This window comes from Schistocerca gregaria, chromosome 1 (genome assembly GCF_023897955.1).
Source record: "Schistocerca gregaria isolate iqSchGreg1 chromosome 1, iqSchGreg1.2, whole genome shotgun sequence".
In the NCBI taxonomy this organism is placed as follows: Eukaryota; Metazoa; Arthropoda; class Insecta; order Orthoptera; family Acrididae; genus Schistocerca; species Schistocerca gregaria.
Window position 1 is genome coordinate 1,040,841,023 of NC_064920.1, and position 129,925 is coordinate 1,040,970,947.

The following is a 129,925-nucleotide window of genomic DNA, read 5'->3' on the forward strand; positions in this document are numbered from 1 at the left end:
CGACTCCTCATAGAAGATAGGTTAACGAAAGGCAAACCTAAGATTATAGCATTTGTAGACTTTGAGAAATCTTTTAACAATGTTGAATACTCTCTTTCAAATTCTGAAGGTGTCAGGGGTGAAATACAGTGAGCAAAAGGCTATTTACATTTGCTACAGAAACCAGATTCGAGGGACACGAAAGGGAAGCAGTGGTTGAGAAGGGAGTAAGACAGGGTTGCAGCCTATCCCCCATGTTATTCAATCTATATATTGAGCAAGCAGTAAAAGAAACGAAAGATAAATTTGGAGTAGGAACTGAAGTCCTGGGAGAAGAAATAAAAACTTTGAGGTTTGCTGATGGCATTGAAATTTTGGCAGAGACAGCAAAGGACCTGGAAGAGCAGTTGAACGGAATGGACAGTATCTTGTAAGGAGGATATAAGATGAGCGTCAACAAAAGCAAAACGAGAATAATGGAATGTAGTCGAATTAAACCAGGTGATGCTAAAGGAATTAGATTAGGAAATCAGACACTTAAAGTAGTAGATGAGTTTTGCTATTTGGTGAGCAAAATAACTGATGATAGTCGAAGTAGAGAGGATATGAAATGCAGACTGGCAATAACAAGCGAAGCGATTCTGAAGTTGAGAAATTTGTTAACGTCGAGTATAGATTGTCAGGAAGTCCTTTCTGAAAGTATTTGTGGTTAGCGTAACCATGTACGGAAGCGAAACATGGACGATAAACAGTTTAGACAAGAAGAGAATATAATCTTTTGAAATGTAGTGCTACAGACTAATGCTGAAGATTAGATAGGTAGATCACGTAACTAATAAGGAGGTACTAAATAGAATTGGGGAGAAGAGAAATTTGTGGTACAATCTGACCAAGAGAAGGGATCGGTTGGTAGGACACATTCTGAGACATCAACGGATCACCAGATTAGTACTGGAGGGAAGCGTGTCGGTTAAAAATCGCAGAGGGAGACCAAGAGATGAATACAGTAAGCAAATTCAGAGGGATGTAGGTTGCAGTAGTTACTCGGAGATGAAGAGGTTTGCAAAGGATAGAGCATGGAGAGCTGCATTAAGCCAGTCTTCGGGCTGAAGACCACAACAAAAACAACAGAGCTTATTCACTAAACGTAGCATATTAGTGTTGCTGTTTGGTCAGTAAAGTAACGGATGATGGCTGATGTAGCGTTCATATATATCACAGACTGGCAATATAAAGAAAAACACTTTCGAAGAAGAGAAATTTTTTAACATCATTTCGTCTTATAAATTAGTCGTACGCCGCATTTTTCTGTCTGTATGTGAAGGATAATCTCAGAAACTACTGTAGTGATTTTTTTACCGTTTTCATTAATAGACAGACTGACTCGCGGGGATGGTTTGTGTGCAGAATTTATTACCGGTACGCCAGAGAAGTCGTTCGGTCGTAGATACTTCGTGTTACCCATGCGAAGTCGGACGGGGCGCTAATCGAATATAAATCTGAAATTTAAGATTCTATTTAATATAAGTGTTAAGATGTGTTTTCTGAAGGTTTTTGTCTGGAGTGTAACCTTGCACGGAAATGAATGTGGACGACAAATAGTTCAGATAAGAATAGAATAGGAACTTTTGAAGTGGTAGGCATTAGGGATAAATTTCATTAAGCATAAGGTTTGGCACAAATTTTACAGGAACCATACTGCAGTAAGAGTTGAAGGACATGAAAGCGAAGCGGCAGTCCAATGTTGGTGGACCTGTACATGGAGAAAACAGTAAAAGAAACCAAGGAATAATTCTAGAAAAGGAATCACGACTCAGAGAGAAGAAATACAAACTTCAAATTTTTCCGATGACTTTGTAGTTCTGTCATTAACAGTAGAGGACTTGGCATATCAGTTGAAAGGAGACTTACAAAAGCAAACTAAGAGTATCAGAATATAACTGAACTGTAACAGGCAGTGCCGAGCGAATTAGATAAGGAAAGGAGGCACATGTGTAATAGATGAATATTGCTAATGGGGCAGCAAATAAACTGACGACGGACAAATGACAAAAAATAAGTTTCTGAAAAACAGAAATTTAGTACGATCGAACATAAGACCTAAGAAATCCTTTTTGAAGGTTTAGTGCTTCGTCTTGCACGATTGTGAACCGTGGACAGTAATACAGGTACAATAGAAGCTTTCGAAATGTGGTGCTAATAGAGGAATGCTGAGGATTAGTGGACTAATTGAACAACTAAAGAAGAGGAACTGAATAGAATCGGGAGAAAAGTAATTTATGGCACAACTTGATTAAAAGAAGCTTTCTGCAGCTTCAAGGAATTCTCTGTTTGGTGATGGAGGTAAGTATTGGAGTAGAAACTGGACATAAAAGACTAAAGTTTGACTGTAATAGCAAGTTGAGATGGATGTAAGTAGCAGTATTTATTTACACGGAAATAAAAAGTCATGGACGGCTTACAGTTGTATAGAGAGCTGTATTAAACTGTCTTCGGCGTGAAGGCCGCAACAGTAACAGTTCTTTGAGTAAGAGAATTGCCGGTTGTGGGGTTCGTTTTATTTTTTCCAGTTCGTAATGCGGAGATAAATGTTAAGAGTGATGCACGGTGACTTAATTTGTACACTAACCTCATTAAACGCTCCTGCAAAGTAACTACTACCATCCTTACTCTGTTGGACTCTAAAGACCTCGCCATTGACAGGAGATTAAATTTTACAATTTCGTTACTTTCCTTTTCTAGTCACTAAGTCTTCTCGGTGATTTCATACCGGTACTGTTAATGTACCGTCAGGGCGCATAGCTTTATTGTTTGGGAGACCACTACGTATTGTACATAAACCTAACTGAAAAGGATTTATTTTTCCTTCTCGTATGTAATCTCTGCTTATCGATGTGTTAGTTCTGCATTATAAATATAGATGATTAGCATGCATTACTGTGATAAGCCCATGAAGAAGACGGTTTGTGCTTGAGTTCCACAACAGAGGGAATGGGCCTAATGGCCTAATGACCACACATGATGACCAGGTGACTATCGGAAATACAATATGCCCTCACAGCACTAGACAATGCGGAGATGTTTGAGGCTTCGGTGGACAGTCTGAGTGTCACGAAGAGTTCGCAGCCTTCTCCCATTGCTCGCCGAATTCTGGTGATAGTAATTTCCTTATAACTCGGGATTGGAATGCCTTACCAGTGGCCAGAGTGCAGATACGGCAGTGATGGGCATAACCGAGAACCTCGAGGAATCGAGAACTTATACGACACAGCCTAGCTGCAAGGGGCACCGTAGGTTTCAATCAAACAGCCGGTTGTACTCGACAGTTCTTGGTTCTCGAATCTAAAACTAGCGTGCATGCGCCCATAATGTGGGATTTCATGGCATCTGTTGCTCCTCAAAAGAAAGTAATTCAATCTAGGTGAAGTAGAGCTAAATTAGTTTGAGTTAATTTTCCAAATAACAATTGACCATATGCTTAAAATAGATAATTTTTTAGGTTAATGTGTTTTCTTTGCTAAGCAAGTCTTTTTGTGGCGACTTTAAGGAAACTATTCGACAAAGAAGAGACTTTCACTTATTATGTTCTGACGACGCAACTTAAAAATGAGCTGGATGTCTTTTCGCTAATTTTCATCGTTATTATGAATGCTTCAAGATTAAGTATCCCACTATACGGAATAAGAAGTAGTAGTGATAAATATATTCTGAGCACTTCGCGTTTGGTTCACAGTAAACACATCTTTCAATGCAACGTTCTTTTTTGTATAAAAATGAGCAAGTGAAAACCATTTGCTTAATTCCCGTAGTAAGAGATAGATGGACAAAAATATAACGATTACATGTCTGAAAACTGAGAATTTGTGCGATAACACGATTATCAATTTGAAACCTGGAATCTTGTAGGATGAACTATTCGAATACTTGACAGCATTTACCGAGAACACAGAGATCATGTTACAACTGAGAACTTCACAGTTCTCAGCTCTCGGACATCCCAACACTAATGTGGGAGCTCGTCTAAGGTGGTTCTTGATACAATGCAGGTGAGTTTCGATAAGCAGCAAGCACAAATAAGCGAAATACCTACAATGGTACGACGTGAAGTCGTGAATGTAGGGCATGATCTGATCAGAAAGATAAAATATTTAAGAGTGCTGCTTTATTACATGCATCTGAATCTACAACGTACAATGCGCCCATCGGTGTTCTTTGAACACTCACGAAGTTTGTAATTTAATCGCAGATAAATTTGCTGCACTATTAACATTTTTCGTATGTACTATTTCCAATTGTAGCCACTTTGTCTCAAATGAACATCGTTATCTCCTTTTAATTATGCCTCCATCGTTTTTGGAACACTATCTTGGACTCGTTGCTGGTAAGTAATTAGCAGAAGAAACAGTTCTGAGAAATGAGACGCCTTAAATTATGCACCTTGGGCAGATTCCCTCTGAGTCGGCCAGAGTGGTCGAGCGGTTCTAGGCGCTACAGTCTGGAGCCGCGCGACCGGTATGGTCGCAGGTTCGAATCCTGCCTCTGGCATGGATGTGTATGATGTCCTTAGGTTAGTTAGGTTTAAGTAGTTCTAAGTTCTAGGGGACTAATGACCACAGCAGTTGAGTCCCATAGTGCTCAGAGCCATTTGAACCATTTAGTTAAGTCCCATAGTACTCAGAGCATTTGAAGACAGATTCCGGCTGACACGGTATGACCCACTTCAGGCCTGCATGGCACTGCACTGAGTCATATTCGACTGCTGGCAGCAGAAATGATGTCAACAGCTATACGAAGACGTTACTGTAGCCCAGATATTGTTTCGTACAGTGTGCTGATGGTTCAAATGGCTCTGAGCACTATGGGACTTAACATCTATGGTCATCAGTCCCCTAGAACTTAGAATTACTTAAACCCAACTAACCTAAGGACATCACACAACACCCAGCCATCACGAGGCAGAGAAAATCCCTGACCCCGCCGACAGTGTGCTGAGAGCAGCATGTAACACAGTAATATTTTGCCAGAAGTACCTAGCGAGAGACGCAGGACTGAGACATTTGGAATCGTATTCGGGAAAGGGGGGAAGGGGGGGTTACTATCATTCATGTTTAGGTGTTCTGTGGTTTTACCTAAATCACATCAGGAAAATACTGTAATGATTCCTTCGAACATAGAGAGGCCAATTTCTTCCCTCTTTCTTGCTCTAAGGAGCTAATGCTCCGTTAGTGATGATCCCCACAGACAGTTAAATTCTCTGCCCACTAGTTGCACTGCATAAAAATGCTTGCGCTGTTACAGTTGTGTAGGCTTCCGCGACCAGGGTCAGTAGACATAAAAGTTTTCTGGGTATAAAATACTATTGATGGTGAAACCAACATTTCGGCAACGGTTACAGTGGCCGCCTTCTGAGCAGATCCAGAAGAAGGCCACTGTAATATTTGCCGAAATGTTGGTTCATCAGTAATAGCTTTTTACACTACGACGTGTCCGCCCCTTGTAGCTGAGTGGTCAGGGCGTCGGAATGTCATACCTAACGGCCCGAGTTCGATTCCCGGCTGGGTCGGAGATTTTCTCCGCTCAGGGACTGGGTGTTGTGTTGTTCTTATCATCTTCATTTCAGCTCCATCAACACGCAAGTCGCCGAAGTGGCGTCAACTCGAAAGACTTGCACCAGACGAACGGTCTACCCGACGGGAGGCCCCAGCCACACGACATTCCCAATACAATATGACATAGTACCATACCTAAAAAACTTTAATGTCAAACTTACACTGTGTTCGAGGGAGCGGGTGGTGGGAGTACATATCGTCTCAGAATTATTTTCCATGAACCCTCTCCTACTCCTTTGGTGAATGGTTATGTGATAGGCCTAATCATCCTCAGCTATCTGACGTCCACTCTGGAGAAACTCCTCCTCTAAACTTTTACGTGCATCGCGCTCTTCAGTCTTATACATGTATTATTATTACAACTGATTCTGTGAATCACTGAAATAAGTGGCAGAGGGTACTTTTTATTCCACCACAAATTAAGGTTAGTCTATTCCCATTCGCTTATGAAACTTGGTAAAAATCACTGTTTGCATGCGTGCGTGTGACCTGATATCTTTTAATTCTACCTTCACAGTTTCTGCATGTACACTATCTGATCAAAAGTATCCAGGCGCCTCTCTGTAATGTGGAACTGAATACTGAATGTCGCGAGAGGCGGACCCGCCGCTGTAAACAGATACTACTATTGCAGAGCCTGTGTTATAATGCAATGCATGTCTGAAGGACGTTGCAAACTATATTAGAACAACACAAGCACTGCAACGAACTATTTCATGCCTAACAACTGGTCAAGTTCCGCAGAATCAAATTGAGGAGCAAATCTCCATGGTCACGGAACGTGTCAGTACATGAACGTAGAACATTTAAGTAACAACATATAAAAATAATATGTGTATGAACCTAAGAAACTTTTGGTAAACGGAATCAACGATACAACAACAATCAGCTTAATGTTTCAAGTAACTCATCGAAAGAATAGAAGGTGTGACCCATGAGGAAACTCTTCAGTTTCGATTTGAAAGCACGTGGATTACTGCTAAGATTTTTGAACTATAGTGGTAGCTTGTTGAAAATGGATGCGGCAGCATACTGCACTCCTTTCTGCACAAGAGTGAAGGAAGTCCGATCCAAATGCACCTTTGATTTCTGCCGAGTATTAACTGAGTGAAAGCTCCTTATTCTTGGGAATAAGCTAATATTGTTAACAAGAAATGAGAGTAAGGAATATATATGTTGAGAGGCCAGTGACAAAATACCGAGAATCGTGAACAGGGATCGACAAGAGTTTCCTGAACCTACACCACTTATTGCCCCAACCGTCCGTTTCTGAGCCAAAAATATCCTTTTAGAATGGAAAGAGTTATCCAAAAATATAATACTATACGACATAAGCGAATGAAAATAAGCAAAGTAGAATAATTTTCGTGTCGAACGATCACTCAATTTAGATACTGTTCAGTTTTACTAATCATTTGCCCATTCTGTGAAATTAAAACGTCAGGTTTTGTTGAATTGTGTGCTAGAAACTGTAAAGACCCAGTCTCTTAGGATTTCGCAACATTCCTTTTACACTCTTTTTGCCAGTGAAACAAGCCTGGGGCCATTCATTCCATTCCACTTGATGTCCCATGTTATTAAAATGTGATATTGGACCCATGTATGTTAGTATTATACAATTATGAATGCATGCGTATTTTGTAGACACTCTCTTTTGTAGAAAAAATTGCAGTTTTCCTGTACACAACTAGTGAGACGTAGCCTCTCATTTGCTTTGCCTCTAACTTGGTCTATTTGGTGGTTCAATCTCATATCTCTACAAACTGTCATTCGCAAGTGCTTATTTGACATGCCGAGTATTGTAATTCATTAACGTTGTAGTCAAAATACCCCACTTTATAACATTTCGGAAAGTGCACAATTTTGAATTATGACCAGACATCTTACCGAGATTTATTGGGATGTTTCTGTAATTAGTAACGGACAGATTGTCCACGTAGTTAACTTTACCATTTGTGAAAAGCTCCAGATGACAACTGATACTATCTGCTATATACTCGCAAACGTGATAAGATATACCTTAGCAGCATTTTTTCTTTCGAAGACGCCGATGTCGTACTTAATCAAAAGTTTTTCAGATGTCGGAAAATACGTCATCATCCCGATTTCCTCCATCCATGCTACGGAACCTGTCAGTGAAGAGTGTGAATTAAGTTCCGCACAATCGATGTGTTTTCCAGCTAGGTTATAAAGTTTGAACTCTGAATACTTTCTAAAATTCTGTTACAAATTAATGTGAATGACATAGGAAGATCGATTTGAGAAGCAGTTCTACTCTCTTCATTGTGGATCTGAGAGAACTGTGCTCTTTTCTTTCCCTCATGCGATAGTTAATTGCATCAAGCAGAAAGACGGGACATGAGAATACTCCTTGTTTGCGCAATTGTATTGCTGACTCGTTTTCCATGTTGCTTTTCCATGTTGCTTTTGCTTGTTTCCTTATATATACCCAGGGTACACTAGATTGCCATTCAGTCATTTTCGTATTGCTTGGAATGGAACAAAAAACTTACAAGCTTCATCGACCATCCATTCCCCTCGTTACGTCTAGCGCCCACATCCTACGTCCCGCAAGCTAGTCTATTCCATAATCCGTTCCTTTGTTTTCCGTTCTCCCTTAGCAATCCATACTTTATGACCTCCAGCTTGATAACGTGTTGGTCACCCTTCGAAATGCAATACTCAGGCGATTCTGCGCGTCATAGATTCGAGAAGTTCTTGGAAGTTTTTCAGAGGTCTGTGACATCATATTTCTGCACACAGATCATGTAATTCCCGTAAATTACTAGTCGTTGGTTTTTGGACGCGAAATTGGGCCCAGTACCGTCACAGATGTGGTCTACCATGTTCAGATCAGGCGAATATAGTGAACAAGACATCAACAGGAGTTCGCTACCATCCTCCTCAAACCACTGTAGAAAGGTCCTGATCTTGTGACACGAACAGTTATCCTGTTGCCATAGTTGACAAGGAAGACATCAAGTATGAAGGGAAGTAAGTACTCTGCAATAATGTTATCGCAAACCACAGCTGCCATGGTACCTTCGATAACTCCCAAGTGTCCCATGGAAGGTCAGGTGAATATTTCCCATAGCAATACTGCAAGCTACGTCCGCGGCACAGTGTATGTATGGAACAGGCGTTCGTTCGCCTGGATGGAGGCGTATCTGGGCACTACCATCGACCTCGTGCAAATCGATGCCCCAGAGCTCCATGCTCCAATCTCGACAATCCCGTGCCCACTTTAATCGTAACTGACGATGTCGTTGGATCAGCTTGGGAACATGCAGGAGTCGTCTACCGCAGCGATCCATGTTCAACAATCTACACTGAACGGTGCTCTCCAAAACCCTTGCACCTGCACCGGCGTTGTACTCTGTCGTCGTATCTGCCACAGATCGCCGCCTATCTGTGTTACAGAGAGGGCACCTCTCTGATCCCACGTCTTTTGATGCGTGGAACATATTGTCGCTTATTCGTGACTTCAACGCCCTTCCACGACTTTCCGTATACGATCAGGATAGCTGTTCGCGATATAGTCGAAAGCTTCGCTGTTTTCGGCACACTCATTACCATATGCCGGGCAGTAACAATCTAAGCTTCGTCAGTGAATTTCTCCATTTGTAGCCCGTATCGTCGTTAGAACTATTCTTTCTTAAATTAGGTCTTATACTCTTCTCTGAAATACGAGGTCGGGTTGCGCGAGAGCTTCTCCAGGCTCTTTTAAGCCACAGAAGTTACATTTATTTTTATGCTTTATTTCAATTTCAATTTGCATAAATACGTTATGAAATTTATATTTTATCAATTTGCGCTTTGTTAGAATAAAGCGACCTACACACTTATTACAAAAATGTTTACTGCTTTTGTACAGTTGTATGTTTCTGTATTTTTTTATAATATCCCAAACTAACTACAATGAAATGACTTACGTACTAACCACAAATGTTTACTGCTTTTTTGCAGTGGTTTATTTTAACAACTGTTACGATCTCCTACACGAAAATGTATCCTTATACAGGGTGTTCATTTTAACTGAAGACATTAAAATATCTCGAAAACTTCACATAGGCCCAAAAAAAAGTTATGATTCCAATTTGTATTTCTCGGAGGGGGATATCTAACGATACCAAACTCGACCCAATACCGCAGCCTGTGCATGAGTGGCGGGAGAAACTTTAAAATTTTCATGGGAATCATCATTGTTTATCGAAAATTACGATTCTACGGCAAAATCTACATACGTTTTGTCGCAATCATTTTCTTCATTTCACCAGAGATGGTTCTGTAATCGGAGGAATAGAAATGGGTACACAATCGCAATTTACGACATGCTACGCTTGAATATCCAACGGCACATGGTACCCCAGCTCCATGCTGCGAGGGCAGGGCAGGCCAGAACATCATAACTTTCAATTGGAAATCCGATTCGCAACTTTGTATTCCTCCACCGCTGCCGTGTAGTGAACTACAACGTATCATACATAACAGGCAGTTCATTGCGGTGGGACCTCACCTATCGTGCAGATGCAGAACAGACAGCGGATCTAAACATTACAATACTTGAGCAGTGTTTATTGCCTGCACACTGTCTATCATTTCGAGAACAAACGAACAGTTGGACGTTGAATATTGCAACCACATGAGAAGCTAATGAAATAGCCGTACTAGCAGCAGTGGACCACAACCCACTTATAAGCGCCCGTCAATTATACTGCGATTCCGGTATGTCCGTAGATAGCATAGTCACAATATTACATCGTCATAAGTATCATCCATACCACGTATCACTGCATCAAGAACTTCAGGGCCCGATTTTCATAACCGGGTAGTGTCTTGTGAATGGGCACATCAACAAATGCAAACTGCTCCCACGCTCTTTGGCGTGGTATTGTTTCCTGATGAGTTTTCGTACACAAACTATGGTAGCACTAATCAGCATAAAATTCATTACTGGTGTGTTGGCAATCCTCACTGGTTACTGCAAGTTGGCCGTCAAAGTCCTTCGTCGGTTAACGTGTGGTGTGGCATTGTGATGAACGAGGTCATTGGTCAGTATTTTATCGACGGAACGTTGGATGGACGCAAATATCGAATGCTTTTAGAACAGGAACTACCGGTATTATTGCAGAATGTTGCCCTGGAGATTCGATAACATATGTTGTTTCAGCATGTCGGTTGCCCAGCGCATCACGCAACTGAAGCACGGAGTTATTAGACCGTGTTTACACCGGTCGGTGAATCGGCAGAGGTGGCCCAATTAGTTGGCCTGCTAGGTTGCCGGATTTGACGTCGCAAAATTTCTTCCTGTGGCGATATTTAAAAGATAAAACGTACCAGCTAGTGCCAATAGGTCGTGAAGGCATGGTCGACCCTGACAGAAACGCTTGAGCTGACTTCCCGTAGATATGCTTCTGTTCTGTGTCCGGTCATTTGAAAAGCGGACCACTAATTGTACTAAAGTTGGCGGTACCACGTTTGAACACTTACTCTAATAGGGAAAGTAGAGTACTGTTCGCCTCGAGCCACGGCCATGGTGGCGCGTCGATTAGTCCCCAAATCGATATGTCGGAGTAATACAACGGTGCGAATGGGGTTTCGAATTAGAAGCTATGAAATACTGCCCTGTCCTATCCTCGCAGCATGGAGCTCTGGTCCCACGTGTCATTGGATATTCAATGGCCATCGAGTAGCATGTCGTAAATTACGATTCTGTACCCATTTCTACACCTCAGATTACAGCGACATCTGTGGTGAAACGAAGACTGCTTCGGACAAAATGTATGTAGATTTTGCCCTAGAATCGCAACGTGCAATAAAAAATTAGGGTTCCTATTGAAAATTTCAGAGTTGCCCCCGGCACCAACGCATGGGGTGGGGTGGCAGGTTGAGGGTCGTTGGGTGACCCCTTCCTAGACAAACAAATTGGAATTTTGATTCGATGTGTGGTTTTCGAGATATTTCAATGTCTCCAGTTAAAGTGAACACCCTATAACCAAACTTGTTTTATTTTTGCATGTGCGTATTTTGTTTTGTATAACTCGTACTGTTTTCCTTACTTGCTATGTATTCTTATATCCAGCAGTTTGATTGTATTCTGTGTTTTGCAGTTGTTTGATGTTTGTTGTGATATTGGTTTCTGTAACTCATTTTAATCTAATTCTGTTTAATAAGCTTCGGGAGTAGTACTCAGTTTTGAGAAAGAGCACTATACCAATTGCACCCAAGCAGTGAACACACGCACACGGTCGCTCCTAGGACCTCACGAAGAAGGAATGTAATTTTGTTTAAATTAGCTATACGATGGCGAAACATCATCGACCTCAGTTAATACTAGAAAATTTTATTTTTAGTCACACCAGTAAACACTTTTACAGCTACTTCCGGTTTTGATGTTTGTGTTGTCTTCAGATGGCCCGCTTTAAGTGAATTACTGGAGTCCCTGTCTTCGGTAGTCTTCGGCAGCTGAATCGTGAGCGACAAGAGAACAATTGTCTAGATGATCACAGCAAAGGATAACAGCAATAAAATTGTTTGCGAATTTGACTGAAAATAAAACTGTCTTAGATTAGGTGACTGCTCGGAGCGTTATACTATTGGTGCTAAAATGTTTGAGAGAGAGGAGAACGCTAACCTTACACTGAAAAGAAACTGAAACAACTCAGCTCGGACTCCTAGCAATAATGAAAATTGCTGGTGATCATGTGCAAATTTTAGTGATGTACGTACAGTGGGTAATAAAAATTAGTCACCACCAGAAGCCATGACGCTAATGTCGTGTAACATCACCTCTTGTGTTGATAGCGTTCTGAATTCGACGAGAAGAGAGGCCACAATTTTCTAAATATATACCGTTTCCAACTGAACATTCTCATTAACGATTGCATCCTGTAAAACTGCCAAACTGCAGAGATACTGATTGGACATTTCACTCGTTGTTCCATATAGTCCCAGACATTTTTATAGGATTAAGACCAGTCGGTTGCAATTGGATGTCTGAGAATTTATCAAAAGAAGAATATATGAGTGCAACTCTGTAAACGAGGCTGTTGTCATTTTGGATGAAACTGTCCACAGTATATACATCTCTAAAATGTACCAGCACGGACAGCACTTGTCCACAGAGAATGTTGAAATAAACATCCGGGTTTATGTTCAAGGAACCCTAATTGGTACGAAAACCATCACGAATGCAGTACAGAACCACTTCTGGCTTGAAATACACGCTCCACACATTGCGGGGAAATACCTCGGAGTACTCGAGGTGTTGCACCGTTTGAAAAGAGGCGAAACTGAGACTCGTTGGACCACACTACATGCCTCCAGTCAGGTACTGTCCACTATCCGTGTTGTTTGCCCTACTGAACATGAGTAACTTTATTTGTGACTGGGAGCATTGGTGTTCTTTCGGTGTATCCGACTCCAAATATCCACTGCATGCAGTTTCCTTCGTAGCGTTTGCTCCGAAACTGATTGAGATTGACGTGCATTCACTGGCAGCAGCAATTCATGTCGGTATTTAAAGCATTTGTCATCGACACGAAGTGACAATTTTCTCCTTTCCCTTTCAATTAGCATTTTTGTTCGACCACTATTCTTACGGTGTATTACATCCTGATAGTGATACTCTATTCCTTGTCAACTCTTTGGACAGCACGTCTCGGCAAACTAACAAATAGTGCAACTTCCTTCATCGCGTGATCAATAGCACATCTAGACACAACAAGTAGCTCCTTTCTGCCATTCTGTCACTCTCGGCATCGGCCCTTCTTCTACACCTACATCTATAGCTACATTAATACTGCACAAGGTACGTGACGGTGTATGCCGGAGGGAACCTCTGGTATCTCTAACTGGTTCCCCGCTACCTCCTCTTTTCCACTCGCGAATGGCGTATGGGAAGAACGACTCTCCGTAAGCCTCTGTATTAGATCCAGTTTCTCGAATTTTCTCATCGTGGTCGTTTCGAAAGACGTATGTGGGAGGAAGTAATATCTTGTCCGATTCTTCAAGCAGTTACAATAGTAAACCTTTCCGTGATGCACGACGCCTCTCTTATAGCGTTAGCCACTGGAGTTTTTTGAACATCTCTGCAATGCTGTCGGGCTGACTAAACGATCCCGTGACGAAACGAGCCCCTCTTCTCTGTCTCTTATCCGCTCTACCTGGTCAGAGTTCCAGATTGATGAACAATACTCACGAATAGGTCGAAAGAGCGCCTTGTAAGCCACTTCTTTTGTAGATGAGTTACGTTTCCTTAAGATTCTTTCTATGAATTTCTGGCATCTGCTTTTCCTACTATGTGTTTCTTCTGGGCGTTCAACTTAAGACCGCCCTGGATAGATACTGTTTCCAGCAATTTGTGATCAATAGTGTAGTTGTACAGTAGCGGACTTCTTTCGCTATGTATACTCACTCTGAAATGTCCCCTTAGAAAAATTATACATGACTGTGCTTAAACTGACAAACAGCATTTTTAGCGCAACGCGATCTGACTTTTAAAAATCCCTACAATAGAATGGCCCTGACTAACATTAACCTATACGTTTCACAAATCGCTTACCTCACAAAAATCTTGGTTAGTCGAACTACTGCAATACAGCGAGCGCCACTACTGCCAGCTAAATAAAAGATTCAAACTACGGAAGGCACTAACTACTGATAGGGATTAGTTAGCAAATGAAAGATTTTAATAGAGAACAAACAATGTATTTACCTTAATATCATCAAAAGTCATTATATATGTAGCAGTTCATGACATCCGCCGGCCTCGGTGGCCGTGCGGTTCTGGCGCTGCAGCCCGGAACCGCGGGGCTGCTACGGCCGCAGGTTCGAATCCTGCCTCGGGCATGGGTGTGTGTGATGTCCTTAGGTTAGTTAGGTTTAAGTAGTTCTAAGTTCTAGGGGACTTATGACCTAAGATGTTGAGTCCCATAGTGCTCAGAGCCATTTGAACCATTTGACCCATCATGACATCCCGTCTTACAAATTTCAAAACTCCGCCATCTCTCCCCCCACGTCCACCACTGCTGGCGGCTCACCTCCAACTGCACAACGCTACGCTCTGTTAACATCCAGCTGCCCAACACTACAATGGCAGACAACAATGCAAGCCAGCCACAGACTGCACACAGCACAGTCAGTGATTTTCATACAGAGCGCTACGTGGCGTTACCAATATAAAAACCTAAACAGCCTACTTACAACTCTGATACATTTATTTACGGTCCAGGTGAACTGCCAGAGCATGCACCATTCATCAATCCTCTTTAGGTCATTTCGCAAATCATTAATGTTATCTGTCGTTCGCACTGTTTGATAGACAAGCACATTACCCGCTAACAGCCGTAATAGGATGGGCCAGGTTATAAATGGTTTTTTGAACCTAATTTTTACTGGCTTAAAAAGTTCGTTAGAGGGTATATTTATAAGATTCATTCATATAAACTGTGCCGTAAATGTTAAAATATATTAAAACCGCGATTTGCTGCATGGGTGTCTCGCGCATCCGAAGCTCGGTTACAACCGACTTGATACTATAATAATTCTGTTAGTTTCGGATGGTATCTCAGACTGCTTTAGCATCAACTAAAATACTATTATCAACATTATTCCTCTTCGTAACAGGAATCGTTTATACTAAAGTCCGAAAAGCATGTGCTTGTCTCGTTTCTGCTTAACTTGTTATTTCGCCTGTTTTTAATACGAAGTAAGAGCTGAATGTTTGAAAATGGCAAACAAACGTGTTTATACAGACAGAAAAAATTCGAAAAGTAATACCAGCCGTACAAAAAAACGCTTAGATTGATAACCGGATGCCAGTTAATCGATACAATTTCGATAAAATGAGAGTGTTTCGACATCGACGAAAAAAAGGACAACTGGCGATTGAGGTTGTTCAATTTCAAAACTAGAAAACACAAGTTGAAACTTTAAACGCTTGTATTTTCAAAACAACATTTTTCAATAAATGAGCTATGACTCATGGAATACACATGCAATTACGTTATATTTTTCTTTAACTTGTGAGTAGGCGTCTTCTCTACCGTAGTGCTTAGGTTTTTTGAGATACATTTTAATTTCGGTATTTGGTCTACGTTTTCATAAAGACTTTTTTATCGAAAAAATTGACTTTTGTTTCAGAGTGCCTCCATTTACTTAAAAATTTATTTTTAGATATCCCCACATACTTCGTTAGACAATATCATTAGTTTCAAAGATTTTGAAATTTTGTTCTTGGTTGACAAACATGGTGTTCAGAGCTCCCTTCAGCCGCCCTCGTATTCCGCGAATGCCTTTCGTTGATGTCGAGTAGTGTCCTCTGGGTGCAAGTATTTTACTTAAAAAATACATAACACTATCTTAAGGGCGCACAATGTAGAACTAAAGAAAGTTTTGTTATTTGTTTGTTATTTTATTGAAAAAAATCATGAATATCAGTTTCAGAATCGAGCGGCACTCTGCTCTACCTCCTTAAAAAGCTTTCGACGCTTCCTGCCAGAACATACACAGTGAGGTGACAAAAGTCGTAGGATACCTCCGATGTCCGCCTGCTTGGCTGGGTGGTAATATGCTCTCCTCCCATGCAAGCGGGTCCAGGTTCGATTTTCTGCGCTAGGGGGCTGGGTGTCGTGTTGTCCTCTTCATCACTTCATCCTCATCACCTGCGCGCAGGTCGCCCAATGTGGCGTCGACTGAAATAAGACTTGCACTTGGCGGCCGAATTTCCCGGTCGTCTGCTGCAATAGGCCGAAAACACTACATTTTGACGCACTGCCCTATCGGATAAGTTTTTCGAACGTCCCACATTGATTTCTGTGGTTATTTGACGCAGTGTTGCTTCTCTGTCAACACCGACAACACTATGCAGAAGCCACACCTCTTCATCGTTAAGTGAAGGCCGCCGGACATTGCGCTGTCCGTGGTGAGAGATGACATCTGAAATTTGGTATTCTCAGAACTCTCTTGACAATGTGAATCTCGGAATATTGCATTCCCTAACGGCATGTTCCATGGGTCTAGCTCCAACTACCACTCAGATTCCATATACTGTTAATTCCCTTAGTGAATAACCACGTCGGAAACCTTTTCGCTCAATTACATGAGTACACCCACCCCCATGAACCATGGACCTTGCCATTGGTGGGGAGGCTTGCGTGCCTCAGCGAAACAGGTAGCCGTACCGTATGTGCAACCACAACGGAGGGGTATCTGTTGAGAGGCGAGACGAACGTGTGGTTCCTGAAGAGGGGCAGCAGCCTTTTCAGTAGTTGCAGGGGTAACAGGATGATTGACTGATCTGGCCTTGCAACACTAACCAAAACGGCCTTGCTGTGCTGGTACTGCGAACGGCTGAAAGCAAGGGGAAACTACAGACGTAATTTTTCCCGAGGCATGCAGCTTTACTGTATGGTTAAATAATGATGGCGTCCTCTTGGGTAAAATATTCCGGAGGTAAAATAGTCCCCATTCGGATCTCCGGGCGGCGACTACTCAAGAGGACTTCGTTATCAGGAGTGTCTTGAAAGGAGGATATAAGATGAACATCAACAAAAGCAAAACGAGGATAATGGAATGTAGTCGAATGAAGTCGGGTGATGTTGAAGGAATTAGATTAGGAATGAGACACTTAAAGTAATAAAGGAGTTTTGCTATTTGGGGAGCAAAATAACTGATGATAGTCGAAGTAGAGAGGATATAAAATGTAGACTGGCAATGGCAAGGCAAGCGTTTCTTAAGAAGAGGAATTTGTTAACATCGAGCATAGATTTAAGTGTCAGGAAGTCCTTTCTGAAAGTATTTGTAGCCGTGTATGGAAGTGAAACATGGACGATAAATAGTTTGGACAAGAAGCTTTCGAAATGTGGTGTTACAGAAGAATGCTGAAGATTAGATGGGTAGATCACATAACTAATGAGGAGGTATTGAATAGAACTGGGGAGAAGAGGAGTTTGGTGCTCATCTTGACAAGAAGAAGGGACCGGTTGGTAGGACATGTTCTGAGGCCTCAAGGGATCACAAATTTAGCATTGGAGGGCAGCGTGGAGGGTAAAAATTGTAGAGGGAGACCAAGAGATGAATACACGAAGCAGATTCAGAAGGATGTAGGTTGCAGTAAGTACTGGGAGATGAAGAAGCTTGCACAGGATAGAGTAGCATGGAGAGCTGCATCAAACCAGTCTCAGGACTGAGGACAACAAAAACAACAACATGAGTACAAATGACAACTCCGCCAATGGACTGCCCCTTTATACCTTGTGCACACGATACTACCGCCATCTAAAGATGTGCGTTGGAGAGTCTCTCTATTAGCCCCTTCATAATGTTTCAATTCAGTTTAACGTCATTTCATATGTCGTTACCATCGTATACTTTTGGTGTACATTGCAAGAGAAATAATCGGAATCTGAGCATGCTCCAACACCCACAACTGCATACATTACCTGAATTCACATTTATTCTACGTCTATTTAATATTCATGTATTGATTTATTACGCATCTCTGCTTCGTATACCTTACCCACTATTAATTACAATGTATTTGTTTTGTACTGCTATACTTCTTGCACATTCCTACCGTCTTAGATTGACAGAGCAATGCATATGTATATCGAGTTTTCATAATGTCTGGTAGCGGATAAACGTCTTGTACTGTAGCGCTGTATCCAACTTTGCTGTAAGTTTAGAGAGTGGCAGAGAGGTTTCGTTCCGTTCTAGTCGAAGCGCTATTGTGCGTAAGTTGGCAAGTTGCCGTAAGGCTGTTCTCTGACAACTTCCGCTATCTGTGTGTAGGGACCCCCATTACGTCTGGTGCTGGACACTAAGTCCTGGGATTTTGAAGAGAAAGGTTGCTCGTGGCAGCTTCTTTGCAATAGTGAGTATGGTAACTAATTTGTGTAAGTTTCAGACTAGTCCAAATTTTAATCCATTTCTTTGCTAGCTTCAGACCTTTATAATCATGCAGAATATTTCTTCGGAATGGGAAGAGCTGGGGCTTTTGTAATTGTTCAGTTATACTAGCAGTTACGTTGTTCGAACATAACGTAGACATGTGGTAGTGTGGTGTGCGAACTCTGCTTAGTCCAAACTAGAATTCCTCTTTCCTAGTGTCAAATGTGCGTGTGCGTGTGGTTGTGTTTCTTTATTATTTCTTCTTCTGTTTCGTTAGTTTCGTCGGTTTTCCGTAATTACATCCGTTAGTGAGTGCGCCTTTGTTTGCTCAACCCCATGTGTTCGCCGCTGTTTTCGAAAATCTTCAGTTCTCGAAATCTGTTTCATCTTGCAAATTATTTCGCGGTAGAATATATGGGTCGTTCCTCCTACGAATGAACAGACTTTTCGGAATTTTTATATTTTTTCGTGGTGTGACTTTCTGTGGCTAGGGTCACGTGTTTGAATAACGAACGAGCCTTCAGGTCGTTGGTTTTCTGTTCTTAGTATACACTTGTAGGGCATAAATTACAATGCCTTCACGTATGTGCGGTATTTTACCGGCATTCCCGATCTGATATGCATTTCGGATCGTAGTTCTCGTTTAATTCCACGGTCTGAGTTTTCTGTATTTTGCATTAAGACGGTGGAGCAAACCTTTTGCCGACTATATGTGTTTCCGGTGCATGTTGTAGTTCTTCTAGTTCCTTTTCTATCTACTGTGTGATGTTAGTATGAATTTGAAGTGAGTGTGTGATTTTTTTACCATTAAGTGATTCCTATATTATGAGACACGATTTACAAGCCCATCGGGCAAGGTATCTGATAATCTGCTGCACTCGCGTGGTTAGTCAAAGCGAGCACCAGCAACCGTTATGTTTTTATATAAGTGTGTAGTGCGTTTCTAATTTGATTACGTAAAATAAATGTTAAATCTTGTTTAAATTACATTTCACTGCTAATGTTTTATGTCACATATCCGAAGTATATTTCATAGAATACATTCTACAGCGTTTGTCCCTTGTGAAAATCACGCAGACCTATTTATTTAATTGTTTGTTAATTAAAATTTCAGCCGGCCGGTGGGGCCGAGCGGCTCTAGGCGCTTCAGTCTGCAACCGCGCGACCGCTACGGTCGCAGGTTCGGATCCTGCCTTGGGCATGGATGTGTGTGATGTCCTTAGGTTAGTTACGTTTAAGTAGTTCTAAGTTTAGGGGTCTGATGATCTCAGATGTTAAGTTCCATAGTGCTCAGAGTTATTTGAACCATTTTTGAAGTAAAATTTCAGTTTTATGAAGTACATTCCCTATGAACAAATCGATTGCCTGACTGAGAACAAACGCGTACTCTCGTTTGATGAGAGAGTCTTAGCCTCTGTTTGATAAATTAAAATCATTTACTGTTAGCGAAATTTTAGTAGATACATTTCATGATTTCCACAGGTACCCTTCACAGCTATACAGATACCTACCCCATGACTTTCGCCACCTCAGTGTACATATATTGTAAAGAGTCCTGTCGTACTTCCTTGGGGTACTCCGCAAATAACCCTCACATCCGTCGATTTTATTACAATGAGAGCGGCGTTTTGAGTTCTGTCTGCAAGGAAGTCTTGAATCCAGTCACAAATGTGGTCCGATACTCGGTAAGCTCTCTCTTTGTCTTGAATCCAGTCACAAATGTGGTTCGACACTCGGCAAGCTACTTTTTTTCTGTGTTGAATCCATACAACCACCTGCCGCATACACACCACTTGACTACCACGAATTACGTCAGTGGTGAAGGGCCTCGTACTATCAGTCCTATATCATCCACAGCGCTCCAAAGCGACCAGTGTGACCTTTTTAAGGTCGTCACTAATGTTATGACCGGTGATCTTATATTCAAAACGTACATTAAGTCAGAAGACATCATTGAAGAAATACTTTCCCGTTGTTGTATGTTTACTTCCGGGATAATCATTGCAACCGGCCGCTTCCTCCCCGACCGCCTTCGCACGGAGGGACACTGCCTCCACGCGCAGAGTGTTTGCTTATCGTATTCTGCCGAGCAGCGGCCGCGTTGTGCAACGGCGCCTGCCTATGTGGGCACCGCTTTCTCTCGACTGACGTGTGCTTGCCGCTCCCGCCAAACTCCCATCACAGTGTGCGTCTCCACCGTCACCAGCAGCAATTCTGCCGTAATTTGCTCATTACGTTTCGGCACTTCATCCTACTTTTTCACGTCACGAGTCAGTCAGTCAAGCCCAGCGATGGACATAGTCAACAGCTTAGGGAACCACACCGTGGCTCAGGTGGAAAAAAATCGATTTCGGTTTTCATCATATTTCGATAAAATATGGTTTTATTTAAGTACTCTGAAAAGGATTTTATGAAAAAAAAATTTTTCGAGCATTTAAAGAGCATTTTCCTACCACGTGTGTTTATGTGCCACGCCCACTTTTCTGTCACACACCTTTCTGCATATATTTTAGATCTTTATATCCCCTACACTGCACGTTATGGATTTTTTTTACTGCTGAATGTGTTGGCTATCCTTGGAATGCAACGGTCAGTATTCTTTTGTTTATGTTGATTGTAAACAAAACGCTTTCAAACACGTGGTTAGTTTTGTTCAAGTATGATTGCGAGTAGTTGTTATAGAAAACTTGCAGGTATACTATGGGCAGGCAATTAGAAGAAATAAAGAAAATCTGGAGGCAATGAGGCCATATTCTTCCACAAGTCCTCTACTGTTGATAAGGCATGTCATGGATTGTGTCCATCAGAAGAAAATTCGTGGTGGAAATACAATAGGGCTCAGGCAACTGGAGAATCTTATTCTGACCAGCATTCTCTTCCTGCTGTTGTTATTACAACAATTAAACCTATTTTCAGAGACTTGGCTCATTCTGACCTTCTAAGGAAATGTCTGCATGGGCAGACACAGAACCCAAATGAATGTTTCAGCAGCATAATTTGGAACCGCCTTCCTAAAACTGTATTTGTAGGCATGCATACAATGACACTAGGAGTTCATGATGCTGTGATAATGTTGGAAAGTGTTGGGTACAGAAAAAGCTGGGAATTAATCCTGGTGAAAATATGATCACTGGGCTGCAACATTGCGATAAAATGAGGACAGCCGATGCAGACAGGTCTGCATCTAATATAGCCAAGAAAGCAAGATAAACACCCAGGAAGGTAAAAAGAAGCTGGAAGACCTGCTAGAGGCCAAAGAAGGGCCATCATATGCAGCAGAACAGCTTTAATTATCTGTAAGTAAAAAAATTCAAAAGTTTTTCTTTACAAAAACATTTTCAGTACATATGCCCCATTATAGAAGAAACTATCATAGATAATGAATGAAATTTTCAGAGACTCTGCATCACATAAAAAGCCTCCTCTGGTACTACATTCATTAATATTCCCCCATTCGGAAGTTCACAAAAAACTATTTTCTGCAGAAAAACTTAACATTTTTGGTAATAAATTTAAAAAAGTATTGCTTAAAAACTATAAAATGGATAAAGCATATTTCACTACAGTTGACTCTATTAGCATCATGTAACATGCAGTAAAAATATTAAGGTCCTGCGTCAAATAGTTTTTTTCAGAAATGGGTCAAATACTTGCCTAAATTGACATGGGTTAGAGAGGCAGGTTGTGGACCCCTTAAAATATTGGTGCTCAGCAGTTTAAATAAAGAAAATCACAACACCAAAATATAATTAATGTAGAGTAATAAAATTTCGGGAATACATTTGTCTAGGTAACATATTTAAGTGATTAACATGGCAAATCACAGGTTAATGTAAGCATGAGTTAGTACATTGAAAATGTTAAATTCTGGTACATTAACAATCGGTGTAACTTCCAGAATGTTAACTGCAGACATGAAAATGTGTTGTACAGGTGCCACATGTCAGTTTGTGGAATGCAATTCCATGCCCGTTGGACAGGGACTGTTAATGCTGTTTATGGATGACGCTGAAGTTGTCATCCAGTGATGTCCCATATGTGTCAGATTGGAGGAAGATCTGGTGATCGAGCAGGACAAGGTAACAAGTCGATACTCTGCACAATATGTTGGGCTAGAACAGCGGTATGTGGGCGACCGTTATCTTGTGGAAACACTCCGTAAAATGCTAGTGATGAATGGCTGCACAACAGGTCGAACCAACAGATTGACGTACAAATTTGCAATGAGAGTGCGTTGGATAGCCACAAGAGTGCTCCTGCTGTCGTACGAAATCGCACCCAAGACCATTTCTCCAGATGTAGGTCCAGTGTGTGTAGGACCCACACAGGGTGGTTGCTGTCCCGTAACTTCAACACATGGCTATCACTGGAAGCAGCTGGACTTAGCTTTCATCAGAAAACACAACAGACCTCACCCCTTCCCTCCGATGAAGTCGCAAATGGCGGTGGGTTGGGGCCAGCGGAATGCACGATGCAGGGCATTGGCTCGGAGTTGTCCTTGAAGTAATCGATTTGTAACAGTACGTTGTATCACTGTGCTGCCAACTGCTCCTGAAAATGCTGTTTCAGATGCAGTACGATACGCCAGAGCTACACAGCGAACAGGATGGTATTTCCTCTCGGTAGTGTCACGTGGCCGTCTGGAGCTCGGTCTTCTTGTGACCGTACATCTACATCTACATCTACATCCATACTCCGCAAGCCACCTGACGGTGTGTGGCGGAGGGTACCCTGAGTACCTCTATCGGTTCTCCCTTCTATTCCAGTCTCGTATTGTACCTGGAAAGAAGGATTGTCGGTATGCTTCTGTGTGGGCTCTAATCTCTCTGATTTTTTCCTCATGGTCTCTTCGCGAGATATACCTAGAAGGGAGCAATATACTGCTTGATTCTTCGGTGAAGGTATGTTCTCGGAACTTTAACAAAAGCCCGTACCAAGCTACTGAGCGTCTCTCCTGCAGAGTCTTCCACTGGAGTTTATCTATCATCTCCGTAACGCTTTCGCGATTGCTAAATGATCCTGTAACGAAGCGCGCTGCTCTCCGTTGGATCTTCTCTATCTCTTCTATCAACCCTATCTGGTGCGGATCCCACACTGCCGAACAGTATTCAAGCAGTGGGCGAACAAGCGTATTGTAACCTACTTCCTTTGTTGTCGGATTGCATTTCCTTAGGATTCTTCCAATGCATCTCAGACTGGCATCTGCTTTACCGACGATCAACTTTATATGATCATTCCATTTTAAATCACTCCTAATACGTACTCCCAGATAATTTATGGAATTAACTGCTTCCAGTTGCTGACCTGCTATTTTGTAGCTAAATGATAAGGGACCGTACATTCTCGTGACCACCGCTGCAAGCAGTCACGTACAATGAGTGCATTCCTGCTAAGTCTTTCTGCAGTATGGCAGAAGGAACATCCAGCTTCTCTTACCCCAATTACACGACCTCGTTCAAACTCAGTGAGGTGTTGATAATGGCGTCTTTGTCGCCTTAAAGGTATTCTTGGCCAATATCGACTTACCACTTCAAACTCAAAGGTAACTAACGCTCACGACCGTTAGAGCACGTGTTTAAAGAAAAACCTGATTTGCGTCCTCATAGTGGCGCTAGCTGCGCCACTCTTACGCGATTGGTGCGAAATTTGAATAGACATCATCTTTCAGATGCAGAAACACGTCTACCAACTTTCGTAAGCCGGCCTGGGTGGCCGAGCGGTTCTAGGCGCTACAGTCTGGAACTCGCGACATCTACGGTCGCAGGTTCGAATCCTGCCTCAGGCATGGATGTGTGTGATGTCCTTAGGTTAGTTAGGTTTAAGTAGTTCTAAGATGTAGTGGACTGATGACCTCTGAAGTCAAGTCCCATAGTGCTCAGAGCCATTTTTTTGAACCACCTTTCGTGTATGTTCCACAGCTTGGCGTTGCTATTTTTTCCGTCAGTGCATGTTGAACGATGGCAATTTTGTAATAATACAAAAATCAACGACAGTTTCGCATCACCGTTTTATTTCGAAATTCATGGCACAGAAAACAAAAATTGAATCTGAGGAATGCGTATGTAATCACTCGCATTGTGTATAGATAACCAAATAATAATAAAAAACAGACATTTTATAACGACAAAATCGTCTCTTCCAGATTTTTCCCCCACAACACACTTGAGCACCGCCAGTAGGTGATGGTATGTCCCCTTGCTCAAATGTAGGCTTGAATCCGTCGTGGCATACCATCGATGAGAATATCAAGCCAGCCCTGATCCAGTTCGTCTCATTCTTCAATGCGTGAGCCGTGTAAACTACATTGTCGTTGCCGACGTCCAGAAAAATCACGTTTCAGTCGATCTCCCATATGTTCGGGAGGGTTCATATCCGGGTCCGAGCGGTTCTAGCCGCTTCGGTCCAGAACCGCGCTGCTGCTACGGTCGCAGGTTCGAATCCTGCCTCGGGCATGGATTTGTGTGGTGTCTTTAAGTTAGTTAGGTTTAAGTAGTGCTAAGTCTAGGGCACTGATGACCTCCGATGTTAAGTCTCATAGTGCTTAGAGCCATTTGAATCATTATTGAATTTTCAAGGAAAGATGGTACAAAAAAAACTGCCATCGCCTCATGTTTTAGAAGTTTTTCATGAATGAGATTTTCACTCTGCAGCGGAGTGTGCGCTGATATGAAACTTCCTGGCAGATTAAAACTGTGTGCCCGACCGAGCCTTTCGCGGGCAAGTGCTCTACCATCTGAGCTACCGAAGCACGACTCACGCCCGGTACTCACAGCTTCTTCCAGTATCTTCTGCCAGTATCTCGTCTCCTACCTTCCAAACGTTACAGAAGCTCTTCTGCGAACCTTGCAGAACTAGCACTCCTGAAAGAAAGGATATAGCGAAGACATGGCTTAGTCACAGCCTGGGGGATGTTTCCAGAATGAGATTTTCACTTTGCAGCGGAGTGTGCGCTGATATGAAACTTCCTGGCAGATTAAAACTGTGTGCCCGACCGAGACTCGAACTCGGGACCTTAAATGGATTAAAGTTAAGCATTCTACTAGCTACGTCCGTTTTTCTCAATTCTAATTCCCTTGTCATGTTCCAGACCTCACGCCAGCCTGCGGGAGCTGAGACGCGTGAATTTTGGCCTCCTTTAGTAATACGGTGTTGGCTCTCCTGTCAACCACAACAGCTACAAACTGTTACCTTTCTGACAGCAAATTGCGAACCCAGTCGCACTATAGTAACTTTACTCCATAGGGATGTAGTCTTTTTAGAGCGGTGTCTAGACATACAGAATCAATTTGAGACCCCCTGTCGATAGCACTCATTACTTGTTGTGGACAAGTAGCTAATTGTGAATCACAAGAAAGACATCTTCTGAATCCGTGTTGACTATGTATCAATAGATCGTGTCCTTCGAGGTAATTCATAATATTCGAATATAATGCGTGTTCCAAAATTCTACTGCAGAATGGCTTCAGTGATGTGGGTCCGTAATTCGTGATCCTCAAGGAATCGCTCCCATTAGTAGTACTGTATATCAATAGCGCAGAATACTACTAATCATATATAACTATAAAGAAGTGTGAAACATGATCATCAACACAGCAGAAAGAATGGTTACAGCAGCAAGATAGTAAACAAGCTACACAACCTCATTGAAACAATATACAAACAGAAGACAGCAAAAACAAGAATATTCCATATGTGCTACCACATAACAGTAACACAACACGTACACTCACACCAGAAATTTTATGCTCCTACACAAACACAAAATGGCAGACATACCAAAAAGAGCCCACAAAGCTACAAAATTAGCAACATGTTCTAAAAACATAGAAGACAAATTGCACAGTACAATAAAGCTAAAAACTGTGAAGGATGCGATAAGTACAATTCAGTATGTCGGGAATATGTGAGTTAAAATATAGCAGCTGACACTGGAGCAATATTATGATAACTGCACGAAATTTTGATCTCAGGTGCAAAGAGCGTACAGAACATCTAATAAAAGAAGCTCACCATCACACGGAGATAAAAACAAACATGGCAGTTTTATGCCATAACAACAGAAGAAAGAGAATGCTGATTCTCCACCGAGGGTATTTCAAACAGAGGGGAGTAAAGTAAAAACGAAATATAATCAGAGACTTAAAAGAAGAAAGAGAAGCAATGTGACATACTTGGCGACTGTGAAGCATATGCATAAAATAAAGCCAAATGATTCCTTACATATGCATGTGCAGCTCACATCTTTGAAACATGAGAACTAACATACGTGTTAGTTTGAACACGCTCAACAAGCCTCGATTAACAATGTTCCTTGACATCAGCTGTATTTTTCTAGTGAGCATTATGCTTTATGTATGATGACTTATCATCTCCCCAGTTAAAATGGCGATTAGTGGAATCAGCTATTCCTGAAAAACTTGAAACTTCCTGGCAGATTATAACTGTGTGCCCGACCGAGACTCGAACTCGGGACCTTTGCCTTTCGCGGGCAGGTGCTCTACCATCTGAGCTACCGAAGCACGACTCACGCCCAATTCCGAGTTTGAGTTCGAGTCTCGGTCGGGCACACAGTTTTAATCTGCCCCTGTCGCCGCCGCCGCCGCCTGTTCTCCCGCCGGCGACGCCCGCAGTGGACGCGTCGCTGCAGCCGCCGGGCGCCTCCCTGGGTCACGCGCTGCCGATCGCTTCCCGTAACCAGTTGTCCTCCGCCATGGAACTCTTGCCCGCTCCGGACCATATGTCGTCTTCGCCCGTCGGGTGCCCCGTCCCGATGGAGGTCGACCCTTCGGCCCCTCCTGTCTCTCTACGGGCGCATACACCGCATGTTGGCGTGCACCCTGGAGCAGGTTTTCAGGCGTTTCCTACCTCCCCGCGGACCGAATGGCAGGGTGCGGGTGGCACAGCCTCGCCTGTTGTTAGGCTCCCCACCTCGTCGCATACGTCAATATGGGGTCCTCCCCACGGCGTTCGGAAGCCTTATGCCACAACCGTACGGCGATATGCGGGGGAGAATGTGATGTCACTGCTAGACACCACACTTGCTAGGTGGTAGCCTTTAAATCGGCCGCGGTCCCGTAGTATAGGTCGGACCCGCGTGCCGCCACTATCAGTGATTGCAGACCGAGCGCCGCCACACGGCAGGTCTAGAGAGACTTCCTAGCACTCGTCCCAGTTGTACAGCCGGCTTTGCTAGCGATGGTTCACTGACTTCTACGCTCTCATTTGCCGAGACGATAGTTAGCATAGCCTTCAGCTACGTCATTTGCTACGACCTAGCAAGGCGCCATTATCAGTTATTATTGATATTGTGCATCATGTTCCGTCCAGAGCGAAAGTCAGGCACACAGTTTTAATCTGCCTGGAGGTTTCAAACATGTTTGGGTTAAAAAACAAAATTGTGTTTTGCTAAAGGTGGACCCTATCCAAAAACAAACATATTGATAAGGCAAACACGGAAAAAAAGACCTTCAACCCCAATATGAATGGTTAAGTGTTAAGGTGACTGTACTTTTGCTCTGTGATTACTTTTATGATATGTATCAGTTCTTCTCTAGTGGGTTACCTGCCAGTTGTTGTTTTATGATGCTGATTTTGTCGCCAAGTCTGATTAAAATATTCATGTCTTGGAAAAGAGAGAAAATCAGTTTTTCGGGTGATGGGATGTCCGTATCTTTTCTTTTTGCGATTAACGGTAAGGAGCTTTAGTACGCTAGTAGTACTGTTCAGCTAAGTGTTACTGTACAAATTTTGCAAACTGGTATATGTGAGCATTCTTGAAACTCATAACTATCATTGTAGGGCTATTACCGTTATGTATGATGGGCAGGCTTTTGAATTTTTCTTACTGTATTTTGTTTCTGAATTTCTATAAATTTCTGACATTTTTATCGCATATTTCAGGTCACTTGAAATCTAGAAATGTATCAGACTTTAGTTCCTCAAGTGATTTTTTAAGAAAACGAATTTGTTTTATTCATGTTTTCTTGTATATCCACAAATACTTCAGTGTTACTTGTGTCTGGATTAGTAGCTATTCTGCTCCCTACTTTCTTCCTGTGTATTTTTCTTTATTGACTTAATTTTTAGTGCTCCTTTGATATCTTCCTGTTTCCTAACATGTAATTTTTTATTTCTGATGACGCCATTTACTTGTTTTACTAGCAATTCCCTGATTAGTCATGTAAATGTATCACTGTTTTTCTTTATTGTGCTGCAATATATTATGGTTCTATTATGCTACCTCTAACATCTGCATTTGTTAATATGTTCTTTTTGATATTATATTTTAGATCTTTCCCTAACAATAATGTTGCTATTTCAGTCAGTTATATGTCAGCAAGTTACCTCAGTGAAACGTCTGTTGGAAATCATAATCGTGTGCGTGTCCATGTGTGTGCGCGTGTGTGTGTGTGAGGGGGGCGGGGGGGGGGGGGAGAGGGAGAGAGAAGGGGAGGTTCTTGTGCAGTTGTTTTGTCATCAGCACATTTAATTTCTTTTATGTATTTTGCTCTTCTATTAAAGTTGTATCAGATATCTGTTCTGCGTTATCTGTCATGTGTCGTAGGACTGCAGGATTGTTCTCGTAAATTGCTATCTGTAGGTACAAATTGTATAATCTTTTGTTTAGTTCAGGTTTCTTTGAATACTATTAACATAATTTCATCATTTAATCAGTATCTCTATGCTTCTAACTTACTAAACGCCCTAAAATAAATGGCTTGGCAACTGAGTAAAATTTAAGAAGTCTTCCCCAGGTAACGCAAGACGTGCGCAACAAGTGAGTTAGTATGCAACAGCCAAGTGGAATGTTAACAAGGAAGGTTCGATGACGTTGAATGCGATACGGTCGCAAAACGGAGATTATTGTAAGAGCTAAGGGCCCAAAGCGCTAATGCAGCAGAATTACGTCATAGATGGTACTGCCATTGTGTTGGCCACAAATAGTGAAGTAAGTAGACATAAGTCGGGTGTAAGAACAGTTATTCTCAGCACTGTCACTACTTCCGAAAGGCAAATTTGGGCACCTTTCAGCTACAGCCAGAGCGTCCAGAAAACTGACTAGTCTTGAAGAGTAGACCAAGGGACTCATCGTCATCTTACAATGGCAACACTCACACGACGATTTGTGTGTTAATATTACTCATGCTCCCCAGGAAGTATACTAGTCTGCAGCTGTCCAGTCCAGTAGAGGGACTTATGTTGGTCTGTCTTCTGCTCGTCAAGACCACCTTCAGACAAGTCCTATCTGGAGGACATTGCCACTGCAGTAGCAATGCGGCCGTTTGATTCAAGGCCAAGGGGAGCTTTGAACGACATCAGCCAACAGGCTCTGGTGGCTTAACCAGCAGATCGAGCGAGCGGTCAAGAATCGTAACCGCGAGGGCGCTCCATGGCCATTGTCTGACTGTTGTATACTTCCTTGCTGTGAACCTAAGTCCTGTCAGAGGATGCAGAATGACTCATCTCGACTTCACACATTCCATGCAGAGCCAATGGGTGCTTGCCATAGCGTCTATTATGTCAACGAGAGACCATTCGTTACCCATTCCCCTGAGTTGTTAGCGCCTGAGGCAACACAGACAGCGTTGGCCGAGCTGTGGCCAGTGATCTGTGACGTGATTGGACGTTGAGTCCATCCTTCCACCTCTATGGCGACCCAAAGGGTCCGGAGCACTTAAGTGTCAGCACATTATGGTGTGGCGAGCGCCACTGCCATACCTTCTAGCAGCGATGAATGGAGGCAGCGTGTATTTTGGAACAATAGTAGTGTTTTATTAGAGCTTCTGGGCATTGAACAGTCCATCTTACACTGATCCATTGCTCGCAAACGCTCAAGTAGTAATGATCCGGCCAGATCCTGATATTGATGACCTACCTCTATCACCTAGCACAGCGACTGATACACCAGATCGCAGCACTCAGCTTTTTTGCTACTTTAGAATCATTACTTAACTTTACACAACTGCAATTTGGAGTCAGATGATACTTCTTGGAATTTCAAACTGTTTCTTGTCCTGTGGAGTTAGATTTTGGTCCTACATATGGTGGCCGCTAACGTTCTGCAGTCCTTCGCCTAACAGATCCATGTGATTGCCACTGGGCATAGCTTAATTCATAACGCCAAATCACTTGTTTCCAGTCATCCAATGTCCAGTGCAGTCGTTTTTTACACTAGCTCAAGAGTCTCTTAGTGATAACTACAGATGTGTGTGTCTTATGGGGAGTTACTCGACCATTATAGACCACTCTCTTTTACTCCCTACGCAGAGTCACTGTGCCAGTGGACTGTTGGTAACACTATAGAACTTACGATTGATACCTCTGGCTGATTTCACTCTATTTTTTACGATCACCATCTGCAATGTCCAATGATCCCTCTTTGTCAGTACATGATTTATGCCTGGTCTTGGTTTAGTTGCAGTTGTCCCTTAGCGTTTTCATTTCAGTCACATCACCATCAGCCAACTTGGGCAGCTTTAGAGGGGTCGAAAGGCTTCCGGTAGATTTGTTAGTCAGGTGACATGCAATGACTATATTTCACGTTCGAAAACACTGATATCTCCAGACCGACCCATTCTGCTATTACTGCTTCTCTACTTACAACTCAATACTCTCTGACTCCTTTCGTAGTGCCGGGTTCACCTCTTGTGACATCTGCTGGTTAACTCCACATTGCCTCGTGATGACTGGGTGTTGTGTGATGTCTTTAGGTTAGTTAGGTTTAAGTAGTTCTAAGTTCTAGGGGACTGATGACCATAGCTGTTAAGTCCCATAGTGCTCAGAGCCATTTGAACCATTTTGAAGTCCACATTACAAAGGGGTACTGGATGCTTTTGTCAAATAGTGCATCTCACATTTTACTGAAGAATGAAATATTTATACCAGTCACGATAAGAAACTCTGTTTACGTTGGAATTGGATTGTTAACCAGTGCCAAAGCTCGTTAAATAACTGCTAACTATTAACTGTAAAGATGAAGCGTTAAATTCTTTCCTAAGAAAGCTGACTGCAGATTTTATGACGACAGAACTGAGAAGCGCCTCTGGCCTTTTCCCGTGCTGTCGACAATGGCTCAGTGGCCTTCTGGTCGTCGACAGAGGCCAGACGTGGTGTTTAGAGACGCTTGTCTGGAGACCGAGTCAACAGTCTGCGTTGGCTCGTTCGCCCGCTTTATACGCGCTCTTCTGTTTGTCGTTTCAAGGATTTACGCGGACTGCCGGTGCGGCTATTGGCAGCGGCCACTCGCGCGGGGCAGGACAGCCCAATGTAGGCGTCACGCACTTGTTTTCCCACCCAGGCCAGCCGCTCGTCCAGATCTGTCTGAACGCGCCACGGAAAAGCAATTGGCGCAAGTAGTCGGAAGGAAAACCAAATTACTTTTGCAATTCAAAGAGTAGGGAACTTTTCTTGTACCTAGCATTTGGCAAAATCCATACGTGAACTAGCATCGTGGTTCTTCAAACTATGAATTAAACTTACCTTCTTCCACCCTCTCCTTTTTTGATCATGACTCACACAGTCTCTACAGGAGTTAAAATGGCTCTGAGCACTATGGGACTTAACGTCTGAGGTCACCAGTCCCCTAGAACTTAGAACCACTTAAACCTAACTAACCTAAGGACATCACACACAGCCATGCCCGAGGCAGGATTCGAACCTGCGACGTAGTGGTCGCGCGGTTCCAGACTGTAGCGCCTAGAACCGCTCGGACACCCCGGCCAGCGCTACAGGAGTCATTAAACATATACTTTTGTTTCAGAGTAAGTGGTGGCTCAATAATTAATTGTTGTATATGATGTTAATAAACTAGTGCTCACCGGACAAAAGATTAGTCACCCCAGAAGAATCATTACAAGCATCATTTTATACCGTGTAATTTCGCCCCTGGAACTGATGATCGCCTGTATTCGGTTAGGAGGTCAGTCCACAGAGTCGTGCAGGTACGTAGTATGGAGGTTAAGCCATTCGCTAAGTATCTGCGCGTCAGTTGCACCACATTGCGGGGATTCAGCGTTTTACTCGCTGTTCCAACATACCCTACAGAATTTTTGTTTGGTTCAAATCACGCGATTTAGCAAGCTCTTCGAGATGTAATACGGTGGGCGCAGGTTCACAAAACCAGTGACATATTCTTCCAGCCAAATGAATTTAGTTGTTGTCGTCTTTGTGTGCCTGTGCGAGCAATGTCATCTTGCCAGGTGACCGACAGCAAATGTTCTTTGCACGCACCGCCCTTCTTAATGTTATCTCACTAACAGTTTGGGATGGATCTTCAATCACTGCCTGGAACAGTTCTTGTCGGGTTTGGAAGCGATTTTGATTCACAAACCATGATACGTGTCCCTAGTCTCTTTCAGTCAGGATCTTATTTTAGGCCTCAGTTCTGTCGTCGTGTTTCGTTGCCACGTATATGACACCACTGCTTGTAGACACGTTCAACAGTCCGCCACGAAACACCGACAAATTCAGCAAGTTGGCACACTGTACGGCCATAGGCACGGCCAAACACGATTGACCCCTTTTTGCCACTCTGTCAAGTCCTTCCATTTACCCATGTTTACGACCATGTCCGCTTGAAAGGTAAATGTCTCACTGATCACAATTTTCTTATGTTCACTTAGAGGCAGTGGGAGTGCAGTTTAACACGTGACTCGATCGCTGCGCCATTTGCGCCAGTGCGTGTGCACCGGGGTGACAAAGTTCCTGTCCTGTGAGCTTAGATACCTACTACCTGCTATGCATTTAACTGAAATACTATAATTTGTGTGGGATTTCTATACATTATCTTGCTGTCAAGCAGGTAACGTTCAGATGCACGCGAGCACTATCTACAACCAGTTTTTTTTTTTTTTTTTTTAGATTTTGTACAGGCTAGTAACTAGGGAAAAACATCTAAAACTGAAGGCACAACACTGCTGCAAGCATTTAGAACCCAAAAGCATAAATCATTTTAAGTTTCTAAGAGAAGAGTGGACCGGCCGCGGTGGCCGTGCGGTTCTAGGCGCTACAGTCTGGAACGCGCGACCACTACGGTTGCAGGTTCGAATCCTGCCTCGGGCATGGATGTGTGTGACGTCCTTAGGTTAGTTAGGTTTAGATAGTTCTAAGTCTAGGGGACTGATGACCTCAGACGTCAAGTCCCATAGTGCTCAGAGCCATTTGAACCATTTGAGAAGGGTGGCAAACGACGAGATAGCTGTGATATTTCGCAATAGGTGTCTCTAGGTACACTTTTTACTATTTAATATCATTTCGTATTTTGCCTTTTTTCAAAATGATATTTAAATACTATATCTGTGTAGCGGGTATGGCTGGATGTTAGTTCGAATTGCAAAGCGAGGAGGATGTAACGTTTATATTTCATAGCCAAAAAATTGTTTTGAAGATTTTAGTAAAGTTGTGCAATAATGCTTCAGGGGGATGAAAATGGGTGCCTTAGTTGCTGTGGCATCATGAAAGAACGCAGCGAGGGGCGACCGGTACCGGCGACAAGCAAGAAGCGTGGAGAGGCAGCGAGGTAGTTTGGAAAAGCATATTTTTGAAGTCACTGAGGAGTACAGGGTGTTTATAAATTAGTTGTACAAAAGTAACCTTTAATTGTGAAAAATGTAAAGAACTTACAGAAATGTTTGATACAGCACTGAATGCAATATATCTTCAAGCTTTATTTACAAATGTTCAGTGTGGCCATCCTTTGTAACACGACAAATCTCCCATCTGTGATGAATTTCATGCCAAATCCTATGAAGTAAGTCTTCTTGTATGGTGGCAACTGCTCGCGTTATCTGTTGTGGTTTCGTAATACATACATTCCACACAGGCAAATTCAATTCTAAACTGACACATCTCGTTGATTTACCCAGAGTACGAATGTAAGACTGCCGAACTTGTTCAGTTGCTGCATCAGAGATTGCAGGCAGATCCTGACTTAGTGTCCTATGTGATACCAGCCAGTTTCGGTAAAACGTGTGTACGAATTAATAACAGTGTGTCTTTGACGTGTTGGCTTGAGATTTTAGTGCTGAATTGTCTCTGAACTGTAGTAGCAGATTTGGATTCATGAAACCATAAACAACCGTGCGCCCTTTGTACTATTATACGACCACATGATGACTGTTATTATAACCCACCCGTTCGTGCCTTCTATCGGGAAAGTCGGGAACTAATAGTGTTAGGCAGGAATAAAACTTGAAGATGTATTGCATTTAGTGCTGTATCAACCATTCCGGTATGTTATTTATCCTTTTCACGATTAAAGGTTACTTTTGTATAACTAATTTATAAACACCTGTACGTATGATGTTAAATTTGATACTGATAAAGAAGTAAAAGGTAATGATTAATGTAAAATTGTGAATACTAAGTGTAAATTATTCTACGAGCCAAGCGAAAATTAAATGTATTAAAGAAACAGGAAGCTGAAAGAACTAACCAATGGGACTGTGCCGTGTTGGGGGAAGCATTGGAGGAAGCGACGCTTTGGTCGTCACTAATGAGGAAACCGCTGGAGAGACGCAGTGGACTCTCAGTGACAGCTAGACATTGCTAGGCGAGCGACCTGGGGCGGTGGCGTACACTTCATAGGGCTTCCAACATTCATCTCAGGCTCCGAGACCGGGTACAGCACACTACCATCATCGGCGAAATGTCAGCTGTCATTTAGCTGGCTTACTTGAGTATTTTTGCGGGCAGCCGCGTCTGCAGAGTCATGCCACGTGCCACGGAACTGTTATGTTGTATTGTGGGTAGTTCCGCAAGTGAGAGGCATTGATAGTATGGAAGTTGAAGTGTCGGTAGCAGAGCTATTACAGTAAAGTGATAAAATATGCAAATGATTCAGAGGAAAGTGCGTCAAAAAGTAATTTAAAAATGAGCAGTGCCGCTGATAACGTATTTATGTAATCCTTTCGTTGCGTGTCGTACCGTACAACATCAATCATCCGCACCGTGTTCGGCCTCTCAGAATGAACTAATGAGAATCAGCAAAAATTAGTTACCATAAATGAGTGCAAGCAAGTGCCAGTGTCTTCTAGCGAGCATGAGAGCGTGCGTTCGGTCATCGCGTTTCAGCATCATCAACAATCAGCCACTCCGCGACGGTTACAACTGAGAACTGCGAACCATAAATTTAACTTTGTGAACAGTGTTAAAATTTATTACTAGTTTCAAGGAGGAATGGTACCAAATATCTATGTATGCGTGACGAGAGTAAGAACTTTCATGCGGTCATTCGGCTTCTGCATCACAACAATCGTCCGCGTCGTGTCAGTTACGCGTACGCTCGTCTGAGTGATATCGTGGACTGTTAATCATCCATTAATTGGGATAACACTTATGAATTAGAATGTAACAAGTGCAACCTGCGACTTTCTTATCATCTCAGAATATACACTCCTGGAAATTGAAATAAGAACACCGTGAATTCATTGTCCCAGGAAGGGGAAATTTATTGACACATTCCTGGGGTCAGATACATCACATGATCACACTGGCAGAACCACAGGCACATAGACACAGGTAACAGAGCATGCACAATGTCGGCATTAGTACAGTGTATATCCACCTTTCGCAGCAATTCAGGCTGCTATTCTCCCATGGAGACGATCGTAGAGATGCTGGATGTAGTCCTGTGGAACGGCTTGCCATGCCATTTCCACCTGGCGCCTCAGTTGGACCAGCGTTCGTGCTGGACGTGCAGACAGCGTGAGACGACGCTTCATCCAGTCCCAAACATGCTCAATGGGGGACAGATCCGGAGATCTTGCTGGCCAGGGTAGTTGACTTACACCTTCTAGAACACATTGGGTGGCACGGGATACATGCGGACGTGCATTGTCCTGTTGGAACAGCAAGTTCCCTTGCCGGTCTAGGAATGGTAGAACGATGGGTTCGATGACGGTTTGGATGTACCGTGCACTATTCAGTGTCCCCTCGACAATCACCAGAGGTGTACGGCCAGTGTAGGAGATCGCTCCCCACACCATGATGCCGGGTGTTGGCCCCGTGTGCCTCGGTCGTAAGCAGTCCTGATTGTGGCGCTCAGCTGCACGGCGCCAAACACGCATACGACCATCATTGGCACCAAGGCAGAAGCGACTCTCATCGCTGAAGACGACACGTCTCCATTCGTCCCCCCATTCACGCCTGTCGCGACAGCACTGGCGGCGGGCTGCACGATGTTGGGGCGTGAGCGGAAGACGGCCTAACGGTGTGCGGGACCGTAGCCCAGCTTCATGGAGACGGTTGCGAATGGTCCTCGCCGATACCCCAGGAGCAACAGTGTCCCTAATTTGCTGGGAAGTGGCAGTGCGGTCCCCTACGGCACTGCGTAGGATCCTACGGTCTTGGCGTGCATCCGTGCCTCGCTGCAGTCCGGTCCCAGGTCGACGGGCACGTGCACCTTCCGCCGACCACTGGCGACAACATCGATGTACTGTGGAGACCTCACGCCCCACGTGTTGAGCAATTCGGCGGTACGTCCACCCGGCCTCCCGCATGCCCACTATACGCCCTCGCTCAAAGTCCGTCAACTGCACATACGGTTCACGTCCACGCTGTCGCGGCATGCTACCAGTGTTAAAGACTGCGATGGAGCTCCGTATGCCACGGCAAACTGGCTGACACTGAAGGCGGCGGTGCACAAATGCTGCGCAGCTAGCGCCATTCGTCTGCCAACACCGCGGTTCCTGGTGTGTCCGCTGTGCCGTGCGTGTGATCATTGCTTGTACAGCCCTCTCGCAGTGTCCGGAGCAAGTATGGTGGGTCTGACACACCGGTGTCAATGTGTTCTTTTTTCCATTTTCAGGAGTGTAGTTGTTCATACCAGACGTAGAACAGTGTTTGTTTTGACGTTGAGTGGCTCCCCTAACTCGCTTACGTATTTCGATAGATAATTTCAGGCAAGTCAGCTGTGGAGCAGAATAGTACGACCGCCGCGGGATTATCAGGTACGTGGTGTGGACAGGGCGCACGGTATAGAAAAGCAGAAGCGACAACCAGTTTAAGGGTCCCCCACCCCCATTTGTACCCCCAGGCGTGATACGAGGTGCTTTCAAGTTCTAAGGCCTCCGATTTTTTTTCTCCGGACTGGAAACATGCGCATTGTTTTAAAATGAGGCCGCGTTCATTGTCAATACGTCCCAGAGATGGCAACACCGTACGCCAGATGGAATTTTACCGCCAGCGGCGAGAATGAGAACTGTTTTAAATACTTAAAATGGCGTCGTTTCCTTACTTGAACAGCGTGCAATCATTCGTTTTCTGAATTTGCATGGTGTGAAACCAATTGAAATTCATCGACAGTTGAATGAGACATGTGGTGATGGAGTTACGGATGTGTCGAAAGTGCGTTCGTGGGTGTGACAGTTTAATGAAGGCAGTACATCGTGTGACAACAAACCGAAACAACTTCGGGCTCGTACAAGTCGGTCTGACGACATGATCGAGAAAGTGGAGAGAATTGTTTTGGGGGATCGCCGAATGACTGTTGAACAGATCGCCTCCAGAGTTGGCATTTCTGTGGGTTCTGTGCACACAATCCTGCATGACGACCTGAAAATGCGAAAAGTGTCATCCAGGTGGGTGCCACGAATGCTGACGGACGACCACATGGCTGCCCGTGTGGCATGTTGCCAAGCAATATTGACGCGCAACGACATCATGAATGGGACTGTCTTTTCGTCAGTTGTGACAATGGATGAGACGTGAATGCCATTTTTCAATCCAGAAACAAAGCACCAGTCAGCTCAATGGAAGCACACAGATTCACCGCCACCAAAAATATTTCGGGTAACCGCCAGTACTGAAAAAATGATGGCGTCCATATTCTGGGACAGCGTGGGCCTAATCCTTATCCATTGCGTTCCAAAGGGCACTACGGTAAAAGGTGCAGCCTACGAAAATGTTTTGAAGAACAAATTCCTTCATGCACTGCAACAAAAACGTCTGGGTAGGGCTGTGCATGTGCTGTTTCACCAAGACAACGCACCCGCACATCGAGCTAACGCTACGCAACAGTTTCTTCGAGATAAGAACTTTTTGAAGTGATTCCTCATTCTACCTACTCACCTGACCTGGCTTCTAGTGACTTTTGGCTTTTTCCAACAATGAAAGACACTCTCCGTGGCCGCACATTCACCAGCCGTGCTGCTATTGCCTCAGCGATTTTCCAGTGGTCAAAACAGACTCCTAAAGAAGCCTTCGCCGCTGCTCTGGAATCCTGGCGTCAGCGTTGTGAAAAATGTGTACGTCTGCAGGGTGATTACATCGAGAAGTAACGCCAGTTTCATCGATTTCGGGTGAGTAGTTAATTAGAAAAAAAAATCGGAGGCCTTAGAACTTGACTGCACCTCGTCCAATGTTTGTAGCCTTCCGCCAAAAACACGAGAGATATCGACTCGTGGTATACAGGCAGTACATGGAAGGGTCCCGTTATAAAGCTTGCAGCAGTTTATTGCAAAAGTACATCAGAGCTTGTTGGGATGTAGTCAAGTGGTAGCCGTTAACGGAGTAACGCCTTGCTTCAGAACTAATTCGTTAATTAATGAGGAGTATAACTGGTTTCTTCAGCTTTTGACTTTTACTTTACCAAAGCCTTAATTATTCCTAACTCAGAACTTGAATATTTTCTCACAGAAATTTGCTTAGGGCACAAGATAGAAGCAGGTGGAGCACAGGTAGAGCTGCATTGAGGGCTGCATCCTCAAGCCGACGAGAAGTATGTCGATATTAACATTACCTGTAATCTGAACGAACCTGTTACTGATGTAGCTCATTGCTGCAGCAGTTCTTAATCTCAATGGAATTTTTCTCAGCATTAATAGCTGTGTAAAAGCTGGTAGAGGCTGCAAGTAGTTCCGATGATTAGTGTGTAAGTTGGGCTTATCTTGTTCCGTGGAGTCAATATTGGTGTTCCGGACTTCCTGCTCTGGCAGATGTGCTCATCGTTATTGTTGAGAGTGAGAAGTGGCTATTTCATACGTAGGAAGCTTTATGTCGAAGACTACCGGTAGTAGGGGCGAACTGTTCTGACGCCATAAGAAAGGGTGGACGTTGTGGCTGGCGGACTGTGAGCGCGATGAGAGGGAGCTGTCCCTTGTTTTTTGTGGAGTTTACAGCCCTGAGAGTACGGGTGAGACGTGCGCTCAGCCAGCGCTTTTGGAGATGGTTCACGAATATACCACGGTAGGAAAATGAAAAGAGGTTCATATGTGCTGAAAAATTTGCCGTAAAGAATCGAATCAGTCAGGGAACCTGACAGAAAAAAAAAACAGGTTTGTGAACGGAAGAGGGGGGGGGGGGGGGAGAAGTGAGATGCCATTATTGTGTCTCTCACTGGATATACCCTTGGTGACTAAGTAACATGGCCCCAAATTAATTAAATGGCAAAGTAATGCTGTGGAAACCTGGGACAATGATGGTGACAGGATCTGTCAAGTGATGTAACTAGTTCATTCGTTGGTAATCAGTATTAAGATTTGATTTACTTGCGCACTTTGTAGTTTAGTTCTTAAGTTTACTGCTTGTTTGTGTGTTTGCTAGGTACAGTCCCAGATTTTTAGTGTGGATACTACTGTGATTGTTTTGTTTAGATGTGAAGCTGTTGCCAGTGGGCATCACGGGGTGGTGGGGGGGGGGGGAGGCAGATGTGGGGATCGAAGTAACGTCCAGCACATACCATGTATCCCTCAATCGGTCCACTACTGTTGCCACCTCAGTTACTGCCTGTATTGAGGTTGGCACCTCACCATGGTCGAGTGGGAATTCATTTCAAAGTGTGTCAGGCAGTGAACGGTTGAGTTCAATCGAAAAGCCTCTGGTTCATCTGATAAAGGTGGGGTTTCAGGAGGCCACTGTCACAGAGTGGGATTACTGGTAGTCTATAGTTTCAATGTTAGTTGCCTAATGGGGCCCTTCTGGGTTCAGCTGCCCAGGAGGACAAGCAGTCCAGCGTACAGTCTGTGTGCCATACTGGGGAAGGGGGAGGGGGTAGAGTCGTCCCTGAATGTGGAACTGGTCCTTCTAGGTGCCATAAAGAGCAGAGAGTGCAGCAAACTGCGGATGTCAGCTCATGTCTGTACTAATGATGTGTGTTACTTTGGACTGGAAGATGTCTTTTCTAGTTTCAGGCTGCTATCTGTATCGGTAAGGACTTCCTTTCTTGCTTTTGAAGTAAAGGCAGAGCTCAAAATCTGTAGCATTATTGACAAGACCAGTGGAGGAGTTGAATCAGCGGTTCAGACTGCTGTGCGGCCTTGCAGGCTGCAGATTCCTTGACTTGCACCACAGGGTTATAGAGTATCAGGATCTGATTAACAGGTCAGGGGTCCTTACACACAGGAGATGGCTACACAGCTAGTGGGGCTGTGTAGAGTGGACTGGGCGTCGTTTTAGGTTAGAGGGTCTTGGGAAAGAACAAAAAGGCGTTTGTTTCAAAAGGTGCAGGTCAAACATGGGACAAGGGTAGGTCTAGAAACAGTATGCATTACAGTTGTAAACTGCTGTAGTCATGTTGGGAAAGAACCAGAGCTTCAGACGCTAGCAGGAACACTGAAGCCCAGATCATTATAGGTACTGAAAGTTGGCTAAAGGCAGAGATAAGTTCAGCCAAAATGTTTACAAAGGATACAACGGTGTTCCAAAGGGATAGATTAAATACAGTTGGTGACAGCGTGCTTATTGCTCTTTGAAGTATTTTATCTTGTAGTGAAACTGTGGTAGGCAGTTCGTGTCAGCTAGTATAGGTAAAGGCTATACTTGACGAGTTGAATAAAATAATAATTGGTTCCTTTTACCGACCCCCTGTTTCAGATAACACTGTTGCTGAAATATTCAATAAAATTTTAGTGTCATCTGAAACAGGTATCCCACTCTTACAGTTATACTTGGTGGTGACCTTCATCTACCCTCTTGATTTTGGAAAAATTAATTTTTTAAAGCCAGCGGTTGGGAAAAAATAGTTGGTCTCTTAGCAAGAATTTGACATCAACAAATAGGGAGCATCATAACGGATTCCATATTTCTAGATTTCCAAAAGGCTGTTGATACCATTTTTCAGAAGTGGCTTCTAACCATATACATGCCTATGGAGTACCGTCTCAGTTTTGTAGCTGGATGTGTGATTCCCTTTCCAAAAGGTTACAGTTTGTAGTAACTGATGAGAAGTCATTGAGTAAAATAGAAGTGATATCTGGTGCTCCGCAAGGAAGAATTATTGGCCCTCTGCTGTTCCTAATATATATGACTTATGATGATGCTGTCATTTAGTGTCTAGTAATGTCATCAGAAGATTGCAACCAATAACTTAGAGCAGATAGAGCTGGGTGACACAAACAAACACATGGCAATTGGAGCATGGTGGAGGGCCAGCGCTAGAGATGGTCTCCACGGGTGGGAGGCTGTGGACACGCAGTAATTGGCGTGGGCAAAATGCAAATGCATAAAAAGACGACTGTGGTAACTGTTAAACGTGGAACCTGGTGCTATCAGTGAACTTTGCCTAAGAAATTAACCTCAACACATCCACAGTCCACATTTTGTAAAGTAAGAGTGAATTTTGTTTTAAAAAAGATGGCCACTCACATACCTTCAAAAAGTGTATATGTTACGTTGCACTAGATTGTTCCACAGCGTTTTAAATGTACAGACCGTGCAATATATAACTGTCAAACACTCTGTCTCAATTGGATGTCTTTGTAATTCTACACATCGCCGGTGATGTACTGGTGATGTACGTGATGTACTTGCATTTCTTCTTTTCTACCTTTATAGGTCTTGGATACCACATGGAATCATAATATCCCGGTACAGCGCCATCACTGATGATTTCCTGTCCCAAACAGTTTGTAGCGCAATAAGCTACTGAGAGCGGACAGAAATGTGGTTCAAATGGTTCAAATGGCTCTGAGCACTATGGGACTTATCATCTGTGGTCATCAGTCCCCTAGAACTTAGAACTACTTAAACCTAACTAACCTAAGGACATCACACACATCCATTCCCGAGGCAGGATTCGAACCTACGACCGTAACAGTCGCGCGGTTCCGGACTGAGCACCTAGAACCGCTAGACCACCGCGGCCGGCACAGAAATGAGGAAACAAAAACAGAAAACATTACCATGGCTAATACAGTCTACAAAAACATGTGGTATTCAAAACAGCATCCAGTCGTCTCTGAATGGATAAATTAAGGTCCTGTATGCTTTTCATGGGGTCCTTATACCATTCTTCCTGTGTAATGGTGACAAGTTCAGACAACGACGATCGAGTTGGATAGCGGTCACCCACCCCTCTCTCCAAGGGAGACCACAAAGGCTCAATAATATTGAGATCTGGTAACTGTGATAGCCTTGGTAGGGGCGACGATTCTTCCCAGTGCTCACAAAAGCAGTCCTGAACAATGCGAGCTCTGCGAAAAAGCATCCTGTCGCCACGAAACACAGCATCACCACTGGGGAACAAATATTGTACCGTGGGATGAACCTGATCAGCCAAAATGGTCACATAATTCTTGAGAGTAATGCGACCCTGAAGAGTAGCCATGGCGCCCATGCAATACCAAAATATGGTTGCCGGAGACATCATCGTACCCTCGCCATGTTTCGCTCTTTGGACGTAACTAGGCCAGAAATTGGATTCAGTGTGAAACAAAGCTAATCCGCCCAAACGACCATCTTTCATAGCCCCATAGACCAGGTTTTATAGCTTCAGGACCACGTTTTCTTGTTACCGACATTTGCATTACTAATGAGTGGTTTTGGAATTGCAGCTTGCCTTGCAATTCCGTGCTGATGGATCTCCCTTCGTGTTGTTTTGATGCTGATAGGGTTCGCGAGTGCGACGTTCGCAATCACAACTACAGAAAACAGTGTTCTGGCCACGACTGACTCTTGCAATGTATTGAGAACATTTCACAGGTGCTGTTCGTAGTCAAACACATCAGCGCAACCCGCAGGCTTGGCCAGCAAATGGTTCAAATGGCTCTGAGCACTATGGGACTCAACTGCTGTGGTCATCAGCCCCCTAGAACTTAGACCTACTTAAACCTAACTAACCTAAGGACATCACACACATCCATGCCCGAGGCAGGACTAGAACCTGTAACCGTAGCAATCTCACGGTTCCGGACTGCGCGCCTAGAACCGCGAGACCACCGCGGCCGGCGCGTGGCCAGCATTTGCATTTATGTTCAGCCTTGCATTCCTTGCGGTGTTTCCGTATTCTCGTCTAATCCCTGCATTTCAACTTTTCAGACAACAGGTAAGGAGAAGAACATTCTTGTCTACGTAAGATTAATTTACTGTTATGTTACTCCCAGTGTACCATGGTGTTATCCACGGTTAAACAGTAATTTATAAAAAAAATGTTAATGACGAAACTCACTATCCACGGGTACGCGCCATCACAAAAGTTACCTCTTGGAAGTCTAGCGGCTGGGCAAACCGAGCAACATCGAAAAAAAAAAAACTATCAAATTTTGAGATGATGGGAAAAGTTTACAGAACTCGTGTCGCTCGCAACTCACTCGCTTACTTCACGGGAAACATTTTTACGCGACCGAGTAGGTAATTACAAAATGTGCCAGGAAAGGAAGTAAATACTTCCACGGTTGTTTGTAAGATGCTTAGGACACGAAAGTCATAATTTTCTTGGTGTGTATGGAGACGAAGAAATCTACTGCATTACTTTTTAGCCTTGGCTTTGCCCATATACTCACATGCCACACACACACATAAATCCTGTATCTCTAGTGAATTTCAACCTACAGTTTCATTTTCACGTAGCTCAATGTTCATGATGTATCTCCTCAGCTATGTGTCCAACATCCAGTTGTATATGGGGGTAGTCGGCGAGAAAAAGTTTAGTACAGGTTTATACATCTACATCTATATATACTGCGCTAGCCACCAAGCGGTGTGTGGCGGAGGGCACTATTCGCTGTTCCACTTGCGGATCGCGCGAGGGAAGAACTACTGTCTGAATGCCTCAGTACAAGCTCTAATTTCCCTTATCTTTCATTGGTGATCATTGCGCGATTTGAAAGTTGGTGGTTATAATATATACTCTACATCCTCTGCGAAGATCGGATTTCGGAATATAGTGAGCAGCCCCATCCGTGTAGTGCGTCGTCTATCTGCAAGCGTGTCCCTCTTCAAACTTTCTATGAGATTTGTAACGCTCTCGCGATAGTTAATGTACCCGTCGCGAATCTTGCCGCTCTTCTTTGGACCTTCTCTATCTCTTGAATCAGACCCAACTGGTAAGGGTCCCATACACACAACAATACTCTAAAACTGGACGAACTAAAGTATTGTAAGCAATTTGCTTTGTTGAAGGACTGAACCGCTCCAGGATTCTACCAATAAACCGTAATCTAGAGTTCGCCATACCCGTTACTTGGGTAATCTGATCGTTCCAAATGGGACTTAACAAAATCAAATGACTCTGAGCACTATGGGACTTAACATCTGAGGTCATTAGTCCCCTAGACCTTAGAACTACTTAAACCTAACTAACCTAAGGACATCACACACATCCATGCCCGAGGCAGGATTCGAACCTGCGACCGTAACAGCAGCGCGGTTCCGTGTAGAAGCGCCTAGAACCGCTCGGCTGCAAAGGCCGGCATCTGATCGTCCCATTTGAGATCATTTCGAACAGTCACATCCAGATACTTGACGGGTGTTACCGCTTCCAAGGACTGGGCATTTATTTTCTACTCGTACATTAATGGGGATTTTCGCCTTGTTATACGCAGTAGGCTACACTTACTAATATTGAGAGATAACTGCCAGCCATTACACCGCGCATTTATTTTCTGCAAATCTTCACTGATTTGTTCGCAGCTTCCGTGTGATACTACTTTCCTGTAGACCACAGCATCATCGGCAAAGTCTAATGCTGCTGTCAATGCCCTCAACCAGATCGATTATGTAAATCGAAAAAAGCAACGAACCTATTACGCTGCCCTGGGGCACACCTGATGTTACGCTTGTTTCTGTTGAAGTCACCCCATTCAGGGCGACATACTGCTCTCTATCTGTTAGAAAACTTTCTATCCAACAGCATATGTCATCGGATAGACCGTAAGCGCGCACTTTTTGGAGCAAGCGACAGTGCGGAACTGAGTCGAGCGCCTTTGGAAAGTAGAGAAATACGGCATCAACCTGGGAGCCCGGTATGTAGAGCCTGTTGTATATCATGCACAAAGAGGGCCAGCTGTGTGTCGCATGACCGCTGTTTCCTAAAACCGTGCTGGTTTCTGCAGAAGGGCTTCTCAGAGTCTATAAAGGTCATTATGTCTGAAAACAAAATATGTTCCATGATTCTACAACAAATCAGTGTCATTGAAATTGGCCGGTAATTATGTGCAACCGATTTTCTACGCTTTTTATAGATTGCTATGACCTGGACCTTCTTCCAGTCCCGTGGAACTTTCCGCTGTTCCAGTGATCTCTGATAGATGATAGATAATAATGGTGCTATATCTGTACCATGGTCAACATAAAATCTTATGAGGTTACCGTCTGGCCCAGATGCCTTCCTGACATCAAATGATCTTACCTGTTTTACAGTTACAGATACACTAAACACTACGTCATCCATCGTTGCGTTTGTTCGATGACTGAAAGGAGGAATGGTCCTCCAGTCCTCTAGCGTAAACGAGTTTTAGAAAGCTAGGTTTAGAATTTCGGCCTTCTGTTTGTCATCATCCGTTGTTACGTGTAAAGTTTGCTGCAAGTCAATAAGTGCTCTCATTCCCTAACACCGGATAAATGAAGTAAGGGGTTTTGGCGCGTCGTGGGTTGTACTTATTTTTTATCCCCCCACCCCTTTGATAGGAAGGTGAAACTTCTTTATTTAAATGATTGTATCTGTACTTAAACTGCAGAATGAATGGGAAGTTGAAACTTCTACGTTATTTAATTCTGAAACAGCTGAGTAAATCTGAACGTACTGAGCCTACTTTCTCTTTACTTTTACTCATTTTATTATCAACACTGACCCACAATATTCTAGTGCAACGCAATCTGACTGTTCAAAAAATCTTAACAATAACCTATACACTTCATTAAGCACTTACCTCACAAAAATCTTCATTACGCGAACTACTGCAATATAGCGAGCGTCAACACTGCCACCTAAATAAAAGATTCTAACTACTAAAGCCTCTAACTACACTCCTGGAAATGGAAAAAACAACACATTGACACCGGTGTGACAGACCCACCATACTTGCTCCGGACACTGCGAGAGGGCTGTACAAGCAATGATCACACGCACGGCACAGCGGACACACCAGGAACCGCGGTGTTGGCAGACGAATGGCGCTAGCTGCGCAGCATTTGTGCACCGCCGCCGTCAGTGTCAGCCAGTTTGCCGTGGCATACGGAGCTCCATCGCAGTCTTTAACACTGGTAGCATGCCGCGACAGCGTGTACGTGAACCGTATGTGCAGTTGACGGACTTTGAGCGAGGGCGTATAGTGGGCATGCGGGAGGCCGGGTGGACGTACCGCCGAATTGCTCAACACGTGGGGCGTGAGGTCTCCACAGTACATCGATGTTGTCGCCAGTGGTCGGCGGAAGGTGCACGTGCCCGTCGACCTGGGACCGGACCGCAGCGACGCACGGATGCACGCCAAGACCGTAGGATCCTACGCAGTGCCGTAGGGGACCGCATCACCACTTCCCAGCAAATTAGGGACACTGTTGCTCCTGGGGTATCGGCGAGGACCATTCGCAACCGTCTCCATGAAGGTGGGCTACGGTCCCGCACACCGTTAGGCCGTCTACCGCTCACGCCCCAACATCGTGCAGCCCGCCTCCAGTGGCGTCGCGACAGGCATGAATGGAGGGACGAATGGAGACGTGTCGTCTTCAGCGATGAGAGTCGCTTCTGCCTTGGTGCCAATGATGGTCGTATGCGTGTTTGGAGCCGTGCAGGTGAGCGTCACAATCAGGACTGCATACGACCGAGGCACACAGGGCCAACACCGGGCATCATGGTGTGGGGAGCGATCTCCTAAACTGGCCGTACACCTCTGGTGATCGTCGAGGGGACACTGAATAGTGCACGGTACATTCAAACCGCCATCGAACCCATCGTTCTAACATTCCTAGACCGGCAAGGGAACTTGCTGTTCCAACAGGACAATGCACGTCCGTGTGTATCCCGTGCCGCCCAACGTGCTCTAGAAGGTGTAAGTCAACTACCCTGGCCAGCAAGATCTCCGGATCTGTCCCCCATTGAGCATGTTTGGGACTGGATGAAGCGTCGTCTCACGCTGTCTGCACGTCCAGCACGAACGCTGGTCCAACTGAGGCGCCAGGTGGAAATGGCATGGCAAGCCGTTCCACAGGACTACATCCAGCATCTCTACGATCGTCTCCATGGGAGAATAGCAGCCTGAATTGCAGCGAAAGGTGGATATACACCGTACTAGTGCCGACATTGTGCATGCTCTGTTGCCTGTGTCTATGTGCCTGTGGTTCTGTCAGTGTGATCATGTGATGTATCTGACCCCAGGAATGTGTCAATAAAGTTTCCCCTTCCTGGGACAATGAATTCACGGTGTTCTTATTTCAATTTCCAGGAGTGTACTAATATGCATGTGGTTATATTTTTTGCCTCATTAATGTGACATTCAGTTCAAACACGAATATAAATCGTCATTTACACCCAGTACAAAGATATATAATGTGGTGTCACCGCCAGACACCACACTTGCTAGGTGGTAGCCTTTAAATCGGCCGTGGACGCCACTCTCAGTGATTGCAGACCGAGCGCCGCCACACGGCAGGTCTAGAGAGACTCCCTAGCACTCGTCCCACTTGTACAGCCGACTTTGCTAGCGATGGTTCACTGACTTCTACGCTCTCATTTGCCGAGACGATAGTTAGCATAGCCTTAAGCTACGTTATTTGCTACGACCTAGCAAGGCGCCAGTATCCTTGAATCCTGTACCATAAAGAGCGACGTTCTCCATTACTGGATTAAAGTTAAGTATTCCACCACCTACGTCCGTTTTTCTCAATTCTAATTCCCTCGTCATGTTCCAGAACTCACGCCAGCCTGCGTGAGCTGAGACGCGTGCATTTCGGCCTCCTTTAGTAATACGGTGTTGGCTCTCCTGTCAACCACAACATTGGCGACGAGAGTAAAAGTGTTCTTACCTAAATTGCCCTGATTTACTTGTGTGATGGCTTCGCCACAATCTCCACATGTACTGTCCGAATTTTATCACTTACAGAATCAGCATACGCAGGCCGTACTGGATGCCCTTGGACAGCTCGTCCAGGGTCAACGTGCGATGGAAAACGATGCGGCAGCAGCCGCTTCACGGCTAACGCAGCCACAACACGCTGTTGCACCCACTTTTTGACCTTTTGATGCTGCACTGAAAAGCTGGACGGAGTGGTCACGCCAATTTGGATTCCATCTCGCCGCCTACAGAATTCAAGGTAACGAGCGGTAGCCGTGTCTCCTTTCTTCAGTAGGTGTGGCCACGTACCGTGTGATAGTCAAATTCTTTCCCCGACGCGACGTAGCAACTCTGTCCTACGAAGAAATTTAGTCTGCATTAGATGCATATTTCAAAGAATCAGTCAATGTAGTTGCCAAACGGTATACTTCCTTTCGTACAAAACGTACGGCAGGTCAGACTAATCGGGAGTGGGTTGCAACCTTGCAAGGCGTTACTAGCGATTGTGCTTTTGAGTGTCAATGTGGACTCCCTTATTCAGATACTATGGTACGTGATGCAATTGCAGAGAACGTTTCTGATGTTCGTATAAGGGAACAGATTTTGAAACTAGTAAATCCCTCCTTTCAACAAGTGATGGACATACTGGATCGGCAGGACACACTTGACTTTGCTCAGAAATCATTTGAAACTTCGCCAGCAGTGTGTCAGGTTCGCCAGGCGAGCGGCACGGAGCAGTAAACAGCCCTCGCGCCCGGCCGCGCCGCTGCCGCCAGACTCTCAGCCACGTGTGCCGGGCCGGCATGCACATGCAGTGATCAAATCATGCCCGCGGTGTGCTACTAAACATTCGCGTGAGAATTGCCCGTCACGCCGAGCTATTTGCTTTTATTGTAATAAAAAAGGACATGTTCAGAGTGTTTGCCAGAAAAAGCTCAGATCGGAAGCTCAAAACCGTTCCAGGCCCTTTGCTTCGCGCCGGAATCGGAATCGAACCAAGAATACTCAGGCTCGCGATTCTTCGCCCATGGAAATTCATGTCGTTCATTCCACTCCGTCCAGTGCCACTCTCTCTAACAGTGACTGTGTTCGTCCCAAAAATAGTGTGCGTCGACATCGCCGGAACTCCCGTCAAGTCGCAAGTGATTATGTACCAGTGTCAGTTCACGCTGCACGAGACAGTCGTTCTTGTCTTCAGCAGGACAATAAACTTTTTGTAGACTTGGACATTAACGGCAAAGTGATACCATTCCAGCTCGATACCGGAGCTGCAGTTTCACTGATCAATCAAGACACTTACAAACTGCTGGGCACACCTCCGTTGCGTGCCGCAAATGTTACGCTAAATAGCTACTCCGGTCAAGATATCTCTGTGTTAGGACAGTGCAGCCTTCTGGCAAGGTACAAAGGACAAACAAAAATTGTGTCATTTTACGTCCTTCGTTCTTCTTCTGCAGTGAACTTGTTTGGTTTCGATTTATTTCGGTTGTATAACTTGTCTATAGTCAATCAGGTCCTATCAGTGAACCAGACGGTGCCTTCAGACAGTGTTTCTCGTCTATGTGAAGAATTTGCAGACATTTTTGCACCGGGCCTCGGTTGCGCTAAGAACTACAAAGCACATTTGGAACTGAAAGTAAACGCGCAACCGAAATTTTTCAGAGCGCGCAATGTTCCCCACGCATAGCGTGATGAGGTCGCAAAAACATTACACGATTTGGAATCACAAGGTGTAATTGAACGTGTGCAGGCTTCTCTCTGGGCATCACCCTTAGTAATTTTGCCAAAACCTTCCGGAAAGTTGAGACTTTGTGTGGACTTCAAGGCAACAGTGAATCCACAACTAGTGATTGCAACTTTTCCTTTACCCCGCCCGGAAGATCTTTTCGACAAACTGTGCCCGGGTAAATATTTTTCGAAGTTGGACCTAGCAGATGCGTACTTGCAAATACCGGTGGACGAAGAATCCCAGCGCGTTTTGGTGGTTAACATGCATCTTGGGTTGTATCGATTCAAACGACTGCCATTTGGGTGTGCATCCGCCCCTGCATTGTTTCGGCAATATCTACAAACTGTTTGTGCGTCGGTCCCTAGTGCAGCAAATTATCTGGACGATATTGTGATCTCTGGAAAGACGGAAGAAGAACATTTAGCCAATCTCAGAACATTATTTCAGGTCTTGCGACAAAATGGTCTTCGCTTACGGAACGACAAATGTGTGTTTTTTGCTCGGGACTTGACATACTTGGGCCCTGTACTCAATGCCCAAGGCATACATCCCAGTCCCACGCACCTTCGTGCCATACAAGACTTACCGTCGCCGCAGCATTTGAAGCTGCTACAGAGAGTGCTGGGAAAAATCAGCTATTATCGTAAATATATTCCACACGCCTCTTCCATTTCAGCTCCGCTTCATCGCTTACGCCGTAAAGGTGTTCCGTTCGCCTGGACGACGGAATGCGAACGCGCCTTTCGCCAGTTGAAATCGGCGTTGCTTTCCAATACTTGCCTTACGCCATTCGATCCCCAGAAGCCCCTCTTGTTGATGGTGGATGCATCGGATTTCGGGATCGGTGCTGTGCTTGCGCACAAAGATGGATCGCACGATCGCCCTATTGCCTTTGCGTCCAAATTGCTCTCGTCTGCTCAAAGAAATTATTCACAGATCGAGAAAGAAGCATTGGCTCTCGTATTTGGTGTTACAAAGTTTCATGGTTTCTTGTATGGTCGTCACTTTACCATAATGACAGACCACAAACCTTTGACATCGCTTTTTCATCCGACCAAGCCTGTACCTCCACGTACAGCAAAGAAATTCATTCGCTGGTCTATTTTCCTCTCGCAGTACCGCTACGATATCTTGTATCGGTACACTGCTAAGGACGGAAACGCCGATGCGTTGTCCCGCTTGCCTGTTGCTGAGGATAGGGCATTCGATTCCTCCGAACTTGCTTGCATGTTCATTGATGCGGAAACCGATGACGTGGTCGAATCGTTTCCGATTGATTTTCGTCGTGTAGCTACAGCCACAGCTGCCGACCCTGTCCTTGCTCCCGTTCTGCGTTTTGTTGCTACGCAATGGCCCTTGTCAAAGTCACGGATCGGGGACCCGTTGCTTCGCCGATTTTTTGCTCACAAGGAGAGATTTTTTGCACGACGTAGTGTTTTGCTGTTGCGTTTTGATAATGATTAGTCCAGGGTCGTGGTACCACGTTCGTTTCAGTCCTCTGTCTTCCAGCTTCTCCACCAAGGACATTGGGGTATAGTGAGAACGAAACAACTTGCTCGTCAGCACTGTACTTGGTTCGGAATCGATGCCGGGATTACGTATATGCGCTCTTCTTGCATGGTGTGAGCCAAACAACAGTCAGCACCACCGCGGAAATTCTTTCCATGGCCAACAGCCACTTCCCCTTGGCAACGCTTACACATCGATTTTGCTGGTCCATTCTGGAATGCTCGATGGTTGGTTGTGGTAGATTCATTCAGTAATTTTCCTTTTGTTGTCCGGATGTCTTCCACAACGTCATCTGCCACCATCCAAGCGTTATCCGCTATCTTTTGCATTGAAGGTCTTCCACAGGCTATTGTTTCCGACAATGGCCCACAATTCATGTCCGCAGAACTACAGTCATTCTGCAAGGCCAATGGTATTCAACATCTGACGTCTGCGCCGTTTTCGCCACATTCAAACGGTTCCGCTGAACGATTGGTCAGGACTTTCAAGTCACAGATGTTGAAGTTGAAAGAGTCGCATTCTCGGGAGGACGCGTTATTGCTCTTATTGTAATCGTATCGCTCTCAGCCCCGAGATGGTCGCTCGCCGGCTGAGTCGCTCCACGATCATCATCATCGAACCTCGATGTCTTTGCTACATCCGCCGCATCAGGTTCCTGTGCAGCGGCAGACACCTGCTTTTGCTCCAGGCGACGTTGTCTACTATCGCCACTATCGAGGTTAACGGCGTTGGCTCGAAGGGCGCATTCTTCGCTGCCTCGGACGCGCTATGTATCTGGTTTTGGGGCCTCTGGTGAGGTGCGTCGGCATCTCAATCAGCTGCGCCTCTGTCGTCGCACGGGATCTGCCGCTCGCCGTCTGTTTTCAGCGACGGTGCCGTCCGGTCAGCGCCCCGGGGACCCATCTACTGGCTCGCCTCAGCCCCAGGTGTTACCGACGCTGCCTTCCATTTTGCCCCATGGCGACGCGCCGCCGCCACCGCCGCCGCCGCCTGTTCTCCCGCCGGCGGCGCCCGCAGTGGACGCGTCGCTGCAACCGCCGGGCGCCTCCCTGGGTCACGCGCAGCCGATCGCTTCCCGTGATCAGTTGTCCTCCGACATGGAACTCTTGCTCGCTCCGGACCATATGTCGTCTTCGCCCGTCGGGTGCCCCGGCCCGATGGAGGTCGACACTTCGGCCCCTCCTGTCTCTCTACGGGAGCATACACCGCATGTTGGCGTGCACCCAGGAGCAGGTTTTCAGGCGTTTCCTAGCTCCCCGCGGTCCGAATGGCAGGGTGCGGGTGGCACAGCCTCGCCTGTTGTTAGGCTCCCACCTGGTCGCATACGTCAACATGCGGTCCTCCCCATGGCCGGCGGAACCCTTATGCCACAACCGTACGCCGATTTGCGGGGGAGAAATGTGGTGTCACCGCCAGACACCACACTTGCTAGGTGGTAGCCTTTAAATCAGCCGCGGTCAGGTAGTATACGTCGGACCCGCGTGTCGCCACTATCAGTGATTGCAGACCGAGCGCCGTCACACGGCAGGTCTAGAGAGACTTCGTAGCACTCGTCACAGTTGTACAGCCGACTTTGCTAGCGATGATTCACTGACTTCTACGCTCTCATTTGCCGAGACGATAGTTAGCATAGCCTGCAGCTACGTTATTTGCTACGACCTAGCAAGGCGCCAGTATCCGTTCTATTGATATTGTGAATCATGTACCATAAAGAGCGACGTTCTCCATTAATGGATTAAAGTTAAGTATTCCACCAGCTACGTCCGTTTTTCTCAATTCTAATTCCCTTGTCATGTTCCAGACCTCACGCCAGCCTGCGTGAGCTGAGACGCGTGCATTTCGCCCTCCTTTATAAAAACACGGTTGGCTCTCCTGCCAACCACAACATATAATCATGAATGATTTTCAGTCTCCTAGTCGGATACTTCCAGACCGTTAGCCTACGCTAACACTTCAGATCTCTACCCTCCATCAATGCTAACTTCTCACATTTAACATCCATCACTGCTGGCTGTTCACCTCCAACTGCCCAACAGTGCTTCCATCACTGCTGGCGACTAACTTCCAACAACCGAACAGTACTGACGATTAACTTCCAACAACGGGTCCGACCAGCCACAGAGTCACTTACAAAGAAAGCGCAGTCAAAGATCTAATGTAAAGCGCTACACAGCGGTGCCGACACAGAAGCAGGCTACTTACATAAATGGTTGAAATGGCTCTGAGCACTATGGGACTTAACATCTGAGGTCATCAGTCAACTAGAAGTTAGAACTACTTAAACCTAACTAACCTAAGGACATAACACACATCCATGCCCGAGGCAGGATTCGAACCTGTGACCGTAGCGATCGCACAGTTCCAGACTGAAGCACCTAGAACCGCTTTGCCACAACGACCGGCACTTACATAAGAAGCTCAAATGGTTCAAATGGCTCTGAGCACTATGGGACTCAACTGCTGTGGTTATCAGTCCCCTAGAACTTAGAACTACTTAAACCTAACTAACCTAAGGACATCACACACATCCATGCCCGAGGCAGGATTCGAACCTGCGACCGTAGCAATCGCACGGTTCCGGACTGCGCGCCTAGAACCGCGAGACCACCGCGGCCGGCACATAAGAAGCAGCCCACTTACAAACTGCAGAGTGAAAATCTCATTCTGAGCTCCCAAATTATCCCAGCTACCCAGAGGAGCCCAAGTCCAACGTGCTTCATATACTGCTCACCCTATCTCCTACTGTCGTCACTGGGTCAGTGGTGGGATCAAGGTTTTGATAGACGGTTTATAGTAGCTGCGTAATGCACTTTGTTGCAGATGTGGAAAGCTATATGCAACACATTCGTCATCATTACTGCGCCAGAATGGTGGAGGGGGGTACGAGATGCGGGCGATGGCGGTAACGACGCCGGGCTCACCACACTGCGGCGCCAGTAGTGTGCTGTATCATGAGCTGCGGCAGGGCGCGCGTTCTGCTGGCGGTAGCGCTGCTGTCCGTGCGTCTCTGCCGGGCCCGGTCGGAGGACGCAGACTCCAGCACAGGTAAGCCTGCACAACAGCCACCGTGCGCTGATTCAGCCCTTAGTAATGAACGCTGGCTAGCCTCACCGTATTTTTTACTTAGAGGTGCTACCCAAAAGATCCCGGAATTTCTGCGCCTCGGGCTTACAAAACAGAGTACAATCAAACTCTGCTAGGATCAGCGGACATGTTGCAGGGGTCAGTATGCCCAGCGGCTTCGATGTAACAAGGAACCGCTTGAGTGCGAGGTCGCGAAAGGCCAATGATGTTTACAGCATTCGACGCCTCACATGTTTTCTTCCATACAACCACAATATTGGATGCTAATGGTAGCAGGGGGCGAGACTGGAAGTATCCAATGGCCCGCACAGCATGAGGCTAGGAGCGTAGTCCAACTTGCTCAGCTGCAGAGTAACGCATAACAGTGCTAATGGCGTTGATACAAAGCAGAGCAACGGCAACGATAAATAAGTAAACATTTCATTATACCCACAACAACAGTTTCCGACGTTGACATTGTAAGGTGTCAGGCAAATCCCACACCTTCCATGAAAACCCTGACATGATAGCAAATCCGGCAGTATGTCAAATAGCTCCGAATAAATCCTGACATTACATTAACCAAAGCAATACGATCAACGAGTGAGCAAATGGAGTACCACAGAACGCCTAAATGCATGTCATACCTTCCCACCGTGAAACAGACGCAGTTCCGAGGGAAGAAACGAGAACAGAAACCGAGAGTAGAGTCGTGTAGGCTATGGGGCCCTACGATAAGGGACGGACAGCCATGTCGCCATCCGACCGCCAGGACCACCCCCCAGCCCATGTTAAAAGATAGAGAGCCCCAGAACATCAGTATAGATCTTACGATAACACTAAAAGGACCACACCAGCTGAAAGTTTTAGCATGAGACTATACGCATCTCTGTTACATTGCAAATGTTAGAAACATTGCCCCACCACGAAAAATATAACTTTTCTCAATGGATGGACAGAATTTTTGTAGGCGGAGCTTAAGGTTAACATTGAGACCCTGATTGGTCAGTTGAAAACACAGCCAGATAACTTTTTTTAAGACCAACTTCGGTAAATTGTAGTAAGGAGAAGTTAGGAGTTGCTTTCGAGATGGCGAGGTGTGTGGAGCTGCGCCGCCCACCGCCCCCTGACGCTGCCTAAACACCGACAAGGTGATAAACCCTTCGCGGTGCCGCCATAAGGCTTCACTCAGAACAGCAGAAGTCTCATCTATTACATCCCCTTTTTACGTAATACTAGTGTCGATCGTCAATTAAACTTCGTGGTATTCACATTTGTTACTAGAAGTTAAAATCTGAAACGCGATGATTTTTCTGTTACATAATTATTGAGAAGCCACATCAGCCACTGTAATTTATGACAAGTTAAATAAGTAATTAAAGATAATTGAAGGTCCCTGTAGACAATTTTGATAGTTTTCTCTTTTATGAAACTTAACTTAAATCTAGATTATAGATGTGATATGTCATAAGTCATCCTTCGATCCATTGTAGAACTTGGAAACCCATTCAGGGAATATTCGTTCACATTTTTGTTGAACGCATTTGGTTTTTATAAGCCTGTACTAAAATATTTCCTTTTATCAATAGTACCATTTATAAACAATGTTTTGTAAGTAGAATAAAAATTCCAATGGTAAACTTAACTACTTTTTCGACGTTATTTTACCAGCTAACTAAAAATAGAGAGCCTTGAACCCCTTCCAATAAATTTAGTTAGTATTAAAATTCTTTTACAGGGAGTGCAGTGGAGCTCATGCTGAAATCATTAAGTGTTTGATTATATCATCGCTAGTCTCATTGAACTCTTCTGAACTCTACATGTCATGTGTGGTCTGGCGTCTCCTTACCAGCAACAGGTCCCAGGTTGAAACTAGCCAATTCCCTAAAAAACACGCTCAGACCGTCGTTGCGCGAAAATGGTAGGGAGACACGACTTAGAACAAACAGACACCACGCAGAATGTTAGAACATTTCGTCAGAAACGTAAGAAAGAAGTGGCAGATAAAATATTAGCATTTCTACAAAATGTCAGTGGAATGTGTGACGTAAACGCTCGACTGTGAGACTACACATACTACGCGAAAGAACTTGCCCCCCTTCTAACAGCCGTGTACCGCAAGTCTCTAGAGGAACGGAAGGTTGCAAATGATTGGAAAAGAGCACAGGTAGTTCCAGTTTTCAAGAAGGGTCGTCGAGCAGATGCGCAAAGCTATAGGCCTATATCTCTGACATCGATCTGTTGTAGAATTTTAGAACATGTTTTTTGCTCGCGTATCATGTCATTTCTGAAAACCCAAAATCTACCCTGTAGGAATCAACATGGATTCCGGAAACAGCGATCGTGTGAGACCCAACTCGCTTTATTTGTTCGTGAGACCCAGAAAATATTGGATACAGGCTCCCAGGTAGATGCCATTTTTCTTGACTTCCGGAGCACGTTCGATACAGTTCCGCACTGTCGCCTGATAAACAAGAGCCTACGGAATATCAGACCAGCTATGTGGCTGGCTTGAACAGTTTTTAGCGAACAGAACACGGTATATTGTTCTCAATGGAGAGACGTCTACAGACGTTAAAGTAACCTCTGGCATGTCACAGGGGAGTGTTATGGGATCATTGCTTTTCACGATATATATATAAATGACCTAGTAGATAGTGTCGGAAGCTCCATGCGGCTTTTCGCGGATGATGCTGTAGTATACAGAGAAGTTGCAGCATTAGAAAACTGTAGCGAAATGCAGGAACATCTGCAGCGGATGAGCACTTGGTGCAGGGAGTGGCAACTGACCCTTAACATAGACAAATGTAATGTATTGGGAATACATAGAAAGAAGGATCCTTTAGCCGGCCGGTGTAGCCAAGCGGTTCTAGGCGCTACAGTTTGGAACCGTGCGACCACTACGGTCTCAGGCTCGAATCCTGCCTCGGACATGAATGTGTGTGATGTCCTTAGGTTAGTTAGGTTTAAGTAGTTCTAAGTTCTAGGGACTGATGACCTCAGATGTTAAGTCCCATAGTGCTCATAGTCATTTGAACCAAGGATCCTTTATTGTATGATTATATTATAGTGGAACAAACATTGGTAGCAGTTACTTCTGTTAAATATCTGTGAGTATGCGTACGGAACGATTTGAAGTGGAATGATCATATAAAATTAGTTGTTGGTAAGGCGGGTGCCAGGTTGAGATTGATTGGGAGAATCCTCAGAAAATTTAGTCCATCAACAGAGGAGGTGGCTTACAAAACACTCGTTCGACCTATACTTGAGTATTGCTCATCAGTGCGGGATCTGTACCAGGTCTGGTTGACGGAGGAGATAGAGAAGATCCAAAGAAGAGCGGCGCGTTTCGTCACAGGGTTATTTGGTAAGCGTGGTAGCGTTACGGAAATGTTTAGCAAACTCAAATGGCAGACTCAGCAAGAGGGGCGCTATGCATCGCGGTGTAGCTTGCTATCTAGGTTTCGAGAGGGTGCGTTTCTGGATGTGGTATCGAATATATTGCTTCCCCCTACTTATACCTCCCGAAGAGGTCACGAAAGTAAAATTAGAGAGATTCGAGCGCGCACGCAGGCTTTCCGGCAGTCGTTCTTTCCGCGAACCATACGCGACTGGAACAGGAAAGGGAGGTAATGACCGTGGCACGTAAAGTGCCCTCCGCCACACACCGTTGGGTGACTTGCGGAGTCTAAATGTAGATGTAGATGTATACAATGTACATGACGGATACGGTGATGACGATACGTGCTTAACGAGTGAAATTGATATTAAAACAGTAGTCGTACCGTAGTTCATTGTCCTTGTCGGACAGGGAGCCACAAACCTCGTCTCCAGTGAAACTTAGCAAAGGACAGTCGTTGTTCAAGGAACTGGTACTAAGCATAATTACGTACAAGGAAGGTCATCCGCAGCATAGTAAAGGAACAGTTATCAACAGATTTCGTCTAAGTCCGCAGCAATACGACCGTACAGGGCGTAACAAAAACAAAAAATACTCAAGGCAGGAAAAGGCGCACTTGTTATAATTACAGATGTTTGCGCATATCAAGGATGCTCGATGCAATTTACGGGATGTCCATGATAGTGACCTAGTATGTCATCCACATCAAATAGCGCGCAGTGATTTCAAATCAACTAATAACTAAACCTTAACGCATTCGTATACAATTACGCCGACTGTTAATCTGGATTGGAAATTGACTGGAAAGTTATTTATTGTGATGCGAGCAATTGGAGGTGCTCTGTCCCTACGATTTTTTCTCGTGTGCGTGATCTTGCAAGGGCAGTAGGAAGTATTTACGCCACAGCAAGCAAGAATTGGAGAATGGATGTAAGAGAACTACAACTTTTGTATGAGCACCGCTTTTGGCCTACAGCTGGTTACAGAAACTTACTTTCAAATGTTAAAATGTGTGTGAATTCCTAAGGGACCAAACTGCTGAGGTCACCGACCCCTAGACTTACATGCTACTTAAATCAACTCTATGGTAGTGAAACATGGACTGTGGGAAAACCGGAACAGAAGAGAATCGAAGCATTTGAGATGTGGTGCTATAGACGAATGTTGAAAATTAGGTGGACTGATAAGGTAAGGAATGAGCACGTTCTACGCAGAATCGGAGAGGAAAGGAATATGTGGAAAACACTGATAAGGAGAAGGGACAGGATGATAGGACATCTGCTAAGACATGAGGGAATGACTTCCATGGTACTAGAGGGAGCTGTAGAGGGCAAAACTGTAGAGGAAGACAGAGATTGGAATACGTCAAGCAAATAATTGAGGACATAGGTTGCAAGTGCTACTCTGAGATGAAGAGGTTAGCACAGGAAAGGAATTCGTGGCGGGCCGCATCAAACCAGCCAGTAGACTGATGACCCAAAAAAAAAAAACTTATGCTAAGAACAACACACACACCATGCCCGAGGGAGGACTCGAACCTCCGGCGGGAGGGGCCGCGCAATCCGTAACATGGCGCCTCAAACAGTGCGGCCACTATGCGCTGCTTAGCTTGCTTTTGCTTGAATCCGAGTATGCGTATAAAAAATCATACTCTTTAGAGCAAACTATCCCTTCTGAAAAGTGTGCAACATTGCAGTTCATACCACCTTGAACCATAGGACAAATTCGGCCTCTGCAAAAGCATGTTAGTTTGACTAGCTATTGGCGCCGGCCGTAGTGGCCTTGCGGTTCTTAGCGCTGCAGTCTGGAACCGCGAGACCACTACGGTCGCAGGTTCGAATCATACCTCGGGCATGGATGTGTGTGATGTCCTTAGGTTAGTTAGGTTTAACTAGTTCTAAGTTCTAGGGGACTAAAGATCTCAGAAGTTGAGTCCCATAGTGCTCAGAGCCATTTGAACCATTTTTAGCTGTTGGCAAAAATCACTCATATCATAGTTGTAGTTCTCTTACGCCCATTTTCTCACTCTTGCTTGGTGTGACGTAAATATTCCCTACCGCCCTTGCAAAATGACGCACACGAGGAAGAAACGTAGGGGCAGAGCACGTCCAACTTTTCGCACCACAATAAATAAACTTCCAGCCAATTTCTCATTCAGATCAACAGTCGGCATAATTTATCAATGCGTTGAGGCATTGCAGTTAGCTATCTTGATACAACTCTCTTGGTACCTCTAATTTCCAGGGTTCGTTTCATATGAATTTCCTATTCAAATCCCGACTGGTCGGAGCTGAAAACAAATTCCTGAACTATGAGATAAGTTTGTTTATCTCATCTACAAATTTTCGGGACGATTCCGTAGTTCTCTGCGCGTCGTGAAGTTGACGTTTTGTTTGAAATTTCGTTATCTTACGTCTTCCAGTTATGCAACCATCCACTGCTTCCCCTGAAATCAGTGTAATCTATGTCCCGAACAGTTTGACGTACGTAACGTAGTAGGTCACTAACATGCATATCCTGTAAATTGTGCCGAGCATCGTTGAAACGTGCACAGCCTTCGTAACAAGTGCGTCTTGTCCTCGCGTGAATATCCATAGCTAGTTACGCGAATAAACTGGAAGAGTTTTAGAGTTTGTCACAGAAACTAACGTCAGATTCCAGCAATATGAAGACGCATGTATTATCAACACAGATCAGTCCGGTTTTAACTACGAAATTAAATCGACCCGCACATTATCGTTAGTTGGAGAAGGCGACACGGAATGTACTGTAGACCAGCTGTATGAAACTTCACATAGTTATACCATACAATATGCTCTGAACAAAGCAGATTTCTTTTACCTACATTGTATTTATGTTTGCAGGAAAAAAATGGTGTATTTGGGCCGCAAGTTCAGCAACAGGTGAATAGGGTACTTGCGCAAACGCCGAAAGTCATTGTGAATTGCAGTGCGTCAGGAAAAATGGAGAAAAGACTAGTGAAAGACTTTAATGAACGTGTGGTTGCTTCTTACGCGGACAGAGATTTTGCCTTGCTCCTTGACAGCTATACAGTTAGATAAAACCGGACTGATCTGTGTTGACAATATATGTATCCTCATACTGTTGGAATCTGACGTTAGTTTCTGTAACAAACGTCTTGAAACACTCTAAAAGTTCTTCCAGTTTATTCCCGTAGATCTTGCTTACGATCATATTGCTGCAGACTTCTTTGAAATCGGTTCATAACTCTTTTGTTGCTATACTGCGGGTGATCTTCCTGTACGTAATTATGTTTAGCACTGACTCCTTTCACAATGATTGTCCTTTACTACGCTTCACCGGACGAGGGATTTGTGGTTCCCTGTCCTATAAGGACAATGAACCTCATGGTTCGACATCTGTTTCAGTATCATTTTCACTTATTAAGCACGCATCGTCATCATCGTAATCCTTGCGTACATTGTCCGCAAGCCGAGCGCATACGACACCACACATTCCATCGACTCATCTTGCGGAAGCGCTTATACGAGGTTTGGAACTTAAATAGTGGCAACTATTTATTCACAACCGATACAAAAGAGTTACATGTTTGCACCTGTTACTGTCCTTCAAAGCAGTCACCAGCGTAGCGTAGAACCCGTTGCCAGCGATGTGAAAGGAGTGCACGCGTCTCGTGGTCGCTCGGTAGCGTTCTCGCTTCCCGCTCCCGGGTTCGATTCCCGGTGGGGTCAGGGATTTTCTCTGTCTCGTGACGGCTGGTTGTTGTGTGTGTTGTCCTTAGGTTAGTTAGGTTTAAGTAGTTCTAAGTTTTAGGGGACTAATGACCATAGATGTTAAGTCCCATAGTGCTCAGAGCCATTTGAACCATTTTTGTGGAAGGAGCAGTACACCGTCAGCAGAGCCTGTTCTGTTGAGGGTGCGAATGGAGCTGTCTGCTGCCTGTCGAATCTCTGAAACACTTCTGAAGCCAGTTGCCACGAAGTAGTTCCTTCATCTTCGGAATCAAATCAAAGTCACAAGGACTTACGTCCGGGGAGTATGGTGAATGGTACAGTACTACCCAGTCCGATCGACCTAACAGAGCAGCCACAGCTTGCGCCCGCGCATTGTTGTGCAAAATGATGGGCGAGTTGCGCAGAAAGTGTCACCGCTTCTTTCGCAAAGCTGGTTGCAAGTGATGCTCCAAAATCTTGCATGCACTGCTTCTTCAGAAATGCTAGGACGACCTGCCCGATACATGTCTACCACAGTTTGCTGACTTCGTTGAAGACTTTCACCCAACGTACGGCAATGCCGATTCCCCGCACGCCTCTTGAAGACCGTGATAACAATGTCGTACTGTACAGTCTCTGACACATACAATCTTGATCCGACTCCGTTGTTCCTCTTCCAAAAACATAGTGACACCGTTACGTTAGATCGCTCGCTCACAAGTGACCCGCGCCCCATCCCTTTCCCCAGCCTCCTCCCTTCAGCTCTTTTGAATACATCTGGGACTCCATCGAGAGTGATGTGAACTCCTTCAGCTGAATTACGAAGTCGGTTGAGCGTTCACGGATCAGAATGGCTCCCAAAAACCTCCAGTGTCCCGTCGAGTCCGTGTCATGACATACCGCAGAGAAAAATAGCACTAGATGGTTCAACGTAGATGTCTCTAATTTAACTGATCGTTAGTGTACTTGCGGCACTGCAGAGGAGGCTTATACAATATAAAGCAGTGGACGTCAACTTTTTCTCTCAAAAGCGAATATTCACAGTGTGGGGTGGCACCTATGGCCGCATATGTACCGATTAGTATGTTAGGGGCCCCCAATAGACTAATAATGGTAAGGGCGCGATAAGCTACTGATTGTTAAAAGTCAGCGCCATTCGGAGCCCTTCGTGTCGACTTATCTCTGTTCGAAATTGCTGCCAACCTTAGAGATCTAACAGTCCTGGCACTATAGTTCCGTGATAAAGAGTGTTAGTTTCCTTAAGTATGCGAACAACTTTGATTAATAACAGTATCTGTATTTGAATTTAAATGCACTATTGAAAATGACACACCATCGGGAAAGTTTCATAAATGATTTACATGCCATTTTTTTTCTATTCATTACGTAGTATTACAATAGTCTCAATTAATTTAATGCTCCTTGCGACAAATAAGTAACGCATCTGAAGATGGCCGTCTGTGTAACGCGCATTCACGAGTCCTTGTTACTTATGTGTCAGAAATTTATACCTTAACAGCTGGTTGGTACGAGTCGCGCACGTCCGTGAGTTGTCGCTGGTGGAAGGCAAACAATAAAATAGTCTCCCTCTCACATCCTGCAACGACGCAGTGGACGCGCTACTTATCCCTCCGCGTCTGTGGCCGAACTCACTAACTTCAATTAAAATCAAGCAGATCTGAAAATACTGCTGACTCTGTAATTAATTTGTTTGATACTTGTGAGCAAGAAAATTGTTTTCTTAACAAGTTGTTAATGTCAATAGTAGTCAACAGTTGCATTCGGCTACTATTTGCTGAATGAATATTACTGCGAAAATCAAATACTGCTGAAAACAACGGTCCGCACAAGTACTTGATACCGGCTGCATGCGGTCCGTGGACAGCAGTTTGACGACCACTACTCTAGACCTATGTTGTGAAGCTCAGTTTCCCTCTAAGCTGTCATATGGATTCTCTGAGCGGGTGGTATAAGACACACATCAAAAAAAAGTTTTGCATCACCCCGGCTCCCAGAACTCCTGAAGATAAACGTTCACTGTGGATACTGTATCACAGACATAGTCCCTTTCACTGTTCAGAGAGGTCACTAAACCCGCCCAAAGAGGTAAACAACCATGCACGAGCAGCGCCTATTCGGCGGAGGGGTCCGACAGCCTATCAGTTCCACCAGGAAGGAGGTACACGGCTCGTGTTGTCTGTAGTTCAAAATGATTCAAATGGCTCTGGGCACTATGGGACTTAACTGCTGAGGTCATCAGTCCCCTAGAACTTAGAACTACTTAAACCTAACTAACCTGAGGACATCACACACAAATGCCCGAGGCAGGATTCGAACCTGGAACCGCAGCGGTCGCGCGGTTCCCGACTGTAGCGCCTAGAAACGCTCGGCCACTGCGGCCGGCCGTCTGTAGTTCAGCCATGCCTAGACTGTCAATACCGCGGTTCGATCGCGTCCGCATTTACTTTGTGCCAGGAAGGGTTCTCAAGAAAGGAAGTGTCCAGGTGTCTCGGACTGAACAAAGGCGATGTTGTTCGGACATGGACGAGATACAGAGAGACAGGAACTCTCGATGACATGCCTCACTCAGTCTGCCCACCCAGAGCTACTACTGCAGTGGATGACCGCTACCTACAAATTATGGCTCGGAGGAACCCTGACAGCAACGCCACCATGTGGAATAATGCTTTTCATGCAGCCACAGGACGTCTTGTTACGACTCAAACTGTGAGCAATAAGCTGCATGATGCACAACTTCACTCCAGACGTCTATGGCGAGGTCCATCTTTGAACCACACCATGCAGCGCGGTACATATGGGCCCAACAACACGCAGAATGGACCGCTCAGGACTGGCATCACGTTCTCTTCACCGTTGTGTGTCGCATATGCCTTCAACCACACAATCGTCGAAGGCGTGTTTGGATGCAATCCGGTCAGGCTGAACGCCTTAGACACACTGTCCAGCGAGTGCAACAAGGTGGAGCTTCCCTGCTGTTTTGGGGTGGCATTATGTACGCCGCTGGTGGTCATGGAAGGCGCCGTAACGGCTGTATGATACGTGAATGCCATCCTCCCACCGATAGTGCAACCATATCGGCAGCATATTGGTGAGGCATTCGTCTTCAAGGACGACAATTCGCCCCCCCCCCCCCCCCATCGTGCACATCTTGTGAATAACTTTCTTCAGGATAACGACATCGCTCGACTAGAGTGGCCAGCATGTTATCCACACATGAACCCTATCGAACATGCCTGGGATAGATTGATAAGGCCTGTTTATCGACGACATCACCCACCAACCACTCTGAGGTATCTACACCGAATCGCCGTTGAGGAATGGGACAATCTGGACCAACAGTGCCTTGATGAACTTGTGGATAGTATGCCACAACGAGTACAGGCATGTAGCAATGCAAGAGGACGTGCTACTGGTTATTAGAGGTAGCTGGACCACCACTCTGAAGGTCTCGCTGTATGGTGGTACAACATGCAATGTGTGGTTTTCATGAGCATTAAAAAGGGTGGAAATGATGTTTATGTTGATCTCTATCCCTAATTTTCTGTACAGGTTCCGGAACTCTTGGAACCGAGGTGATCCAAAACTTTTTTTGGTGTATGTATTTATCTCTCTATCTGATGGAGTAATTATTCTTGAATACAACGTGGTGGCTTAGAACAATAATTACATCTCAGATACACGGCACCCCATGCCTAGCGCTCGTCGTTGAAACTCAAACACACCCATTACCTAACGCTTATAAGGGTATAGTTTTAACTCAAGCGAAACTTCTCTGATAATGCACTCTGTCAGCCGCTTGTAATGTTTGTGTCCACGACGTCGTTGTAGCTGCATGCATTCTAGTTCGGGTAATTTAAAAACAATGCTTGACGATCAGAATGCACGATGATATTTGGGTCTTTGGTTAATTGACGGCCCTTCCGACAACATTAATTTATGGCTGCTTGAAACAGCTGCCATTACTGCGTGCGGCTGTATAGCCATGGTGTACTGTTCTACGGTAGTACATGGTGCCCAAAAGAAACTAGTTCCTCTGAGAAACATAATTGAAAAATAGTTATTTCTTGCTTTTACCACTGATCTCACAAATAGCTCCTCTTTTCCCCCCTCTCCTCTTCACCCCCTCCCTCCCCCCCCCCCCCGCCCTCATTCCCTTTCCAACTAGACATATACGAGATAAAGCGTTTATTATTTTCTTCATGTGCCTTCCACTATCTTCCATCGTGTTGCTACATTTCTTAGTGGCAGGTTCATCAATATGCGATTACGAGTACTACAGTAATCTTCGTGCACATAAATGGGAATCCCTAGAGGGCAGACAGCTTTCGTTTCCCGGAATCTTTCGAGAAAATTTAGGAAACCGGCATTTGCGGTTGACTACAGAACGATTCTACTGCCACTGTCTTACATTCCACATAAGAACCGCGGAGACAAGATAAGATAAGTTAGTGCTCTTAGCAAAGAATACAGTCAGTCATTTTGTCTATAAATTTTGATTGGCTTCGAGACGTACTCTTACAGCCATCACAGTATTGGAATAGTAATGACGATACGAACGTGAGGACAACGCACCACCCACTCCCCGAAAAAAAAATGGCTCTGAGCACCATGGGACTTGAAATCTGAGGTGATCAGTCCCCTAGAACTTAGATCTACTTAAACCTAACTAACCGAAGGGCATCACACACATCCATCTCCGAGGCAGGATTCGAACCTGCGACCGTAGCGGGCGCGCGGTTCCAGATTGAAGCACCTAGAACCGCTCGGCCAAAGCGGCCGGCCCACTCCCCGAGCGGAGAAAATGTCCGACCCTGCCGGGAATCGAACTCGGTCCCCATCGGTTAGCAATCCGATCGAGGCGCGCGACAGTCGTTTTTTCCCTCCATCCATTTGCGAGTGAATGATTGTTATTGGTAGGGGGTATCCTCCGCCCTGAACCGTATAGGGACGTGCGGATTATGCATGTAAATGCAGATGTAGGTACTGTAAATAGTCTGGCAATCTTTTCTAATGAACAAGTAAATTATCTCCTTGACTAAGATTGAATTACCACCTTGAATGCATCACAAAACCTTTGCAAAATCAAGAATGACGCCACAGCATTAATGTTAATGATCTGAAACTTTAATCATTTACTTGTACAACACTGAATTTCCTGCTCCTTCCATGAGTCCTCCATCATGGTATCTTAAGATGCAAAAACCAATAACAATAATTAATCATATCTAATTCACTTATGTTTACAGTTAAGATACGTCGATTTTTCCTACTACTCAGCAACAAGTTACACGCTTCAGTTTCCAGCAGTTCATTTATGCAGCGGAAGAAATAATCAATGTATAGCACCTGTTTTTTTTAATGAGTGCAGATCAAATACCTAACAAGTCATCCTGATTTCAATTTATTTTTGTTTTTTCCGTTATTCACATCCTCGAGTCCAGTCACGGTTCCTTTAACAAGTCATGGTCACTTTCTGAATCAGTACTCCTAGGACTATTTAAAGTGTCCATTTTTAAACTCAATCTGCTTTGATAAACTTTCTTTTAATATTAATTGAAAACTTTTTCAGTTCCTCTAAATTCCTATTTCTCGTCGTAGTGCCCAAGCCTGCTCGCTAAAAGCCTTGACAATGGGCGAAGAAAGTAGTGAATATGAATAATTTTGAAGTTTAAGGGGGATGTAAATAAAATTGTCAAAACTGGTGAACCTTTTCTTTTACCACCATATAGTTCAGCAGCAAGTTAGGAAAATTATGACGTCAAAGCTATCTTGTTTCAGCCAATGCTCCCTTTTCTACAAAACTCTGTCCTTGTTTGACATATTTTATTATTCCCTGCCATCAAAGAATACATCTATATAGTATAGGAGGATGTGACCCCATTTACGATGCGATTATTTACGATTTATTGAAAAAATGCACAGATAGCGGAACATAAAATCGAAACGAAAGCTTTAATAACCTCGCCTAGAAGAGACACCCAAAGACAACCTTTTGCTCATTTACTCTTGTTAAAATTTCCTCATATGGTGCTTGTCTGGTGTTCAGTTACGGTAACACTGCAAGGATCAGACCCTCGTGAGACCAGGATTTGATGCAGGTAACTTCACTGCAAATCTATTGAAGAAGACTGATGATGTACGTATTGCTTGCCTTGAAATGTCAGTGAAGGGTGTTGTCTAAAGGGCATACCAGAAGGATCAGACTCGAAGAAAAGAGCTACATGAAGACCATAAAGACCAAACGAATAGTTGTGGCCAACCTTAAGATACTTATTTCTGGCATAAATGCTAATAAAATCTTTTTTCTGCATTTTCCGTAATTTTTTATTTTTCAGTGTATAAGGAACATTTCCTGCTGAACCACTGCAAATAAGAAGATAACATTTGGTACAGACTTTGTAAATACTGTAACACACTGCGGTAACAAATTTTTCAAGGTACAGTCCTGTCAACTTTATTTATATTAATGTGAAATAAAAGTTGCTAGGTAACATATAAATAAAATTAAAAAATTGTTGCAAAAATTCTAAGAATGATATTAAAAAACTAGCACACGGATCTGTTTAGCTAATTACTAAGAATAAACTACCACATTTTGAACGTGGTAAGTTAAGTAACATTTGAGAAAATGTTCCTCATAATACGTGTTCCAAAACTGACCAGCAACGTCCTGACCAAATTATTTGACCAAAAAAAAAAAAAATGAAAAAATCCTGATTAAAGTCAATAATATATAGACAACATGTGCAAAATTTGGTTCAGTTTTTTTCTTAAACAATAAAAATTACATTAGCTTATATGTACCCGTGTATTTTCTCCTACGTCTCCCCTTAAGGAGAAACCACATTATGCGTTGCCTTACAACTCACGACTTGTATAAAAATGAACGACTGTAGACTCGTTCCACGGAAACTGACAGTTCTTATGACTTTTGAGTAAAAAAAAGAAAAAACGACTGTATTCAGTCGGCTTTGCTTCCAAAACAATCCATACACCTTCAAGTTTTTGCCTGACTGTACAATGTGTACGAACAATAGGTCTGAAAAACACTTGCTCCTTAAAAACAAGTCAGTGAGACCTGCTTCATCACCTCCTATCAATCAGATTCGGCACTTTGCACAGAGAGTAAATATTGCTTCTGGCAGATAAGATTGCAGCTACTGTACGTGCGACAATGTTTGCTCAGCGGAGGCTCAACATTTCGACCCGCGGTCTTGACGTAACGTCGGCCGGCAGATAGTGAGTGCGTTACCTCACCGCACTTGACGCCCGCACAGTTACGACCTACATACGGGCTCTTCGCTCTTCACATTTACTCTTCACTTCCAGGTGTTCTCTATGTGTTTGCGCTGACTCGGTGCGCTGAGCAGAATAGAATTTCTCTGCGCTACTATTTGAAAATTGTAACATTAGAAAAAAAACTCCATCAAGGAATACAATGGAATGCACTGGTAGTGTAACATCCACATCTACACCTATACTCCGCCAGTACACAACTGGCCATTCAAATTGCTACACCAAGAATAAATGCAGATGACAAACCGGTATTCATTGGACAAGTATATTATACTAGAAGTGTCATGTGATTATATTTTCACGCAATTTGGGTGCACAGATCCACAGAAATCAGTGCCCAGAACAACCACCTCTGGCCGTAATAACGGCCTTGATACGCCTGGGCATTGAGTCAAACAGAGCTTGGATTACGTGTACAGGTACAGCTGCCCATGCAGCTTCAACACGATACCACAGTTCATCAAGAGTAGTGACTGGCTTATTGTGACGAGCCAGTTGCTCGGCCACCGTTGATCAGACGTTTTCAGTTTGTGAGAGATCTGGAGAATGTGCTGGCCAGGGCAGCAGTCGAACATTTTCTGCATCAGAAATGCCCGTACAGGACCTGCAACACGAGGTAGTGCATTACCCTGCTGAATTGCAGTGTTTCGCAGGGATCGAATAAAGGGTAGAACCACGGGTCGTAACATATCTCAAAGGTAACGCCCACTGTTCAAAATGTTGTCAATGCGAACAAGAGGTGACCGAGACATGTAACCAATGGCACCCCATCCATAACGCCGGGTGATACGCCAGTATCACGATGACGAATACATGCTTCCATTTTGCGTTCACCGCGATGTCGCCAAACACGGATGCGACCATCATGATGCTGTAAACAGAACCTTGTTTCATCCGAAAAACTGGCGTTTCGCCATTCGTGCACCCAGGTTCGTCGTTGAGTAAACCATCGCAGGCGCTCCTGTTTGTGATGCAGCGTCAAGGGTAACCGCAGCCACGGTCTGCGAGCTGATAGTCCATGCTGTTGCAAACGTCGTCGAACTGTTCGTGCAGCTGGTTGTTGCCTTGCAAACGTCCCCATCTGTTGACTCAGGGATCGAGACGTAGCTGCACGATCCGTTACAGCCATGCGGATAAGATGCTTGTCATCTCGACTGCTAGTGATACGAGGCCGTTGGGATCCAGCACGGCGTTCCGAATTACCCTCCTGAACCCACCGATTCCATATTTTGTTAACAGTCATTGGATCTAGAGCAACGCGAGCAGCAATGACGCAATACGATAAACCGCAATCGCGACGGACTACAATCCGACCTTTATCAAAGTCGGAAACATGATGGTACGCATTTCTCCTCCTTACACGAGGCATCACAACAACGTTTCACCAGGCAATGCCGGTCAACTGCTGTTTGTGTATGAGAAATCGTTTGGAAACTTTCCTCATGTCAGCACGTTGTAGGTGTCGCCACCGGCGCGAACCTTGTGTGAATGCTCTGAAAAGCTACTCATTTGCATATCACAGCTTCTTCTTCCTGTCGGTTAAATTTCGCGTCTGTAGCACGTCATCTTCGTGGTGTAGCCAGTAGTGTATCTTTATGGTGTGCAACAGATGGTTCTTCTCGCACCACTATCCGGGAAAAGGTGAATATCGAGGTGAACAAGGCTTCGCAACCCAACTCCCGTATCGTGTTTTTTGTCAGTCTAAGAAAATACGGGAGGACGTAATGGTCGAGTAATATCAATTCCACAGTCTTTCTGGCCGTTGTTCTCGGACTCCGTCTCCAAGACGTCTCAGTTGTTGACATCAGTGATGCTATGCCTCGGAGAAGCAATTCATAGTACACCACGCCATCGCTGTTCTACAACATGCATAAATTTGTCTTTTATGGATGCGAGCAGATCTTTGTACGGGAAGTTGTTGCTGTATTTGACCTCAACCATTCCTTTCCTTTCCTCATATCGGCATAAAGACACCATTTCTCGTTCAAAAATGGCTCTAAGCACTATGAGACTTAACATCTGAGGTCATCTGTCCCTTAGACTTAGAACTACTTAAACCTAACTAACCTAAGGACATCACACGCATCCATGCCCGAGGCAGGATTCGAACCTGCGACCGTAGCGGTAGCGCGGTTCCGGACTGAAGCGCCTAGAACCGCTCGGCCACAGCGGTCGGCACAATTTCTCGTCAGCAATAACGAAATAGGATAGCAATGATCGGTGTTGTTCGCGAGCCAATTGATGACGAGTAAGCAGAGGTCCACATATGACCGCCTGCTGATTTTTGTGATTTTGGCGTAAATCATGCCGTACCCATACACCCGAGCTTTAAACCTTCCCCACTGCATGCAAATGTCGCACAAGGGTGGAATGTTCACAGTTCATCACATCTGACAGCCGCGTAGGATTAGCCGAGCGGTCTGAGGCACTGCAGTTATGGACTGTGCGGCTGGTTCCGGCGGAGGTTCGAGTCCTCCCTCGGGTATGGATGTGCGTGTTTGTCCTTAGGATAATTTAGGTTAAGTAGTGTGTAAGCTCAGGGACTGATGACCTTAGCAGTTAAGACCCATAATATTTCACACACATTTGAACATTTTTTCACAGTTGATCACATTTGACAGTTCTCGAGTGTTCTGACGTGGGTCATTCTGAATTAATGCGTTTAAACGATCCTTGCCAAATACCGAAGGTATTCCTAACGGAGAGTCACTCATGTCAAAACGATCCGTCTTAAAAGGAGAAATTCATTTTCTTGCCGTGCTCTTTACAATGGCATTACCCCACATACGGCGCAAATGTTTCTGGCTACCTCCGCTGCTGTCACCCCTCCACTGGAAGCAAACAGAAGAATATAGCAGAAACGTCCCGATTTTCCCACTTGACATCCCATTTTCTAGCGTCCACAGCTCCACTCAGTATCTCCAAACAACAAAATGAAAATATGGAAACTCATGCAGCAACCGTGAACTACAAGCAAAAAATGACAATCGATAAATAAATCCGTAGGAACTGGACTACCTACATACAAAACAAAAAAGCTGCGAACTTATTCACTAACCTAACGTATGTGAAGACATTCTTAAATTTGTAGAGCAATCGAACAATACTAAAGGCTGTTTCTTATGACGACGTCATGCACCGCTATAATGGCCTCTACATGCTGTCACCCACTTCCAACAAACTTGAAGTGCGTCCCTTGCTTACACCTTCTATGGGAGTTCGAAGATCAGCAGATCTTGTTACTGGAAGGTTGTCGTGACACAGTGGCCTTGCTGGACTTAAACAGACAATCTTCCAGGTGAAATAGATGACCAGAGTAAATGACCGTATCCGGTCACGCAGTTACAAACTCTTTAAAAGTTCCTGATACTTGTGGACCAGTGTGAATGCTTAGGGTACCGCGGCTGTTGTCATCATCACTAAAGCTTTTCCAGGTACGACGACAGGGAAATACGCCTGGTAAGATTACTCGCAGCATTCTCCTGTTGAATCTAGGGTTCAAATTTGGGCTGTACATCTTCCTCAGCGTATTGTAGCTGTCGGGAGTATCAGCAGCTTCAGCAAGTCGTGATAGAGCCCCGACACGCTCAGTCTGGTAGATGGTGCTGACCAACCGGCATGCACTCCAAGTAACACGGAAACCTTTGAGGAAATGTCCGGATCCATGACCTCTCAGTCAGCAAGCACAAGAAGGAAAGAAGATTACGGTCTAAGGCCCCGTCGGTAGCGCTGTCATCTGAAGGCAAAAGCTCGTATTACAAACGAAATCGGCAGTGCCCTTTTCAAAGGAACCGCCCAGGAATTTTCCTGGAGCGATTTAGGGAAATCAGGAGCGCCTAAGTCTGCATAGCCAGACGCATATTTGAACCAGTGTGGTAACAACCATCGCGCCACCTCGCTCTGTGAAGGCTAGTCACAGCTGTCCAGGGGGCACACATCACGCTCAACTGCATCCCAGATACGGCACTGGGACTTTATGTACTTGTAATAAAGCTCATGTCTTTATCACAAGTATTTACGAGGGATGTTCAATAAGTAATCCAACACATTTTTTTCTCGACCCGTTACTATTAAAAAATTAACTTCTTGTCAGGTATCGTGGAATATTGCCGCTTCAGCTCCTATAGTTGAAGGAAGTTCTGGTAGGTGGTAGCGGTATGCCTAGACTTCGAAATGCTGAGTTCCAAGCAGAGAGCTGACATTCAGTTTCTTTAGGTGGAAAACTATAGCATCCCAGAATGTCTACGGGGAGTCGTTGGGCGAGGCGTCAGTCATCATCGCAACTAGGTCGCGCAAGCTTGACCGATCTCCCGCGTGACTCCTGCATTGCTGGAACGTGCGGACACACTCATTCGAGATGGTCGGTGGATCACAATCAAACACCTCGTTGCTCAGCTGAATGTCTCTGTTAGCAGTTCTGACACACTCGTCCATCAGTTAGCGTACTCAACGGTGCGTGCCTCACTGCGTAACAGAAGACTTCCATCTGTTTGGCCCAGTGACAGCTGCACTCCGCGGGAAGCGGTACGTGGATGATAGGGAGGTTATTAATGAAGGAAGACGTTGGCCTTCGAGGTCGACCAGAAGCGTGGTACCATGCGGGTATACAGGCCCTCACAGTAAGGTGGCGTAAGTCCGTCGCATAGAACGGAGATTATGTTGAAAAATATGTTTTCGTAGCCAAAAGAGAGGCTAATAACATGGAATATGGTGCACTTAAATCCTGAATGAAACCAACCTGCTTTCAGAAAAAAATGTGTTGCGTTACTTATTGAACGCCCCTCGTATTTTATTTCTTTGTTCCTTACCCATTTCGGCATTGCGCCAACGTCAGAGTAACAAAAGCCAGTTAAACAAGACACAATGTCCAGCTTAACTGTATTAAGCACAATTAAAAACTCAGTCTGAGAATCTTATTATAGGTTATGTTAGGTTCCACACAAGCATTCTCATTTCTGCAGTGTTCCTCCAGAAATTTTGGCATATTTGGGACCAATGAAGTTTAGCTGTGTCTTACTGAACATACTGGAAGCCGTGGAGATGTTGTAGGTAAATAAACGGATGCGTATGACCGCACAGTAGCTTCCTGCAAGGTTTGGTAGTGAGACGTTGGTAGGAGTATTAACAGCTAACCAAATTACTCAGGAATGTACAAGGCGGATAGGAACTTCCTGAATGCCCAGTGCACCCGCCACAGCCGCTATTTCTCTATAATTTTGTTCAGTTACGTGGCGTACAACGTTCTGAATGTTCTATAAGCTTCATTTTTATCGACGTTTGTAGATTAGTAGTGTTCACCGGCGGCAGTGCTTAGTCGTGTACTTGTAGAAGTACCCGATGTTTCTAAATGAATAACGGAGTTTTAATGCTTTGTAGCATTTATCACATTCACCTTACAATTATAAATCATACATCAACTGAAAGAGCAACTCAAACAGTTTCTACACCTATACGTATGCACTGTTCCCTGTGCCTTCCGTTAGAAACGCTATCAGCAAAGAAGGCTAGTAAAAGACAGCAAGCTCTCAAGGACTGACTCTATTGTTACAATGCAATGTGCGTTCCGTTTTAAAATCCACCTCATTCCTTCAAGTGATAATAACATCCGCAGATGGTATCACCCTGAAGACACCGGTTGTCTTCGCAAATTGAAGAGTTCTGAACGACGAAGTGGACTGGAGAACGTGTTGAACCAGTCAAAGAGTCTTTCACGCGTAGCGCCAAGAAACCAGTCTGGGAGGCTAGTCATAAGTTAGAAGTTCCAGTAACGTATGTATTGAGACTTTTAAGGAGGCGCTTACAACTACAAGCTTATCGTTTACAGTTGTTACAAGCTCTAAAACCTACAGACTACGATTTATGTGCCAAGTTTGGAAAAAAATTGGAAATTTGTGGTAAGTTCTTTTGGGACCAAACTGCTGAGGTCATCGGTCCCTAAGCTTACGGATTACTAAATCTAAATCAGAATAACTTACGCTAAGGACAACACAAGCACCCATGCCCGAGGGACGACTCGAACCTCCGACAGGGCAGCCGCGCCGACCGTGACAAGACGCTCAAGACCACATGGCTACCCCGCGCGGCTGCCAAGTTTGCAAACGAAACGTTGTAGCATGAAAATGAGTACTTTCTGGATAGTGTCGTCTTCAGAAATAAATCGACATTTCACCTAAGTGGAAATGTGGACACACATTATGTGCACTTCTGGGGGTCAGAAAATTCCCACAAGGTAGTACAATTGCAAGACACTCTCCTAAATTGAATGTTTTTATGTCATATCCTGGCGGAAAGCTTATGGGCAACTCTAACTGGTGTTTCTTAGCTTGATGCGCTAGAGCCGTAGCTCTTTTCCCAACTGAAAGAAGCAGAAACATAGAACTTTATTTGGCAGGAAGACGGTGCGCCGCCTGACTGGCATAACTCGTTGAGCGATTAGTCAAACGACCAATGGATGATGGAACTTGTGACACATGACCTCCGCGTTCACCCGAACCGACGCCATGCGATTTTTACCTTTGAGGGCTCGTGAAGCATAGTGCGTATGTGGCTCCGCTACCAGCTGATCTGCGTGACTTAAGAATCAGGAGCGAAGCAGTTGTTAAAACAATTACTCCAGACACACTGTTCAAGGATTGGGAAGAACTCGCCTAAAGATTCGGCGTGAGCCATGTAAGACGAATGGAGATCACAATTAACGTTTGTAAGAAAAACTGTTTGAGTTTCTCTTTCATTTAATGTATTATTTATAATTTAAAGTTGAATGTAATAGGCGCTACAAAGGCTTAAACCCTGATATTCATTTTGAAACAACCAGTATTTTTGCTCTATGGTCTAGTTAGCAGCAAGCGAAAGCGCTGTAATAGCATCTGAATAAAATAATCGTGTTTGGTCGCACGAAGAAATTGAAATAGATAAAAAAAGAGAGATTTGCAACTACAGTACTGTATATTGTAGTCGTTGCACCTTGTACCATGAATGGACTTAAAATTTCCTTAACATTACGAGGAGAAGTGATCAGAGGTTTAGGAAATGTCGCCTACAGACGTGATGTGTACATATTAAATTTTAATCACTTGGTGAGTCACTCCAGGTTTATCTTCTGAACGTTTTCGAACCGTTTTGTAGTGTCCCGGTACTCTTCAATTGACACGTTTTCTCATAAAAGGTATTTCTTTGATATCGTCAAACGACTTATAGACAGTAAGTGACTCTACTTATCTCAATAGCTTCTTACATCAAGAGATTTCTACTATCTGCAAATCTACTGGGTTAATGATCTTCTTCAGAATGATTATGATCGGACGGTCATTCATTTATGGAAATCATAGACACTAATCAGCCAAAACATTGGTGCTGCCTGCTTCGTACGTGCTGGTCCACCATTGAAACGCAGCACAGGAGCTAAGTGACTGTTCTACTTTTCGTGTGTTGCATGAGCAAATGTACTGCTCCGAAGAAAGTGTTGCAGTATTAGCGAAATCATTTACGAAGAGCTAATCATGCGGCTGAATAATTGAGGGTAGACAAGTTATGCGAATTATATAACATAAACAAAAAGGGAAAATTTTTAATAAACATACGCAACACTGCAAATTTATCTTTTTAAAGACACATGGTTTGTTCAGCAGGGTCCAAAAAAAAATGGTTCAAATGGCTCTGAGCACTATGCGACTTAACTTCTGAGGTCATCAGTAGCCTAGAACATAGAACTAATTAAACCGAACTGACCTAAGGACATCACACACATCCATGCCCGAGGCGGGATTCGAACCTGCGACCGTAGCGGTCGCTCGGTTCCAGACTGTAGCGCCTAGAACCGCACGAGCAGGTCCAAACTCCTACTGAATTTTGGTCGTACAAGTAGCTTTTACATAAATTTATTCATCATTTACTTGTACCTTTGTCCCACTGCAACGCGGGATCGGCCTTGTTACTATGGATTTGGCGTTGTTAGTGTCACAGGGTGGCCGGATGCCCTTCCTGTCGCCACCCCGTACCCCCGGGACGGCATTAACGTACCCCAGCTGTCTGCTCCTATTGTAAGCTGTGGAGTAGTGCGAACGCGTTCCGATGTCTGCGAGTCGTGTAACTGAGGCGGGATGTGAGGACCAGCCCAGTATTCACCTAGAGGCATGTGGAAATTTTGGAAACCTGTGGTAAGTTCCCATGGAACCAAACCGCTGAGTTCATCGGTCCCTAGGTTTACTCACTACTTAATCTTACACTAAGGACAACACACATACGCGCACGAGGGAGGACTCGAACCTCCGACGGAGGGAGCCGCGCGAACCGTGGCAAGGCGGCTTAGACCGCATGGTCGGATTTGGAAAACCGCCTAAAAACCACATCCAGGCTGGCCGGTACACCGGCTCTCGTCCGCCGGGCGAATTCGATCCGGAACAAGCGCGCCTACAAGACTCCAGGAAGCACAGATTTAGCGCTCTCGGCTAACCTGTCGGGTTCAGAATTTTTATTTAAATTAAGTTAGTTAATAATGGAAATCTATCACAACCCTTAAATTATCTAGTATGACTCGAAAGATGACAGGATCCCCACTCAGATCATGGCACGACATATATTCAGTACCCAAGTTTCTTCACTTGAATTCTGAGATGCCTGTAACTTAGACCTTATACGTAATCAGTAGTATCTCTACATGAATTCAGTCACTCCAATCTGCCGTACTCTCCGGTGAAAAAAAAAAAAAAAAAAAAAAAAAAAAACGGTCCCTTCTCCTCGATCGATGTCCCGAACTCTCATCTCCTTCTCTTCCTCCATCCTGCTCCCAGCTCCCAAAAGCACCACTTCCACCACCAGCGTCAAAACACTTCAGCCAATGAGAGCTTCAGCAGCTCCCCACCAAATTCCACACTTCGTACAACACTTTGACACATACGCAAATGGGCCACCATTCCTAAGCTAATGATTCTATAACTAGAATAAATATTCTGATTGACAAGCTATCTCATGACATGTCTGATGACACCAATTCTTATCATTTTAATTACATCATAATTGACATTTACATTACAATAAATAATAAGTCTCTTCACTAATATCTACGTACAGTTTCATTTTATTAGTGTAAGTGTGGAGAATTGTCTGGTTCGATACCCTTAGATACATTATGTGATCGAAAGTAACCGGACATCCCCCAAAACGTATGTTTTTCATATTAGGTGCATTGTGCTGCCAGGTACTCCATATCAGCGACTTCAGTAGTCATTAGACATCGTGGAAGTCCAGAATGGGGTGCTGCGAGGAACTCACGGACTTCGAACGTGGTTAGGTGATTGGGTGTCACTTGTGTCAAACGTCTACCGGCAGGAATGGCCGAGCGGTTCTAGGCGCTACAGTCTGGAACCGCGCGCCCGCTACGGTCACACGTCCAAATTCTGCCTCGGGCATGGATGTGTGTGATGTCCTTAGGTTAGTTAGGTTTAAGTAGTTCTAAGTGCTAGGGGACTGATGACCTCAGAAGATCAGTCCCATAGTGCTCAGAGCCTTTTTGTGTGATACGTCTGTACGCGAGATTTCCACACTCCCTAAACATCCCTAGGTCCACTGTTTCCGATGTGATAGTGCAGTGGAAAATTGAAGGGACACTTACAGGACAAAAGCGTACAGGCCGACCTCGTCTGTTGACTGAGACTGCCGATAGTTGAAGAGGGTGGTACCGTGTAAAAAGCTATCGCACAGTAATTCAAAAATGCATCAGGAAGCACTGTAAGTACTATGACAGACGGGTGGTGAGGAAACTTGTATTTCATGGTCGAGCGGCTGCTCATAAGCCACACATCACGCCGGTAAATGCCAAACGACGACTAGTTTGATGTAAGGAGCGTAAACATTGGACCACTGAACATTGGAAAAACCTTGTGTGGAGTGATGAGTCACGGTACGCAATGTGACGATCCGATAGCAGGATGTGGGTATGGCGAATGCCCGGTGAACGTAAACTGCCAGCGTGTGTAGAACCAACAGTAAAATTCGGAGGCGGTGGTGTTATGGTGTACTCGTATTTCTCATGGAGGGGGCTGGCACCCCTTGTTGTTTAGCATGGCACTATCACTGCACAGTCTTACATTGATGTCTTAAGAATCTTCTTGCTTCCCAGTGTTGAAGAGCAATTCGGGAATGGCAACTGCATCTTTCGACACGATCGAGCACCTGCTCATAATACACGGCCTGTGGCGGAGTGGTTACACGACAATAACATCCCTGTAATGGACTGGCCTGCAAAGAGTCCTGTCTGAATCTTATAGAACACCTGTGGGATGTTTTGGAAAGCCGATTTCGTTCCAGGCCTCACCGACCGACAGCTGTACCTCGTCTCAGTGCAGCACTTCGTGAAGAATGGGCTGCCATTCCCTAACAAACATTCCAGCATCCGATTGGAAGTATGCCTGCGGGAGTGGAAGCTGTCGTCTAGGCTAATGGTGAACCAACATCATATTGAATTCCAGTATTACCGATGGAGGGCGCCACGAACTTTTAAGTCATTTTCAGCCGTGTGTTCGGATACTTTTGATGACATAATGTATATAAGCTCAATATTATTGAATATTTAGCAAGCACAGTGTATTACTCGTTGTTTGTCTCGATAATGACTACTGTGCGACCATACGGTTTACTGTGTCATTTATCACTCAGTAAGTGTAAGCATTTGTGTTGAAGTGAGTGGTTTAGTTGTAAATATATTTATGACTGCAGTTGGCAATTTTTTGTGCGCTGCATTCCACTCTGTTGATTGTTCGGAGGCTCTTGCATTTACAGTGCTAGTCGTCCTCATTTCATGGTATTAAAGTGTGTATATGTGTACCGTTAGCCAGCCGTATACTTTAGAATCCAACTACCTGCGGTCCATAGCGGCTGTCCTGCAGCCATCTGTTCTCGCCCTGCCGGTAAAACCCAGTCGCTCGCTCGCTCTAATCTTTTCATTGTCCGTAGGCCCTGTGCATATCTGCTTAGCGGAAACCATTCTCAAGCTTCTAGCTTGTTGTTCACATTTATTGAGACTCAAAAACTACTTAGCCGTAACTCTGTGTTGTGTTTCACTGCATATTTGGGATTTTCCCAACACTCGTTAACTATTCTAAGCGCGTCCGCGACCACTGAACGATCATTAACTACTTGTTATGTTCAGTCCCATCAAGAGTTTGTCCCAATACTCCATAAGTTACATTTGTGACATGGATTCGGCGCTTCCTTGATAAGTTTCCTGAGGTATGTGGCACACGATATTTTCGCCCAAGTCACGCTATTCTCATTAATTGTGCTCGAGTAGCTGGTATCCCATAGCAGACAATTATCTTCCTGGAAAATGTCGGGGAAGACATCAAGTGTAAAGGTATGCAGGTGATCTGCAGGAATGTTCACTTAGTCCACAGCTATCAAACTGCCTTCAGTTACTACCACAGGTCCCAAGAAAGCCCAGGTGAATGTCCCCCGTAATAAAGCACTGACCCTACCGGCATGCAACCATGGCCCGTTTCAGGGTTCAAAAATAGTTTAAATGGCTCTGAGCACTATGGGACTTAACTGAGGTCATCAGTCACATAGAACTTAGAACTGCTTAAACCTATCTAAACTAAGGACATCATGCACATCCATGCCCGAGGCAGGATTCGAACCTGCGACCGTAGCGGTCGCGCGGTCCCAGACTAGCGCCTAGAAACGCTTAGCCACTCCAGCCGGTCCCAGTTCATGTTTCGAGGCGGCGTTCACCTGGACGACGGGGTATCTGGACACAACCATGGAACGGGTGTAACAAGAAACGCTATTCATCCTCTCAGGCGATAGTGTCCAGTGACCCACAATCCGGTCTCCATGATATTGTGCCCACTGCAGTTATAACTGTTGATGTCGCAGGGTTAACAAGTGAACAGACAGGGTTCGTCTGCAGCAGATTACCATGTCCTACAAAATGCGCTGGACGATAGTGCTGCGAAACACTTGTGACTGCTCCGTCATTGTCCTGCGTCGTCAGATCTGCCAAATATCGCCCGCCTCCTATTGTGCTTTACAGACTGCACGATCGTCCAACCACCACGTTTTGTCAAAAGGAATGGACGTATAATACTTTGTGACCTACTCACAGTTTCACTGTCCTTCAACGGCTTTTCATAGATGCTTATGACAGCAGCACGTCAGCAGCCGCCAAGCGTCGTCTCCGAGATATCCGAGATACACGTTGTCGGACCATAACAATCTGCCCTTTGTCAAAGTCGCTTATTTTATGAGAGTGGGTCTCTTCATGTGCGGCCAACACCAGAGATAGAATGATTAACCATTTATCTCTGTTCCTATTAGGCAACGGCCTTGCCGCAGTGGATACACCGGTTCTCGTCAGATCACCAAAATTAAGCTCTGCCAGGCGTGGCCGGCACTTGGATGGGTGACTATCCGAGCCGCTACGCGATGTTGCCGTTTTTCTGGGTGCACTCTGCCTCGCGATGCCAATTGATGAGCTACTAGACCTAATAATAGCGGTTACGGTCAAAGAAAACCATCATAACGACTGGGAGAGTGGTGTGCTGACCACACGCCCCTGCTGTCCGCATCCTTAGCAGAGGATGACACGGCGGTCGGATGATCCCGATGGGCCACTTGTGGCCTGAAGATGGAGTGCTCTCTGTTTCTATTATATACGAGGGGCGTTCAATAAGTAATACAACACACTTTTTTCCAAAAGCATTGGTTTTTATTCAGGATTCCTATACACCATATTACTCCTCGATCTTTTGGATACAAAATCCTATTTAGAACTTAATCTCCGTTCAACGTGACGGCCTTACGCCACCTTACTGCTAGACCCTGTATACCCTCGCGGTATCACTCTATTGGTTGAAGTTTTAGTCAACGTATTGCTGCACCAATAAACTCTTCATCATCCGCGTACTGCTTCCCATAGAGTGCATCCGTCACTGGGTCAAACATAGGGAAGTCGGAAGGTGCGAGATCCGGGCTGTATAGTGAATGAGAAAGGACAGTCCAATAACGTTTTGTGAGCTCCTCTCGCGTGAGCAGACTTCTGTGAGACGTTGCCTTGTCATGGAGAAGAAGATATTCGTTTGCATGTTTGTGACGACGAACACTTTGATGTTGTTCCTTCAGTTTTCTAACGGTAACACAATACACTTTAGAGTTGATCGTTGCACTATGACGGAGGACATGAAACAGAATAAACACTTCAGACTCCCAGAAGACAGTCACCACGACTTTACCGGCTAAGGACGCGGCTTTCAACTTTTTCTTCGAAGGAGAGGTGGTGTGGTGCAACTCCGTGGATTGCCGTTTTGTTTCCGGTTAGAAGTTATGAACCCATGTTTAATCGTCCGTGACGAAGTTAAAAAAAAAATGTCACGATCAGCCTCCTAATGCGCAATCAGTTCCGCATAGGCGGCCTTTCGTTGATTTTTGTGATCTTCTGCTGTGCTGCGGGGAACCCAGCGGACACACACTTTTGAGAACCCCAACTGGTGGATGTGTGTGTCAGCACTACCGACAGAAACCTTTTGTATGCCCATCCTTAAGCAGAAGGTCTGTGGGACGATGGTCATTTACTATCGTGACAAGTAAATAAAAACACCTACAGCCGTCCTTATGATTTTATTTTATTTTGTCGCTACCAGTTTCAACGCTTCAGTGCGTCATCTTCAGGCTGTTTTTGATGCGATGCCAACTCTCAGTTGGCAGTCGGTGGTTGGAGTGCTGACACGTAAGTTTTCAGTTATCCAGTAACGCTGGCAACATATTTGGTACGCATGGGGATCATATCAACCTGTATGGCATCAAAAACAGTCAAAATAAAATAAAATCATCAGGACGTCGGTAGGTGTTTTTATTTACTTGTCACGACCGACAGAGACGTCCAGCGGTGCAGCGAAGTGTTTGATTGTGGTTCGTAGATCACATCGAATGCGAGTGTTAGCACGTTCCAACAGTGCAGCAGTCCCAGCTGTGTGCGGCCGGCCGGCACGCGAGAGATCTTCTTGCGATGGTGACTCACCGTGCTCTTATTCACTGCCAGATCTCCTTAGACATTCTGCAAACGCCTATTAATATCTGCGATGCTCTAGTTTTCCCCAAAAGAAACTCAATGACAGCTCTCTGCCTGGAAAACACCTCAATTACAGACGCCATTTTGAAGGTTGCGTATAGCGGCGCCACCTATCGGAACTTCATGAAACTATAGGGGCTGAAGCGGGAATATTCCACGACGTCCCACAAGAAATGGCCATTTTTTCAACCGAAATTGATTGAAAAATAATGCTTTGCATTACTGAACGCCCCCCGTACTTTACTTGCTGCGTTAAGTGCCTGCAACGACGCCATGCGGCTTTCAGCCTCGCGGTAGCCAGTGGTCATAATGCTTTGTTTCATCAGTGTATCGTATGGTATATGAACATATGGCAACTGCTGACCATTTACAGGTCAGTTCACACAACAAAGAGGCATGCAGTGAAGAACATTTAACACTAAAACACTAAAACGCAGTTAACACATAGTAATGCTGTGGTTCTGACAAAACGTATCTAATTTCATACATGTTACTTATTTAAAATGTATCATAAATCATTTAACGCCAAAAGATTTCATATTTCGAATGAATAAACGCACTTGTTTCCTGTAGTAGTATGGGACCTGATGATAAATGTGTCGTCGACATAACGACACAAATAACTTGTCTTACTACGACACTAAAACTCAGTTGATTGTCGAATCTGCCACGAGACACGATATCAAGAATAATGAGGAAGACATAAGGGCTCCTGAACCAGTCATCATTGCAAGAGGTCGTTATTAACAACCTTCTCCCTCAGGTGCCCAGACCGCCCATGCTTAATGGGCTACCAAAGATCCATAAATCGAATTCACCTCTTCGTCTCGATGCGAACTCCATTGGGTCACCAACTTACAGAATGGCAAAACTCCTAGCCAGCCTGCTTATGCCACATGAGGGTTTCTCTGCTCGTCACATCCTAAACACCGACGATTTTATCAACCGAATTTAAAAAAAAAAAAACATCAACATCTTGGGGAATTTGACATAATGGTCAGTGTTGATGTGGGTCTCCCTATTTAGGCATATTCCATTCAAGAACTGCATAGTTCTCCTCTCCCTCTTATTTGACAGTACAGTTGCATTGTTCACACGTTGACATCATCTTACTTCCTATATAGTGGCCGGTATTTATACCAGTTGGACGGGGAAGTGCTAGGTAGCTAGTTAGCTCCATCCATAGACAACCTTTTAGGGGGAAATCTGAAGACTTCGCCTCGGACATGGTTCCAGCTAAGGTCCAGTTAAGAGGCACAACACTGAAGGAACCATCAAATAATCAGAAATAAATCTGTATCCATAAACAATAAAAATATTTCATACTGAAGAAACTAAAATAAAGATGCCAATCAATGTTACATGTTCTTTAGACAACGGTTAATGCATAAGTAACAAAAATGAGTATTCCAGCATACTACAGCAGTTCATATGAGATTAAAAGTGCAGAGTGGTATGTGGTGTGAGCATTACGAATACAGTGGGAAGCATAATAATAACTGTTGCAAATCACTCATTTTGTTGGTAGGGCAAAATGCATGTTTTGATCCTACACTCGCTCGGCAAATAAATGCTTTTTATTTTCAATGTTTCCTAAGTGTGTCACCTAGTTCACTTTGAAGATAAAAGAAGAATATCACAACAATCATCATCAGAGATACTAAGCAAAAGCAGCGCGAATTATTATGGGGCTACAATTTATGTCAAGCTCCGCTAATCTTGTTGCTGCCTCTTTCCCTGCTCGACCAGTAAGCGATATGTCATGTACGTTGCTAGTAATTAGAAATACATTATGAAGATAAGATTATATTAATTACTGGTCCAGGAGCATATTATTAGCTATTTCTCTTAAGTTTTACTGGTGATTGGGACCTGAAGAACAACTTATAAACGAATCTCATCTTCAGTACCATGATTCAGAATGAACTACGCGTAGGAACTATCTCCCATTGTTCCTCACACGTTAGACAAAACAGAGTACCGCTCATATGTAGTATACATCTTAAACCGAACGGTGCCTATAGGTCTGACGCTTGAAATTCGTTTCACTGCATCCAATATAGCAGAAAAATCTGAAGTTAGCGACACTGTATTTACTGAGATTCTGCCGTGGGTTTTTTCACCTCCTGACTCGCAAAGTCAACTCTATTGGGACATTCTTAGGCTTCGCTCGTTTGGAGCAAATGGTGAACGCCATCTTCCGTACTCATAAGTCACATGTTGCTTTTGGAGAGAAATATTTGGACATTCGGTTTTCTCATCAACATTGGAACAATGGAATTAGAGGAATTTCAATGGATGGAACAAGTAGTAAATATTAAGTTCAAACCACAACATATCTTTGTATGTTTGGATCTAGAAGCATGGCTTCCAATATTTCGAACGGAGGTGACATCATTTGTTTCTTGCCGTATCTTCTTTCAGTATTCGAACTCTGCTATATTGCACTTACCAGCAGTGTACTCTGGTCCTCTCAAGTCCGGTTTTTCATCGGTATTACTACCATTTCGTTGATGCCGAACACTTACAGAAGTCTGCCAGGCAATGTGAACGATGTTCTCTGAGACTTCTGGATAGACACTCTAATGGGGGAAGAAGTCATAGAGTGTATAGCAATAACGGTAGTGGGGCAGTATCGTTTCTGGAACCAAATTCAGAGTCACTGATAACATAAGACTTCTTTAGTACTATGTCACACCTGAGGCATACCTCTGGTGATTCCTGGACAGCACACACACCTCAGTAGATTGTATGTGCTGTATTCAAGGCCCACCTCCCTTTTCCTTCCCCTCCCCTCCCCCCATCTCTCTGCACCAAGAATAATCAAGCCACCCCTCCTCCATTTCCTCGATTCATTACTACAGTAAATGGATGGACCTCATCATTCCTGTTCCATATGTTGTAGAGAGAGGGATGCCAGCAGCATAGTTATCCCATTTAAAAATGGCAGCAAATATTACCATAATACATGCTGTAAGACGCTTTGGCATTAAAGTAGCTGTACAAAGTACTATAATTTTAATGTGTTATGGGATATTCTGCAAAATAGTGGTAAATATTAGTCCAATAGGTGAAATGCGTCTGACACTGTGTTATCCTTCTTAAAAGTGGTAGTTAATATTACCATAATTAGTGATCCAAAATCGCCACCTTCAAGTTTTGTATGTTAATTGAGAAACTTAGTGGCAAATTATTGAGCATTTTCTGTAAGCACTCCACCTCCCATTGTAAGTTGCTAAAATTTTAGCTGATGTTTCCATAAATACACTTCTGAATTATCACAGTGTAACAAATTAATTATTGCTAAGTGGAAGCATGTTCCTGGCATTACTAACGTGTGAATTTCACGTTCGTTGAAAACAATGACTTAAGCATGTCACCTTCCACTGCTGTTGACAATTTTAGCCAATTTCTCCACAAATACCAGCTCCAAGTATGAGACAAGGACACATCCTGGTATTCTTATTAATGAGTTATGTCATAGTTTGTCAAAAAACGGCATAAGCAATACACATCCCTAACCTATTTAAACTTTTGGTCGTTTTTTTCTAATGACAGGCACATAAAAAAAACTAGTCTTACCAACTTCCAGAGCGAAACATTTAAGCAAACTACACCGATATCCCATGTTAAAGAACTAGCACAATGTGATATTTTACCAAATACACTCCTATCTACATTAAACAAATAACACATCGCAACAAATAAGTACCAATTCAAATGCGAACATTTTAGGCTAGGCTTTACCGTGACTGTTATTGACATTAAATGAAACAACAAGTTTACTGTTACCACTCACTGTTTATTTATCTCCACGACGCGTTTAAAGGTTTAAAACTCCATCATCAGGTAGATTTACATTTGTTAATATGTCTTTTTTGTGTGTGCTGTGTTACGATATTTTGGAGGAACTTCGGCACTGTCTAGTGGAGAAACAAAACACTATTTCAGAACATGCTTTTGGGTTTCCTTTGACAAAAAATTAAACATGCATGTAACGGTAAACATAAAAATAAGTAAAATAAAGTACCTCCAGTGGTCACAGGTTCCTTTCACTGTCGTAGCACATCACTTGTATACTGCAATATTTTGTAAACAAATATGGTGTCGGAAACTATTGGATGCGTGGATCGTATATCAGAAAACATTATCACAAAGTGCAAAGAATACATTATTACAGAATAAATTTTGTAAGGGATTTGGAGGTATTGTTTGAGGTGTTGAATACATTCGATGGAATAAATACTTCATGTGGTATATAAATTAGATTTTGGTAGCTTAAACTTCGTACTCATTTATACAGTAATGTGAAGTGTCACAAACTTTAAATACAATAATCATATTGGCAACAGTGCTAAAATTATACACAAATAACAATTTTGGTTGGGATTCATAGATAGATATGAAAGGCTGGAGGTAGAGGGGGAGGAAGAGAAAGAGAAAATGAAAGGGAGAGAGAGGGTGGAAAGAGTGATTGTACGAGAGGAACTTTACAAGGCAAGGGGTGTTAAGGTTATATCTGTTACATGTAATAAATGCCTAAAGGTTGCGGTAATACATTGGTTAATGCTTAAAAATATGCAGATGGATGTGCAATTTGTGCCAGTAGTTGATGTACATATATTTTCAAGCTGACAAGAGGGTACAAGCTGTTGGTGTGATGATATATCTGTAAATGAGATCCATCTCTTGTACAGTCGGGGGCTGTCGTGGTAACATAACTAAAGATTTACGGTAAATATTAGTTTGTGTGTGTGTGTATGTACGTGTATGTGTGTGTGTGTGTGTGTGTGTGTGTGTGTGTGTGTGTGTGTGTGTGTGTGTGTGATTTGCAACTTTTAATGGCATATGCAATTGCTGAAAACAGAGATGATACTATTGTGAATATTGTCGGTCTTCTGCCTTTTGGTTGGATGTGTAGCATACTGATACTTGTGTTGTTAACATGATGTTTTGTTACATGCAGATCGGTGGCTATTGCTGACGTGTGATATTTTTTGTTTTTTAGTGCTGCCATTTGTTCTTTTAATCTAATATGATCTGCCTTTCTGGCGTATGTAGAAGCAGGCACAGTCCAAACAATCAATTTTGTACATGCCGGTGTGATGAAGTGGGTTTCGTCTGTTGTGGGGTAACTTCTGTCTGATCTTCTTGTCTGTAGTAAAGGATATGCTTATGCCTTTTCGTTTGAAGACATTAGCAATCTGGTAAGAAATGTTACCTAGAAAAGAAAGATGTTATTTTCTTTTTGTTTTTTGTGTTGTGATTGCTTCGCCATTATTGAGTGTTTCAGGGTGTCTACTATGGAGCTGTTATAACCATTTGCAATAGCTGTTTGTTTTATTACTTCAATTTCTTGATCACATTTGTCTTCAGATAATGGTAATTGGATAGCTCTATTGATCATGTACTGGAATGCTGCCATTTTGGGGGCTGTGGGGTGACAAGACGACCTGTGGATTGTAGTATGTGTTGTGGTAGGCTTCCGATAAATTTCAGACTGATGTCTGTTATTCTTTATTCTAATGGTAAGGTCAAATAATTTTATACTGTCATCTTTTTGGTGTTCAACTGTGAATTTTATGTTTTTCTGGGAGTTTAATGACAATTAAACCCTGAAAAGTGGTCCACAGATCATGAAATATGGAAACTATCGCCAAAGACACTTCCTCAATTACACTGCTATGCCACTGTCGAGGAAAGCTTGAATTTATCAGCTGTAATTTTTGTTACAGTAGGCCATGGGTGAAATTTGAGTCCAGTGAAATGGGTAGTTAATCGAAAAGTTGACATTTCAAATACGTTTCCGCCTACTATGATTATAGTTCATGGAGAAATCAGCAGCAAATCATAAGTTCACATTCGCAGACCTATGTTTACTGGAATATTTTTGCTTATTTGATTGTGTGCTTTCACCTATCTCGAGTTTTTTGCTATTAATTGTGACACTTCCTTTAGTTAGGTTAGCTCAGCTGCCCCTATCGACCGGTTTTATGCAACCTGTAACGCATTGAAATACCACATGCGAGATTTTCATATTCTCTTCCCCGCTAAGTGCAAACTATTAGTCCTACAGAAAAAATGAACGGCAGCTTTTTGTACGAAATTTAATGTAGTTAAATTTTGTACTGGGGTATATTTGTGTTAGGGTCGTCGTTTTCGGATTATTCAAGAAAACATACAAAGGTGACCAAGGAACTTGTTTCTTCTTGAAAAATTTGAAAACTGTGGCCTCATTAAATTTTCTTCGAAGGCGTTATGTTCAATTCTTTTGTAGGATTAATAGTTTGTTTGTAACAAGCGAGAGAATACGAAAAATTTCGCGTGTCGCTTTTGAAGGTGTTATCAGGTGCATGAAACCGATTGGTAGTGGCAGCTGAATCACCCAGCATACAATAGTTTGTCTGTGTGGAATAATAACCGCTACTAGTCACAATGGAAGGTAACTTTATTTAACCCACGATCGGTTTCGGCCTTGTGCCCCTCTTCAGGTGGCTAAGTGACAAGTGTTGCAAAATATTGTAGCAGATACACAAAGCTGATGTATACATATTGTTTTCACATTACAAGTATCACATTTCTTTTTACAAAAATATTTTGTTATTTACAGGTTAACTGTATATTAGTCACTATGCTACTTATTGGTATTTCTATATTATGTCTTTGATAAAGCAATGACACTTTAGATGTTGGTAACTTCAGACACATATGCACTCACAATGTGTTTACATTTGAAAAATAGAGGCCGCGGTCAAAGAGCTTAAGCCCAATAAGTTTAGAGATGTTACACATTCAGATACAAAAAAGATATTAGATATTATGGAAATGAAATTGTTTCATGACTGTGGAACCACACTGTCATTTATAATATCTGGAATGGATTCTGGTAAATTATATACGTTCTGAGGTTAAATAGACATTGTATTTTTTTCGCCACATCACATTCTCAGTTAACAAGCAGAGCTAGCAAATGTGTCATTTCTAAACACCTTTAGACAAATATTTAAAAAATCAAAAATTGTAGCTCATGGTCCCTTCACAAGTAGTAATTTTTGAAAGAAGTGCAGTATCTGTTTAGCCTTATATAATTTACCAGCAACCTTCCTAGGTATTATAAATGAGAGTGTGGTTCCACAATCATGTAACAGTTGCATTTTCACACTGTTGTGTATCTTTAGGTGTAGCATCTCTGTACTTCTTTGATGAAGGCTCTTTGACCATAACGTCTATTTTTCAAATGTAAACACGTTGTGAGTGCATGTGTGTCCGAAGTTACCAACATCCAAACTGACACTACTTTATAATAATTAGCATGGGGACTAATGTACAATTGAAGTGTAGAAAACGAAATACTTTTTTTTTAATGAAAATCTGATAAACGTTATGCGAAAACGATTTGGATGCAGCAGCTTTATTAAGTACTATAATATTTTAAAACACATGTCGCTTAGACACTTTCAAATGCCTATTTAGTCATCATCACATTTTCTGTTTTTGATTTAAACAGTTATCTCCAATACTGAGTATGGGAACATATACCTGAATGTAAACCACCTGAAGATGGGCAGAAGCCCGAAACCGGTCGAGTGTTACATAAAATCACCTTCTATTGTGACTGGTAGCGGTTATTATGCTACCCCCTGCAAAGGAATAATCACAGAGTTCAACTGCATCCACTGTGGACAAAATGTAGTTGTGGTCTTCAGTCCTGAGACTGGTTTGATGCAGCTCTCCGTGCTACTCAATCCTGTGCAAATTTCTTCATCTCCCAGTACCTACTGCAACCTACATCCTTCTGAATCTGCTTAGTGTATTCATCTCCTGGTCTCCCTCTGCCATTTTTACCCTCCACGCTGCCCTCCATTATTAAACTGGTGACCCCTCCTCTCCTCTTCTCCCCAATTCTATTCAATACCTCCTCATTAGTTATATGACCTACCCATCTAATCTTCAGCATTCTTCTGTAGCACCACATTTCGGAAGCTTCTATTCTCTTCTTGTCCAAACTATTTATCGTCCATGTTTCACTTCTATACTTTCAGAAACGACATCCTGACACCTACATCTATTCTGGATGTTAACAAACTTTTCTTCAGAAAAGCTTTCCTTGCCGTTGTCAGTCTACATTTTATATCCTCTCTACTTCGACTATCATGAGTTATTTTGCTCCACAAATAGCAAAACTCCTTTACTACTTGAAGAGTCTCATGTTCTAATTTAATTCCCTCAGCATCACCCGACTTAATTCGACTACATTCCATTATCTTCGTTTTGCTTTAGTTGATGTTCATCTTATATCCTCCTTTCAAGACACTGTCCATTCCGTTGAACTGCTCTTCCAAGTCCTTTGCTGTCTCTGATAGCATTATAATGTCATCCGTGAACCTCAAAGGTTTTATTTCTTCTCCATGGATTTTAATACCTACTCCGAATTTTTCTTTTGTTGCCTTTAATGCTTGCTCAATATACAGATTGAATAACATCGGGGAGAGGGTACAACCCTGTCTCACTCCCTTTCCAACCACTGCTTCCCTTTCGTGCCCCTCGACTCTTAAAACTGCCATCTGGTTTGTGTACAAATTGCAAATACCCTTTCGCTCCCTGTATTTTACCCCTGCCACCTTCAGAATTTGAAAGAGAATATTCCAGTCGAAAGCTTTCTCTAAGTCTACAAATGCTAGAAACGTAGGTTTTCACATCTGTCCACACCTGCTTCTTTGGGATTGGCATTACTATATTCTTCTTGAAGCCTGATAAATACATGGATAAAATACATTTCACAACTTAACTGTGTTCCATATGACATGTTGACCAGAAGACGATGCGGCGCCGCCGTCGTACGCCGACGGCCCCGAGCCGTTCCTGCAGCTGCCCGGCGCGACGGCGACAGGTGCTGCGCTGTACGGCGGCTGCGGGGGTGGCAAGTGCGGCGGGGGCGGTGGCGGTGGCGGGGGCGGTGGGGAGCGCGGTGGCCGCTTCCTGGGCCTGCTGGCCGGCCTCAAGCTGGGCGGCAGCGACGCGGCGGGCAGCCTCGCCGCCTCCAACAGCTTCTCCTGGTTCGGCAAGCCCATCAACTACGCGCTGTCGCTCTCCTACGGCAACCCGCAGCCCACGGGGCCCACAGGGCCGACGGCGCCCACCAACCCTACCAACCCCACAGGAACCGGCACCGGGACTGGAACCGGAACCGGAACCGGAACCGGAACCGGCACAGGCACAGGCACGTATCGCACGCGCATTTCCTCGTCTACATCTACGTCTATACGATGCAGACCACAATGTAGTGTGGGGCATAGGGTAACTCTCGTTAAACAACGTATAAGATTTTTATGCATTTCATCAGATGCAATTATGTAATAAAATGTAACTGTTGTGTGACTAGGTAGAACGTTCTCCGGATGCAAGTCTTTCGATTTGACGCCACTTCGGCGATTTCCGCGTCGATGGGCATCAAATGATGATTAGGACACCACAACAACCAGTCCCTGAGCGGAGATAATCTCCGACCCAGTCGGGAATCGAACACAGACGATCTGTCGCTCTGACGTCTCAGCTGCTGTAGGCGGACATTAGGTGATATGAAAATACAAACATGATATCTGTCAGACTTTGGTAAGAAATGTAAGAAGCAGAAGCAATGTATTACGTAAGATTTAATTACATTGACCGATAAAAAAAATAGTTCAAATGGCTCTGAGTATTTTGGTACTTAACTTCTGAGGTCATCAGTCCCCTAAAATTTAGAACTACTTAAACCTAACTAACCTTAGGACATCACACACATACATGCCCGAGGCAGGATTCGAACCTGCTACCGTAGCGGACGGCGGTTCCAGACTGTAGCGCCTCGAACCGCTCGGCCACCTCGGCCGCCTTGACCGATACAGAAATGAAGCACCTGGAAGATATGGCTGGATGTCAATGTAACCTCTACATGGTGGGTACGTAAATGATTAGAGTTACAATGATCTGTCACAGGTAGAATGGCCATCAAACTGTGCTCCGGAGTGAATGTGATGTGTTGCGGACATGCAAGCGTTCCAGTTGACAGGTAGTGTTGAGAACTTACTACGCCCAGGCTTCCACGATCGTCAGATGCACAGGACAATCGATATTTACAACTTTTGAGTCAAAAGCTGAATGCTACATAACTGAATTCGGAGTTCAAAGAGGCTGCAGAAAGACATGTATCGCATCAATGTATTAAGATGCCATTGGATGATGCGAATCGACGTTGCCTTCGGGCATGGTGAGCACTCACTGCGTTGTGCACTGAAACACCACTGGCTTCGTTAAGGATGGGCAAGAAATCGTGCAGGATGAACGCCACAGGATTGATGTTGGGTATTGTTTACGGACAAAACTCGGGTCAGTTTCTACCCTGATCATCGCTGACAACTAGTTTCGAGACAACCTGGTAACATCGAACGCCTCCAACACTGTGTCCAGGTGTGCAACGGGGTGGTGGCGGAAACATAGCACGAGGGGTGGTGATACATAGGTCCACCGTACATCTCCCGCAGTTGATGAGATACAAGGACAATATTCTGCAATCAGTAGTGGGACCGTATCGCCAACATTTTGCTGACAATTTCATCTTGATGGATGACAGTTGGCATGCTCAGCTTGCTGATCTCGTTAATACTTTTCTTCAGGATACTAGGATCACCAGAGTGGAGTGTCATGCTTTCCTGCCTGCCAGGACATGTGTGATCTCATTAGTGGTATGCCACGCCACATTTCAGCGGACGTTACACCGAGATAAGATTCAAAGAAGAGCTGAATTCCTTCACACGGACTCGTTTAGTAAGCCTGGCAATGTCCCAGAAATGCTCAAGAAATGCTCAACGGTATGCAAATGGAGTCCCTGCAAAAAATGCGTTGTGCATTACGCACAGTCTCGAAAGCCCACGATTAGTCGAGACAGGAAACAGGTCGCTTCCTTGCGTCTTGCGTAATGATCGCCAGGGAATAATTAGATAAGCTGTACAACAGATGTAAATGTAGATGTAGACAAGACAAATGAATAACGATTTTCTGTCACACCAGCAGTAAGCATAAGCGTCCCTAAAACGCATTTGCTGAACATTTTGAGTAAATTGAAGCATAATTTATCTAATCAGACGGCCTACTGCTGCCTGGTCCAATACAGTTACCGTAATCAATGCAATTTTAGATGACAATGTGATTCGGTCAAAAGGTGTACATCTCCTAGCCCTTCTCAAGTGATCGTCTTCATCATGTCTACTGCTGCACTAAGACTCAGGCCGGCCCGTGACGACGTATCAAATCGTGAAATTTGTGCCTGTACAAAAATCTATGACATTTGCGTGCTTTGTTCCTGGAAACTAGCTCCTAACCAAGTTACGACCTACATACACCCAGATACTCCCCATCCACCTGAAACGCTCCGTAAGAGCTCCACTCTGCCTCCACACCGACAGTCGATATCAGAAAGACAACCAAAGCAGGCGATACTGTGATTTGGTGCTGTTCAAAACACAAATTAATACACGGCTGAGGTATGATTAAGAGCAAAGACTGGACGGTGCTTAGTTCAAACGAGCTTCAATGTGGAGCTCTGCATGTCGATCGCTTCGAAGTAAGTAAGACTCTGAACGAGGTGAACAAGAGGGCACGAGAGAAAGAGCCTTCCATTTTTAAAATATATTCCTTAGAGTTAGTTGACCTGCAAAATCGCAATTATGATTTACTTAAATACCTGAACAGAAAGTAACGAAGAGCACTTCAATCACCCACTAGACCAAATCACACGGAAATCAGAAAATTTCCATGATTGTGTCAGACAGAAAATAAATTATGATCACTCTTGCCAATTTTGGCATTATAGTTCTTGTTCGAGCATTTACAGCCACCTTAATCAGAGGTCGTTATAAAGTAAAACACCACAGAAGAACACTCTGTTCTTCTACCTGCCGGCCAAGTTGCCGAATTCGGACAAGGGGATTAGTGAACTTTCTCTCAACGCTTTTTGGGCGCAAATTTCATTGGGCGCATTTAAAATGACACCCCTTTATGCCTGCTTGCGAGGCTGTATTAGGAAGGGTAAGGAAATTCCTATTTGCCAGGGAAGCCATGATCCATAACCATTCCGACTGTCGGCTAACCTTCGGAAAATCCCAAGTACCCCAACCGGCAAGAAACTAAGTCTATGAACAGTTTGCTAACACGTGTTACATTTTCTATTTAAGTACGTTGCTGTCTACAGTGCTTTACTAAACATACCACTTCCCACCATCTCATTCAGATTGGATACTTAACCCATTCAAATGCATACAACAAAATATCTACCTTCCGATAACGAAAATACAAACGCCGCTACTTCATCCCACGTGAAATGTGTGTGGGGAACTAACATTAAAACCATACGAAGTCTGATCACGAGCATCAAGCTCAGACGCAGAGGGAATAAAGCGCACTCGTCAGTATTGGCTGAACGTACAAAGTCAACGTGCTTTTTGCTACGGAGAACTTAACTCGCCTTAGTGTTTTCGCAGCACACATCAGACACGTGCAAGATTTTAACATTCTGCTCGGAAAATTGAAAATGCGTTTCGCTATGCAAGGCACGGTTATGTTTGTAAGAGGCGGCGATAATTGGAAACAGGCTGTCTGTAGGTATCCGCCTTAATCCAAATTCATTTTTCTGATGAGCTACCTCTAGAGCATATAAACTTCTAGAAAGGAATGAATACTTTAATACAGTAAGTTTGAAAGTTGGCCAGAAAATCTAATAATATGGGATTAAAATGAAGTACAGTGAACTCATCTAGTCATAGAACTAGATGCTGAGGGTTTTATTCTTATTTAGTGTAGTTGACGGGAGTGGTTCCAGATGTACACTATATGATCAAAAGTATCCGGACACCTGGCTGAAAATGACTTACAAGTTCTTGGCGTCCTCCATCGGTAGTGCTGGAATTCAGTATGGTGATGGCCCGCCCTGAGCCTTGAGACAGATTCCACTCTCGCAGGCATACGTTCAGACAGGTGTTCAGAAGGTTTCTTGGGGAATTGCAGCCCATTCTTCAGGGAGTGCTGCACTGAGGAGAGGTATCGACGTCGGACGGTGAGGCCTGGCACAAAGTCGGCGCTCCTAAACATCGCAAAGATGTGCTATAGGATTCAAGTCAGGGCTCCGTGCAGGCCAGTCCATTACAGGGTTGGTATTGTCGTGTAACCACTCCGCCACAGGCCCTGCATTATGAACAGGTGCTCTTCAACAGTGAGAAGCAAGAAGGTGGTTAAAATATCAATGTAGATGTGTGTGATACTGCTAAGCAAAACACCAAAGGGTGCAAGCCCCCCCCCCCATGAAAAACACGACCACACCATAACACCACCGCTTCCGAATTTTACTGTTGGCACTGTACACGATGGCAGACGGCGTTCACCTGGCATTCGCCATACCCACACCCTGCCATCGGATCGCCATATTGTGTACCGTGATTCATCACTCCACACAACGTTTTTGCACCGTTCAATCGTCCATTGTTTACGCTCCTTACACCAAGCGAGGCGTCGTTTGTCATTTACCAGGTTGATGTGTGGCTTACGAGCAGCCGGTAGACCATAAAAACCAATTTTTCTCACCTCCCGCCTAACTGTCATAGTACTTGAAGTGGATGCTGATGCCGTTTGGAATTCCTGTGTGATGGCCTCGGTAGATGTCTGCCTATCAGTCAACAGATGAGGTCGGCCTGTACGCTTTTGTGCTGTAAGTGTCCCTTCATGTCTCCACTTCATTATCACATAGGACCTATGGATGTTTAGGAGTGTGGAAATCTCGCGTACAGGCGTATGACACAACTGACACCCAGTCACCTGACCACGTTCGAAGTCCGTGAGTTCCGCGGAGCGCCTCATTCTGCTCTCTCACGATGTCTAATGACTACTGAAGTCGCTGATATGGAGTATGTGGCAGTAGATGGCAGCACAATGCACCTAACATGAAAAACGTATGTTTTGGGGGTGTTCGGACACTTTTGTTCACATAGTGTATGAAACTAAGAGAACACGATGACATTTTACTTACGTGCTAGTGCCCATTATTCGTCAATCGCGAAAATGATGATATTTCCTTGACAATTAAGGCCTCACAATATGACAACCAATTTCTTATAGCTTTTGTTAGGCATTTTGATATCAGAAATTTTATTTACTGTTTGAATCACACAATATTGATTTCGCAGTCACTTAACACTCGCCGATTTTGGCGCGGGAGCATTTAGATGATGTATAATAATAGTCGTCACATGGAGGTACGCATACAAAGATGACGACTGTATGCGTACCTCCAGGTCACGAAACTTCTAAGGTATGTTACATTAAGTGCATATAAAACCCCCCCATGAACCATGGACCTTGCCGTTGGTGGGGAGGCTTGCGTGCCTCAGCGATACAGATGGCCGTACCGTAGGTGCAACCACAACGGAGGGGTATCTGTTGAGAGGCCAGACAAACGTGTGGTTCCTGAAGAGGGGCAGCAGCCTTTTCAGTAGTGGCAGGGGCAACAGTCTGGATGATTGACTGATCTGGCCTTGCAACATTAACCAAAACGGCCTTGCTGTGCTGGTACTGCGAACGGCTGAAAGCAAGGGGAAACTACAGCCGTAATTGTTCCCGAGGACATGCAGCTTTACTGTATGATTAAATGATGATGGCATCCTCTTGGGTAAAATATTCCGGAGGTAAAATAGTCCCCCATTCGGATCTCCGGGCGGGGACTACTCAGGAGGATGTCGTTATCAGCAGAAAGAAAACTGGCGTTCTTCGGATCGGAGGGTGGAAAGTCAGATCCCTTAATCGGGCAGGTAGGTTAGAAAATTTAAAAAGGGAAATGGATAGGTTAAAGTTAGATATAGTGGGAATTAGTGAAGTTCGGTGGCAGGAGGAACAAGACTTCTGGTCAGGTGACTACAGGGTTATAAACACAAAATCAAATAGGGGTAATGCAGGAGTAGGTTTAATAATGAATAGGAAAATAGGAATGCGGGTAAGCTACTACAAACAGCATAGTGAACGCATTATTGTGGCCAAGATAGATACGAAGCCCACACCTACTACAGTAGTACAAGTTTATATGCCAACTAGCTCTGCAGATGATGAAGAAATTGAAGAAATGTACGATGAAATAAAAGAAATTATTCAGATAGTGAAGGGAGACGAAAATTTAATAGTAATGGGTGACTGGAATTCAAGTGTAGGAAAAGGGAGAGAAGGAAACATAGTAGGTGAATATGGATTGGGGCTAAGAAATGAAAGAGGAAGCCGCCTAGTAGAATTTTGCACAGAGCACAACTTAATCATAGCTAACACTTGGTTTAAGAATCATGAAAGAAGGTTGTATACGTGGAAGAACCCTGGAGATACTAAAAGGTATCAGATAGATTATATAATGGTAAAACAGAGATTTAGGAACCAGGTTTTAAGTTGTAAGACATTTCCAGGGGCAGATGTGGACTCAGACCACAATCTATTGGTTATGACCTGTAGATTAAAACTGAAGAAACAGCAAAAATGTGGGAAATTAAGGAGATGGGACCTGGATAAACTGAAAGAACCAGAGGTTGTACAGAGTTTCAGAGAGAGCATAAGGGAACAATTGATAGGAATAGGGGAAAGAAATACAGTAGAAGAAGAATGGGTAGCTCTGAGGGATGTAGTAGTGAAGGCAGCAGAGGATAAAGTAGGTACAAAGACGAGGGCTGCTAGAAATCCTTGGGTAACAGAAGAAATATTGAATTTAATTGATGAAAGGAGAAAATATAAAAATGCAGTAAATGAAGCAGGCAAAAAGGAATACAAACGTCTCAAAAATGAGATCGACAGGAAGTGCAAAATGGCTAAACAGGGATGGCTAGAGGACAAATGTAAGGATGTAGAAGCTTATCTCACTAGGGGTAAGATAGATACTGCCTACAGAAAAATTAAAGAGACCTTTGGAGAGAAGAGAACCACGTATATGAATATCAAGAGCTCAGATGGCAGCCCAGTTCTAAGCAAAGAAGGGAAGGCAGAAAGGTGGAAGGAGTATATAGAAGGTTTATACAAGGGCGATGTACTTGAGGACAATATTATGGAAATAGAAGAGGACGTAGATGAAGACGAAATGGGAGATACGATACTGCGTGAAGAGTTTGACAGAGCACTGAAAGACCTGAGTCGAAACAAGGCCCCCGGAGTAGACAACATTCCATTAGAACTACTGACGGCCTTGGGAGAGCCAGTCATGACAAAACTCTACCAGCTGGTGAGCAAGATGTATGAGACAGGCGAAATTCCCTCAGACTTCAAGAAGAATATAATAATTCCAATCCCAAAGAAAGCAGGTGCTGACAGATGTGAAAATTACCGAACTATCAGTTTAATAAGCCACGGCTGCAAAATACTAACGCAAATTCTTTACAGACGAATGGAAAAACTGGTAGATGCGGACCTCGGGGAGGATCAGTTTGGATTCCGTCGAAATGTTGGAACACGTGAGGCAATACTGACCTTACGACTTATCTTAGAAGAAAGAGTAAGAAAAGGCAAACCTACGTTTCTAGCATTTGTAGACTTAGAGAAAGCTTTTGACAATGTTGACTGGAATACTCTTTTTCAAATTCTAAAGGTGGCAGGGGTAAAATACAGGGAGCGAAAGGCTATTTATAATTTGTACAGAAACCAGATGGCAGTAATAAGAGTCGAGGGGCATGAAAGGGAAGCAGTGGTTGGGAAAGGAGTGAGACAGGGTTGTAGCCTCCCCCCGATGTTATTTAATCTGTATATTGAGCAAGCAGTAAAGGAAACAAAAGAAAAATTTGGAGTAGGTATTAAAATTCATGGAGACGAAGTAAAAACTTTGAGGTTCGCCGATGACATTGTAATTCTGTCAGAGACGGCAAAGGACTTGGAAGAGCAGTTGAACGGAATGGACAGTGTCTTGAAAGGAGGATATAAGATGAACATTAACAAAAGCAAAACGAGGATAATGGAATGTAGTCAAATTAAATCGGGTGATGCTGAGGGAATTAGATTAGGAAATGAGGCACTTAAAGTAGTAAAGGAGTTTTGCTATTTAGGAAGTAGAATAACTGATGATGGTCGAAGTAGAGAGGATATAAAATGTAGACTGGCAATGGCAAGGAAAGCGTTTCTGAAGAAGAGAAATTTGTTAACATCGAATATAGATTTATGTATCAGGAAGTCGTTTCTGAAAGTATTTGTTTGGAGTGTAGCCACGTATGGAAGTGAAACATGGACGATAAGTAGTTTAGACAAGAAGAGAATAGAAGCTTTCGAAATGTGGTGCTACAGAAGAATACTGAAGATAAGGTGGATAGATCACGTAACTAATGAGGAGGTATTGAATAGGATTGGGGAGAAGAGAAGTTTGTGGCACTACTTGACTAGAAGAAGGGATCGGTTGGTAGGACATGTTTTGAGGCATCAAGGGATCACAAATTTAGCATTGGAGGGCAGCGTGGAGGGTAAAAATCGTAGAGGGAGACCGAGAGATGAGTACACTAAGCAGATTCAGAAGGATGTAGGTTGCAGTAGGTACTGGGAGATGAAGCAGCTTGCACAGGATAGAGTAGCATGGAGAGCTGCATCAAACCAGTCTCAGGACTGAAGACAACAACAACAATGTACACAAAAAGTGCATTATACAGTTTTGGATGTTGCAAGATGATACGCAACCTGCACTGAAACGTAATGGCGCTGATTTTTCATAGTACGTAACCGAAACATCTTCCAGTTAATAATAATAAATTGTTTACGTTACTTAAAACCGTCGTGAGGCACAATTACAATTAAAAAGACGTCGTCTTACAACCTGTTTTGATTGTAGGGCATCGCCACCCCAAGGAAGTTTCGTCAAGTGGGGAAACAAAACAAGAAATGTAATGTAAAACGTGAACAAGGCGTCTGAAGGTGAACCTATCGGTTCGAAACCGGTAACGGAGCTGTTTAAATACATAAATAGCAATTTGAAAAGTGGCTGGCTGCTGTAAAGTTCTATGTAAGAGTCTACCTAAATAAAGAAATGTCATAAATATTGGTTCTGCTGAGATAATTTATAGTGAATACAAGTAATAGTTGGTTCATAAATAAAATTGTGCATTTTCGCTCACGTTAAATGACAACGAATTTTCGTTAACTATTACTTAAACAATTATTTATGCTTCTTGACAGAAGTGTCTCTTGGTTTCAGAATGAGATTTTCACTCTGCAGCGGAGTGTGCGCTGATATGAAACTTCCTAGCAGATTAAAACTGTATGCCGAACCGATGCTCGAACTCGGGACCTTTGCTTTTCGCGGGCAAGTGCCCTACCGTATATATATTTTTAATCTCATTTTGTTCGCTTTTGTTCGTTGCATCTGCTCGGGGCGGAAGTCGTAACACATCCGTTTAAGTTCGTTGTTGATCGATTAACTCAGTTTTTTTTTTTAATTACAGAGTGCAGCTAACCCTCTGACCGAACACGCTGCGCTGCCGTGCCGGCGGACTTCACAGAAGCTCTCTTGGTTCTCTGTCAATTGTGGTGTCCGCTAACACAAGCGAATGACATTTTTAAATTAGCACAGGTTTTTAATAGCATTCGCAATCAACACTTGAATGTAGTTATTGGCAAAAGAGTTAACTGTGCATTACATAATTACACATGTGTGACAACATGTGAAGTGTTCACAAAATCTTCATTTGCTGTGTAACTGTCGAGAATACGATGTTCTGATGAACGTTTGGGCAGTAAAAAATTATAAAAGTTGTCCTAAATCAGTCAATAATATAAACAGAGATAGTAGCTTTCAGGATAGTGCAATGCTATCCTCTAAGATATCGTTTGTTGAAATTGCTCGAAGCGATTAAGAGATGTCAATTCAGAGGTTCATTGCGTAAATGTTTATTCACTGAGAAATATTAAGCTCTGTAATTTTATAGATATTGAAATATTCTTGTGTCACTGGATGTGCCTCATTTATCTGACATCGCCGATGTATTCAGATTTTTATCAGTGTGTAACTGTACTGCATTTACGAAGTTCAGAGAGTTGCACCTTAGCCATCTTAAGATTGTCTGACACTCCGCCATGCCATGGAGCATTGTCTCCTGCACAAAGCCTAGGCGAACGGCAGCCCTCAAAATTCCCCGCATTGGGATTTTCCCTGCTTCTGGCGACACTGCTAGCCTTTGTACCTGGACTCGTTCGTACCGGTCACGTAGCCGGAAGCCGGTACTTCCGTGGCGAGCCCTCAGACGTGCGTCCGCTAGCGTTCCACCGTACAAAAAGTTCATCCTACCTCGTACCAATACTGGGCAGTTGATTAGTGCACCTAAGTACGCGTAACGTTACGAATGGTACAGAAATAGTCTGAAGGAGGTTCGATGAACCCTCTGCCAGGCACTTAAGTGTGAATTGCAGAGTAGTCATGTAGAAGTAGATATAACTCAGATGTTTGAAACACCGATTATCGTGGTGAAAATTACTTACCTGTAAGCCACAACCCATTTAGGGAGAGCAGGGGAAAGCCGGCCCATTTACTCCAGGCTGAAGAAGTTTTCCTTCTCCCAGAACCCGACACTGTCGTAGACAACTGCCGAAGGAAGGACACAAAGGCACGACCAGGCAATGAGATGTTACAAAACTTGCACTTTTCTGTCTCAGAAGTTTGCGCTTGCGCCGCTGCTTGTCAGTCGGTGCTCTTGTATGGTATTCAACAGATTTTTAAAACTTTGGACCTCTACTTCTCGAAAACGCTTGACAAACACATCTTTACATCTGAAGACCATACGGAAAGAAGGGGTTAAGTCCATTTTATAGATTTTTCAGGAGGGCAGTTTAAATGTTTAAAACATTATAGTTTCGTTGGTTATTGAAGTATGCTTTTGTAATTTATACGGTACATTCAACGATCTTTTCTTTAGGATTCCTTAAATGCGGAAAAAAATTATTAAAAACTGGACCCTGTACGTCTCTTTATCTGAATACCTACTTTTTAATTTCTTTGCGTAATGCACTAATTAGATTGTACAAGTCAGAATGTAATGTGATACTGGGATGATACTGCACTGTAAAACTTCCCTGCAACTCCCTTGACAAAGATCTATTCATCTTTGAGTCTAGTCATTATTGTACAGGTTGTTCATGACTAATCAGGTTTTAGGAACAATATTGTTTATCAATATTTTCTTTTTTTTTCACTGAACTCATGTAAATTATAATGATTAATAAACCTATGTCTCAACATTTGTATCTTTAAATCGGCTGGTATACAACTACCAACAATTATTCAATAAATGGTTACAACACATATATTAAAAAAACATAGTTACTAGGACGTGATTTCACTTAGCAGCATAAACCACAGTTTTTTATAGCCCACAGTCTTCATTTCTCACTTTTTACTTATTACAAACAAATAACACAAAACATGTTTGTAAATTCGCTGCCAGAGAGGAATATTTGTATAGTACTCTTGAGTCCTTGTATCACAGAAAACCTTCAGTTATTGCAGATCACAATACTTTTCTTTGGTGGTAGGTAGCAGTCCTGAAAATTGGACATTAGGCCTTATTAGCGTGGTATCTCAACAGGTTTGTTATAATAAAGCAGGACCTGCTATTTCAAACATTGATGTGATCTAGTTTCACTTCAGGTTTGTTATAATAAGGCAGGACCTATTATTTCACACACTGATGTGATCTAGTTTCACTTAATCGCTGTAACTAGTCTTCACTAGCATACCTTCGTAACAGGGTGAAGGGGACAAAAACTCTCCTCTGCAAGTTCTGGTTCCTCTTCCATTCGTCTAGCAGGATCAGAAACAACTGATGTGATCCAAGATCCGTTATAAGTGTCACGATGTATGATAAGCCTTGAATGGTGACGTTCTATCTTCATCTCCTTATTAACTCGCGAAGGGAATAGACATTTTGGTCGGTATGTTGGTTGCAAGAAATCAGTCCAGTCACGTATCATTGAGCCATCAACTTCAACAACCTGAAAAGAAGTGGATTCCGTACGCGCATCTTTAATTATGTCTGTCCAGTCCTTTGGGAGCTCAGCTTTTGTTTTACGCCTGATGAGGCCCAGGTCTTTGTCACTTTCCAGGTATGAATGTCCTCTTACTGGGAATGTCACACAAATTGATTCAAATCACTTTGCATCATGGACAAGATAGCGGATGAAACTGAAAAGGGTATAGTTTATGTTTTGTCCACCACATGAGCCACAGAAGATTTCCAAATTTTTAACCTCAGGATCCCAAACGAAGTAACAAAATGATGCACAAAAGAACATTTGAACGTTTCTTCCCCTATAGTTTCAGGATAAACATAAAACACAACATTATTCTCTGAGAGTCGATATATGTTTAAAAAAATATATAGAGAAAGCTGTCGCTTCTAATAGACAATGTTGGTGCTGATGTTCGGACATGGAAGATTTCACTGTAAATCCATACATATCGATTCTGTGTTTGCAAACTTCCTGTTTCTCTGTCGAAATTGTCTTTTACGCTCATAGAATGCGTCAGCTTTACACGGTGCAGTTCATATTCAATTTTCTCTCTCTTAACATTACTTTGAACGTTTTCGATTGGTGAGAGATCTGGAGAATGTGCTTGGCAGGGCAGCGGTCGAACATTTTCTATATCCAGAAAGGCCCGTGCAGGACCTGCAACATGCGGTCGTACACTATCCTGCTGAAATGTAGAGCTTCGCAGGGATCGAATGAAGGGTAGAGCCACGGGTCGTAACACATCTGAAATGTAACGTGCACTGTTCAAAGTGCCGTCAATGCGAATAAGAGGTGACCGAGACGTGTAACCAATGGCACCCCATACCATAACGCAGGGTGATACGCCAGTATGGCGATGACGAATACACGCTTCCAATGTGCGTTGACGGAGATGTCGCCAAACACTGATGCGACCATCATGATGCTGTAAATAGAACCTGGATTCATCCGAGAAAATGACGTTTTGCCTTTCGTGCACCCAGGTTAGTCGTTGAGTATACCATCGCAGGCGCTCCTGTCTGTGATGCAGCGTCAAGGGTAACCGCAGTCACGGTCTCCTAGCTGATAGTCCAAGCTGCTGCAAACGTCGTCGAACTGTTCGTGCAGATAGTTGTTGTCTTGCAAACGTCCCCAACTGTTGACTCAGGGATCGAGACGTGGCTGCACGATCCGTTACAGCCGTGCGGGTAAGATGCCTGTCATCTCGACTGCTAACGATACAAGGCCTTTAGTATCCAGCACGGCGTTCCGTATTACCCTCCTGAACTCACCGATTGCATATTCTGCTAACAGTCATTGGATCTCGACCAACGCGAGCAGCAATGTCGCGATACGATAAACCGTAATCGCGATAGGCTACAATCAGACCTTTATCAAAGTCGGAAAAGTGATGGTACGCATTTCTCCTCCTTACACGAGGCATCACAACAACGTTTCACCAGGCAGCGGATGTCAACTGCTGTTTGTGTATGAGAAATTGGTTGGAAACTTTCGTTACGTCAGCACGTTGTAGGTGTCGCCACCGGCGCCAATCTTGTGTGAATGCTCTGAAAAGCTAATCATTTGCATATCACAGCATCATCCTCCTGTCGGTTAAATTTCGCGTCTGTAGCACGTCATGTTTGTGGTGTAGCAATTTTAATGGCCAGTAGTGTACTTACGGAAACAAACAATCTGCCGCGAACTGGAAGTGGCCACATGCAGCTGTGGTCATTAGCGCACACAATGCCCTGTCGCGTTGTGTCAGTTTGGGAGTATTAGGTCCTGTTACCTGCTTACTTACCTGGTTTCCGAAGTATTCGGGGCTGCGCCCCTGTGTATTGGACTTGACCCGTTTTCTCCATGTGAACCATACTTTAATCTGGCTACCACTCCGTGACTATACCCATCACATTGATTTAAGTTCACCCAACTGAAAGTACATCTGATGGACTTCATGATGGTAACACTAACTCATGTTCATGAGATTTTGACTAACAGTTCTTTCCGTGTAGTCTTCATCTACTACAGCCGTGCGCAAGATTGGCAAAATTTAAATAATTATGAAAAATCCGCCTCGATTGCACAAACTACCCGGTGTTTACCTAGGTTTCAGCGTGGGTAACCACGCCTTCTTCAGAACAAATATAAAACAGCTTGCCTAAGTAGGCATAGTCAAACGCTAAAATCAACCCCTACAGCGGCAAGACGCCATAAATTTTTTTTTACAAATACGCGGTACATATGTACCAAGTCAATAATATCACTTATCTCAACTGTGTGAGCTGCCTCGCCCCAGCCAACGTGCGATGGTCACAGGATCTCCACGGAACTGAGGCATCGCAGGCTGCTCACGTGCGCGGCTATCGAAATCACTGCGCATGTGTTCGGCCAGGAAACGCTCTTCTTATGCATGGGAGCGGGATAACAAAGTTATCAGTTAGGTCCCGATCCTTGTTAACTTTGTAATCCCGCTCCCATGCGTAAGAAGAGCGTTTCCCAGCCGCGCGCATGCGCAATGATTTCGATAGCCGCACATGTGAGCAGCCTGCGGTGCCTCAGTTCGGTAGAGAGCCTCTGACCATCGTACGTTGGCTGGGGCGAGGCAGCACACACACAGTTGAGATAAGTAATATTATTGACTTGGTACATGTTGTTGTTGTTGCCGTCTTCAGTCCGGAGACTGGTTTGATGCAGCTCTCCATACTACTCTATCCTGTGCAAGCCTCTTCATCTCCCAGTACCTGCTGCAGCCTACATCCTTCTGAATCTGCTTAGTGTATTTATCTCTTGGTCTCCGTCTACGATTTTTACTCTCCACACTGCCCTCCAGTGCTAAATTGGTGGTCCCTTGATGCCTCAGAACACGTCCTACCAACCGATCCCTTCTTCTAGTCAAGTTGTGCAAGAAACACCTCTTCTCCCCAATTCTATTCAGTACCTCCTCACTAGTTATGTAATCTACCCATCTAATCTTCAGCACTCTTCTGTAGCACCACATTCACGTTTGCCTACACCAACTGGCAGACGAATGTGGTAGCACCACCAATAGAATTCCACTTGTGCAGCTGGCTATTTGACACCTGTCAATCACCTCGAATGAGTGTGTCCACACGTTTCAACGCCGCAGGGATCACAGCTGTGTGCGGCCGACCAGCACGCGGTAGACAAAACTGTGAAGGACACGACAGATTCATCAGAGAAATAGTATACACGTAGTACACATGTACAAAACAGGATAGGATTAGACGAGGATAGGGCGGTAAGTAGGCCAAGGCCATATCTATGGAACCACCCTAACAGTCATCTTAGCAACTTGGGAAAACCATGAAAAACCCTAGTTAGCATGGTCGAAACGCGTACGAACCTCGCTCCTCCCGAATTTGGGTCTACCCATCTAATCTTCAGCATTCTTCTGTAGCACCACATTTCGAAAGCTTCTATTCTCTTCTTGTCTAAACTACTTATCGTCCATGTTTCACTTCCATACATGGCTAGAATCCATACAAATACTTTCAGAAACGACTTACTGACACTTAAATCTATACTCGATGTTAACAAACTTCTCTTCTTCAGAAACGCTTTCCTTGCCATTGCCATTCTACATTTTATATCCTCTCTTCTTCGACCATCATCAGTTATTTTGCTCCCCAAATAGCAAAACTCCTTTCCTACTTTAAGTGTCTCATTTCCTAATCTAATTCCCTCAGCATCACCCGATTTAATTCGACTGCATTTCATTATCCTCGTTTTACTTTTGTTGATGTTCATCTTATATCCTCCTTTCAAGACACTGTCCATTCCGTTAAACTGCTCTTCCAAGTCCTTTGCTGTCTCTGACAGAATTACAATGTCATCGGCGAACCTCAAAGTTTTTATTTCTTCTCTATGGATTTTAATACCCACTCTGAACTTTTCTTTCGTTTCCTTTACTGCTTGCTCAATATGCAGATTGAATAGCATCGGGGAGAGACTACAATCGTGTCTCACTCCATTCCCAATCACTGCTTCCCTTTCATGTCCCTCGACTCTTATAGCTGCCATCTGGTTTCTGTACAAATTGTAAATAGCCTTTCGCTCCCTGTATTTTACTCCTGCCACCTTAAGAATTTGAAAGAGGACGTTCCAGTCAACACTGTCAAAAGCTTTCTCTGTGTCTACAAATGCTAGAAACGTAGGTTTGCCTTTCCTTAATCTAGGTTCTAAGATAAGTCGTGGGGTCAGTATTGCCTCACGTGTTCCAACATTTTTACGGAATCCAAACTGATCTTCCCCGAGGTCGGCTTCTACAGTTTTTCCATTCGTCTGTAAAGAATTCGCGTTAGTATTTTGCAGCTGAGACTTATTAAAATGATAGTTCGGCAATTTCCACATCTGTCAACCCCTGCTTTTTTGGTACATGTGTACTGTGTATTTGCAAAAAAAAATTATGGTGTCTTGCCGCTGTAGGTGCTGATTTTAGCCTTTGACAATGCCTATTTCGGCAAGCTGTTTTATATTTTTTCTGAAGAAGGCGTTGTTACCCACGCTGAAACCTAGGTAAACACAAGGTAATTTGTGCAACCGAGGCGGATTTTACATAATTATTTCGATACTTACGATTGCTGACGAGCTGCAATGCTGAAAGTTCTTAAATTGGCAAAATTGTTTACCTGTTGTGTATATTTCCCTTGTGAGATGCTGCTACTGTGCTGTGTTATGTAAATTACAGGAACTGGAACGGGTACCGGAACAGGTACCGGTACGGGTACGGGCACGGGGACAGGCTTCTCGCAGCCGGCGAGCGATGCGCCCCTAGGGAGCGGCGGCAACACCACCAGCCCCATCACCAACAAGCGCAAGGGCGGCGGCAGTGGCGGCGGCGCCAAGAAGAAACGCAAGCCCAAGCGCAAGAGGAAGGGCGGCAGCCGCAGCGGCAGCGGCACCAGTCGCAAGAAGCCGTCCAGGAAGAGCAGGCGCCAGCCGCGGAGGACGGCGCTGCCGTCGGACCAGCTGCGCGAACAGCGCCGCCTCTTCCTCGACCAGCATAACGCCAGGGTCGCCGCCATGAACGCCCGCCTGCACGGCTGACGCCTGGCGGCCAAAACGGAAACTAATTTTTTTCCAGTTGTAGCGTTGGTTGCCGGCTCTCGCAGGCCCACTCGACGGCCTTCCGCCGTGCACCAGCAGATCGGACTCAAAAGACGTTTCTACTACAACTATCTAGCGGAGTATGTTCGATGAAAACTTGTTTTCCTCATCTTTCTGTTTGATTCGAGTGCATTTTCAATGTTTTCCCCATCAGTCAAGTGTTTTCTGTGGCTCTAGTTCTATAATTTTATATTTGCTTGTGTAACTCCTAATTATAAATAAATAAGCCGAGAGGACAAGAAACTTGTCAGTTCCGTCCTAATGCGGTGTAACATCTCCACAACCCACAGTGACGGCTGAGATTTATACACCGGATGGATATAATTAAAGTGCACTTTTCTTTTCTTTTGCTTGTGCCTTTGTTACACCCCACCCGTCACTTACCTCGTTTTGGTGTGTGTTCACCCCAGCTAATTGACTAACAGATCAATAGAGAGTGCAAAACTGCCGCAATATCGGATAACGCAAAGAAAGTAATAAGGCATTGTGACTCCTGATTGAACTGCGGTGGTAGTGTTGACATTAATTGAGTCTGAATTGATCACTTTTGATTAAAAAGGGGTGCACATTGATGTAATATTCAACTATTGAACACCAGATGCAAATGTTGAACATAAAATTAATTAAGAAAGTGACTTGGGATTTCAACTACTTGATTGAAAACAATGCAATCGATTAGCTCGACTTTCCACCATCACATTACATGACTCTTCTATCAGGCAGTGGTAATAAATTGCGTTTCACGGAATAAAGTGGTGTAACTCAAAAGTAATTCCTATCGACTGACCTGTGCGTAATGCGAAGTGTGAGAAGAATTTCCCAATACAAGGCCCATGAAACCCTCGTGGAAACTTTGCCGAGGTGATCCAACAAATTAATCAGTGGCCTAATTCACGCCAGAGCAGGTGCAATATCACCGAATTCAGCGTGGCGGGGCGTCGTCGTTGTGACGACATCGGCTGGCCTTGTAGTGCTGCAATGCTGCGCTCATCTATTCACTCCCAGCTATCTTGTTCAGTACGTAGCTGAACCAAAACTTTCTATCTCCGAGCTCAATCGTTCCATTTGCTAAGTCCAAAACTGCAGAGATGCTCACTCTTTCTCAGGCAAGCTGAGTAAATAACATCACGTCCCCACTCAAGGCAAGCTGGGAACAGAAGACCACTACGGAGACTTCTCCCAGTCCACTCCTCACCTTGGTTTCCCCCCCCCCCCCCCAGCAAAATCAGTTACGCCAATTGCAGCGTAAGTTGCGTTAATTGTGCATCGCTTCCCAGCGCCGAACAATACGTGTTCTGGGAAGTGAACAAATTCCTACAAAATCTCCCTTACTGTCAATTTCTGCTATTTAGATCCTCCCAGGTCACCAATCGAGGTTAGCGTCTGCGTCGCTTCCCAGTTTTTCCAGAATTTTGACTCCCAGGAGAGTACTTCAAATTCCTTGGTCCTACGTACCCATCAGAGGCTGCTCTTTGCCTGATTTACTTCAGACTCTGCGGACCGTGAATTCAGCGTGAAGTTGCTATAGTCACGAACACGCATATTTTAGTCTCTGTTGACCGCTCCCCCATAGTTTTGCATGGCTTTCTCACATGTTTCACTGAAAACAGGACGACGGACATTTATCAACAGGTGTACAAGTTCTCCGTCTGCTACCCGGTACACCAGCATGGGGTCAACCACCTACTCACTGTCACTCATCTTAAGGCAGCTGGAGGCCGCGCCAGGTTACCACTTTCTCAGAGCTTGAGCCGCCCTAAGTTGCCTATTGTTGCTTCCCTTTGCCGCTCCCCAGCTGGCCACAGTCAACTCTGAATACTTCCCTGGGATAAACTAGCCTCCAGTAAATCCACACGATTCCACAAAGTTTTCATGTTATGTGAATTACTTTAAAACCATCACCTGACATTAATTATTCCAATACATCCATACTATACCCTCTATAAGATGCATTGTGCCTTGACAGTCATTTTTGTTCGGCCCTACTGTTCGCTCAACGTGATTTAGGTGATCTTTAATGACTTCATGTAAGGGGCATAGTTCTTGCCATCTTACACCTTTTTTCCCGCGGATACGCAGGGACGGTATGGTTAATCAGATGTGGCAGTGTTAGTGGAAGGCGTGGTCGGATGCCCTCCCTGCCACCACCCCGTATCCCCTGGGACGGAATTAGTGTACCCCAACTGCCTGGACTAGTGTAATCCATAGAATAGTGCGAAAGAGTTCAGATGTCTGTGAGCCTTGTAACTGAGGCGGTATGTGGAGACCAGCCCGGTATTCACCTAGGGGGATGTGGAAAACTGCCTAAAAACCACATCCAGGCTGGCCAGCACACCGGCCGTCGTCGTTAATCCGCCGGGCAGATTTGATCCTGGGCCAGCGCGCCTACCCAAGTCCAGGAAGCAGCACGTGCTCTCGGCTAACTAGGTGGGTCATATAATTAAAGTGTACCTACTCACAGAAACCCAGTGTGGGCTGTAATTATAACATAACAGATAAACTTAGTAGGTATTCTAATGTGTTAATGAGTAACTGATATACGCTGAAAAAGTTAGGGTCCATTTTGGCCACCAGGCGTAATTTCAAACAAGAGTGAAACGTATAATGTCGATTTTATTATTAACTGCCGTGTACACAATTTGTTCAGAGACGTTGACGAGATGCTTTACAGCGCCAGATTTGCACCCGGTAGCCAAAACTGAAACTAATTTTTTTCCAGCGTAAATCGGTTCCATATTGGCGCGTTGACACATCTGTCAAATTACGGTGTCACACGAGAATTAAAGGCCACAATGGAACTCCGTGGATAGCTGCATTTCAGTAATAACCATCCGGTGCAAGGCTTTGAATGCAGGAGGCATCATTGCCCAATCAAAAAAAAAAAAAAAAAGGTTCAAATGGCTCTGAGCACTATGGGACGTAACATCTGAGGTCATCAGTCCCCTAGAACTTAGAACTACTTAAACCTAACTGACGTAAGGACATCACACACGCCCATGCCCGAGGCAGGATTCGAACCTGCGACCGTAGCAGCAGCGCGGTTCCAGACTGAAGCGCCTAGAACCGCTCGGCCACAGCGGCCGGCCATTGCCCTATCGCTTCTGTCACAACACTTGTCCTCTGGATCTCACACAATGAGCTGGTGCCGATCCTGATTCGTGGCGCCTTGTTACAGACGATTTCAGTGAATTTGATTGTTAAAACTCTAGGAACAACTTGGCCACTCCGAACTTTAGAGTGGCGCCGAATATTGCCCACTAACAAAAGTCAAAGTTTTACCTGGTGAAATCGAAATTAATAAAAAAAAGGCAAAACCTGAATGTATAGCTTGATGTAGACGTTCTGGTTCAGAAGACCTATCGTCTCAGCCAAAGAGAAGGAGCGAGCTGGTGTAGACCGCACGTTTTCTGGGGGATCGGGGCTAAATATCTGTCCAGTCAGCCACATCTATGTTTTAGGTGGTTTCCCTAAATCGTGTAAGATAAATGCTGGTATGGTTCAGGTGAAAAATTTACGGCCAATTCCCTTCTTTATCCTCGTCCAGTACGAGCTTGTGCTCCATCTCTAACCCCCCATCCTTTTCAATGAAAGAAATTAGTTCCCTGTAGCACAATTCAAACGTTCCCGCAATATACTGATCTGCACCAGTCATTTCATGTTCCTTGAGGACTCCCTAAACACAAATTGAGAATAACTCTGATGGAACAAGAAATGTTAAAGGATGTGACAAGATCACCAAGGAAAGCACTCCACCATGGTTGACTTTCGGCTTTCCATATCCCCTAGGACTTTGAAGGTCTATACGATAAAATTGTCTTCCGTGATTTCGTTCAAAAATGCACCGGGTAGGATCATCGTTGACGTTTTGTTAGAAGTCTTGGCTCGTAGCGAATCCGGTTGTCCCGATCAGATCCGATGTTCTTTTGGATGCCATTCCGATATTAATTATTTTGAAATCGAGAATAAACCCTTCACTCTTTTCCCAAGATAATGATTTCTCAGTGGATAACTATGACGTATCACCGTGAGGTTCTCTGAACTACACTCCCCAAGCATTTGTCCACACTTCGTTCCATGTAGACTGCAGTCACCTGAACTAACTCCCAATCAACTAGCTTTTAAACATCATGTGACAATTTTTCGTTCAGTTACATTTGCACGATAATCGACAATAAAGTCACTTTCGATGGGTTAAAAATGTAAGCAAAAGCTGGACAATGTGCAGTAAAATTCATTTATTGCTTCCCTATTGTCTACATAAATGACTTATCTGACGAGCACCTAAGTTTGAGCCCAGTTTTTGCGTACATTCCATGTATAAACGAGTTACCTCTCATGATATATGGAAACTGCTGCTTTGATTTCAGCATCGTGGTGTAATCTCCATGCACCAAGGATAAAACTAAGATTCAGATAAACGTGAAAATTACAGACAACCATACCAGAGAAGCATGTAGTACAGTTTTTAGTTGCCTACTTGATTTTACTTCTAGAGCTTTCCCTTGCCCTCACCATTCCTATGAACCGAGAACTCATTCACTGTCTGGTGCCCGAAACCCTCATATGTTGCAAGATAAATGCTTGCTACTGTCAAACGCCTTTTTTTGTTGTTGGTGAAATGCGTACGATCATCAGCAGCACAGTAATGGCGAAAGACATTTCTTTACTGCTTCTTCAGCTGTAATTGTTGGTTTTAGTGTTACGCGCTATCGATTTGTAAACTAGACACCTTCACCTTCAAAAGCATTAATAACGCGCAAGAACCTATTGAGCTCCTCAAACTTGTGCTATCTCAAACAAACCCTGCGTATGTACCGACCTGCATGTACCAAAGCTACTTGAAGAAAGATTTAACGACAAAACTGAAACTTCTCCAAGAGGCAGCTCGGTTTGAGGTACCCTGTGACGGACTGCGCAGCCCCTCCCGCCGGAGGTTGGAGTCCTCCCTCAGGCATGATCGTGTGTGTTGTTCTTAGCATAGGTTAGTTTAAGTAGCTTACGTAGTGTGTAAGTCTAGGGACCGATGAGCTAAGCAGTTTGGTCTCTTAGGAATTCACACAAATCTGAACATTTGAACTGAAAGTTTAAAACTGTATGGCGGGCCGGCCGTAATGGTCGAACGGTTCTAGGCATTACAGTCTGGAGCCGCGCGAACACTGCGGTTGCAGGTTCGAATCCAGCCTCGGGCATGGATGTGTGTGATGTTCTTAGGTTAGTTAGGTTTAAGTAGTTCTACGTTCTAGGGGACTGATGACCTCAGAAGTTGAGTCCCATGGTGCTCAGAACCTGTATGGCGGACAGGATTCGTATCTGGAAGCAACGTTGCCTTTCGCGGGCAGTAGTCTTACCGGCTGAGCTTTCCAGGCCTGATTTGCGACCCCTCCTTCACCCTCCCTCCTCCCTCCTCCCTCTCTCCATCCCACCTCATCCACTCACAACTTCAATCTTGCCTGTAGTCCTCTCCAGTTCACAGAAAATCTCATGCGTACCTTGCTGGATTAACAGCCCTGAAACAAAGGATTTTGCAGAGAAATGCTTTATTATTATTATTGTTATTTCACGAAAGACTCATTCACTAGGCAGTGTAATACGCACTTCTTTGACTGTTACTGGCAGACTACGGCTATTATTCAGCAGCAGGAGAAAATATAAAACTGCTGGAGCACCCTTGGATATATATTTGTGAGAGACTGGTGCATGCAGGTCAGGTGTATATACCTAGAGCTACAATGAGGCAGCCGAAGTTTGCGGATCTTGATTGACGCATTCGTCCTTCCAAGGCGCCTGAAGATGAAACTGTCTAGCTTCGAAATCGATAGCGTGAACAATTAGTGCCATTAACCACAGCTGGCCGGCCGCGGTGGTCTCGCGGTTAAGGCGCTCAGTCCGGAACCGCGCGACTGCTACGGTCGCAGGTTCGAATCCTGCCTCGGGCATGGATGTGTGTGATGTCCTTAGGTTAGTTAGGTTTAAGTAGTTCTAAGTTCTAGGGGACTGATGACCACAGATGTTAAGTCCCATAGTGCTCAGAGCCATTTGAACCATTTTTAACCACAGCTGAAGGAAAAAAAGAAAATATCTTTCGTCAAGTCCCACATTTCGGACATTTCTCAGTGCTCGCACCCGTTTCCATCATGTTCACCTGCCCCACGCGAACGCAACTCCCAACCAAATGCGTATCGGCTAAGTTCCAGCACAAAACAACAACCTTCGTGTGGTACACGTCGATAATGGCTAAGGTGTCACAGTATAGACAGAACTGATCAATATTTTATGTAACTTCTATTACAACGATTATACACTGTCGTGAAACTTCCTTGCAGATTAGAAATGTGTGCCCGACCGAGACTCGAACTCGGGACCTTTGCCTTTCGCGGGCAAGTGCTCTACCATCTGAGCTACCGAAGCACGACTCACGCCCGGTACTCACAGCTTTACTTCTGCCAGTATCTTGTCTCCTACCTTCCAAACTTTACAGCTCTTCTGCGAACCTTGCAGAACTAGCACTTCTGAAAACATTCTGGAAACATCCCCTAGGCTGTGGCTAAGCCATGTCTCCGCAGTATCCTTTCTTTCAGGAGTGTTAGTTCTGCAAGGTTCGCAGAAGAGATTCTGTAAAGTTTGGAAGGTAGGAGACGAGATACTGACAGAAGTAAAGCTGTGAGGACCGGCTGTGAGTCGTGCTTCGGTAGCTCAGATGGTCGCTGACACGGTAGCTCAGCGTGTTCGGTCAGAGGGTTAGCTGCCCTCTGTAATAAAAAAACTGAGTTAATGGATCATCAACGAACTTAAACGGATGTCTTACGACGTCCGCCCCGAGCATATGCAACGAACGAAACCGAACAAATTGAGATTTTTCGCCGGCACGGTAGCTCAGCGGTCAGAGAGCCGGTTGGCCTCCGTAATAAAAACGATCAATAACGAACAAAATACAAAAAAAGATGGTAGAGCACTTTCCCCCGAAAGGCAAAGGTCCCAAGTTCGAGTCTCGGTCGGTCGCACAGTTTTAATCTGCCAGGAAGTTTCATCTCAGCGCACACTTCGCTGCAGAGTGAAAATCTCATTCTGGATACACTGTCGTGTCTCAAAGAACTCAAACAACAATTTTCGAACACGTATTTTACCTGAGTAGCTTTCCCACGCTCTAACACTACTCATCAAACATAAGAAGTGTCATTTTGCAGTAGGCCCTGACAAGAAAAATTCATTGCACTTGAACATGAAAACGACTACATTTTTTTAGTAATCTTACAGAATGCTCTTGGGATCATCAATTTTTTGATGCAAAATCCGTTCCACAAAATTCATTGCCTAAATTAACATGATAAGTACAATTATACTACAATGAACTTATTTGAGAGCTGCAAGAAAACTTCAATAAACACTCCTGCACGAAGGTAAGACTTAATTTGCAAGTGAGTGACGTAGCTCTTCAAAATCTTACTATTCATTAGCAACATTACTAGCCCTACAAAAGTTACTCAATTCAATTTCACTTCAGTTACATTTAGAAATTAAGATTCCTCATACAGATAATAGAATGAAGTAGAGCATTAATCAAGTGCTACAATTATGTTTTTATGCATGCAGAAACAACCATTAATGAGAAGCTTGCTGTAAATGAAATGATAAATTTCATTATTTCCTGTAAAAGAATTCTAATCACAAAGCTCCGTAGAGAATAAATTGTATAGTGGAATTACAGGAACTCTTCTTTAAACAACGACAGTTGTTTCTCTTAATCTGAAGTTATATTTCGAACTTCATTTCGGATTTCAGTGCCACTACGTAGATGACAGGAACTTCTTTATTGAGGAGATCCTTTCGAAATTTCTTGTTTTACAGGTTTATTTATACAGTCACTACCAATTAAAAACACTGAGTAAAATGAAAACTGTTTATTTTCCTTTTCAGTTGTTTGTAGAAGTTATCATTACATCTATCTGTTCTGCAAACGAAAGATCTGTGACTAGATGAAGATTTGTACATTGAATATTATGAATCATGCAGCGAATGACTTGTTTCATGTTCATTTTCTCTTAATGGTGAATGTGGATTCTGTAGATTCCGTGTTTGTATGCTTGTTTTAGACGACAACTAGGAATGTTTAGTATTGTCGGTATTTTTGACATTTATGCCCCTTTGGCATAATATCACATGTTGTATAAAAATACACTGTAATGAATATCATTTTTATCTTGCAAAAATAAAATGTGTATAGAATTATTTCTGTACATGTACTTTGCAGAATATTGGGTCACACAGTGTAGGTTCATCTGTATTTATTTAACACAAGTAAGATAACCATATTGCACAATATATGTCAAAATGTAATTCACAGAAGAATGTTTCATGAATAAAAATATTTTAAGTGTTTAGGATATCAAAGCTTAAATAAAAAATGGAATGCAATGATCGTGTAGCATTGTTGGCCGGGAAGCCCCATCTGGGGGAAGTTCGGCCGCCGATGCAAGTCTTATTTCAGTCGACGCCATATTGGACGACTTGCGTGTCGGTAATGATGACGAAAGGATGAGGAGAACAACAGAACACCCAGTCCACGAACGGAGAAAATCTCCAAACCGGGCTGGGGATCGAACCCGGGCCCGTTGCATGGTAGGCAAATGTGTTACCATTCAGCTAAGTCCAAGACATAAAACTGCAAATACAATTTGCATGACTATTTAATACACGTATCACATCTCCTTCCTAATGTCATCGGTTTCAATTTCTTTAATACTTCAAAAGACATTTTCAGTTTTGTTTATTGATGTGTGGATGGAGACAGTTCAGGCAATACTCTATAGATGCTTCATTGGGCATTGATTGTCAACAGAATACAGAGTTCCGGTTCAAAACATAATAGAAAGCGACTGAGTACTGCTGCAGTGCTGTGCTGGCATAGAAGTATCATCAAGACAGTAAAGAGTATGCGGTGTAGCACAGCAGTGTTATTGGAATATAGTTACTACTAAACTGATATTACAGAGAAGAGTAATATTGTAATAAGTACATAACTGACTAACTCACTCCACTACAAAAACAATGTATGAACTTATTCCTAACATCAGGTTCACGTCACCATTAGTGCGCTGCCATTCAAGTCCTCTACATCTTCCCACTAAACCATCAGAAAAAAAAATATTGTAAATTTCTGAGCACAGCAACATGGATATAAGATTTTGTCAACATACAATATTCTGAAAAAATGTATTTAAAAGGGAGAAGAATACGAATACCAAAGTAGGCTCTGTGATATTGAAATAATAAGTTTTACTGTATATAATTCTTCCAAAGAGGACTATTGTAACCCCATTGTGAAATACATCTGTCTCCAGTTCTATTTATTCTTCTCAGGCAGATTAAAATAACTTTTATATGCTCGTGAAAAAAGCAATTGTTTCTCATTATTTTAGGTTTTTTTGTGAAGACTAAGTTCTAGCCTCTACTTGCTTCATCATTATATACAGAATTATTTTTTTCAAAACTACTAACATTTCATAGGTTACTCATATTGAGAAGCAAGGGGTGATCTGTGATAACACATTAGGGAAGATAAACTTCTCTGCCAATGTCGGGAATAATAACCTTTATTCACGATAAACGGTGTCGGTAATCAATGTTACCATTATCAGATCTGGAAAGCATTTATACAATGTGACTATACAGAAAACAGTTGTAACACTAACTGGACTAATTATTTATTGTTGTGTACGGTATGCTAAGTGCGCTTGTATTCACCCTGCACACAGACTGGTGTATCCTCTAGTATTGTTCTTAGTAAAAAAGAGTTGAGCATTTTGAATCTTGGTCTGACGCAATTTTTCACTTCTTACGATGTATGCGTATTATAGAATTACTATCCAATGGATTAGTTTCTAAAAAAATAGAAGGTGCCAGTTTAAACGAGAGATTACGATAAACGCCAGGAGGCTGGAGCATTTACCATAGCCGCTTGGAGCGATATTGTCAATAACCGAGCTGATGAACATTGAATTGTAGCTGGACATAATTTCCTTTTTATTGCCGTCGAAGTGAACATAAATGATAAATAAAGCATACCCTAGAAGAGAAAGACCCCTTGTTTTGTAAACATTTTTCTGCTTGCTTGTTACTTACTAGGGGAGGCCGCCAACTGTGAAATTCAGATTCGATTCATACTGCGCATAATAAAAGCTCATGGCCAGAGGTGTAATGTGGCAAAGCACCAAGATGCACTTCGCAGCCGTTGTCGAGAAAATCGACAGTTAAAATAAACCGTTGCGATGAAATACTCTCTACGATTAATAATTTCCTACAGCCATGCAACATTTTTTTAATCATACAATGTAAGCTTTCACGGCCGGTATTGTCTTCAGCGGCGAACTCCGAGGATGTCTCCCGCATTCAGAGACGAAACGTCGGGAGAGAGTTTTATACTTCGACCACGGCCTATCAGCCCGGAAGTTTTAAGTTTTTATTATTAGTTTTTTGTAATATATATATATATATATATATATATATATATATATATATATATGTGTGTGTGTGTGTGTGTGTGTGTGTGTGTGTGTGTGTGTGTGTATGTACACATTTGAATTACAAAAAACAAATACTAAAAAAAAAAAGGTTGCATGGCGCGAGATTCGATCCGCCGACCTTCGGATTACGAACCCGAGCGCTTACTGCTGCGCCACGGTGCTGTAGAACATTATTAGTCGCAGAGAGTATTTCACCACAACGGTTTATTTTAACTGTCGATTTTCTCGTCAACGGCTGAGAAGTACATCTTGGTGCTTTGCCACATTACACCTCGTGCCATGAGCTTTTATTATGCGCAGTATGAATCGAACCGGAATTTCACAATTGTCGGCCTCCCCTTGTTAGATATATTCGTAAAAGAAATCGTTAGCGATTAGAACTGCGTCTTCTGACAGAGACCAGTTCGTAGGCAGATGCGAAGTGAGAGGCGCTTGATCATATGACAACGTCCCATTTGTAAAGAACAACGGAGCGTACACTGTTGCGCCCTCACTATTTCTATCGTTTTAAGATTAGTGACTTTCCACGTTCAGGAAAACCTTCGAGGTTTGACGAAGATCGCATAAACGCGAAAATCCACAATGATCTACCTCAGTATAAGCGAGAACTGTAAAATGTGATGAACTGTGATCATTGCACCCTTGTGCGACATTTGCATGCAGTGAGGAAGATTCAGAATTCGGGTGTGTTGGTGCCGCATGCTCTAAGACAATATCGCTAAAATAAGAGGGTGACCTTATGTGCATCTCTGCTTGTTCGTCATCAATTGAGTCGTGAAAAACACCAACCATTTCCATCCTGTATCGTTACTGGTGAACAGAAATGTTGTCTGTATGCTAACATAAACAAAAGAAAGGAAAGGTTGAGCCCAAAGAAAGCAGCAACTTCCCGTACAAAGAGCTGCGCGCATTCACAAAAGATAATGTCATGCATCTGGTGGAACACTGGCAGTGTGGTGTTCTGCGAATTGCTCCCCGAGGTGTAACCATCACTGCTGATATTTATATTCAACAACTGAGACCTCTTGCAGCCACAGTGCAAGAACAACGAACAGGAAGAGTGCATGAAGTGATGCTACTCCACGATAACGCCTGCCCACATTCTGCTAGACTGACAAAAAACACTGTACAAGATCTGGATTGGGAAGTTTTTCCGCACCCACCTTATAAACCTGATTTTGCCCCCACAGATTTTCACCTTTCGCGCTCTCTATCGAATAACCTTCAGGCAGCTTTCTTTACTAAGGCACTGCAGTCATGGACTGTGCGGCTGGTCCCGGCGGAGGTTCGAGTCCTCCCTTGAACATGGGTGTGTGTGTTTGTCCTTAGGATAATTTAGCTTAAGTAGTGTGTAAGCTTAGGGAGTGATGACCTTAGCAATTCAGTACCATAAGATTACATACACATTTGAACTTTTTTTTCTGGATGAACAAGAGCTCCGAACAGGGCTCGACGAGTTCTTCACCTCAAAACCTCGTGTATTCTACAGTTACGGAATCGGAAATTTACCGCAGCGTTGCAGACTGTTATAAATAGTGAAGGATAATATATTGTTGATGCGTCTGTTACGTGTGTCTGTTGTGTTGATTGAACTTATGCAAAAAAGCTACGAACTGGTGCACCAAACTAACGCGTGCAATTTGAAATGTGTGGTGGGTCCGCCCTCAAACCTGGACCCCTGCATTTTGTCGGCAATCCGCTGCCAACAGCATTATCCTAGCATGCCTCACACCAACTCATAGCTACAACCTATCGATATGGTTTCCTTCCATACTTAACTGCAGGGATCTTCCGTACTTAGCTGCTGGATTCTCCAACGTTGCTGTTTGATTTGGCGTCACGTATCTGGTATGGACATGGTTAATATTCACTGGGAATCACACTAAAATAGCAGACGAACTCTATGGTGTTGTCATAGTCAAATGGGAAGTCGGTTGTTAATGTAGGGTGCGTATGAGCACTCTCTCACAGCTGAAAACCAATCTCTGCTGTGCACTCCACGGTTTCCACGTACACTGTAAAATTAACGCCATTACGTTAAGTTTTAAAAGATTTTCAACTTAGGACGAAATATATAGCAATAGAGCTTAATTTATAAAACTTTAGGTTTTACCTTTTCAGCCACACAACCCCCTAAAACATGTGATATGACTTGCAATGAGATACCACTGAAAACTTACGATAAGATTTAAAATGAGAAATCATTTTTTTTACAATACCCTATTCTAAAATTCGTGTATTAAAAACACACTGTCTTGTAAGTAGAACACTAGGACTATAAGATTTAATATAAACAATAAGTGTTTGCATCTGCACCCGTAGGAGGCTCTCTATTCTCCCTAGTTCTGGTCGACACATATCGGCGATACGTATACTGCAAATCTCTGCAAATATCTGAGTTTACTGTCAAGCTTAAACAAAAGACAAAAAGATACGAACGTTACCGATGTGTACCGATCACATCTCCAGAACGAAGCTTCTTGAGCATACAGTATAAACAGGATAAAAAGTTACACACACCTTGTCCCTGTCCACCGCATCAGGTTGATCACCCATTGTCACGTTCATTGGTGCCTGTGCAGCAGCATATTATAGTTACTTTGCGATTTCTTACACTTGCACTACACTGAAGTGCCAAAGAAACTGGTGCACCTGCCTAATATCGTGTAGGGGCCCGGGAGCACGCAGGAGTGAACTCGACTCATGTCTGAAGTAGTGCTGGAGGGAACTTACAGCATGAATCCTGCAGGGCTGTCCAGAAATCCGTAAGAGTACGAGCACGTTGCAAGGCATCCCAGATGTACTCAATAATGTTATGTCTGGGGAGTTTGGTGGCCATCGGGGTGTTTAAACTCAGGAGAGTATTCCTGGAGCCACTCTGTAGCAATTGTAGAAGTGTGGAATGTCGCATTGTTCTGCTGGAATTGCCCAAAACAGTCGGAATGCGCATGAACATGAATGGATGCAGGTGATCAGACAGAATGCTTACGTACATGTCACAGTCGAGTCTACAAGTATCAAGGGTCCCATATCACTCCAACTGCACACGCCCCACACCATTACAGAGTTTCCACCGGCTTGAACAATCTCCTGCTGACATGGAGGTCCATGGATTCATGAGGTTGTCTCCACACCCGTACACGTCTATACGCTCGTTACAATTTGAAACGAGACTCGTTCGACCAGGCAACATGTTTTCAGTCATGAACACCCCAATGTCGGTGTTGAGGCCCAGGTGAGGTGTAAAGCTTTGTGTCGTGCAGTCATCAAGGGTACACGAGTGGGCTTTCGGCTCCGAAAGCTCATATCGATGACGTTTCGCTGAATGGTTCGCACACTGACACTTTTTTATGACACAGCAATGAAATCTGCAGCAATAAGCGGAAGGGCTGCACTTCTGTCACACTGAACGATTCTTTTCAGTCGTCGTTGGTCCCGTTCTTGCAGGATCTTTTTCCGGCCGCAGCGATGTCGAAGATTTGAGGTTTTACCTAATTCTTGATTGTCAAAAATCCCCACTTCATCGCTACCTCGGAGAAGCTGTCTCCCATCGCTCGTGCGCCGAGTACAACACTACACTCAAACTCACTTAAATCTTGATAACCTGCCATTGTAGCTGCAGTAAGCAATCTAACAACTGCGCCAGACACTTGTTGCCTTATATAGGCATTGCCGACCGCAGCGACATATTATGCCTGTTTGCATATCTCTATATTTGAATACGCATGCCTATACCAATTTCTTTGGCACTTCAGTTTATTTTAAATCTGCGGTTGTGACATCGCAAGTTTTTACGGCATAACATTTATTGCAGTAAGCTACCTAGACGTGGAGCCCGGTGAACGTACAGGAGGCTGCAAACTTGTGTCTTAGCCATGACTCACAGCACATCTGTCGCTACTAGCCAGAGTGAGAACGGGCTTCTGTGTCACTTAGAACGACTGTTTATTCATATCCCCTAAGAATCTAAATAAAACATATTAAATATTAACCAATTATTTTCTTTTTCTTGTGCAGCAGCATATTATAGTTACTTTGCGATTTCTTACACTTGTACTACACTGAAGTGCCAAAGAAACCTGGTGCACCTGCCTAATATCGTGTATTCAGAATTTTGTTATTCAGAAGAAGATCTCCTCCACATTTCAGAGCTGTACATATAGTAGTTATGGAGATTCACAAAGTTACCTAAAACCCACCAAACCGACACTCAAGGTGAAAAATTCGGTTAGGAACCATTACGGATTGTCTTTTGTTACCATTATAAAGCTTTCACAGAGTTCTCAATATATCAGATCAATTAGTTTGATTTTTATTTTCAAAACTTTAACTATTCTTCATCTTGTAGTATAAAAATTCAGAAAAAATTAGTATATGTTTATTATGTTGTTGTGTGAATAAATGAGAATGAGGGAGAGTGTGTATGTGGGGCATACGAAAAAAATGAATATTATATTATGTACAACATCACCTAATTGGAATGTGGGAAAGATGTAATTTAGCCACATTGCTGATGACGTATGTGTAGGGGTGATTGCTTTTGAAAGAAGGCAGCCAGGCAGCCAGAATATCAGTTTAGAGTGCAATTGTTTTCGCAATTATTTTCAAGATTAATTTTATTTCGTTTTGTTTTATTCAACATTGTGTTAGTATTTGCATTTTGGGATCATTTAAATTACTTTCTGAACAGTGATTGGCTTAGGCGAGTTTTGCCACGAGAATGATCTCAAAGGATCATTCTGATTCGTTCGTCAGAAAGATCAGCCAATCAGAATTAAGTAGTTCCCGCACACAACTAGTTAGATATGCTGTGAGTGAGGCCGTATCTAGAGAGTCGCTCGCCAGCTTCGGACGCGGAAGGACATGTTAAATGTGATGATTCTCATTATGTGTAAAATGAAGGAATATTGAGTTCCTCGCGTTTAATACGTGTCGTGACTAACGCTGATGTAGTTACGAACAGTTTGATGAAAGTTTAGAGTTTCGGGAGTGTTTTGTTGGAAAGTTAGTTGCGTGTGAACTTTCAGCCTTCATGAAAATTCCGTATGGCGTATTCTGTATTCAGTTATGGAGTATTTGGCGAGCAGTTTCTCTTAAAGAAACCCACTGAAAAGGATCGAACGTGAACCTCATTTATAGTAGCGGATATGTGACTGTGAGATCGCGTCTTCAATCGGGTCAGACTTGTGTAAAATTCTGGCTGCTTTGCGTGAGAAGTTTGTGTTTTGACTGAACATTAAGAATGATAGAACAGTTCTTCACTAAAAGCGGTCTTGGTAGCGGTTAAACTCTTGTTATTCAGCAATAAACTTTAATAGCGTGAAAACTGTAGGACGTCCATTTCAGTCAAATGCATCATATTACCACAAGAAATCCCAATAAAAGAGAGATTGCAGGACCTGAAATACTACTAGAGTTTACGCGGACTTTGCAGGATAGAAATTAGGCGACTTCTTTCTTCAACGCAGCTTTTTCGTCGTCTAGTAATTATCTACGCTTGCAGAGAAAGGGGACAAAGAGCGGACGCCGTACTGACGTAGGTGGACATTCAATGTTGAGCAGTACGACGAACGAAAAAAATATCATAACCTGCCCCGCCGCACGGTGCCGGCTTGTTCTAAAAAGTTAAAGAAAGCTCCCTGGGAGGTGCTGGAAAGCCGTTCCGGCGCGTTCCTGCCGAAATTAAGCTCTGCATAGCACCAGTTTCTCAAAGGGAATTTTGATGACGTAAGCAGAGAAACAGTGCTTCCCCTCGCTGCCGTCTGTCCAGCAGCTACCTTCGGTTTATGATATTGCCTGGCCGAAAGTATTGCCTTACCCATGTAGATTTCATTGCCAATAGATTTTATTATCAGCTTTGTTGAATTTCATTTTTGGCTGATTTTCGTCTCACTGTTTCTTTTACTTTTACTTGAATCAACAGTGGCAAAGGCGGAAATTCTAGTAAAAAGTGTATGCAGACATAACGACCACATTAAAACGATAAAAAAGCGAAAAAATCCTATCTGTGTCCCGCAAGGAAAAAACCTATTTCGGTAGTTGCATGCACACACAAATGGAGAAACTGATCGCTATTATTTCGTCCATTCAACGAAAGAAAATTAGAGGAAAAAACTGTTATAGTCGCAAATTTTTGTGTGGTGATAGGAGGAAGTGCCTTGAAGAGAGTACGAAAAATCCCGATTGGTAGGGTGTGGTACTGAAATAAAATGCTGACTATATGTAAGACCAATATTGCTCATTTCGTTTCAGTAAAACGGTATGCCTTCACAAATGTTTGTACCTGCTCAGTGTAAACACTTGAGAAGGAAATCTGATGCAGCAGTATCACAATCAGGCCATGACTGTCACGTCTGCTACAGAAGTCGCTGGACGAATAGTTACATATGCCATTGTTAAACCATTGCATAAAACAGGGATACGTCTGATGTCAACAACTATGCCATTGTTAAACCATTGCATAACAAAGGAATACGTCTGATGTCAGCAACTACCGCCCAATCTCTCTTCTCACTGCCTTATCCAAAATTCTTGAAAAAGTAATGAATTGTAGAGTAGCTTCACACCTTTGTAAAAATAAAGTTTTAACAAAATGTCAGTTTGGTTTCCAGAAAGGTATTCCAACGGAAAATGCTATATATACTTTCACTAATGAAATATTAAATGCTCTGAGTAACCAGAACTCACCGGTTGGGATTTTTTTTATCTCTCAAAGGCTTTTGGTTGTGTAAATCATGGAATACTTCTAGGTAAGATCAAGTTCTGTAGTATGAATGGGACAGCGCTCAAATGGTTTAAATCATACCTAACTGGAAGACTGCAGGAAGTTGAAATAAGCAGTTCACATAATATGCAAAAAACTGGTGAATTCTCAAACTGGGGAACAATCAAGAATGGAGTGCCGCAAGGTTCGGTCTTGGGTCCTCTGCTGTTCTTAATATATATTAATGACTTGCCATTCTATATTAACGAAGATGCAAAGCTGGTACTTTTTGCCGATGATACAAGTATAGCTATCACTCCCAACAGACAAGAATTAACTGGTGAAATTGTAAACGATGTTTTTCAGAAAATCATTAAGTGGTTCTCTGCAAATGGGCTCTCATTAAACTTTGACAAAACACAGTACATACAGGTCCACACAGTAAACGGAATGACATCATTAATAAATATATACTTCGATCAGAAATCGGTAGCTAAGGTAGAATATTCAAAATTTGTAGGTGTATGCATTATGAGGGGTTGAACTGGAAAAAAACACTGAAGATCTGCTGAAACGTTTAAGTTCAGCTACTTATGCTATTAGGGTCACTGCGAATTTTGGCGACAAACATCTCAGTAAATTAGCTTACCACGCCTATTTTCATTCTCTGCTTTCGTATGGCATCATATTCTGGGGTAACTCATCACTGAGTAAAAGAGTGCTCATTGCACAAAAGCGTGTAGTCAGAATAATTGCTAGAGCTCATCCAAGATCACCCTGCAGACACTTGCTTAAAGAGCTACAGATCTTCCCTGTAGCCTCACAATATATATATATATATATATATATATATATATATATTCACTTATGAAATTTGTTATTAACAATCCGAACGAATTCAAAAAAAAATTGTGCATTATTACCGGTGCTATCTTTATGCTGAGAAAGTTATGTAGGCATGTGAATGTGAAAACAGCACCATTTGCATAGTTTTGAGGATATTAAAAATATAGAGTTTAATTTAGCGTTTATGACTTTTATATCTGTACTGTATTCTGAATGAACAAATGAGTAAGAGAAACTGTCTAATGTATCACGGAAAAATTGCTAGTAACTCATTATCTGCTAAGTTGGCCCATTTCATGTGCCTAAAGACACGAACTGATTAAAAACAATGGTAGCAGGCGAAACAGATCTAGCCAGAAATGCTCATTAGGCATTCCATTCCACTGACAACACCCCTCAGACATTTCTTTTTATTAATAATATTGTGCCTCAGTGATTGGAAGGCAGGGAACAATTACAGACTATTTAAAACATAACACACAGCTTTATGTTCCCCAGATAACTTTGAGGAAAGCAGAAGTTTGTTAATGAAAAGGCCTCTTTGCTTCCAATGTAATACAATTTACTAATTGTTTCTTTAGCCGAATGTCATACATAGCAGTATTGCAGTGACAGTGAATATGGTCACATTCTGTATAATCAGCATTGCCTGCATATGGATCTTCTCCTCTATCATTAAATTCAGTTGGTTAAGAAGAAATATTAAATGCGTATTTTTCATCCGCGCGCAATAGAGCCATATCAAGACATGGTGTTGTGGGAGCCTGACAGGGTGCTGGACGGAGTGGAGAGTAGACATTTGAGGGAAGCCAGGTCACCGTATTGTGGTCGTGACTGCGCATTGTGTTGCCAGTGGTCCCTAACGCGCGTTGCGGAAGGGTCGGTACAACTTTGTGAAACGCCCGGTACTCGCTTCTAGTACCGTAGTTGCGTACAGAGAGTGGGGACATGAGTGCTCGCCCTTCGATTTGCAGGGACTGCAGGACTACAATCCTATGACGTACCTTCTCTCATGCTTCTGTCTTCCACCTCCACCCCCCATTCTGTTACAGCCCCAAAACACAAATTATTCCTTAATACAATTCTACTGCACTTGGATGTGGCAGATAATATTTGTTCTTAACTCACTCCATTTAAAGATAAACATTAATTCTATACTGCTAAAATATTATGTTTAATAATTTTTTATTTTTTCCATCTCCTGCAACGGTGAAATGACTAGTCCTACTGAAAAAGTGAGTAACGCCTTATTTGAAGTAAATTTAACGTACTTTTTTGTACTGCAAAGCATTTTCCTTAGAAGCTGCGGTTTTCGAGTTAGTCAAGAAAATCAAACAAACGTAACCTTTATACGCCACCCCCTCTCCTCCCCCAATACCCACGCGCCCACACCATCGTTGGGATTTTTAGCATGTTGTTCAAGGCATTCTGTCCTACCGCTGCACAAAAATTAGCGACTATACGAAATTGTCCACTATTACACCTTCTTGGTCTTCGCTGTACATTGAAGAGGTTAAACTGTTTAACACGTTAATGTCGCTTGAACCTCTTCATGTAAATCACAGTTACGCTGTTGACATAAGTGGATGCATGAAAATGTTTCTAGAACAGCACATATTACTCTTTCTAAGCCACGTGACCCCACTGGTAGACGAATTCCTGGAGGCCGCTTTCTTGCCAGTTGCTGTTTACTTCGACTCACTCCCTCGTCTACTTCGATTCATGAGCACGTGAATTAAGTCGCCGTCCCTTCCCTATTCTCCTGTTATAGAGTGGTGATAACGGGCTCGTTGAGCTACCACAGACGGTCTGCAACTTTCAGAACAAAAAGTGGCTCTGAGCACTATGGGACTTAACATCTGAGGTCATCAGTCCCCTAGACGTAGAACTACTTGAACCTATCTAAGCTGAGGACATCACGCACATCCATACCCGAGGCAAGATTCGAACCTGCGACCGTAGAAGCAGCGGGGTTTCGGACTGAAGCGCCTAGAACCGCTCGTCCACAGCGGCCGGCCTTTCTGAACAAGTCAGAACTTGTATCTTCTTGCTTCATATCGGAGGAAGACAACCGTGGCTAAGAAATTCCCTTACCTCGGCTCGCTATCGACGGATGCCCTATCTTCCCGCTGGGATCAGTATACTGTATAATCTCTAATATTCCTATTTCCGTCTACTTATTCCATTCTCTGACTGGTAAATTCAGTTTGCAAACGGTTCACACGCCGAGCGTGAACTGCTATAACAGAAGCCAAGTGCAGCA

The 129,925-nt window shown here is 43.7% G+C and overlaps 1 protein-coding gene across 1 annotated transcript; it reads left to right on the plus strand.

Annotated features, from left to right (window-relative positions):
* The first annotated feature begins 54,871 nt into the window (after positions 1-54,871).
* Positions 54,872-109,533, plus strand: LOC126286165 (uncharacterized). Its single transcript, XM_049984881.1, has 3 exons — positions 54,872-54,965; positions 92,273-92,681; positions 109,377-109,533. The coding sequence occupies exons 1-3, from the start codon at positions 54,872-54,874 to the stop codon at positions 109,531-109,533; spliced, it is 660 nt and encodes a 219-aa protein (XP_049840838.1).
* The last annotated feature ends 20,392 nt before the right edge of the window (positions 109,534-129,925 follow it).

Bases quoted from the DNA above. Each gene is read 5' to 3' on its own strand.
- LOC126286165 (XM_049984881.1), top strand. From the start codon at position 54,872: ATGAGCTGCGGCAGGGCGCGCGTTCTGCTGGCGGTAGCGCTGCTGTCC. The intron at 54,966-92,272 runs GTAAGCCTGCAC...CATGTTGACCAG, and splicing joins GGACGCAGACTCCAGCACAG to AAGACGATGCGGCGCCGCCG. The intron at 92,682-109,376 runs GTATCGCACGCG...CGGCAGCCGCAG, and splicing joins ACCGGCACAGGCACAGGCAC to CGGCAGCGGCACCAGTCGCA.